The sequence below is a fragment of the Larimichthys crocea genome, chromosome VII (genome assembly GCF_000972845.2).
Source record: "Larimichthys crocea isolate SSNF chromosome VII, L_crocea_2.0, whole genome shotgun sequence".
In the NCBI taxonomy this organism is placed as follows: domain Eukaryota; kingdom Metazoa; phylum Chordata; class Actinopteri; family Sciaenidae; genus Larimichthys; species Larimichthys crocea.
The window spans coordinates 23,320,287-23,442,182 of NC_040017.1; the positions used below are offsets into that span (position 1 = coordinate 23,320,287).

Sequence of the window (121,896 nt, forward strand, 5' to 3'; positions counted from 1 at the left end):
GCGAGTCTGTTCTGGATCATCTTACCCTTTAGAGATGATTGAGTGTTGCTAGCTCGCTGCTGTTGGGCTCATATTATCACTTGGAATAAATATAATGACCTTCACATCTCTCTCTCTCTCTCTCTCTCTCCAATTCTGGCTTAATATGCACAATCTGTGATTACTGCACCTGATCTTTTTTTTTGACCTTGATGTTTTTGTTGTTGCTATGATGGTAATTCTTACTGAGTGCTCCACATGTGAGGCAGTAAAAAAAAAAAAATGAAGTGAATTCCACCAAAAGAACATGAACTTACAGAGATGGATGTGAAATCTGCAACGTCTAAGTGTGTATGAGCAGCATCAATCTCACTGTGAGGTCCCAGTGAGAAAGCCGAGGTGAGTTCTGCGTATAAAATTTTACTACATTATAGAAAAATGAATATGAGTTTATAGAGATAACAGACACGAGTGTGGAAGCTGGAAAGCAGCTGGAACTGTGTGTGTATGGACAGCATCGGTCTCACCGTTAGCACTCTACAGGAAAGCAGAAATGAGTACTGTGTATCATTTTCCTGGAACTGATGCTCCAATTTATCATCCTCTCTATGTCGGGTTTCAATCTGTCCTCTACCTGCTAATCTCCCCCAGGAGGGATGGCAGGCCTGGGCCTGGCACAAAAGCATGCAGGAAGGCCGCTTGTTTATCTTTGATTTTATCAACAATCTGCTACTCTGGAAATATAAAACACGCCACAAGACAACACGGCTTCGAGTCATGAGGCTGCTGTAAAAAAAAAAAACACTTGAATGTGCGAGATTTAGAAAAAAAGACGACGCCCAGATTGGCTTAAAAAACATTCCAGGGAGGAGGTTACTCGGAGGCATGGTATAAGTCACAGTGAGATGCATCCTCTGAAGATAAAGCCTGCCTGGACACAGCTCTCAAAATGATGTGGGACTGACAGCCGGAAGGGCATCAGAGACACAAACTGTCACAAACTGTTGATAAATGTCTCCCTATACAGCATTAATAGTCATAATATGTTGCAGAGAAGCCTGTGATGATAGTAAAATAAATCTTGATCTTTTGTTGACTGACGGGCTTTAACAGAGCACAAACATCTGTCTCGGTATCTGTATGTTTTGCTGCGAGTGAACTAGTGTGTGTAAGGCATGAAATTTGTCCTCTGGCTGTCCCTTAATTTGATTAGGGTGTACGGATCTAATGGATCAGAGAGATAAGGAATGATTAACTGCAAGAATACGTATCACCCTTTTGTGTTTTACACAAATTTGCTTCGCATAACCTGATTGGACAACTTCAATCAGAGCCTCTATCGGTGACAATAAATCTCCACCAGAATCCAAGTTGAAACAAATAATATTAAGAGAGACCGACACCCACACAGAGCACACTCGGAGGGAAGCAAATGCAGACAAATCACACCACATCACAGACAATATATTCACAGTGTTTTTACAGTGCTTATAGTGCAGCTATTACTCATGAATGCAATGTGTAATTCTATTTCAGGAAACCAAACAGAGCTGAACAATATTTCTAATCTTCATATATCTTGTAGAATTAATCGTCCCATATTTCTAACAGTGCAATACCCTTTCCTATTAACACAGTCATATGCATTGCTAAGTAAGTCTGTGGTGTTTTTTTTAATATTGCTTTAGATAAGTAGTGTAAACACTCAGCAGACCACAAAGCCTTTCAGTCCAGAGATGGTGGCAATACAATAAAAATCCATTACAACTTTGGCAAAGCAATCATGTCAGGGTGAGAAGGTTAACACAAGCAATAAGGACTTGCTTACTTGCATCTGAACTTTGTTTGCCTTTGTCTGTTGTGTAGGTAGAGTGTGTACACAAAGTGAAATGTTCAGTCGAGAATGCTGCAGGGTTTTTAGCCATGCTGGTTGACTGGCTCCAGGGAATCTTTGGTCCAGGCTGAAATATCTCAAACATACATCGTCATGAAATGTGTTACATTCATTCATACTACCCAGAGGTTGAATCCCACTGACATGAGTGACCTCTTGTCTTTTCCTCTGGATCCCGCATGAGCTTGACATTTGTGTTTTTTTAAGTGAAATGTCTCAACAACTACAGCTTTGCATTGAAGAGTTTTATTATATCCATTTATGTCCCTTTCACAACAAATCTAAATAACTTTGGTGATGCGCTTGACTTTTGATTTAGCACCACTGTTAGGTCAACATTTTAATTTGTCCAGGTTCGTGACATTAACATCAGCCTCAGCTGTACTTTGTGTTTAATCAGCAAACGTCTAATACACTAATCTATGATAGCAAACTGTATACCTGCCAATCATCAGCATGCATTGTTATTGTGAGCATGCAAGCATGCTGCAGAAAGTACTGCTGTGCCAAGTGCAACCTAACAGTAAGCACCTGGAGTCATACACTGCTAACACAGCTTTGAACAGAGCAGAGTGACTGTACAGCACAGTGAGATTACTACATAAAACAAAAGTGGAGACGGTTTGTGTCTGCGCAGAGGCGACGGATGAAACAACAGAGCATCACTCTGCTTTAAATGTCAAACTTGATTACATCTTTTCTTTCTGTTTTTATACTGATCAGTTGAAAGTTTCCGAAGTCTGGCTTCACCACTGCTGTATGAATTTGCATGAGATCTGACTTTCATGAGGCCAGACCAATAATAATGGAGACAATAAAGATAATGTAATACTGACAGCTATTTAAGTGATATTAATGACCACTGGGACACATTACTGTAGAAATACCGGACTAATATAAGAAGATTTAAAGTGAATGACAGAATAAATTTATCCCAGAGCATCCTGAATTATTTCAACACAGACAGGAGACATAAACTGAGCGTGTATGTGTCTGTCATCTGTGGTTTTCTACCGACATATTGGCTGTCTGCCCAAAGAAGAATTACACCAGAGTCACTTCCACACCAACCATTGACAATTTCATTGCCTAGATTAAAAATTTCAAACACGCTTGAGGATTCATCGTAATTGTTTTTTCACATTCATCACATGATGAAACAGGAGATGTAAACGCTCAGGGGAAATACTGTTTTCACTCCAAACAGTTCTAACCACTCGTTTCTGCTATTGTCTCAAACAATTTAACGAGTTTGAGAGGATTGTGATCACTCAAAATTAGGGATGTAGCGAAACTGAATGACCTTGCACCATGGTGCAGACCAGCATCGTACTCTGAGGCAGACCATAGACAGTATACAATGGATGTAGTATCAGCGACGTCACCTACAGGTTTCTGAAGAGTGTGGTGGCTCTGGTTGCCGCCATATTGGCAGTGCAACCATGTGTTTACATTTGAATTACACCATGTGACTTAGAATGTAAACAAATCAGAGAAAAAGGAGGCGGGACAAATGGAACTGTACAGATCAGAGCAAAACCACACATTAAAGGCACATGCATTGTGACATCATCAGGACTGTATATAAGGCCACGACGCTTCAGTCAGTCAGATCCTTTCAGACCTTTCAAATCGTGATACCACAGTGAGAAAGAGCCAGAAAAGACAATTTGCAAAGAGACAACGACTGATACAGAATACAACTGTTCGTCAGAGATCTACAACTGCAACCTACAAGCATTACTTTGTGACTGACTACCAGCCAAAGAAAGAAAATGCAGTGCCCTGGGAACCCCAGTGGTAACCAGAAGAGCGATGAAGAGCAGACCGTACGCGGCTGCTTTTGTGAGACCAGCTGCCAACTCAACCAAGAGTTGGAGGAAACAAAAGCACAGCTGAAGAGACAAAAATCCTTGAAGGAGAAGATCATCAACAAGGAAAAAGAAACAAGGCAGGAGCTAGAGAGACTCAAGAAGTACACCAATCCAGAAACTCTCAGCACCGCAAAGATCGCCAACCAAGTCAGCGACAACACCAAGAGGAAGAAAAAGAAACTCTTGCAGGTCGACTATGAGGAGCTGCAGGTGGCTCACATCATTAATGAGGAAAAGTTCCAGGCAGAGCAGAACAAAAACAAGCTTCTCCAGGAGGAACTGGAACGCCTCAATATTTCATACCAAGTGCTCAACGCCAGGTATGAAAATGATGTCCCCAAGCTCAAAAAGCAGGCCTTTTACCTTCAGTGTGATCTTGATAATGAGATCCTGCAGAAGCATCTCGAGCAATCTGACTACGAAGAAGCCTTCAAGGCACTCCAGGAAGAGAGAGAGAAAAACAAGACTCTCCAAGAACAACTGGAGAAGGCGAGTGTGTCACTCCATGAGGTCAAGCAGCAGGCTGACACCCTGAGGTTTGACCTTGAGAAGGAGCTTGAGCAGAAGAAACTCCTGCAGACAAGTTATGAGGAGCTGCAAGAGACACACAAGCTCAGTCAGGACAAGTTCTCTGCCGAGATTGAAGCTGAAAGGGAAAAGAGCATGATTCTAAAGAAGGAACTGGACAAGATGCACGAGACTACCCAGAAGTATGAGGCCGAAGTCACCACGGTCAGAGAGCAGGCCGAGACCCTGCAGCGTGAGCTTGAAACGGAAGTCAAGTCTCATGCAGTCTCAGTGTCAGAGGGCTTCCGTATGATCCAAAACGTGAGGGCTGAGCAGGAAGCCATCCGTCAACAGATGGCAGAAGAGATCACTGTCCTGCAGCAAAACGCCCGTGAGAGCGAAAAGATTTTTGGAAGCGAGCTGGACAACCTGAAAACTCAGCTCAGTGTTCAGATCTCACTCAACCTGGAGCTATCCACTGAGCTCCAGGCTGAGAGAGAGGCTCTCCAAAAAATCACAGACAGTAATGACAACCAACCACCAAAGAAGGCTGAAGCCGGTGAGGACAAGCAGTGTGAACAGCAGGCGACCATCAGTCCTGACTGGCCCCGAACCACCAAAGGAGGCTGAAGCCTGAGGACAAGCGTGCGAGCAGCAGGAGACCATCAGTCCTGCACTGGCCCTCGAACCACCGAAGCAGGCTGAGGACAAGCAGTGCGAGCAGCAGGCGACCATCAGTCCTGCACTGGCCCTCGAATCCCAGAGAGGCGCTCAGGGAAATCTTCCAGACAGGACAGCAGAACCACCTTCTGTCGGAAGAGACCCGTCACTTTTGGGGTTGAGGAAACCAGCGAGGTGGAAGAGGAGGAGGGAGAACTAAAGAACATCGAGTTCTCCGGGTTTTCTCCAGGTGCTCTGGTTTCCCCTGCGTCCAAGGACGCAAAAAAATGCACACACACAAAAAAAAAAAAAAAAAATTAAAACAAACAAACAAAAAAAGTTCAAAGTTCAGATATTGTTCTTGGGCCTTTTTACAGAAACACCCTGTCTGTGTCATTCTAATTTAAGATGACTTACAGAAACATAAAATGATCTCAGGTTTTGAATTAGCTGATAATATCCTAACTGAATATAAAAATATAATATTTATTCAAATATTAATTCTTCTCTGCAATTAACGTTTATGCTAAATTCATTTTTTGTCCTTCACAGTCATTGGCAACTGAGAATTCATGGATTCATGCATTTGTTCTTTAAAGCTACATTACAACCAGTTCACCCATTAACAATAAAAACGGGTTAAAACTGAAATTGAACTATGTAGAATGCCTCAGAATAGTTGTGGTGTTTTTAAAGTGAGGTTGTAGCTGTATTTATAGCTGCAGTAGAGAAGTAGAGCTATGCACTGCTGTGGACAGGGTCAGCAGAAAAATATATTTTTGTCAAGAGAAATGACAATCAGAGGTTGCATTCCAGTGTCAGCACTGCAAAAAAACAAAACACAACAAAATAGAATACGTGAAATATTCCGACTGTGTGCGCCACCTGGACCACATGCAGAATAAATAAATAAATAAATAAATAAATAAATAAATAAATAAATAAAAGGTTATGCTCCTAGAAATTACGTTAACTGCTCCGTTTCAGCCGCTCCGCGTCGCAAGTTCATTTGCAACCATAGCAACCAGTGACCAGTAGGGATGTAACGATACACTCAACTCACGACTCGATTCGAGTCACGATTTTTTGTTCACGATACGATTTTTTCACGATTTTTTAAAATCAAAATGAGCTACAGACAAATTATGACCAAATAAAATTATAGCACGCGCTGTGCGGGTTCCCATTCGCCAAGAATCGCGATTTTCTGTCAACCGATGCGAATCGTCGCGCATTTGTACCGATTTTTATTCGTGTCACGATGCATCGTTACATCCCTACTCAAAATATTTTTAAAAAAGGGGGCTACAAAACTGACCTGGTCTCAAAAATCTAGAACTGCATCCGCATCTCTGTCTTTATAGTTTCATAGCACAGCTGCTGAGGGGCAAACTCCTTTGAAAGGAAACTCAGGAGGTGCTCGATCTTATTGCCTTCATACCGTAGGAGGACAAATACAGTTCACAGTGTTAATAAAAGAGGAATACTGGGCTACAGCTCTACAGAGCCATGATGGCATTTGTTTATTTTAGTAGTCATCAGATGGGAAAATATTTTTTTCAACCCCTGACCTCCTTCACCTTTTGCCATTTGCTTTGTGCGCATTTGTATTTGCACGCTTCTATTTTAGTTTGGCTTATAATGGATCCAGCAATTAACACTTTCCCTTTATTGCACCTGATTATTCACATGTTTGGTTGCTGCTTGTATGCTATAGTGCAGCATTACTTTTTGCTCAGCATCATATTGTTAGTACAAGATTCAGAGGTTTAATTCCCACTGTCACTACACATGGTTGAAAAAAGGGAGAAATTTGTTTAAAAGAACCCATAAAGCTTAATATATTAAAAACATAGATCTGCCTGAAAGCTCACTTTACCACATCTTACTCCACACAACTTAACCAGAGCAAGGACCAGAGCAGAGAGGAAATCTGGATCAAGTGTGCATGAAAGAAATTGCTATTCAGTTGTAGCGGCCATGCTGCTTGATATTTGCCAACAGCTGTCAACATACAGAGCAGCAGAGAGAGAGAGTATTCATGAGGTTTGCTTTCTCTGCATGGTGCCACCATCACAGCGCAGATTCACAAATTAACAACTGCTTAAAGAGTGTAGCCCGGCGAGCTTTGTGAAAAGCCAAAATGCACGAGAAAGAAAATGAACCAACAGCAACCACAAACTCGTGCTGCTTTCTGGCGACAGCCAAACACAATCTTTGGAATTATTCTTGGTTGCTCAGGTCGCTCATATTTAATTCTGCGCTTCATTAAAATGCATGTTGCACCCTGTTATAAAACTGCTCTCCCTCCTCCTCCTCCACCTCCACCATATTATTCTGACTAAAGGACCACAGGTCACAAGTTCAAGGTATTGTTATTCTTCTGGCCCAGCACATTCACACCAAACATCCTCACAAATGTCAATAAGTAATTACACAACTCTCTTTTTATTCAAAAACAAAGATGAGAAAAGAAAAAAGTTTTATATTTTTATTGCAGATTTTGGTTGGGGCAACAAATATCAAAATATGTTAAAGATGATTATAATCATTATTATAGGTACACTTTCACAAATAGTAAGTCTACAAGAGACCAACTATGTCAGGTTTTCCCATTTTTACCTGTTTTACCTCCTCTGCTGATTTATTTCTGCATATTATAAAACACCACCAGAATGCTGTAAGAGGATTATGAGCTCCTTTGAAATTATTCCAGTTTTATTTTTCACGTCCAACATCAAAGTCAGAAACTTTGATGTTGGAGGATGAAAACGAGCCATCATAATTATGATCCTTAAAGCATAAATAAATGTACTGTTATCACCCATTATTACGCTATTCAGGCACAGATGTTTCAAGGTTTCAAGTTTTTATTGTCAGAACTGCAAATGTACAAGACATACACAGAATTGAAATTACGTTTCTCTCTGTCCAAACGTAAAGATGTAAACATATATATAAAATAAAATAAAATAAAATAGAATAGAATAAATAAATATGAAATAAAAATATAAAATAAAAATAAAGATAAAAATATATACAATATATTTGAGTCTGTAAAGTGGCTGGTGCCTTTTGGGGGGGGGGGGGTCAGCAGTGTCCAGAGTTTGTGGGGGCAGCGGGCGGAGAAGAAAGGGGGGGCAGTACTGGGAGGGAGTTCAGCATCCTGATGGCCTGGTGCATGAAGCTGTCTCTCAGTCTGATGTGACAGTGAGGTCATTAAAGTACACGGGCAGTGCAGTGTCTCTATTCTGTAAATAAATCCCCCTAAATCGGACACACTGGACCTTTAAACGGCCTTGAATGAATCCTCTGTGCCATGAAAACTGGGCTCACAGCTGACTGTGTCACCTTACTAATGATCAAAAACAGCACAACTTTGAGTTTTCAAGTTTGAATAGCAGCCTCCCAGTTTTAAATCCATAAATGTAGGAGTGGTGCAGTATTATTTCCAGACTGGTCCTCGCATATCAGAGACTATAGCTGCGACTTATAGAGCTTGTGCTCCTCTGACTTACCCACACCTCTCAAAATAATTACATTTCATGCAGAGATGAAAGTGAACAGGTGGCCATTTTTCTCTGCTTTCTGTGTCTCAAAGATAAATGAGGGTTAACGTGTGTGGGAGGAATGACTAGTTTCATCACACCATGTTGTGTCATTGCACGGTTACACTACCAATGCAGATGCACACAGAGCTGCTTTTGCACTCCTTATTTTCTGGTTATTGAATAACTATGCTCACCGTCGTTATACTGAAGCTACCATAGCTTTGCACCATTTGAAAACAGACCAGTGTTGAAAAGTATTATTTGAACATTCACTTCCTGAACATAATATGTGTCTCAGTCAAGGACAGAGGCCTTGGAAATGGAGTTGCTCCCTAGGTGTGGAGGAGTGTGGCTTCCCACTGCTCCCAGAAAGTTAGGTTAGGTCAAATTCAGAAGGACAAAATAACCCACAGGCATTAATACAAATTCAGTGAACTCACAAAGCCACATCTTGGCTACACCATATATTAATTGAATTGCAGAGACTTAAATGCACATAAATGTAACAGAGAAACACACGTTCAGTCTTCAGACTACTGTAAAATAAGACTGACTCACTGGGTTATTTTGCTGGGCCGAATCATTTCCCTCTATGACAGTAACACAGAACCCCCCTCCTGTAATCCTGCAGCTGTGTCACACCTCCGGACGTGTAGCTCATACTGTCTCAGGAACTGGAGGTGAAAGCTCACATAATCAAGTGCTCCCACTCCTTTCTCACGTAACAAACTAAGCTTGTTAAAGTTAATACTTTCCCTAAGCCCATGACTATCAACAGAGCTGCTGTCAGCCTCTCTCCCATCCTTCCTTTTTACACTAATGCCTGCAAAAACACAACCCTGCCCAACAACATTATTCATTACATTACAAGTTCAATACATGTCTGATGCTCAGGGCTGTGATGACTATTTCTTTTCAGAAAAAAGCGCCGCTCATCATGTAAAATATGTATAATGTGGATTTTGGATCTGGAGGGCATTTTCTTAAAACTTCAAATGTTTGACAGAATATCTGCATTATAAACTGGAGGCATTACGTCGAAAAGAAGACTGTACAGGCAGAGAAGGTGTACTGAAAGATACCATTGAGTTGCATCATAAAAAAATGAAGGGTCTTGCATCTTTGACTTATTCAAGGGAGTAAAAGTCAGGATATCTCAACCTCTGCAGCTCAGGTTTCGACTGTTCTTTTTGAAATTTTTGTCTTGCAAGTCTCTCAACTTTATCGAAGTACAATACTAAATCACAGGAGTAATCCTTTAAGGTCTAGTGTGTAAGATATGGGGAGCTCTATTTGCAGAACATTACCAGTGGTATACTGCACGGTACATGCAGGCAGTTGTACACCTACTCTTACTACATCTTTCTGTTAGCACTGGGTATACGCACTTCTAAATCCCCACTGATGCTCATTATTCAGTGCATTTGTTTTTCCTAGGATGGTGTTTTCAATTTTCATGAGTGGATGAATGAAGGATTTGGAAACACTTCACTCGAAATGTATAAATATGCTGATATCTCATCCGTCTGTGGGTCAGTATTTATTGCAAAATATGCACCTCTTCTGTGGCCAATGTTACTGTATTTACCGGACTATAAGCCGCAACTTTTTTCCCCACGCTTTGAACCATGCGGCTTATACAAAGATGCAGCTTTTCTATTGATTTTTCTTCAGCTGCCAGGGGGCGCTCTAACAGGAAGTGCAAAAACGAGACAAACAGGGGAAGTCAATGCAAAGACGAACACGCTGGTTTTTATTTAGCACCATTATTGAAGGCAAATTATTTTCACCCCCTCACCACCCTCATCATAGAAAGCACACGTATGATGCAGCTTTTAAGTTAAAGGCCATCAATCGGGCTATCCAGGAAGGAAATAGAGCTGCTGCACGTGAGCTTGGCGTTAATGAATCCATGATGAGACGGGAAGAACTCATTCAATGCCAAAAGACGACAAAGGTTTCAGTGTTCAGGAGGAAGATGAATAAAGCCATCAATTACTTTTCTGTTTGGTTTGATCAGCACTTTTCCTGCCGTGTTCGGAAACAATCAGTTCAGGTGTATAATAAACATTTACGGTACAAAATCTTTCTGCGTATCCGGTAAATATCTCATTTCTCAACCTGGACATCGGCGGCTTATAGTCCGGTGCAGCTTATATTCAGGTGTGCTCTATAGTCTGGAAAATACGGTAATTTTCTAAGGATTATTATTCCCTTACGTGAAGCAGCAGAAGTGAAGTGACGATGCGTAAACACTACAGGCCCATTTTTGTAGACCAAAGACTAAAGACTAAAACTACTACTAGTCTTTTAGCAGCTCAGTTATGCTGCAGTGCCTTTAGCTAAATACTAATGTCAGCATGCCAACATGCTCACAATGACAATGCTACAAAAAAATCCTACACACTGGACCTTTAAGCAGAGGACTACCATTATACTATGTCATGCAGCCATAGATTATTTAAGTTTAGTCTGTACTGCCATCACTAAACCACCAAATGCTGATATAGTGTGCTAGGCCACGAAAATCAACAAATACATTCAGCTCACACAATATGTTGAGATCATGCTGTCCTAGCTCTGTCAATAAAAACTTAATCACGTGAAAAACACACACGCTGTACATATATATCAGTATACCCCCTCCATCAGGCAGATGATACAGTGCCCCATGCTGCAGCCTGAATAGATACAAGGACTCTGTTGTTCCCCTGCCAATAAAACTGATTAACTCAGAATGATAGTCTGGGTCTCCGCTGCACAAACACTGCTTCATATTCCTGTTCTGTCCTTTTATTCCTTTATTTATGGTAACTGGTTTTTGTACAGTAATTGGACATAATTTCTTCCCATGGTATATGTCATTAATTGCAGTTTTCTTTTCTGATATATTGTATTTTTAACCTGCAATGCTGTTTACTATGGTTTCTTAGACTGTTGTTGTGTCCTTGCTGCTGTGACTTCCACGTCTAAGACAAATTTTCCTGCAAGGGCAATAAAGTACGTTTTGATCTAATCTAATCTTCTCTTGGAATAAGCAGCTGGCAGAGGGTAAGTATTCAGAAATATTTTAATCGCTATCAGTAGTCTGACACCATGACAGCACACTATTTATTTTACTATTGAACTAGCTATAAAACCAATCTTGTGTAACTGGTGGTTAAGACCTGCTCGCATTTTGACTTTCAAAACTTGTCCTTGGTATTAACTGCAGCCTGTCCATTTACCAGCACATCTTTAACACCTTTTGTATTATCCACTCTGCTTCTAATTTGACAGAGTTTATTCTGTGGGGCGAAATTTCACAGGCACAATCATATTATCCTTACAGGACACTGTTGAATTATACATATAATTGGAAATAATTAATTCGCCAGCCTTGCCAACATTCATTATCATGATTTTCTTATTCCAAATAGACAAGCAAAGAGATGACTCCAGCTGAAGAACACCTTTTGAATGCATAATGTTTAAAAATCAGTACAACCTTATTTTACTGTATCAGTTTCCCCTGGGAAAAAACAAAACAAGATTTAGACACTTCTAAAGCTTCTGTGTCTGCATCTATATCACACTTACGAGCCATGTTACACACTCGACCGAACAAACACCGCCTGTCTAATTCCTTATCCAATGTATGTGACGGAGAGGTGGGAGTGTAATTGTCAATGGTCTCGCAATAAAGAGACAACATTAAAATGCAATGAGTTATGAATGAATCTGTTTGCACTCCCAACCTGACCCCTTAGCTGAAATTATGTAAAAAAACAAACAAACCACAAACCCTTCACTGCTTTCTGCTTGTTAGTAAAAGATTCAGTTTGGTGCACTGAATATCTGCAAGACTGAATCAAAAAGGAGGAAAATGATTCACAGAAAAACATTTTTTAAAAAGGCTATAAACATCTGTGAGGGCATATATGCCTAGTTTAAACTGTGTTGTTTTGTTTTATGTTTCTTTTATAGTGAAAATACTGTTTCACGATTGTCTCAAAATGTTTTATAGTTTGTTTAAAATGCATCAAACCGGAGAAAAAAGGTGCTATTGCTAAATTCAGAATGCTAAAAATGCTCACAGTTGTATATTTGTTGGAGTAACAGAAAGATATTTCAGACTAAATGGTGGACTGAACAACAGAGCCATGCAGCTAACAGGGCTAAAGGAACCTGGCTTCAGTTCTACCTCACGAGATCTTCTACAGTAACTGGGTCTTATAATTGTTTTGCTTGAAGAGACCTTCATTTATTTTTGTCCCCCTGAATGGACGCAAAACAAATTGGCAACAAGTGAGAAAACCGAGTGATGATAAAATCCTCAGCTAAGCTCACTGTGACAGAGATTTGAGATGGCACTGATGGCAGCTTTTTTTCATCCGCTTCATTTTGAAGGGCCTGCTGATCACAGTGAATCCTCGGAGGAAAACGCACTCATGTTCAAACAGCCCCAAATGAAAATTCAAAGCCCTCCAACTACTCTCTCCAGCCAGAGCTCACCGCGGCTCACACATGCTTTTATTCAAACACAGCTTTATAAATAATCATCTGGCCGTGTGAACCCACATCTCTGGTTACAAAGTTAAAGGCAGACACTGAAATGTGATGAGAATCTGAACCTTCTGTATGGTTCATCTGTAATCTGATTAACTGCTAGAGTAGGAGAAGGAAAAACAGGTTAAATAGGTGCAAAGTGTCACCTCTTTGCTGATCTTCCAAGCTTAAGGCTGGCTCACCCACATTACAAAACATCGTGTTCACAGTTTTCATAGGCTATTCTTTTGATGAACGTTGTTCCAATTGTGAAACTTTAAATACACAGTTTTTATGACATTCAGAAAAGTTCAACAGAGAATGAATTCTCTAGACCGATAAGAGATTTATTTATCCTCTTCTCCAAATTTGGACAAATTTGGATCTTTTTATCATCTGAACAAATAATAAATAAACTATAAAGCCCTAACTGGATGAAATGATGATATCAAAGGGGATAAAAGGCGAAAAAAAGAAAACGGCAACAGTTCACAGAGTAATATAAATGGCTAGAATTAGATAATATAAGCGGTCTGTGATGTTTTTTGAAGCACATGATGCAAAATCCCTCCAGTGACTTAAATGCTCATCAAAGCCAAATTCATAGCTGCATAGCTGATGTTGTAAGTCAGATTTTGTCTGCAGACTGTAGTGTTGTTACCACCAAGGACACTGCAATCTTTTTTTTATGTGAAAGTTGGAATTTCTCTGGAGAGTTTGCAGTTTAAAGTTACACATTTTTTAAAGCACTATTTTTATATCTTCAGGCTAACAAAATATAAATAAAGAATTCAATATATCCACTTTAGAGTTTTAAACCTGGCGGGCGGTGCAGACAGGACATGAAGCTGCATTTCGATCTTTATGTAGGGGAATAAAATCTACGGACAGCAACAACATGAAGTGTGAAAAATTCCAGGCAAGAGATGGAATGTTCTTTCGGGAGAAAACACAGCCATACCTTCCTTTTGGACGAGGATTAAAGAATAAGGTTCAATGCCAGACACAGTCTAACTCCACTGGGATGTTGCTGACATGCTAGAAATATTGGCGGAGCAAGCATGTTGGGCGGACCTACTTTGAATTCGGCAGTGGATTTCCCTCAGTGCAAAGCACTGTCTTACCACCACTCATCACTCCATGTGTGGGTGAGTCCCACCAGGAATTTAACTTGTTTCCTGCAAATAGGTTACAATTCATAGGTGTGTTAGGAGATGTCTATTTGACTTATTGCACTGCTTCAAACGCCTGAGGCTAATAGACTTTCCATGAACTCGAGTCAGCCCAGTGTGCCATTAGGACAGAGTAAATTTAGCACCACAATCGTGACAGAATCTGAGTAGAGGAACATTTTCTGTATTACAGTGTGCATTTCACAGTCGGTGACAGTAATGAGTTTTCCCATATTAAAGTTTTAAATTTTCATAACATCAGTATAATTAATATCAAGCCTTTCATAATTCTCACGTTCTCCAGAGCTTCTGCGACCATTATAAAGGCAGCAGCAGTAGTTTTTTTGAGAATGAGGCATTACAGCTGCAAATTAATTTTTTAAGATGGCAAACAGCCAGGACAAAGGTTTCATTCTTCAACGGAGGCTCAAGGTGTTTGAAAGACTTTTAATAATGGTCGGCAAATCATTAAGTCTGCCAATTAATTATCTGAGACAGTTCATTTTGTAAGAAAATAAAAGTGAAAATGAAAAGGTGGTACTAATGTTGATAAAACCTCATTTCCACCTCATAGCTATCATCATTCTACAGGAAAGTGTTTTTGCGAGGTTGAAATGAGGCTCGGGAAACAGATAGCTTTGTCCAAAAAATGTAACGAGGGGGTTTATGTGACTTTTAAGGTAAAGGTTGTACATTTATCTGCATGAGCAGCAGGTGGACCGTCTTAAAGACTGCGTGCTGGGTATATTCTGGGAGTAATTACAAACCTTCAGCATGCTTTGGAGAGCTTTAATGCTGTCTTTAGTTGCACCATAATGTTCATACTGTAGTTTTAGCCCCAATTAACCTTTAACAATGTCATCATTTACACATTACTCAATCTCATTAATAGGCCTCCAATGAAACAGAAAAGCAAAAAAAATTCTCAAATAATTGTACTTTTATGTCAAAATAGAGCACATTGTACAGCATTAGTGATGCTTCTTGAAAGATACAGTATCTCCCAAAGAGGAAGTTTCTCCTCTGTAAGGTTTAGATTATTCATATGATATAAATATACACACGTTACATCCATATTTCCAAAATGACATTAACCTCAACATGCAAATCAGTCATTAAAACACTCACATATTATGTCACGGACACACGCTCGCATGGTCCCTCTTAATAACAGTTCGACATCAATGATACAAAAACATTTACATCTGAAGGGCAATATTTCAGTACCATGACTCCATAACACACACACAAAAGAAACAGAAACACACTCACTCACACACTCATACAGGCTAGTTGTGTGCTTGAAATTATTATAACTCCGTCTTAGCGCCCTTGTTAAGTCCATCTGAAGTTTTTGTCACCAAGTCATCTCTAAGCCATTTGTTGAAAACAGCAACCGGGTCGATGTTCCAGTGTTTATGGAACGAGATGGGCACCTGGTGAGCTAAGAAGTCTTTGGCGTAGTCCTCTGGGCGTGCCTGAAAGGGAAGATTAAGCACAGTCATTTATATTTGGAAGCAGTCACAAGAGACTGTGTGCAAGTGCTGCAGAGAGCAGGAGTGAAGGCGTGAAAGTGCATGTACAGATATCACACACTGAAAACTTGGCGACTGAAATTATGTTTTTCGAAATTATTCTCAAACATGAGTCACTGTATTATTTTAAAAAAACTTGCATGGAGAAACCTATAAATATATTCATTGCTATACATTAGTTAGATGATAACATTTCGAAATGTCTGAGCATATAATAATAAAATGAACAATACTTCCCCAAAACTACACCAACCTTAAATCATAATTCATGTTGCAGTTACCGATTTCGATTTTTCTGATCAGATACTTCCAACCTCACATGGCTTGAACATGCATGTCCGTTCAAATCCATCATTCAAGGAGATAGGTGCAATACTGTCACTGCGCATTACATTTAACCTTCACACAACCAATTCTGCAACCATCTTGACTTGTATAACAGCAAGTTACACCCATGGGAATCTCTCCAGTCTTTTACGATCCATCCCATATGACGTGAATGTGACATGATGGTGCATTTACATCATGTCAGCAGAATGGGAAGAACAGGAAAACCTCACGTAACTGCCATTTTTTGCAATCATTTTTTTCTCCTGCAGGTCTTTTTGCCAAATGAGACATATCGTGGCTGTCAGAAATTCACAATATCTGAATTAAAAGTACAGAGACTGAATACTAAATGATTTTTCCCCACTCTGCTCCTTGTAATTATGGAATCTAAGACATGACGCAAGGTCTAATCACTCAGAAAAATAGGATCAGTGTGTGTGCAGGGCGTCTAAATATCAGACATAAGCTGGCTGTATTATCGAAGACAGAGCTCTCTGTCTCTGGATGATGAATTTATAAAACTTGTGATGACATTTGACTCTCTTTGCACAATTCATTTATTTAGAGACACCCTGTGTCATACTGCAGAATCTTCCCAATAACTGAACAGAGGCCTAAGAATGTCATTGTCATAAGGCCGGAACATATTTGGTATTTTCTTAAAAATAAATAAATAAAGAAGCTGTTGACTCTTAAAACCTGTATCGGTGTCCCCACAGGTAAAAATACACATATAGAGAGAGGACACAGAGAATGTATTATAAGAGTGTGAACACAACCTGGTGGAAGAGTGGACTGTGTGTGACAGGAAGTCCGAGAGCATTGAGACACATTCCCAGCACCATGTCATCTGGCGCGTCATTGCTGTAGCACTTGCAGCCGCTGTCAAGAAGTCGGACCACAGCCTCCCTGCTGAACACCATGCTGAAGCAACACAGAGAAACACACAAGATGGGTGCATAACACAGCTGATGTAGTTGTGCCAAACTGTAGAAGTTTTTCAGCTATTGTAAGGTTTACTGTGCTTTATTTATCGTGAGAGGGCGACAGAGCAGGGAGTGAAACTGCAAATCAAGCCCGACTGGGAGATGTGGTTTTCTTGTGAATCAGCTGTGCACAACAATGATGTGACATCTCTTTGAGAAAGGGAGGCAATTACACATGAAAAAAAAAAAAAACAGATCTTAAAGATGTCACAGGAATCGCTCATTGCCACTCAAAACAGTTTTTAGGAAATATCACTTTTGAGAAAGCCGGCAGTTGCAGTGTCACAGCAACTGAAGTGTCACACAGCTCACTCACAGCTCAAGATTTATCTATAGTGCAGCTTTCCACCAGCACTGACAGCTGACATATAACTTGTGGTTATTGCCCACTTTACTTGGTTGTATTAAGGATTGTTATTGTTTTTTCTGCTATATGTCTTCCTGCAGTAACCAACAGCATGTATTATGAAGTGCAGAGTGTCACGCATTGACCGCCTGCCTTGTCTTGTTACCTGATGACCGCCTGTTTACTGTATTATGTGGTGATTTGTTGCGTATTTTTTATTGAGTATCAGCCTGCAAACCAAAATGTCCCTCAGGGAGCCACACACTTATAAACTGACTTGAAACGGTTTATCTGTAAATTACAGATTACAAGTTTTCCATTACAGATTTTATAGTCCCCGTGCTGCGCCTGTATCTTTCATCATTATTCCCCGAGCATCTGAGCTGTGAAACTCACCCTCCACCTCCCGTGATGTAGCTGTAGCCGCCTTGGCTCAGGCCGTAGCCATATCTCTCTCCTAGACACACTGGTTCAGAGGGGTTATAACAGCTCAGCAAGTCTTGTAGTCTGGGGAGGCTGCAGAAAGCACAGATCAAACTCATCACACCCTCATCATCATCATCATCACACACACATGCCTGCGCATACACACACACATGAAACTGTCTATTTGGAAGCTGAAATAACTGCTCTCCCCGAGGCACGATTACACATCCAGAGGCTTCCACATGAAGGGGCGACCTGACAGATATAAAGTGAAGCCAGCTGGACGTGAATTTATGGACTGAGCTTTTCAGATGTTCGACAGGATGGTAATATCGCTGGAACTCATTTTTCTCAAAATGACTCCATTCCAAGTGTTTCTCTCCTTCACTGTTCAAACCTTTTCATGGCTGTGAGACAGAATCTATTAAAAAAAGTTATGAATAAATGTCAGTCAAAGTTGAGAGAAAAAAAAAGGGAAGCATGGCATTTAAAAAATGAAACAGTTGAAAAAACATTTACACATCAGGAAAATATACCTGATAAGTGTGTCATCGTCCACAATGATGAGCCACTTGGTGTTTGGGACAGAGCTGCTCAGAAATCTTTGAAGGATTGCGAATGTTTTCCCACAGTGGCCTGCAAATAGAGACATGATATCAATAGTCTGGCCTGTACGACTTGCATCACATATTGACCATGTGCTGCATTCTGGTTTACAAAGATAAATGACCCTGTTACAGGAAGAAAAACACATTTGGCATAAGCAGGTATTTACATGCACACGCACGCCTGCATACAAACAAATGCATCTATAACAGCTCTGCTACAGAAAGATAATATTACGGTCATAAATTATGCTAATGCTGAAGACAACAGGCTGGCCAACAGTCATGAGTAATGACTTAAAGAACAGCAAAATGTTACTGAGGAGAAGACATCATGTAAGGGTCAGGTTGAAGTTGTCACAGCTCCGTTCTGTACAATGAGTGAATGAATTTTTCAGCATGAACGACTGCTGTGAGGATCCAACCTGGACAAAACCTGTAGCTGAAACCTGTCATGAAAATGTACATTAGACTTTTGGATGAACCTTTTCTCGTGCCACAATGTCCGTGTCAGGGTGAACGACTTTGTCACTATGCAACTATGTAAATGGAACACAGTATTTTTTCTTTTCATTACGGCATGAGGCGTACAGATTTGAGAGGTTCAACTCATCTTTTATTTAAGAGAGAGCAATGATCAATGTGGATCAAGGGTGTCAAAGTGCTGCAGGATCTAGTAGCTGAGATAGCAAGGACTAAGAAGCTACATATGATTGCAGAGATGGTTATATACCAGCATGCACAGCAACTGTTGTAGTAGCAGCTTTCATTTTTGAATTTATAACTAATAAGATTTATGAATTACAGTTTAATTCTTTTCGACGAGGCAATAAAAATGAGTCAGACTATTGCGCCTAAACTATAACTCTACTCCTAACAAGGATGCAGCAGTGCATTAGCAGCTTTCATTCATATTTCAGCATTAACTTGACAGTTGTATGTATCATGAGGTAGTAAGGTAAAGTCTGAACAAGTGGTGGCTCTCCATCCTTCTCAAGGACACTTCAAAGACACGCACGGCTGTAGGCGGACACATCATCCACTGCAGCGATCAAACAAACACTCCTTATAATGAAAGGGCAAAAATTATTTTGTTCTTTTGAGCTTTGCGAGGAGAACGAAAGCTGCTGTCTGACATTTCAAAAACAAATAATAAGGTGCGTTTGCCATGATGGGTGAGGAAGATCAAACCGTTACTCTGGCATGTTTGACATGAATGCCAGATGGGACAAAATGTTCTGCCAACTCCTGAAAACAAAAACAGTGATGTGGTGCTACAGAAACAAATACATGTAACCCAAAGAAATATACCCATCAGAATCCAAATATCTGTACGCCATCAGGCCTCCAAGCTGAGACATGGAAATCCCTGGTGGCAAGCATCACAAAGAATACGGAGGCCCTACTGTTTTATTTATAAGGCACCCAAGGTGTTTTTTTGTTAGTATCTGAATATAGAATAAGTAAGGACACCTTGAACTGCTGACAGGAATAAAATCTAAAAACGCACTTTTAGAGGCAGGTCTCAAGACAAGCCTGGTAATCTTATTTCTAGTTGCAGAAGGCTTCCCACATCCATGTCTCATGCGGTGTCTATCATTAAAATGTCACTGCTATATAATGCTACAGAAAGGACCTCTTTGGCCTGTAAGGGACTCCTGTCACGAGGCTTTTGGTCTCTGACGTACACTGAATTCATTCAACGACTGTGAAAATTTTGAGCCTTTACTTGATAGTTCCTATGCCATTTCCCCATTTCATGGCCTTGCATCACCCTTCTCCCTCACATCTAAAACTTTTAACCTCAGACTGTTGAGTTTATTTTTTCCCATTTTCATATATATACTCTAAGGCCTGTTTTCACCAAGCTTAATATTTCTTTGTGAAGGAAGCATGATAGCCCACATAGTTTTAAGTGAGATCAAAGCTTGTTTCTTGAGGCAATCAAGTAAATTGACTTCAATTGTCTGAGCATCTATGTATCTTGCCATCTATTCAATCTACATATTTCATTACAAAGAGGGTCATAACGGCTGCTTTATGAGTAATTCACTAGCTTAAAATTTAGAGTGTTAAATACTGTATTCTACAAACACGGTGTACATTAGTTATACTTGGCTCTTACGGAAGTTGAATTAATGACGGTGAAAGGTGAAAAAATAAAGAATAATGAAGGTGACTGAAGAGTGCTCACATATTGATGCCTGTCGACTGTTGATGAACTCCAAGGCCGCTCCCCTCCCTGCAGTCATTAGCATAGACCTTGAGGTCTTTGAAAAGGAGTAGGTTAACAAAAGGACAAAAATGGTGCGCGTCTCGACTTCAACTCCAAGTCTTTAAGTCAGATAAATGATTCATCCACTGAGGAGCTGCTTGACCTCAATTATATATCATTTCAGCGCATGCTTATCAGATTAATGCACTTACATGCTGCTTTACAATATGTAAAATATGTATATAAGATACAAGATACAGATTTTCTGTTGCTATGGCATTGTTTAATCAAATTAATCAATTAAAATTCTCCCTTTTTCAAGAACTCTGAATCAATTAACTTTATATAATATATATATATATATATATATATATATATATATATATATATAAATAAAAGAATCTACTGTATGCAAGTGGAATTATGAGTGCTCTGTTTGACTGACACAATGCATAGTTACTAAACTGAGAGTAGCTTCAGTATTTGGCCGCTCACCAAGCCAGAGAAAATCCCCCTGCCTTGATGATGGACTGTGGATTGCTGCCAAACGTCCAACACTCAGTTATTGTCTCCCGAAAGTAAAAATACTGGCATGCAGTGGAAGGCAAAATTAAAGGGAAGGAGACACTTTGTCCTGGATGATGTATGAGAAATGCTTATCCAAAACTGGCTTCAAATACTAATATAATATATTGGTTGAGAGGAGCAGGCCCGTGGCTTTTTCTGGAGTAAGACATCAGACTCACAATCGAGTCACAGCAGCTCTCTGTACCCTGAGTTAGGGAACACGCAGAGTTATGCAAATGAGCATGTTTAAAAAGCCAAAAAACTTCCACTTGAATTTTTTTTTTTCTGTTGTGGCATAACCAGCTGCCTGCCTGTCAGCTTGGCAGTATGCAAACGATGGATGGGAGCACACATCATCTCTTTCCCTGACCCTAATATCTGTCACGTCATGACAAACATCATTTGGAAATCTGGAATATTAATGTCGCTCTGCTTTGTAGAAACGGCTGAACAGACAACCATTTAGACTATCCTCAGGTTAAAATAGGTTCACTGCACAAAACAGCACTACAGCTGGAACAAGCAATGAATCAATTGATATTTGAAGCAACATTCACTATTTCCATTTTGCAAAATGTGAGGATTTGATGGATTTCTCCGCTTTATATCATAGTAAACTTAATATCTTTGGCACTGTTGAAGAACAAGCAATTTGAACAGTTCTCTTTGGGCTGTGGGAAAACTATAACAGACACATTTTTATTATTTTCTGACGTGTCATACCAAATGATGAATCAGTTAAGTGAGAAAATGCTGATTTATCGATCATCGTTAGTTGCAGCACCATTACCTGATTTAATTACCATGCAATCTACTTGGAGAGCTCCAATAAACCTTGTGAAGGTTATAACGTGTCATTTTCTGAACATAAGCACTGAATATAATAAAATTAGCCATACATACAGCTGTGACAGTCATGTGTGTAGGTAGACTGGACATTACATGACACCCTTCTGTATCATGCAACGTATAACACGACACCACCAATGAGATAAAAAAAGAAAAGTCAGCATGAAGACAACAAAAAACTGCCACGGTTTAATCCTGCATCTGAACCCAGGGTTAGGGTTAGTTAAGCTCTATTTTAAAACTACTCCTGCACATATTTTCCACTTACAGTTAATCCTAAGCAGTCATTCACTTGATGATACAATCAGGCAGTGGCATGTTTAATCATCTCTGAGGGCTTTTAATGTTCCCCAAAAATCAATACGTCTTCAGCATTTGCAAAAAAATAAAAAATAAAAAATGCAAAGCAGGCTGATTTCAGTCGAACGTGATCCAGCTCAAACAACTACACATTAGTGATACATGAAAAGCTGCAGAGTGGCACTGTGGTGGCCTGGGGCGTTGTACAGTCACCTTCCTTTTTTCGTCTCCACATATCAGACCACCAGCTTTCTCCATCACGCCATGCAGTCTGCAACAAAGACTCTACTTTTAAAGGGATGCATCAGTGAGGTCAGGATTTAATGGATGTAAAATACACATACTGGTGGTATTTTTACCAATACGGAAGGAAAATAACAGACGTGCAACAGACTAGGTGACAAACAAGTATTGTAAGTGCCCTGACATTTTTTCCAAAGGCCCATTATTACGAAACGCCAACAGTATGAAAAAAGCTGATCTGAAAGTCCATTTGTCAGACAGCCTGTTTCTCTAAAAACACAGGCCCATTGCTCCAAAGGCTTGTTGCTTTTTGAAAATCCACACTACAATACAATTTATGTACGTAACCTAACAGAAAGTCATAAAACTCATGTTAACTTTTTCTAAACCTCACCAAACTGCTGATGTTTCCACAAGCTGACCACTAGTTTATTACCAAGGTCACCTAACGGTGATGATGAACGTCATGTGACTTCATCCATTCATAAGATATTAAGGGCAAAAAATTCCATGGTAAATGTGAATTTTTCAGAGCAGTGGGCTTTTGTTTTCAGGATAATGGCTTCCGGCCCAACAAGACATTTTTCTGACAATTGTGATTTTGGAATAATGGGCCAGTGGAACAATGGGCAGTCCCCTTATTGTCTAGCTCTTCACAGGGCAACGCGTCTAATCGCAATATATAACTGATTCCTGCTGCTGTCATGAGGTTAGCTGACAGATATAACATCATTCCAGGTTTGTTTCTCGATGTGAGTGACTGAAACTGAATTTGAGCAGCTGAGGTAAGGCGCATCTTCAGAAAATCTGATCAAACTTCCTTAAATCAAATCTGCAAAATTGTATTTCTTTGAGGATACTCCCTGTTAATATTTGATTTAAAAATTCAGTATACATTCATCTTCAGTATAATGTTTGAGTGCATCGAGAAAAGAGCTGGAGATCTGTCAACATTCACAACGTGGACGTGGAGATGAGGTGGCCCTAAAGTATAGAGGTCACATTTCATCACTCATCCCAGAGTAACATTACAAGAGAGTGCTGGCTTTTTTCTTGATTAGCCTCAGCTATGGAACAGGCATGTTCCAGCACGTAGCCAGTGGAAGTTTGGATCCTTCACTGCCTTAATGGTAAGAGGTCGGAAAATACGTCCTTGTTAAAGAACTGAAGTGCCTGGAGACAGCAACTGAAAGGAAGCTAGAGACCCGACTCTTTCAGACAACAACAACCCTCTGCCCTCCTACGGTGGGCTGAAAGTGGCTATAGCAGATGCATCATCCTATTAAGGTGCAACATGAGAGGTCTTAGGTGCCGTTTTATGCCCACAGCCATCAGACTGTAAAATAATTCACGTCCAAATGGCCTCTGCCTCAGGCAACCAGGAAGCTGCTGAGGCACAGAGTTACTGCTGTCTTTACAGACTATGCAGGAATGCTTTGAGCGGTCTTACGCTCTATGTATATGCTCCTGTACTAGTTTCTGATTATAATACATTATGCATTTCTATTATTTTCCTGGAGGATGTTGTTGGGTTAAAGCTTCTCCTGAGGGATCACCAGGCTCTCAGACCAGCTGGAGGATGGATGTGTTCCTTCCAGAATCAGCATTCGAATCAGAATCTGAATGAGGTTTATTCCCAAATAGGTTTTTTAACATAAAGGGAATTGGTCTCGATACAGACAATCCTGGTCTGTCCCATGGGCCGATCCCAGTCAACCATGCATGAAAAACTTATATAGAGGGAGGCTTTGTTAATGCAAAGGAACATCGATCGTTAACTTCTGAACTCTGAGATGTACAGGTATGAAGAGTGGTATCAAATTTCTCATTTCACTCTCATCAAGAAAGCCAAGAACCATATTTCTAAATTGCTATAAGAGTTTGTAAAAGTGGATTCAATGTTGAGTTAGGTTGTAAGTAGTAGTAGTAGTTTTAGTCGTAGTGGAAGAAGGTCAAGTTTAAGAAGTTGAAGCGAGCTGTGATTAAAAATAAACTACAATAAATGATGAAATGTCAGATTATCACCAGCTCTTAAACCGTCCAATATGTGGAGAAAACTTCAGTTATTAAATACTGACAGTCCTGCAGTCTGTTGAAAACAGCAGGAGATATTTGGACTGTTTCTGGTGAGTAAATGTGCAATTTATAGCTCTCAGTCAGAGAGAGGCTTCTCAAGATCAAGAACAAACAAAAAGGCCCATTTAGCAGAATGACTCTGAGGAAAAATAGACAACATGCAACAGTTTTAAAAGATCTGAGCAGGATTAACCAAAAAATCCCAACATAATTGATAAAAATATGTTATTTACACAAGGGACTGAATTACAAATACCTAGTAATGGTTTCATCTCATGGAGGTAAACACACTTTTAGAGACAAACAGATGGAATCTCCTGCTGACAGAGCTACTGCTTCCCATTCACACTCCTGAAATATCAAGTCTGAAATACCGCCACACTGCTATTCCCCTCACAAGGTGTTAGTCTGGACACATTTCATCTTTAGTTTGCCATTTCATTTTTCATGCTCCTCCTTATGTGCAGCTGACCCTGCACTGTTAGCCAAGGTCAGCACCTGTATCAGTCAGGGTGTTGTAGGAAGTTAGGTTGCAAAACAAGCGCTTACCTCTTTCAGTATTTGGTACTCCTATATTTATAGTTGGTATTGAGGGATCGGCATGGTCACTGTAGTACTCTAAAAATAAGGCATCCTTTTCCCAAGTCTTCTTTATCACTGGAACTAGAGCAAAGGGGAGAAAAATCAATACGGTGTTCACTGTTTTACAACAAGCAGACCTCTGGTTCAGTGCAATCTAAACGTGTTCCCTGAACAAATGGTTATTTCATATTTATGGTTCCTCTGATGTCCCCGTCTGTTTTTGGTCAAATATTCTATTAAAGACCACTGAAGATGCTTCTAAAGAAATAAATCATCAGTCGAGACAAGACAGAGAATAGATTGAAAATAAAATTTGACGCTTCTTTAATCTCTGGACTTGAAAGTATCAGAAGTACGTATTACATGTTGTTGACATAGATACAGCGTGGACCGTACAAACCAAATGAATATCACAAAGTCTTCTTCAGTTTCGGTGGTTATATTTTACGACTATGAACCCTGGGATCTCCTGGGAGAAAAATGCTGTAACTTCTAGTTTTTGTCAGCTTGTGGTCGATGCACTGTAACACACTGAGACCTGCAGCATTCTGCAGACATTTTGCCCTCTGCTAGAAAACAGCAGCAGAGAAGCAGTGTAAGTTAGCACATTACTGTACTCATGTGCTTTTTCCTTCTATTTATACACAGTGTCTTTCAGCTAAGCTATTAGCACATACAGCACTCATCTGTCACTGACCTATTTCCCAGCATCAGAGTTTTTAGCTTTCTTATAGACTTGATTTGGATTTCACTGATGAGTTCTGGAGGTTTAATGATGACTTTCTGGGTTGTTGAGTGTACGAAGGCTGAGAAACACAGCATACCCAGAGAAATGCAGCAGTAGCTCGAGGCTGTGCTCAGCTCTAATGGATCAACAAAAGTGAATAAGAGCGGCATGTTTAACATTGAAAGAATGAACCAAAACACAAAAGGTTCAGCTGGCTGGCCTTTGCTGCCTCTAAAGACTCCTGGAAACTGAAAACTGAACTAATGAAGAACAATAAGCGTGTGAAGCAGTTGTAGGAAAACATGCTGTGCAAATAAAGTCTTACTGACTGATTAATTTATGTAATCAAGTGCCAGATATTACACGGCTACTTCATATCACCACATTGAAATAAAACAAACAAACAAACTGTGAATGCATCATGCTGTACTGCAGCAGCAAATCAATAGATTGAGTTAGACAGTTTGAAAACAGACATTAACACTGACAAACAACCTACACATGACACTTTCTGAAAAGAACTGTAACCTTAGTGTAAGTGTAAAATGACAATGACAAGATACCAGAAGTGTATTGCAGTTAAAATCAAGTTTATACAATAAAGCTACTGTTAGACTATACTACATTATTACTTTATACTATTCTACACAACACTCTACTATACTGTTAAAACCGCATGTCTGACGTGATGTCTGTGATGCAGCAGAGACACATTATTGTTTTTCAATGCCATTTTATTCATTTTAAACTTTTTGCTCCACGTAGGAATTAAATTAGCATCTTTTGTTTGGTAAATATTTGCAAAAGTTTGGTATGAATTGGTCAGATTGAGCAGAATCAAACCCCCAAACAATCAAATCATGATGAGAAAAAAAATCCACTGTTAATTTTTTTTGTTTCAAATGTGCAAAACACAGCCACAAAGACAAAACACAAGCAATAATGCAGTACAAAAGCTTCTGACAGAAAACAAAAATCAAAATTGTTAAACATAGTTTGAAGGCTGAAAACTCGGTAACTATGGTAACAATAATAGATTTACACTGAGCTGTCATAAAAACAAAAGGCAAACAGTATTATAGTGTTCATCCAATCTTTATATGAACTCTAAATTTCTAAATGGAACTATGTGCCCACATCACGAGGTATTGTCACTGGAAGATTAAAAAGTCTTAACACGTCTTAAAAAGTCTTTACACGTTGTAAATCGCGTGAGGCTCTTTTATGTCTCTTGCTCATTGATCTAACCTTTGATATATAATTCTAATATGCATTTTCATTTTACATTTGAAACCAATAATGACAGCTTGCTAGAGGAAATGGTAATTAAAGTAATTAGTGTAATTACTTTTGGGCAATGCTCTTTGAGTGTGGTGAACAATTTGTCCGATCCCCCTGAGATGAATCGGCAATCTGATCTATTGACTGAACCTGCGACACTTTTATCAGCTTTAAAGAGGAGCAGATTTACTGGAATGGCAGGCAGAGCTTGCAAACACACGGCTAAACCTCAGGAAGGATTATTTGATGATGTAACACTTCCAGCATCGGGGAGGGGGGTTCGCAATTAAGTGCTACACTATTCAACCCTTTCAGACATGATGGCAGAATTTAGACTGTATCATGATAATCAGGTAAAGCTCTTATACAGTCACACATGTCAAAGGTAAGACAAATCCATTACGAGGAAACAGGACAAAGCCATTTGTGTCTTTGTGAGAGGACTGTGACTCACCTCGTTCACTGTGAAACTTCCTACACGTTTTCACAGCAACAAATACATCTTCTTTATTTACAGGCTCCCCCTTTGATGAAAATAGAAGACATGAATCAAAGAAATGCTTGCATGACCATACGGCATAAATCAAACATAATTAAAACAGAATTTATATTATCTGCAGCCAAACGGTGGAAATTGAGTTTGGTTTTTTTTTTGGACGATATTAAGTGTCAAGTTGATCAGTGGAAGTTGTTATCTTCAAAGTGAATTCAGAATTGGATATTTCTGCTAATGGTCTGAGGTCATTTGCCCCTCTGGTTGTCTTTGATTCCCTTTCTGAAACTAATAGCACACAGCTGCTGATAACACTGCAGCATATGTGAAAATTTCAAGAATGAATTAGGTGTGCATTTGCAAAATATGAAAGCCTTTGGGAATGAAAGGGAAAGCAACAAGTGAGGGCTTGATAAATGAAATGAAGCAGTGAGAGAATAAGGCTGGAAATGGAACATCTCTGTGCCCTTTAGTACCACATTCAGTCCAAAATGGAAGAGGCTGAAATTATTGTGTGTGTGTGTGTGTGTGTGTGCTCAAAGAGACACACAAAAAGATTCAACAACAGGCAGAATCCATTAAAAATCGACGTTACCTTCAAATGTCATCAGCTGCTGCACAGACCATCCCTTTATTTATAGACAGGATGTGATGTGCAGTCACAATCTCATGTGCTATGATCAAGTCAGAGCATCACACAGAAAAAGCAATGTACATACCGGGATGCAGGTCAATTTTTAATTTTGATGAATTGTTTAAACTTGGGGTGGCACAGTGGTGCCATGCCTGGTTCAAACCCTCGGCTGGGGCCTTTCTGTGTGGAGCTTATATGTTCTCCTGGGGTCTCATGAGGGAGATAACTGGCTTTTTAATAGTTAAATAGTAGTGCACAATATATTTTTTTTAGGTGAGTTAAAGCATACCAAGACCCCCTAAAAGATATAAGAAGGCTCAAAACACATTTTTATTATTGGCCTGCTCACTCTCTCTTTCCTTCTCAGACATCATTGTCTGTTTTTTGTCTAGTTTGCTCAAATTAAAGAACATAACTCATGTCTGGTAGAAATATGAACAGAAAATAAAAAGGAAATGTTTGGCTGCTGCAACCACTTTGCTGATCCCGTTGTTGATCATTGTCCTTCGCCTCCTTCAATCTGCCTCTGGAGGCTTTTCATTCTTTGTTGATGCCACAGCCAAGTACCGCTGTGGCCCCATTTGCCAATTTGAAACTGTTTCGACCACTGGCTGATTACGATACGTCCTCTCTTATTTTGTCTGAATAGAAACTTCTCCCTGAATACTTATTAAATCGGTGACCTTCGTGTTTCTTCGCTGGCTGCTTCAGTCGTTGTCCTGTCTTCTGGTCAAATGAATACAGTTTTATGAAGATAGTAATTTCCATCAGGAGGGTGGTAAACACGAATATAAATCTGACAAGCCAGACTGCAACAAACATGTAGCAGACTCTACAACACGTGTGCTCACGCAGTATGTGATTTGAATTACAAATGAAAAGAAGAAAAATCAGAATTCTTTCAGCTGCAGTTCTGGCATCTCAAATTCTACTTATCTCATCCACTCGCAACAAAACTAGAGTCACGTACACGTATCACTTCTTCCCAACATTATCGATCGTTTTTAGGTTGCATGCAGGGTCAACAGCTGCTGGCTAAAGGTTAGCTGATCCTTCTTATCGGTACACAAACCAAACTTCTTGAAGCCCGAGCAAACACGGCATTAAAAATCAAGTATCATGTTGCAAAGCAGGATTATTATTCAATATCAGACACAGAGCAAAGTTGTCCTTTCTACATGACACACTGACTGTGTTATCCAATCCTCAGCCACACCCACTCACTGACTCAGACATGTGCAACATTGAGTAAGATCTTAAGCCACTGCCAATTATTTTGTGCAGGAATATTCTACCTCCTAGATATTTCTGCCTTGCATATACAAACGGACTTGTAATATCTCTGTATTATCTACTAAATAATGAACTATGCATGAGATCATTTACTGAAAGTCAATACTAATTTTGTAATAAAGCCTTCAGTACACAATGAGAGATGAGAGATATTCAATGAATTGTTAGAATTGCCTTGTAGCACTATTTCCTGACAATTTGAGTGGTGTTACACCTCGGAGTTTCATTCAATTAAACACATTTCCAACACTTGTGCTGCACATTTTCTGTTGATACAAAGAAAGAACACACACTGCTTATTCACGAGCAACAAATACGCTTTAGAAAGTTAAATTCATCCCAGAATATGAGGGATGATTCATGTTTTTGATGTGATAAATGCAACAATTATACCTGCATAACAAAACAGAGATTAGTTTGTCACCAGGCGTGCATTTGCATGTGAATTTCAATTTTACTTAGTCCAGATATGATGAAAGAAAAAAAAAAAAAACAGGAGAGGATGAGCCTGTTAAAAATTACTTCTAGTGTTAGTACTGGTTGACAGTGTTGGAGATGAATAAACATGAACTAATTTAGATTTCTGAGTTATTAAAAACTGGCAGAAGTACCAAGAGGAAGCAAAAGGATGTTGCTTAGCAATGAAGAAGTATTTCTCTCTTAGTGGAAGGTTAAATTAACTAGCAAAACAAACCCAAGACTTCCGTCCTTTTCGGTTAATCCATGATGAACAGTGTGTGAAGGCTGGATGCTGTTTTGATTTGTCTGTGGCCACGAAGCCTGAAGGCTGAGTATCACAAATCACCAAGAAACTGCACTCACAGTGAAGTACCTACTGTCTAAGGCTGTTTATTTTGTCCCCTTACCATTTCCTGGGACAATTAAATTGAGGCTGCAGATACTCACACATGGTGGAGGCTTGCTGCTCAGAGTGGTAGCACAGTGGCTGGTGGTTTGAGCCTCTGGCTCAGTGCACAGTTCAGGAACAGGAGTGAGATGCGGACCATTCCCGTTATCCCAGATATACAGGGCTACCTGTTATAACACAGAGTGGTCGTTTCAGGTTTACAAGCTAAAGACAAGACGTGAAACCAACTGATGTTTTATTCCTAACTTAGAGTGTTTTCTGTCTTCTTTTAAAGGTAAATACGACTATTGTGTTCTCACAACAAAACTCCAGCGAGCTAACAAGAGAGACGGAGGGGATGACGACATTGAAGTAGAAATTGAGAGCTGCTGTGTCTTGCTGTACCTCTCCCTCACCAGCAGCGAATCTTAGTTTGGTTTTTATTTTAATTTCTCCGGTGGAAGATCCAGACGTTACAGTTCAAGAATACATGATGAGGACAGTGCAGTCAGGACTGTGTGAATATTGGCAACTGTCTCAAAGAATCAGGATCTACAGAAACCGAGAACTCTGATGTTTTGCTGACTTACAGGCTGAAGCTGCCGACGGTGATGTGGATTGACAAGTGATGGTTAATCACACTTGAATGAAGTTGTATGTGCAGGTTTGTGATGTGCATTTAATCTGTAAATAAAATACAACTTAAAATTCATCAATTCCATCCGAAGCCACAGCACTGGTTTTGTTTTTACATATGAGAAATACAGAGTATTATAATTGCATCTCGAGAACTGAACTCACGCCATTTTGAACTGAACCCCCTTTTTCCAGACTGAGCCTGATAAGTCTGACGCCGTGTTTACTCAACAAAATCCCTAGATGCCTCCCTGACTGAATTTAAGTGATAAAAATAAGAACCTCAATGCTGCGCCATGACAATTCTCCAAAGTAATGAGATTTCACTTCAAGGTTAGATGGATTTCATGCCTCTCCTTTTTTTGTGCAAATAACTTATAGTAGGTCGGCATTGGCTTGAGTGTGACAAACAAGAAAACGGTGAGAAAGTGTCTGAAAACCAGACGCCTCATCATATTCCAAACAAAACAATGTCCGAAGGTAACCACGTGACTTGCTATCTTACTTCATATTTCAGGTCAATGGTGAAGTCAGATTTAAGTGGCTCATCTCTCACTTTGTTTGCGAGCCTGGAATAAGAAATCAGAAGAGATTTTCTTGTTGACATATGCAATAAACACAAAGTATAACCTCAAAAATATGGAATAGTATCGATGAACTGACCAACTCGATTTTATACTCACCGAACAACAAGGGGGATGCTTAGTGCCCAAGCAGCAGCAAAGTCTGGGTATTTGAAGATGGAGGGGTTCTCTGCAAAAGCGTAGTGATGGATGATGGTCGACTCGTCATCGTGGAGGGGCTTACCAAGAAACCATTCCTGATAAATGAAAAGAACATGACCTCTTTGCTTTTAAGATGTTACACTTGAGATTTTTTTCCATTACGATATTACTGCAAACTTTCATAAAAGGACACATGTGGGCATCTGGCCTAATTTGGGAATTTTGATACGGCACTTGCCAGAAATTGTTTGAAATTCTTTCCAGTGATTAAGTTTGTCACTGGCAGTGAAAATAATAATGAGATTTCTTAATAGAACAAAGTTCAAAGATACCAGATTTTACCCACAAAGGCTCTCATCATAAGTCTTGACATATCTGGAGTAAAAATGATCATCAGGAAAAGTACATGAGGCTTTGAGAAATAATTCAATTTTGGGAAATATTTTCTCTTTGAAGAACAATATGAGGCTACAGCCAGCAGCCAGTCAGCTTGGCTGGGCTCCAACACCTGTGAATGAACACTTCATATATTTTTGTTTGTTTAATCTGTATAAAGTTTTAAAATGTTTTACGGGTAGATGTCCTGGATAATTTCTCGGCCAATCACAATAATTGACTGCTGGTTGCTTGGCAACTGCTCAGAGCCAAGAAATAGTCCACCACATAACAAGTCAATAAAACCTTTTTTATTTTTTCTTTATTTTGCTGTACTAACTGGATAAAAAGTGTTAATTAATGAGCATTAGAGGGAAACGGCTGCTCGCTGTAGCTTCAAATTCAATGCACAGATATGAGTGTCGTATCTGTATTTTCATCAAACTCTTCTTCTAAAATATTTCCCAAACTTTTGATTTATTGCGATCTCATGGTCCAACAAAGTACTTCAATTTAAAACACGGACTATATTGCCAGTTTATTAGCTAGAAACAAACAAATCTAACAACATCCTTGCTAAACTCTGTTTACCTTCATGTAGAGTTTGCAGGGGTGTTGTTAATATGTTCATATTTTTTCCACGCCATTTATATAAATGTACCTAATAAACTGGCAGCTGAGTGTACATATTTGTCTTAATGTTTGTTTACTGAATGTCAAGGTATGACAGAAGCACCAGCTTCTATTCTTTCACTTTTAATTTTGCTATTTATTTCTGCCAATAAATAAATAATAGTAAAAAAAAAAAAACATGCCACAAAAGTATCACACAATATCTAATTTCTGTCATGCTTTAGTGTGTCTCTGCGTCTAATTGGCAAAAGTTAAAATGAAGCCAGCAGAGCCTTCACTCCCTTCAAATGTTCTGAAAACTAATTTTGTCTCGTCACAATATGAGGCTGACCACATTTCGCTATAACACCTGGAGAGAAATCTTTGCTTTAGGGCGAGTTGTAATGAATCAAATCATGAGGTGATGTACCCATTGTCTCTTCTTCTCAGGATAAGGTTTTTTATAGTCACACAATAAAGAGTTCAATCTGACTGGGAAATGAAACACCATGCAGGGTGTGAATAGTCCAACATGAATAAAAAGTGGTTTCATTAATTGTTGTGCCAAATTTTTTTTGAGACCTAACCCCAACTTCAGCATAATCTTTCTTTTCACCTGTAGGTTTTACACTAAGTGTAATTAACATCATTTTTCACTTTCACTTGAAAGCCAGCTCAAACTTGTGTTGTGAAGGCTTGTCAGCAATTACAAATTGTAACAAAAAAAGCCCCAAAACCAAAAAAAAACATGGCTGTTCTGTTCTTTTTAAAAATTCATTACTGATGGAAAAAGACACTTTTCTCGGCTTGATTAGGAAAAAATCTTTTGATTACAACCTCAACGCCTGATTTTTCTGATTGCAGCGTTTATCTAATATTTATATCCGACCCATATACAAGAAAAATAATTTCATAAGTGGAGAGGCAGGTTTTAAATTATGTCTACAGCAGAGACTGGAGTGACATGTCTGACAGGTTACACTGTGAGCTGGCAGAGCTGAGCAGATGCAGAAGAGCTAGAGCCAACCTGATACTACATCTCCTAATTGAAGTGGTGATTAACTAGCTGGAGCTTCAAACAGGAGGCTTTGGTCTCACTGACGAATTTGACAAAAAGAGGCAAATCAAGACAGACAGGGAGGGGATGGAGGTGTGGTTGGAATAGTATACTTACTTTATTCTTGTCAAATTTGGCAAGGACTTGAACAAGCTTAGCCATTTTGACATTTGTTTCCTCCTCGAGAAATACAATCCAGGAGGAGTTTTGCCTGAAGGTGTGCGATAAGCTACGGACACACAGAAAAAAAGAATTAGTATCAAATTATAGTTAAATAATAAAGAAAAATAAAAACATATATAAATATTTTTATTTTTTTTAGTTCAGTCTGACGAACTATCTAACTGAGGCTCCTGACCCAGGCAGTTCAAAGCAGCCACAGTTTTCCCTACAGGGCAGAAAATACAAAAAAAAAAGCATCACAAGCACACCGAGCTCTTTCAAGCAGGGCGACTCTGTCATGATTTGGGGTACTTCTGGTGATCTTAGTCCTAAATCTTTACGGTGGAGGGAGAAACGGATTCAGATGTTATTTCAGATCGCCCCAAAACAATTGACTGCAGCTAATGTCATTACGGAGCTGTTCAGACCACTGCGTAACAGCTGTAATAGGCTTACAGTTATAGACAGTTAAGAGGGCGTTTATCATAATGTGGAGCAATCGATCACAGTTATTGTCTTGTAATTGCTTCGAAGCAATCTGCAGCCTTAAAACGTGGCTAACAAAATGTTCTCCACACTACAATACACCTCCAGTGTAGGAAGACAAAGCCTTTGACATTTTGAACCCTTAAATCTTCGGTTAATCACACGCTCACTCAATCCTGAGAGTTCAGGGAGGGATACTTACTAAGGCAGCAGAGGAAGGATACTCCAATCTCCCTCATTATCTGATAAACTGTGAAGAAGCAAAACCACCGGTGGTTTCTGTAAGGAAACACCACACAAAGCAGAGACACAGCGATGGTTATTAACTGTACAGCAGCTACACAAAGCTAAAGACAATAAACGGAAGCTTTCTGCATTGAAGGACCCGAGGGTGGCCTGGTGTTTAGAGAGGCTGTTCTGTAACTGGAAAGTCCTCATCTGGTTTCATTAATGCTAATGACCGACTTCTGGACCATGCCTGTCGCAGTCTCTGTCTTAAAAAGCAGCAGAACAGTGGTTTTGCATGTTTTTGCTACAAATCACATACACTCTGCATTCAAGTGTTTCTCCACCACCATTACTATTCATGTCTGTAAGATGTAAAACTCTATTAGCAGACTTCTGATTGCTAAATCGCCTGCATAGTTTAATCCATCACAGTGAACATAAAGTCTTTATTCCTGTTAATGCTACATTATCACTGCATGGTAATGCAATTAGAGAAATCTGCACTGCTTGACCTCACTGCAATATCGAGCCACATTGACCAAAATGAACACAGACAGAAAGGTTTCAGAAGTCAGCTACAACTAGTAATATTCGACATTTTAATGAAAAGACCAAAACCAACAATAATTGTTCTTTGAGATGGCAGACTACACGACCAATCTGTCCTTTTTATATACATATGGTAGATTGATGATAGGTAATGAATTCTTTATTCCACCGGACAGCAACAACAATGAATGTTTACATGTTTTATTATTGTCATAACCTTTATTCAAACAGGGAGGAACACTGAAAGCAACGTCTATTTACAAGCACAGCAACGTTCCAGTATACATCAACAAATTACACAACAGGCCAAGGACATCAGGGCAATAAAAAAATAACACACATTCATACAGCGTCATTTGATTTTTATGTTGATTAAAAGGGATTAGCTTGTTCCACCTGTGTGGAATTTACCGTTTTATATCCAGTTTCCTCGTCTCAGAGCTAACTGTGATTTTCAAGGACCAAACAGTCTCGTGTCGTAGTGCAGTGTGAGAATGATCTATGGTTAAAAAGACATGTGAGACACCCAGGAAGTTTGCCAAGAAGTGCTTAGTAAATAAATCTTCTCACTGCCAAGTACAGCCACCCAACTTTCTCACACAGTATACAACGTCCCCCCCGTTATGAACCTAAGGGCAGAATGATAGACTGCATCAAGAGGTTTAAGAGTAGAGGTAGGAGAGTGCATATAAATTACATCGCCAAAGTCCCCAAAGGATAAAAAGGTTGAATGAGGAATTTATTATCTGCAGTTCTGGGTAATAACAAGTCTGATTTCTATGTGAGAATGCCAGTTTTGCTTTGAAGGACTTTGTCACTTAATTAAAAGTTTAGCTTGGCATCAAGACAGAAACCAAGGTATTTATAAAGGGGATGCTCTTTCAATTGGCGTCCCATTAAGCGCGGTAACATTCAGTCAGTTTTCTTTATACAAAATTTAAGGTCGATTAAAGTTTGCAGTACAACAAAGAAATGAAAAGTGAACCGCAGCTCTGTCTTTCCTCCTTTTTCCTTTCTTTCAGTGCAGCGTACTCACAGTATGTGTGCGGGGTGATGAGGCACTCGCAGATGTGATTAATTTGCTTTCATGCTCCAGATCAGAGTGTGATATTCAAATGGTTACAGGTTCACTGAAATAAAATATCATTCATTTTTTGATTTGCCTACAAGGGCCAACACATTGTACACGCTGCTCAATAAGCAGTCTTTCATTATTACGCACAACAGGAGAAAAAAATGAGCAATTGTTGCACCTGACACTCATTTCAAGTTCAGTCGTTTTCATTGAATCAGCCGCCGTTTTCGTTCCTGATGTCCTTCACGTTGAGCTATTATCAGGCTCGTATTGTGTAGCCTGACGTCGGCCTTGTTGGTTTTGATCTTTCCATGTGAATGTTTTTTAACAATAAGAATGGTGACAGTCTTATCTATTAGAAATCAAACTTTGAAACACATACCGCCTTGCAGGGTTTTTCACCCTTACACTAAGAAATCAACTACGAGCTATCACTGGAAACGGGATATTTCAGGACATAGACAGTGCACACAGCTACTTCCAAATGAGAGGAATCTGTTTCAGGAAATCGTGTTCTGTTTCAGTAGTAGAAGGTGTGTGTGTGTGAGAGCCAATGTTTCACACTGCGAGGAAAACAAAGCAGCAGAGCGTAAGACCCTGCGGTTCATTACCACACGGTCCACTCATCATGCAGGAAGCCTGGAGGAGCAGTCTCCTCTGAGCCGCTCTGTCTAACGGCAGCTTGTTTGATTTGGGCGATGGATCTGACGCTGTTTACACTTATTAAACGTATTAGCCAGTTGAGGTTCGTTAGCTCTCTTTTGATACGAGCTTTATCTTCAAGTTAATGGCACCTAACACGTTTTTCTCTTGACTTGACATTCACACTGATGTGGTTCCGTAAAAAGAAGAAAAGGATAGGCGAAGCTTTGTCTTAGGATAATAACGCTCTCTTTAAAACAGAGCGCTCACTTCAAAGAGCTATTGACGTTCTTGTGAGAGAGGAGGCACAAGAAGAGGCTGATTCTCTTAGCGGCGGACTCCTAATCAACAGATAAGAGCTGGTTCTCGTGTGGACATGCTTGCAACGAATAGGACACTGATTGCTTGGTGACTTGGGAGAAGATGGGGGTCACTGAGACTGGTTGTCATGGAGGAACAGGAAGCTATGCTTTTAAAGATAGGAAGGGCTGGAGGGGAGTCTAGGAATAGAAGAGCCGAATCTCTCATTAAAAAAAGGTTCTTTAAATGTAAAGCTTGTTAAAATAACACAGGTGATGCATGAGGAAGCATTTAAAAAACTGTATATTTCTCTATTCCTGAGTTGAATCTCATTTGGTGGTACATTGGTCGTCTCTGTGGATATGAGAATGGGCTAAACGACACAAAAATAGTATATAAATGCAATGTGAATTCCTCCCAGAAGGCAAGATGTCAGGCTGCAGGAACATGGACTGTGAGCCGCCACGCAGAATACACAAGTTCCTGTCTGTGGAAATGTGTGGACCACATAACCTTCCACAGTCAGACGAAAATAAAACAGAAATATCTGCTTAGGGTGAAAAAGACAGAAAGACTTACATCGGTTTTCTGCCTTAGAGGCGCAGCGATCATGTTGTAAATCTTTAACTTATCGCTGATCCTGGCCTGGAATTTCACATACTTATTGACACAGAGTCAGCATTAAATCATTTAAGAAGTTTTAAATCAAATATTTTTGAATGACAGCTTTTCTCTGGTTTTTTTCTGACCCACAAAAAAGAAAGTCTAAATACGACAACAGTTTAACCGAATACTGAATGACTGAGGCGAGATAACCGAAACCTCGAGTATGACAAGAAATCAAATGTTACTTCACTTCTCTAACGTCTCCACTTTCTCTGTATATCAAAGATTTAAAGATATTTTCAAGACATTAAAAGATTTTGCTCAAAGCTTTTCGTTGTAACGTACCAGAACATACAGTAGATCCAACATGTTTAATAGCTACAAACTAAGCAAATCTCTTGTACTATTTGGCTTTGATCTTTTTCCTTCAGTACCCAAGAAACACGCTCTAAGACTGTTAAATAGCTGAATTATAAGCTTGTGTTGTGCCTCGGAGGTGGAAGTGAAGAGTTGGATGGTTGGTTGAAACTCGTGCTTAAAGAGGAAGGTAAATATGATGAAATGGAGAGTTTGAATTTTATCTTTATACTCCAATCTTACTAAAGTAATTACAGTTTTTTGGCTTTTGTTTTATTGTTTGCTGCATTTTTACTCTGTGAAATCCAGCAGCAACAGTCTGCCATAACTCACACAGAGTTTTTACTACAGCTGGTAATTACTGGTCTTATTTCAAAGCCACTTTGCTGGCTGTCTTTACTACAATTAGGGCTAGCCATTCGGTTTTTGGTATGGATCCATGATTGTTTAACACTGCATGACAGGACATTTTTATCATGCATTTCTGAAATTTAAGGAAGACAGAAGATCTTAAATGATGATGCAAAGACTAAAGGTTTGAACATGAAAGCTTAAAATGTGTAAAGGAAAAGGAAACATTCATACATACGTAAGAAAATGCAGAAAGTTTCCTTTGTTTTTCCATTTTCATTCTGAAATTCAGCAATGAAGTTGTTCTGTATAAAACTATGAAACAAAAACAAATGCTACAAGAGTTTTTACCATTCAAGCTTAAAGCTATTTTGGTATTTTCCATTTCAGTTGTGGGTGAAATCCTCCTCTGTACAGATCCTGGATCCGGAATTCAACTCAGACTTTCAACATTTTACCACCATTTAAAAGAAAATATAATTTCAAGGACTCTGCAGCCTTGGTGGAGGTACAGCATGCAGCGAGTGCTTCACACCTGAGGCTAGAGATATTTTCACTCTGATTCTGGAAAGATGACTCAGTTTGTCTTGAGTCTTAGATCTCTTTGAAAAGCTGTCATACCTTTACTATTGCCTTTTTTGAGAAGTTTCTGATTAAAATCCTCCGCGGTCTTAGCTTGTGTAATTGCATGCAACAGACACTAAAACGTCAGGCAAGTCTGAGATCAGAAATGCAAACATGACATGATGTGGTATTCATAAAGCCTGTCTCATCCTATAAAATGCGATGTCCATTAGACTAACCAAATCTTCTCATGACAAATCTGATCTACTGGCACAAATTGATGCCACTATTCATTACAGGAAACTTGAAACAATCCTTTCAAATTGTGGGTGAAATTTGACTAATCAGATTTCAATATTTCAAAAAGCGAGCTGTTGCTGTGAGCTTATGTTGGACTTTAAGGGATGTTAGGAGACAGCGAGCAGTTTCCTCTTCTGACTTACTGTTGTCCTTGGTGTCGCTGCGTTCAATATTTAATGGTATATAACTTACGCATTACTTCACATTTCATCTGATTTAATGAACGGAAGCTGACCTGTAAATGTCTGCCTCCTCTATGACATGAGGCTGATGTGGTTACCGAAATTTTACAAATTGTGTGGAGAAAATAGTTTTTTTCTGTCCTCCAGCCCTTTTCCATCTGAATTATTACCAGCGTATGAAATATTTATTAAGATGAACATATGCCTTTGGATGATCATTGCCTCTCATTAAAAATTTACAGACAACAGACCAGAAATGGAAGGTTTATTTGTTGAGAAGATATAGATCCGAACATTAAAGCTGCACAGGCCGGATTTCCTAAATACATAAAATGATAAGTAAGCACATGAGTTACTGTCAGAGAATGATGCATATTTCAAACTTTCATATTCCAGAGGTTTAATACGGAGGGTATCATGAATAATTCTGCATACTGTCATTCAATATTTAAAACTGTGAGAATTGAGTAATAGTGTAACAAATGTCAAACATTTGGCAAAGCTTTTTTTCTATGCGGTGAAATCATGTGTACTTTCTCCCAAAAGGATTTCCTATTTTTAAAATGTAGTTTTTTTAAAATCAGTGCTGACACCATGTGGTAACATCACAGCTTACAACAACTCCTCTTCAGGAGTGATGATCGCTGCCTACACCTTGTGCCTCTCTTCTCAGACGTATGGGAGCTTTCAATACACCAGAATAAGAGCTCGTCTTCATGAGTGAAAGGATGTGTTGAATCTTACCTCTGCCAGATCGTCCGCCTGCTTCAATAAATCTGCTCTCCGTCTTTCTGCCTGCCTCACGTGGAAGGAGTTGCTTTGACTCTGGAGGACGAAAACTATGTCCCGTAGGTCTGGGGGAACACAAAGGACAAGGACGTGAGACTGTGAAAAAGGATCATTGGAATCGATGACCTTCTGAGTGCAAGGTGAGATAAGAGCCATGGTCGGAATAACTGAGGTGCTTTTTTTTTTTTGTCTAATCTGCATTATTGGTCTTGTCCCCAACCAGCACATCAAGAGCTTAATTGGCTTGGGGAGAGAGTATGCAAATGCCACAGCACAGACTGTGTAACTTAATAAAAGATTAGCAGTCAGAGGAGTCTTTCTCTGAGGTAACATAACACCAAAAAGGTTCAAACAGCCCAGCTGTCCACTTCTGAGCGACACAGCTGCACTGTCAGTAAAACTCTCCACTATTGTTGCAACATATTAAGGCCAAGGTTAACGGGAAGCCACTAGCTTCATAATGTCAGTTAAAAGACTGCTAAGACAGGCTCCTTCAACGCTGACAACAGGTTTAAATACTGTATCTTTGTCATTGACCCGACTTGCTCCATTTCATCTTGCAGGGCAGTTATAGTGACACAACTCGGTGAAGAATGACATTGGCTGCACAAACAAGTCCACATAAACCCCGTGGCTCTCACGACCAGTACAATCAAAACCAGACCAAAGGACCAGAGGGGGGGAGGGAATAAAAAAAGTCTATCTGTCATTTTGTCTTTGGCTCTGTACAATTACATTTGACAACTACTAAATCCTGTAAGCTGTCCCTCACATCGAAATGAAGTCTGCAGCACCTGGCTGGAGTGACTGTGACAACAAAAAGGCTTTTCAAGGATTTAGAGCAGAGTGATGGGAGCCAGTATCCAGGTGTGAAGGAAGAAGAAAAGCAGAGGAGATGTCAGAGTTTTGCTGCTACGAAAAGCAGCTCAAACACGAACCGGTAACGAGACACGCAGGGATTTTTGTACATATATTTTACCCTCAATATGAGCTTAAACAAACAAAACAGGCCTGAGCCAAATAATTCTCACTTTCATTTTAATTAGCTGCTAAAGTATTTGTACAGAGCACAGTAATAAAGGGTATACCATGTCATAAATTACCAATACCAGAGGGAGTTTTTTCCCATGAAGCTTTTCAAAATGTGCTGACTAAGAGCATTTTAGTCTTTCAAAACATAAATAAGTACCAGCCACTGCTGACAGGTCTATAATCTTCCCATTGGAATAGTTGGGCAAAAGCAATACAAGGAACGAAGGGCAAGGACGAGTGCTGACAATAGCAGGATTAGATGGATTGCCTCCTCTTCAATTACACCACTTGAACCTATTCCCACCTCGGGTTCGGATATTAGCAACGGGGTCAGGGGTAGACACTATGTCAGAGTACAGTAACCGTGTCAGATATTTTTAATTAAGTGTCTGTGGGTGTGTCTCTCCTTTGCACCGCTCATAACAAAGATCCCATTGATCCTGTAGCCCTGCTGAGGCGGGGGGGAGGATTTACTTGCTAAATCTCAGCATGTCCATCTCCCAACAGATCTAACCTCCACCAAGAACCGAGCTTAGCGAGTGAATACCACTACACCACCTCGAAATGTCCTTCTGCTGCGTTTGCTAAATGAATGACTATGTGAGGGTACGTGTGTGCGCATCTGGTTTCACATAAAGCAGCGCATTTTAAAGCCCCAGGTGAGGTACCAGCCTCTTGATACTGCACAGTACAGCAATAACACCAGCTGCATGAGACTAACAGCAGAATCAGATAAGCAGTTTGCCAATCCCTCATTGTGTAGATAAAGTGTACCCCATGTCAAAGAAAAGGAGAATGAAGGTTAAAAAAAGAAACTAATTAAGACTGAATTCACTGGCCTCAGCTCCACACTAATGGGTTTCGATTAATCATCAAACAACGGGGAGAAAAGAGGAAAAGGAAAAATCCTGTAATAGCTGCCTTCTTCTTTCACCTCTATCATTCCTGTGTCCTTTGTCTTTCAGGTAAAAATCACCTTTGTGCAGTCTCTTGACACTCATGCCAGATTACAAATGTGCAATCAATACACCTACCTGCACTTAATAGGGCAAAGATTTAAAACGTCTATTGTGCTACAGATGCCACTTTGTTACTGCATAGGTCAGATCGTCTGGAGATGCCTCCAGGCTGAGAAGCAAGACAACATGCCGTGTGTTTTGGATGTAACTTCCGTGTGAAACTGTGGTGTAAGGCGGTTACTATGAAATCCTAAGTGATGCCGGGGTAAATAGGTTTTTGTTTTGTGCCATTTGACCAGTAGGGGGTATTTCAAACAGGATCTGGTGCTGCAGCGAAACAGCTTAACTCAGGCAGAACACCAGACATCATCATGTTTCGCTGTATTTACTCCTATATATATCGACTATAGACAGTGTGCTGCAAAGTAGAGAAGCCAAATGGTGCAAATCTTATTATCTTTGGTTTTCTCTTGATTTGGTGGCATGGCTCTAAGGTCCCCACTCCGTCACGGTGACATGCTTGTGTTTTTTTTTATTAAAGCGAGCAACGGGATGGATTGTTGTTGGTATAGACATGAAGCGCGGTTTGAACTGTAATAACTCTGTCAGTTTGTGCGATACTTTGATTCATGGCTCAATTCTAACAGACACTCAGATGTCTTTAGTGTTAATTAGCAAATGTTAGCGTGCCTAACACACTAAATTTAAACGTTGCAAATGGAAAACATTATACCTCTTCACAGCAGTATGTTACGGCATTTAATTCAGGTTGAGTGGAGTCTCTCAGAGCCGCTACTGTCTCTAGACTCGTAGTCTTGTTTCTCTCTCATCCCTTTCTTCTGTTAATCATTTTCTAATGTCTGCTGTAGAGTGCTACATAAATTAAATTTGCCTTCGTATTTGATTTTTACTTTTTGAGTATATCCAAAAATAATGCTGCTAATTGTTCGCTAGGGAGTTTGCAATGGTTGTTAGGGTGACTGCATGTTTGACATGTAAACTGTATGTTTACTTGAACAGTCTGTTTTCACAGTTGTCACAGGGGTAATGCAATTAGAGACATCACTTGTAACTCTAGTTGTATTAATAGCATTCCTCTGAGGCAAAGGTATGCAATCAATTAATCTATTTAATAGTAGCAAACCTGTGAAGCAGCACACTGGTGCCAAACACAACACGAAATGCTTTTATTCTGCGGTTAAGTGAAATTATCCAAGGATGCCTCTTGGCTGATAATAATATGCCTCAAATAAAAGAGATTGAAGGTTCCTGGGGAGATGAAGCCAAAACCCCGGTCACCTCGAAATGGATGATTTTATTTTGCCAGGCTGATGGAACTAGAAAGCAAGAGCCTAGTGTTCGTTTATCTCGCCTCAGTCATTCAGTATTCCACAGAGGCCACTCCATAGAAAAAAATAAAAAAAAGACTGTATCAGCCCTGAAATATATTGGACGAAATGAGGCACAGGAGAATTTTCCCTCCTTCTCTCTGTGATATGATGCTTTTCTCGATACATGGAGCCATTGTTTGAAGGCCATCACCATCTGGTCTATGGCAAACTCAGTGTGAAGGCTTTGAGTCTTGTACTGTATGCTCAGCTTCTCTGAATTCAAGAGAGTAAACGATCAGAATGATTAAAAAATAACAAGGATGATATATTAAAATGGATTTGTATTTCAAGGTGCATGCCTGCATACAGGAGCGGGTAGTGAATATCTGCTCTCGAATGTAGATTGTGTGCTCCCGTAGTGGCCTGGCCTTGCAGTGTTGTCACCTCATAGACACAAATCAATAGTGACACTTCCTTAGAGCAGGATGGCAGACATTGCCAAGTGGCAGAGGAACTGAGAGCACACTGACCTCTAGGCACTCCTGCAGCTCTGTCATCTCCATCAGTGTCACAGAGCAGGTGTGTGTAGTCACCAGAGCTGTCACAGGAACATTCAGAGTATATCCATGTCCACAGTTTAAAAAAAACACACACATCCACAGCAAGGCAACCAACGGGGCGCAGACAAATGTGTGGATAAGTCTAAGAGAGCAGGATTTTGAATCTAGTTTTGGAGCAAAAGGATGGAAAACAGATCAATAATGTAATTCCATTGACAAATGTCTGCAAAAGTATAGAGGGATAAGATTCTGAAAGTGGGGCCATTAGGCTATTGTGGGAACAATGACACTGTCATGACAGATCCAGAGCTCTTCATCGCCAGCACATATTCAGAGAGGACAGAGGATGTCAATAGCTCATTTCCATAGTCGGCAGGCCTGACTCCCCATCCAGCAGCTGATTGTGCTGGGGTAAAACCTGCTCCACTCCAATGACTCACATCATTGGACTCCACGATGGGCCAGAATCATTCTCTTCTCCTAAAAATTCCATCTCTCTATTCCTCGTGCCCAAAACGGTGCATCCAAGAGACACACTGCACTGAAGAGAATTGGCTTGCAGTTTCCAGACCAAACTAAGCATGACCGTCACACCACACAGCACTAGGATTTAATAGCCAATCCACAGACATCCGGTGATATTCAATCTTGAAGCTCAAATCCAATATAACCAACTTATTAGGCTGTTGAGAGTTTGATTTAGCCATATTAAAATAATTTACCTTCCCTATAGGCAATCATCTGGTGTGGCAAAGGCCCATGTGTCATGCAGCAAGTGAAACGATTTTCTATCATCCACCTCATATTAATACAGACTTTTAATTGCCTTGCACAAGATCAATAGAGAGCATGGTGTATTTAACTTTCAGCTTACTGCTGAAAAGGTCAGCGTCATAAATATCTCTCTGTAAAACAGAGAGGAAAACAGCAGAGAGGGGCCCAAACCGATGGAGAGAGAGGGAGAGAGAGGAAGATGCACTATGACTGCAAAAGAAGTGTGTGTGTGTGTGTGTGTGTGTGTGTGTGTGTGTGTGTGTGTGTGTGTGTGTGAAACAGAAGTATGCACGAGGGGAAAAGTCATCAGAGGGAAAACTGACTCTCCTGTAAAAATTAGCTCATTACCGTTCGCTCCAAGTAGTAACACAATAACATAGATCCAAAACAATCATACAAGCAGACGCAACAAGCAAAGGTTGGACGAAAAACGTCTCCAACCTGTGATAATCACGCTCATTATAGGTTCTCTAGGGTTCATGACTCCGTGGACAACTCTGCTGAAGACTAATGAGCGCTGAACTCAACCCTTAAACCTCACTTAGCATCAATAATTCAGGAAGCTAGGGCAATTAATGCAGAACAGATTCCAGGTTTTGCTTATGAAACCCATTCATTATCCATAATAGTATTTTGAAAATGGATGATACAACGCTTGAAATTAACTTTCTAAATATTTCTGAAAAACGGAAGTTTTATTTTTTGAAAGATGATGATTTTTATTTTTTTTTTAATCGCATGCAGCAATATGTGGCAGTACTGTCAGTGACATTTTTGAAGATTAATGTGCGGTGTTTTTATTTTTTTTTTAATTTGGAAAATAAAGTCAGGAGCCGTGCCTGGAATAATAAATAAAGAGAAGCAGGGACAATAGAGTTGGCATGCAGCCAGGCGCTAGGAAACATGATAGGATGAGAGAAATAAAGGAAGGAAAAGTAAACATGCAGGGAATGATAGTCGCTACGCAGGGAGACTACAACATCTTGTTAACATTGTGCCTTCTTGAAGATACAGAGAGTATCCTCGGCTCTCTCGAGAAGCTGGCTGTGAGCCACTTCATACATATAATACAGGTGCAAAGGGGACAGTCGCACTGCTTTCCTGGGCGTAATTATAGCACTAATCTAATTTCAAGTCTGGCACACCTTCTCTGCTCTCAAACATTACTGCTCACTGTTTGTGATACCCTATACCCTCAACAATCAAACAAGATACATTAAAAAGTGAAATCCATCTAAAAAAATAACAGCTTTTGGCAATCTATCTTGCATCTGCTGTATGCTGGAACATTTTTCTATCTCCTGCTGATAAAGAACCAAACACTTTTGGTCTTTTTCTACAACATCGAACAATAAACTTCTCGTTTTACTGCTATTCCCCTAAAGTCAAAAAGCATGGGTTTATTTCTACATTTGAATTTTTTCCAACAAAGATTAACAAGAAAAACATGCACCGGCTGTGACCAAAAGAAACTGTGGATAAAAGAGAGTAGCAGAGGCTGAAATACCAATTTCTCCACCATTGTAGCACACGTAGACCATAATGTGATTCAGCCTAGAGGTTATTTTTAAGTAAGGACATCAGATCCAATTCTTTCCACAGCTGAAACAAGAAAGTTCATGTGACTTCTGTGGAGATGCAGTCACTTGGAAAGCACAAAGTATGTAGCATTTTATCCATTTAGGCCTTTTTAATTCATATACCACAAATCAATGTCTCCCCATTAGTATAGGAAGACACAATCTGACTCACAAAACACTTTTGAAAGTGGGATTTTATGACTTGTAATGCAATTTCCTCAGTGTCCTTTTGGAAGACGTTGCTTTCTTGATAGAAAAAGATCAAAACTGTCTGAAAAAGATGAACTGCCTAAATTTAATAAAGTACTGGATTGGCTATAGAATATAAAATCTGCCTAATAGTAAACCAAGGCAAATGCAAACCCGCAGTTTTTATTTTTGCTGAGTTTATGTAAAATATCCAAGACTACTTCTCTGACAAATTTAGTAAAATCTGTTTTAGTGAGCATGTCTGCCTCGCCAAGATAATCCATCCACTTCAGAGGTAGCATATCAAGATTCTGATTTATTAACATGACAATGACAGAGGTGTACCTAGGCCTGGTCACAATAGATACTGATTTTCTACGCCCTGGGAATGTAAAGTCATGAGCCGCTCTACTCTGCCTCTGATTGACTTATTCTGATATTCCTATGAGGGAAATGAGTACAAACCAATTTCAGTGTTAGATCCTCAACTCATTAAAGACAAAAGTGTTGAGTTTATATTTTAGTTGAGTGTCATGTTGAATAACCAACGTGATTTTAAAAAAAAAAGCCCATTTAGACATTACATAAGACATAAGCTGAGTTTCCCTGAAAAGACAATTCAATTCTCAATTCATGAACATCTTGTCCAGTGACATTACTTCCATGTAGTTTGTATCTATGTATGTATGTAAACCAGGAGCTTCGAGCTAGATCTGAGAGTACCCCTCTGTATTTAAAAAGTTTAATTAAAAAAGTTCACACACATTATTATTCATTACTGTGACTCCTCTCCTGTTACCCTGCGCATACAAAACAGAATCCTTCTACTTTATCATTTTTATCTTGTTTTCCTTAATAATATGAGTCTGGAGAAGAAAAAGAAGGAGAAGGAGGAGAAGGAAGTGTTATTTTGTATTTTTAGTATAATATTTACATATTTCCAGACCAGATTTAATGGAATATGCGAATATGGAGATTTAATGGAAAGCCCAAACAATATAAGCATGTGGAAAACAGTACAAGTGTGTCTGATTTGTTGATTGTGCTGTGGGAGGCTGTATTGCATTCACTCGAGTCTCGTGGCCCTCGGCACCGATGGAGTACATACTTTTTTTTTTTTTGCCCATACATTTTAACAATGCAGTTATTTCTTTTTTTCATATTGTGGCTGGTGTGAACGATGTCTTCTCCTGAGGCATTTCTTTATAGCTGATGTTCTTCAAGGTTTCAGCTATCTGTGTTGTTGAGATGTAGCACGTTGCATTCTTTAAAAAAAAAAACACTACGTGCAGCACAATGTGCCCGGAGGACTCGCACACTTGTTGACTCGAAAGATGCAATAATGTAGATTAGCAGAGTGCACATAGCGGCTTAAAAACTTAAACGAGACATCATTCGGTTTATATTTGGCACCCTGTAAGAAATATTGCCCGGATGATACCATCTAAAGTCACTGTCTCCTTTCAAATAAAAATCCAGTTACACCTTTTGATCTCTGCCACATTGTTAAAACAATAGAAAGTCCAACTTCCTTTATTCATCATGTGAATTCCTGCCTACAAACAATATTCTCTGCAGGAGAGTGTAGCTTTTCTGGTCTGACAGAGGGAATTACTGTGGTGGTGCCAGATACCGAAGCTCCATTCTTCAGATAGCTGTCTCTTTGTATTTCCTGTCTGTGCTGAGGTGCCAAATGAGAGCATTATGAAGTTGCTTTTGTGTGCTTTTGCGTCTGTGGTGACCCAGTTGAATGAACAACAGGCAGAGGTCCAGAAAACTGGCTCCAAACTCCTCTGCAGGCTCCCGAAAATCGCTCTCACATGGTGATTGTATGAGCCCCCTGAAGCATGAAAGGCATGCATGGGATCTTTTTATTTGCTCTACTTATGAAATTTCTGGTTGCTGTCAAATCGATAAAGAGATGGCAGTAGATTTATGAAAAAATCTGAAGCCTTCTGGAGATTACATTTTCAAGACAGGCATCAGACAAAAGCCTCTTTACCATTTTCATTTAATAGCATTTGATATTTAAATTCACTGTCCAACATTTTTCATTTGAAGATGTAGCTATTCATGATTATATCAGCCAATAATGTGTTTTAATCCTTTAAGCATGCAGAGTTCTCTTCAAACACTGAGTAAGAGTTGAATGCCATTCAAATATCAAACAATGACAGAGCCAACAAGTTGAATGTGAATAGCAGCTTTAAACACGGACACTGAATGAATACAAAGATGAATCAATATAATTACAGCCTGTAATTATTCAGCACACACGGGGTGTCAATAAAACACTTTATTGAAGAAGTGAATAGACTTTGGGTTCTTTAATAATAAAGTTTGGATCACCTGCCACAAAAGCTTGATTCAGCACAGTCAGATGGCTCGGCTGTTTCTGAATCTTGCTTTTAGGCTGTAGAAAGTCCTCTTTACAGATGGGTTGCAGTAGATTGCTATGTGTGTATGAAGGGTTCTCTATTAAAGTAATAACAAAAACGCTGCACGTTGCTTTAACCAGACTGATGAAAGGGCAGAAAGAGACAGGGATCCCTCTGAGCAGCAGTTGAATAAGAATATAACAAATCACCAGTCAGAAAAGCTTAGTATTAAAATATGTGCAAATTTAAAGAGGAACAGATTACTGTTTCAGTGCTAAATGAACAATAATGCCTTAACAAGCAATGCTTAAAAAAATAGAAAAACTGGAAAACAGTTTAAATCCATTCAGTCCAATCAGTGAGTATACTACAGAGAGCCAAATTTAAATGGGTTCTCAAAATATGCAGTAATAATTGAAGGTCCCTTATGCTTTTCTAGTCTGGAAAATTCAAAACTGAAGGTTTTTTTATTATTATTCACCTTCATGCAACACTAAATTTAAGTTTTGATCATTTAATTATTCCATTATTTTGTGTTTTAAAAAAAAATCTATGTTAAAGTATCCATTATTGCAGGAAGGAATAAAAACATTAATATAACAGGTCACCACAAACTTTTGAATGGTAGTGTAAACTTCTCACATGGTGAAAATCACTTTATATACACAGACAGACCTGAAACAAACACACATACTCACACACGGTCTAGACATTATTATGAGGTCTATAAAACTGTGCACCGCGTGTCATACCACTCAGGGGAATATACCTTCACCAAGAAATTACATGTATTGAAGTTTTGAAGTACTGAAGACAACATACAGTAAGGCGTGTGGTGAATTACACCTTTCAGGTGTGTGCACAAAGAAATTCATAGAGTGTATTATATTTCATCTGGCCTATGCTCAAAGAACAAATGACTTCATCTGAAGAATTTTTAAAAGGTTATTTCCAACACTTGACATTAAGCAAGCCTTTCTGTTTTTAATCATATTTTTTATGTTCTATTATTTTAATCCATTTTATATAAAGTGAAAGTAGGTTGGCCCTTTCTCATTTCATACAGCAGCTATTATAGTTTTTGCAGGAACAACATCATTGGGCTTTCTGTACTGTGTAATTATTAAATTGTTCAATAAATGATAATGGATGTTAATTTATGTACTGAGCAATTATAAAATCTATTTCAAGGTCCTTCCTACATGCAACCGCCCTAATGAAGCATACTTGATGCAGCACACTTCATTCAAGCATTTTATTGGCTCATATGTAACACAATACTTTTTATTGTCTGACTTTCTTATTTTTCCTACGACTGTGATATTGATAATAACACTTACCGAGCTGATTGTTGTGGATGACATGTATATCATCTTGGCTCTGAAAAGAGAGAGAGAAACTTTTTAATAACACCAAAGACATAAAGTTCAAACACATCTTCAGATAGTGACCTACAGTATACACACGACCACTGCTTTGTTTCAACAAAAGATTTAAAAAATTTCGAAAGTGCTCAGTTTCAGCTAAATACTCCATTTCCTCTTCCTAATCACTAATTAAGACTCAGTGATACTAAATGTGGAGAGCCCTGTGGGTTATTTGGAGAAATAATGGGTGATACCCCACGTCATTAGTCCTTCCTAATTGTGTGGTTTTGTGCCTGCAGCATTTAAGCTCTGCACATTCAGCTCAATTAAGGCGTTCAACAGTGTTCCACCTCCAAAGCCTGTCAGTGCGCACGGCAGACCATGGAGGGATGAGTAAATCAATCAAAAGCTGAGCAAACTTTGAAGAGCTGTCTTATACCTCTATCTTTCAGAGGAAATCCTTCAGTCTTGGGAAAAGGCGAGAACGTGAGAGTTCTGGCTGTTTTTCAGAGCTCCAGCTCGAGTATTAATAGATAATGACAAACCGAGGCCCTGTTTTGATTTATGACTTCCTCTAGACTAACAATCATTTCACTGGCAAGCTGTTGCAGCCTTCAGAGAGCTTAACTAAGTCATAAATTCACTCTCAGCGGGTGTGGTGCAGTGGTTACAGGGAAACACAGTAGTTTGGTGGCAGTTGTGTGAACCAGCCTAGATGTAACCCGCTATCTCAGCACATTTGGAGGACTAGCAATTTTCATAATAGAGAACAAACTATAAATTTAGTCAAATTCCAGCCCATGAGCGGTTTCCTGTCCGCAGCTACACCTCGTTTATATCCTGTAGGTTTGTTTCCTGCACTCCCGAACTTTCCTATGTATCAAATCCTGAATCGAGCGTTTTGACATGCATCGAGCGGACACACTTTCAGATGTAGAAATAATAGTAGAGAGTTCACCAATTATAAAGATATGCACAGCGATGATTCATGCATATGAGAGGCTCTCTGTCTTCTCTTTATTTTTTCAGGTGATCAGAGTTGGAGGCAAATATATGCACAGGCAGACAAGATCATATCAGGGTGATTTAATTCAGTGGGTACAAGACATCAGCTTAATTGGACACGGTAGCATTAGTCATGCCCAAAAGGTTTCTGTCGCATCTTATCACACAGTACTCCTCTGAAATCATTTCCTCAGCTGAAGAGAGAAGGCACCGCAAGGAAAACATGCATCTCATAAGCCACGAGAACCCAACTCGTTATCAGATAATTACTCGTAGAAAATCTTTCCAACTTGCAAAAATACGGTATATACAGTAACAACAGGTTAATATAGAGGGGAAAGTAATCAGGAGAGACGAGTCATGAAACACAATATAGAGTGTGGAAGTTTCTCTGGGTGGTTGTGGTAGCTGTGACAGAAGAGTGGCAGGTGCAAAGTTCTTCACTCTGTCTGCTCCAGCACGACTCAACTCACAGGCAAAGAGGAAACAGTAAATCACTGCACTGTCACACAAAATAAATCAAGACCTCCAGTGTGATGAATTAAGTGGTCGCTGAAACGTTAACAATTATATTGATTGCGTTCAAGTGTGCGTGCGTGCGCGTATGTAAGGCGCACATGTGTCTCTTACACGACTTTAACTAAGACCCAATGTGTGGAGGTTTTGAGGTCACACTTTAATGAGAAGTCTGTGAATCCAGCTGAACTGTTAATACTCCCACTCACACGGTTATGCATCAGTTTGTAATGTTCACCGCATTTCAGGAGTTTCTTTGTAATGAGTTGTTGTAATACAGGCTGTGTTGACTCCAGAAAAATGCATCCTCCTCATTTATTTCAATTAGACCACCATTTTGGCACAGAGGACGTTCCAATGCAGCTGCCTCTGGCAAAAAAACAACAAAAAAAAAACATGAGGTCCATCTGGAAAAAAAAAAAAAAAAAAAAAAAAAAAAAGTTGAACCTGGCTCGAGCTTTTACATACAGGTACTGTAGCACACCAGCATCCAGCAGGGCACTGCTCTGGCCAATCAATTACATTGTGCACATTCTTTGTACTGCAGTTTACTTGTTACTGGTATTGATTTATGTTTTCCTGGCGATCGAGACCTCGAGACATAAACCCTGCCTTACAGTACTGCAAACAACTGTGCATTGTTTTTAGCCTCCTTTGGTTCTCTCACTTGTACCTGTAGCAACACGCCTCCACCAATGCGACCCTTTGGGCTCCTTATTTCTTTCAAATCTGCACACTCGCTTGAGATATCTGCATTATGGACTTATCTGTATGCTTTCCTTCATTGTTTAGGGTGATATTTTATATGGAAAACTTCTTGTTCTGCAGATGAGATTGAAATCATCCACGTTTAGTCTGTTGTCAATGGAAGAAAAAAACAATAAAACTGGTTCAAGAAGTGGTTTTGGTTCGATTTATTAAAAACATTCTCATATTTTTTAAAAATAAAATATGTCAGACTTTGTTGGGAAAATAAAAAAGTCCTGGAATTATTTCCATCATTGTCCTTGTAAGCAATGTAAGTATATACTAAATAAATCAATATAATAGTAATACAGTGTTTTATATGATGCATTCATCTTAAAAGGCAGATTTATAAGTTCACTTACTGTTCCTAATGAAACACCTTCTGAAATCCTGACTCTTGGTTTGCATATTCCTGCAGTTGTGTGGCCTACAAATCTTTCTCTGGTGAGCGATCTAATATTCTGGGGTAGAGTGAACTCAGATCAGGTCTAACATCATTTTCACCATTACTGAGAGATGAATTATTCCCAGCTCACAGAACTCGGCTCCTTTTGGCCCTCAATGCTTCTGCACACAGGTAACGCTCTCCTTAATCCCACCTGACAGCAGGCTGTCAGGCATTTGCAGTGGGAATCAGACACCCATAGGTGTTAAAAAGGAATTGCTATGAGTCTACACTGTCCATCTGAAGGGGTTAGTTTCACCATCCCTTGAGCGCTTTTGATCACAGACAGACAGAGAGATTGTGCCTCATGTAGTTTAACCGCAGAACAACGGCAACGCCGCGGCAAAGGCTTCCCCGGCTGAGGTGCACATTGGTAACCTCCTTGAGAATGATGCTCATCCCAATTAATGTGACTGTTATGTAATCAAGGACACCAGCAAAGACAATCCTTTGATCCATGCCTTTGATTTGGAAACTCTGCACATACATACACAGTGGAGTCCCAGCCCCCTGCTACATCTCTCGGTCCCCGAGGGCACAGACGCTCCACTGATGTGAGTGACCCGTCAGGTCACATTAGCTCACTGTTCACTGATGGAAAGAATGATTCAAGGTTGCAGGGTCTCCTGAATTTTGACATGTGGGAGAAAAATGTGTGATGTTTACAGAAGGAGGATTTCTAGAAGGACTTTGAACACCTGAAATACAGGATCTCCATTTTTCATGTGTTCACTCTATATTTATTTTAATTATAAAGGGATAAAACGATTTCTTGATACTGTGCGTAAGTAGCTTCACTACTGATGCTTTCAGATCTGTCGAGCGGTTTAAAACTTCAAAAAGCCTTTTGTGTCTGTCCTCCACATCAAGGCGCTAAAAGAACTGACAAATTAAAATTTCATTCATCAGAATTCAATAGACATTTTTCACACACAAGCAAAAGCTCTTAATGTGTATACTTAATGACTTGAAACATCTACTGCCTCTGAACATCAGCAGACTTTTCTTGTCAGGTTTTCTTCAAAGAGTTTTTCTCCATTTTGTTGACTTCAATTAGAAATTAGAAGACAACGCTTGTTGTAGGGCATAAAGACACAAAAGTTCATGGTCGCAACACGTACAAAAAGTTGGGATGGGGCTTTAAACAACACTCAGTAAGTGTTTGGGAACTAATTAAAACGACTTCAGTTGCTCAACAGTCTGCAGTCTCCGTTGTTTGTATTCTGGCTTCATGACGCACCAGGACTCGAATCAGGTTATTCTAATATCCACACAACGAAGCCATGGTGTTGTAAGACATGCAGAATGCGTCTTGCTGAAATAAGCAGGGACATCCCTGAAAAAGACGTTCCCTGGATGGCAGCATATGCTGCTCCAGAACCTGTATGTACCTTTCAGCATTAATGGTGCCTTCACAGATGTGCAAGTTACCCACTAACACCCCCCCTCTCCCCTCTCCCCTCTCCCCTAACCCATCCAGCCAGATGCTGGCTTTTGAAGTTTGGAGGACACGACAAAGACAATTTGAAATGTGGACTCGTCACACCACAGCACACTTTTCCACTTTCCATCACTTCATCCTAAATGAGCTCGAGCTCCGAGAAGTCTGCAGCATTTCTGGATGCTGTAGATTTATGGCTTTCGCTTTGCACGGTGGAGCCTTAACTTACATTTGTAGATGGAGTGATGAATTGTGTTTACCGAAAATGATTTTTTGAAGTGTTCCTGAGCTCATGTAGTAATATCCTTTATTGCCTATAGGCAGGGGCAATGTCATGACATTCAATGCTAGCTTTCGACCTTACATGCCACTTACATGCAGAGATTTCTCTGGATTCTCTGGATTTTTTAATGAGTTTAATGACGTAATGGATTGCCTACACTTCTTGTTGTACTTAAACTGTTGACTACTGTTGCTCATGCAGCTAAGTGCTAAACCTTGCCCCATCCTTATTTGCTTGGACGCCCCTTTTTTTACTTTTTCGTGATATAATCACCTGTTATTAACCTGCTATTTTTTGAAGATTTGACAGCTTTCCTAGTCTTTTGTGAAGAGTTACAAGAAACAATAAAAGTTGTATAAGACACGAAATACAACAGCACTGTTTCTTGGAGCAAGTTAGTTAGATAGTGTTGTGAGAATAATAAGGAGAAATGTCAGATCAGATCATTATTTCTTGTTTGAACATAACACTGTAGCTGCTTACTTGTTTTTATTTTCAAGCAGTATGTTTTCACTTTTAATGTTACAAGACAAATATCATTTACCAATAGGACAGGCTGCTATGTTTGGCTGACGTTAACTCTATCTTGGGGGATGTTGGCCAGGGTTGCTGAGGTGTAAACTTCCCTATATAGAATAATGATCAGTAAAGACAGAGCTACTTGGCAACCGCAAACGTTGATAACATCAAGGATGGACCAGCTTCTACACAGTGTGGAAAACTACACAGTGCAGGTGTTAATTGTGGCTGCATTCATCTGATTAATATGCAAACTCTAATTTCTTTTCCACTTTTTTATGAAGACTGTTCTAAACTATGAAATCAAAGTGTCATGAATATATGGGGGAAATGTGTGTATTTTGTAGAGCTGCACAGTTAATCAATTAGTTAGTAGTAGTTAATTAGTCAATGATTAAATTAGTAAACTATTTTTATAAGTGTTGTCTTTAGTCCTCTCTGAGAGTAAACTGAATATCTTTGGAGGACGTCACCTTACGACTGGGAAACATTTTTCACCATCTGGCATTTTATGACTGACAGAATAATTCCTAATGAAAATAATCATTAGTTGCATCCCTAGTATTTAGAGGAACGACATGTTAAAAGTCTAAAGTCACTGAGTTTGATACATGGTGTTAACTAATGCTAGGCTACATCGCTGCAGCTGCAGTTACTCATTTTTACTGTGCATGACCACAACAGATGACAGATAATTATATATAAGGTAAGTTCAGTAAGTCGAATATGTAATTAACTGGCATAAGATGTCAAAAGCATGGATTTTAAGTGTTGATTGTATCCATAGCAACAAGCATTGTTGTCATGTCCCCAGTAAAGTAGGCAGCATTGAGCACTAAAGTAAGGCGCTATCTGAATTATTTTATAAAAACAACTTTAAATGAAAACCATTTTAATTGCCCTTATTTCGTTTCTCTCCCTTTGAGTAATGGAAATATAAAATGGATTTGATTAAGAACAAGGCTTAGCTTCATCAATATTCCAGAGTAAAAGTGAGAGTGAAAGACTAATGTCACTGCATTTAAATTTCACATTTGCAAGGTAATATAATTAGCAGGACACTTTACAATTGGCTGAATATTTAACTCCTTCAAGCGTGGCTCAATCTATAGCTTGGCATTTGTGTCACACATGGAGACAGAAGAGCAGAGAACTTGTTTTTCAAAGGTGTATGTTGCACAGTCCCAAAACAGTCTTATTACCTCAAAAGCTTTGATGAAGTTCTCTCTAATTCCCATTTATTTCAGAATCAATACCACTCTCCTGTTATTCTATGTTGGTTGTCAAGTTAATATTCAGCATTTATCAGCCGTAATTTTTCAATTTCTCACACAGTAAAACGGTTCAACGGGGGCACTCTCAGTTATTCAGAGCGTACACAGAGGGATTGAGCTTTGTTTTTTCAACCACAGGAAAAAGCTGTTGCCAACAGAGGCAACCAGACTGCACAAAATTGTTGACAGTGGTCCAAATCTAGTTACCTTGGGCAACGGGGCGACCGTTACTGTCAAGTCCTGCTGTGTAAGTTATTTAGTGTCACAGTATGATCCCAAGCCTCTACGTGAGATGACGGATAGACATTTGTGACCAGATTTTACACTTTGAAAAAGAGAGTTAGGTCACACAGGAAAACATCAACTCTCTGGACTCAAATCTGACGATCACTGGAACAAATTAGCAGGCACTCATTAAAGTGAAACAAATTATTGGGAACTATTTTCGTAAGGTAACAAGGTTACAGACGCTGTTTAAAAACCTTTTTAAATTGAGAGTGGTTTGTGTCATCAGTAAAGTCAAAATACCAATTAAAATTAAACTGCATGATTTTTTTGTCTTCTTCAACGTGTGTAAATCTTCATGTCTTCACGCCTTCACGTCTTGTTTTCTCTCAGATAAAAGAAAAACAGAAACCATAAAGGAGAGAAATAAACTGCTCTCATCTAATCCTCCAGGTATTTGTAAGAACTAATAATCCGGTTCCAGAAAAAGATGGATGGAGGTGAGTGTGGCCAACTGTTGATATTCACACTTTTTTGTCCACTTTCAGCGCGATCCTCAGGTGCCCATTGGCAGCATTCTTGAAGGTTTTTAAATCTCAAAAAAAGAATCTGCCTTCCCTGCTGTGATAAGGTCACTGCAGAGGAGTTGAAGCAATGATTCACACATGAGTCTCACACATGTTCTCATGTGTTTTCTCAAAACAGCCCAACACAAGTTGAGGAGATGCTGGAGAAGAAGGCAAGCTCCTTTTTTTTTTTTTTTTTAGGCAGGACAGATTAGAAACATAAATGTTTGCAAAATGATGTTTGGCAGAAAGCATGGCAACCAACACAGAAGAGGCTGTTGTCCAATCAGACATAATGACTTGAAGTCTGCTTGTTATGTGAACAACTGAATGGCACTTAAGGTTGAGTGCAGCCTACTTAGAGATCAGAGGTAGAGATCTATACCCTTCAAAGAACAGAGGAACTGTGCCAAGACGCCACAGCAATAAATTAGAAGAGTTTTCTATCTGGGTTACAGACTTATTCTCTTTAATGTTGGTATATTCTGGAAATAACACTAACATGTTCCTGTCTGTGAAGCACACCTTGTCCATCCTTGCACAGCCGGAGGATGAACCAGACAAAATGTTTTTATTATGTAACGTTGCGGAGCTACCATTTAGCCTTTGGAAAACACACGTAAGAACTCGATGACTCACAAAGATCAGCCATTTCAATTACCTCTGCTGTACTGGTTGTGTTCATGTGTGCATCACATGACATCACGTTGCCTTTTCACCACATCCAGTAACACTGCCTGAAGGTGAAGATGCCCCTTTCACAATGAAGCATGGACCCTGCAATGTCCTTGTGTATGCAAGGAATGCAAGGAGTCTAGACTTTGATGGTATGATTAAAGAAATCACGGTTTCAAGGCTTCACAATTATAATGCATTCATTAATTTAACAACACGTTAGATGTGAAAAACCACTTCAGCAGTTTGTTTATTTTGTTTGGAACATCTCAGGTGAGGAGAGGTGGGCATGCTGCTGTTGACATTTGATTCATGTTAAAACACAACACTAGACGTAGCTGTAATTGTCACATTATGACAGTGAAATCAGCTGATGGTGGCATTCATTGGCTTTTCACCACCCTCAGCAGGAAATTTGTGAATCATTACTCACACTGTGTGGTACTCATGCATCCTCACACTGTTCTGAAGCCCATGTCCTCTGAGTGCATGAGATCAAGGCTCTTCTGCTTACATTAGCAAACTTTGAGTATACTAGTTTTTTAGGCTGTTTATGAAGCCCTGAAGCGGGTGGGTAATCATGGTACCTGTGTTTGCTTTTGCCAACTTCTCCAAGTCATTCTAAGTTCAAGCTGATGCCAGTCATCAGAGGCTTCAGGCTGTCTTCAAAGGAGGAGGGGGATGCTAAAACTTGTTCCATATGCAAGTCACGAACTGTGTTCAAAGACAGCCACTGAAAATTACACTTTAATGTTTACTGCTGCAGCTATGTTTCCTGCTTTACATATCATGAGTCGTTTGTATCGGTGTCATACTGTATGCATCAACACTGATCAAAGCATGTGTAGTTTTGAAGCTGTTTTGATGATCTTTTCCTTCACTGCAAACAATAAACCGCAGGTCACAGAATCACACTGATTTATCACCAGACATGTTGTTCTACTACACGGCTGTGGCTACTTGGCATTCTGAGATCAGTGTTACCCATATCACACAAACACACGACAGGAGCCCCTGCAGATTTAGCCAGATTTTAATCGTGATGGGATGAGCCCAGCTGTTTGAAGTCAGACGGGGAATGCTGTCTTATTCAGTGCCAGCTCTTCAGTGCTGACCACTGGCACAAAAATCATGTGACATAAACTCTCATCAAAATCTGAGTAAAATGCAGTTTACATCAGAGCGCACTGTAATGTCTTAGGTTCATTAACACTTTCTCAGGTCTACATGTAGTTAAGATTATTAATGGGTTCTTCCAATGATTAAATTCTTCAACTCTTTAACATTATTGTAAAACTGACAATGAAGCTGAGCGTGACCTTGACTGGATTTTCATATTAAAACCAAGTGTCAACCTTCAGTGCTGGGAAATGAAGTCAACGTGGAGGTGCTAAAAGCTGAGCCAGTCTCCATAAGCAGCAGTATTAAAATTCCCAACTTCACAGCAGAAATAAACACGTTTACAGGCTGGTTTTACAGCCTGGTTCAGGCAACGGTTTTGCTCTCTATAGCTGATTTTCCCATCTATGACAACTGTGAGAGCGGTGATTTTTTTTTTTTTACTCACCAGTTCAGATGATATTAAGGCTCGAAGTTGCGCATAATTAACAGCGTGACTGCTGGATCCTCACATATTTTCAGTTTCAAAACAGCGCTTCGGAAACCTATGGGTGACGTCGCTCAGGCTCTGTCCATTCTTTACACTGTCATTGGTTAAAACCAGTGAAACTGTGGAAATATGGATCCAAAATTGAACAACCTATAACAGCAATATGATCTTCAACATTTAACTACAACATCTCTCTCTGGGTCAGGTTCTGCCTCTTTAGAGGAAGCTTTTCCTCGCCAGTGTCACCAAGTGCTTGCTCGTGGTGGGAATTATTGGGTCTCTCTAAATAGTATTATAAAGATTACAGTCTAGACATGTTTAATTTGGAAAGTGCCATGAGTCAAACATGTATCATACCCTGTGTTTAACTCAGAGCCCTCAAATGTGTCTGAACAACTCTGTATAGTGGAGAGAAATCAACCAAATCATGTTTTGTGGGTTAAATAAAATTTTTTTGCATAAGCCTGTAGTTAATTTCTCTTTCCATCCTGACATTCATTCATCTTCCGCTCACTCTAATTGCGATCTTTATCCAGGGCTGTCCGTCATGCTGTCACATCTATCCAATAGCAAACAGACACACCTGCACTGTTAGCCTATCATGTTGCCGCTGTCTTTTTAAATGTGATTCTCTGTCTGCCTTCAATACATTCATGCTGTTCATATTATGTGCGCTCCTGCACCTCCCTATCTCTGCCCATCTTAATCAGCTATCACTAATGTCCGGTCTGAGAGGATTGATCTTGCTGCGGCTCAGGGCCAATGTCCCTCAAACACAAAAATCTCCCTTTAAAGCCCCAAAGCCCTAAAGTGATCTTATACTTCTTGATTAGTTCCTATAAAACTGCTTTAAGCTACATTGACAAAAAGTCCCTCATATAGAGCGTTGCAACTTTGTTAGAAAGTCAATAATCCTCTGTGGAAAAATCAATAATTAATTGTTTTATTCAGCCACTGGTTTACTTTTGAAGGAATAAATCAAATGTGCTTACTTTAGAGTCTACTCATTTATAAGCAGGTGTTACTGTATGTGTTGTATAAATGACTGCCAGGCCTCTCGCCATTGCACTCATGTAAATTCCATGACTTTCCATAACTAAACTGGAGCGCCACCATGACCTAAAAATTTGTATTCCTTTCTAATTTGTTAATGTTGTTCTTCAGCTCAGGAGATCTAAAAAGGGGGCAACAACCTGGTTTCCACCTTGCAGTTGGGCTTCATGAGAGAAACACACAGGACGCACACATTATCGGATACCACAGACGTCTAATGCAAGGCGTAAAAGCACATTTTGGAGGGAAACACCTGCCAAAAGTTAGCAACATTAAAAAATTCTAATGTTTTGGGAATGCATTAGAAAACAAACGCCACATGTACCACGGTGGTCCTGTAGTAACCAGGCAACAACACCCTACAAGCTCTAAAAAGCACTAGAAGCCACATGTCGCTGTCAAGAACGGATGAGAAAACTGAAAAAGATGTTTTTTCTGTGGACATATGTGTCTAAGAATAGATTTTGTATTGCATTTTGTAGCAGCTCAGATAAAAAGGAACTCAAAAGTAGTTTTTCAGTTTCGATAATGTCTTTTTTTCCAGGACATTAGACACGACTTTTATTTCTTATTATATTTCCATTGTTACAAAAATGCTGCTCTTTTCATTCCCTGAAAAAGGGTTTCTCCTCCTGAATAAATGCTATTTAATTCTTTGATTTATCACTCTGACAGGCAGCTCCCTAATCTCTCTTTTTCGACTGAGTATTCTTTGTCACGGGGACACAGGAAGAATGTGACACATTATTTCCAGGAAGAAAAACTGATTCAAGCAAACTTCTTTTAATATCTTTGTCTGCTTCAAAGACTCAGTTGTTTTTTTTGTTTGTTTTTTTTAGCTTAGATTACACTGGAGGTTTACTGATGACGATTTCTGCCTCATCATTTTCAATAACGTCAGAAAAAATGAAAAAGTCACAGAGCGAGAGGGTGGAAACTGCAGGGAAAGGAGTGGTTTACATCAGTTAAAGGCCAGACAGTAATTTCCTGTTTCTGTGATGCTAAGCACCTCTGCCAGGAGGCTTACTGTCAACATCTTCTCACACCAAGAAGAAGTAGAGCAACTGAACATGTTAATTATTTATCGAGCAGCAACTGCAGAAAATGCAACAGCAAGAAAATCATCTTGCACTTGAGAAGGAGCAAATGGCTTTGTATGGAGGAGCAAATTAAACTGCCGATGTGGAGGTAAATAATCAATCCATTAAAAAAAAAACTTGTCTTTAATCTCAGCTGTCGGGTAATTACTTTAAATAGAGGTGAGGTGAGCAGGAAATGGATTAAGGATTAACACGTATTCTCAAGAAACCAGCAATATGTCAAGGTGTCAGACTGATACAGAATCATGTGTGTTAACTGTCTTACCTGTGAGATTTTTCCTGAGCTGCCAGCAGAAAAGTTGATATGAACTGTAAGAACAAAAAGAGAAAAATGAGAACATTTTAGATAACAATGCAAAGAGCAATGAATCCTCCTTTTTCTCTTCAGGCTGGGTCAATTCTCGAGCTACGAGCTGCTTCGCACAGGCAGGGCTAAACAAAACAACCTGCTGTGAGTAAATACATACTGTATGAAAAGTTGAAATAATTCATTAAAGGTAACACGCAGCGCAATTCTTTCATGCTGAGTCTACGCTGAATCTCTAAGAGCACCAGTCGTCTATCCAAGCTTGTAATTAGAGCCAGGAGAGCTTCTATCCAATTACATTCCCATCGATTCGGAGGCAAGAAAATCTTCGCAGAGAGATTCCAAAAATTTCAAATCAATACATCAAAAAACAGCAGCGTCGCTGAGAATGAATTTATAAAGCAGTTTATATTAAATCAGGCTTGCCTGCACTCCAACATCAGTCAGCTTTAAATCTTTAATTAGGTGATAGAACCGAGAAAGAGTTAAATTTCCTCTCCTGGCTCGCTGCAGGAACCAATAAAGGGCAACTGTGTTGATTAAAATCTAAAAAGCAGCAGATACGTTTTCAATCCAACTAGAATTCTGCTATAGTGTATTATCCAATAAACATGAAACACAGAAAAAGTCCAATAATAAAAAGAAAGGTACATATTTCATAAGATAGAATCTCTGTGACTTTTCTTTTATGACCCAATCTGCAGTAATTTGGCCAGATATTAATTCCATTCATGCATGGGAACTCTTTTAAATTATTCAAAGATCCGAGTTCAACTTCAAAACACTCCAGTGTGTAAAGCCTGGAGTACAGCCACCAGTTCAGAACAAATGCACAATGTAATGAACCTAATTATTTTAGTCATGAAAGTGCCCAAAAAACAACAATGGACATGAGCCAGTTTCCAAACAAACTTGCCAGCTGAGCCAAAGAAATATTATTTGTCCATGTTTCAAAAAGAAGACGTATTATAAGAAATAGTTTTAGAAATTCCACACAGGTGGAAGGTCATGATTACACCTCAGCTCTTTTTCAAAAGTGGGAAGATCTGATTTTCACACCCGATGATTCCTCGCGTCAAACGTTTCTCTTTTTTTTTGTTGCTGCACGAGGACATTGTTCACTGCAGTTTGCAGTTAATAGTCTTTTTGTGATGAGGAGAGCTCAGGTTATACTTCCAATAAGAGAAAGTAATGAGACAAAATAGGAAGAAAACAAAAAGAGTTGCTGCTCCTGCAGATGAAGTCAGATCTAGAGAAATAATAAAAAAATATAAAGATAAAAAACAAAATGTTTCTGCAGCAAGCGGTATCTCATTAATCAAACTAATCTAACTAATCTACTAAAATTTTATTAATTTCTAGATTTATTTTCAGACCACTTAAACACGTTTTGCTCTCACCCTTGACTTGAAATGACGCGTTGAATTAACATACCACCGAGAGTTCTCACACATTTAATTTTTCTAGAGAAACATGATCATTATATTATTATATTTTCATATTTACAGGCTTCCCAGCATGCCATGTTTGAGAAGTTCATGTTGTAGTTTAAAATACACATATGTACATGATGAAAACCTGCTGTGTGTCTTTATGTGTCTAATGTGAAGTGAAGGTCGGCTCTTCTGCTTATAATAAAAACAATGTAAAGCATGACGGAGGTTGGAATTCAGTCTCTACTCGCGTATACTTAAAGTTTACCGAGGTCAATGGGAGCAGCCTCACATGTCGCCTTCAGAGCTCTGGTTCAGAGTGTTTCCAACAGCAGCAACCACAGCTGTAAGATCCTGAATGTGAGTGGAATGTAAATCTGACTGAAGGTTTTGTCAGCTGATGATTCAGTACATTTTGTTTTTATTGAACTTGTTCCAGTCTCGGTAAACTATTCAATTTTAAGTTGAAAGAGCTGAAAAGAAGAAAAAAAAAAGAGTCTGAAAGAAAACTTATGTTCTTAGGTTAGACTGTTGTTGTTTTACAAAGAAGCATAGTCAGAAAAATGTAAAGTAATGTAACTGCTATCTCCAAACTCATACTTTAAAACACAGATCACACATTTTTAACCGTTATTAACAGATTTCTTATCAACTGCCTGAAAACAGGTGCACAGAACATCGTGGCTCCATCGTGTCTGATGAATAGAGCAACTAAACTGTAAGTGTTTGAAATATATTTGGTGGGAGTGTTTAGTTTGTAACAAACACAAAACAATTATTATTTTTTAGATCCTCATACACCAGTGAAAATATACTTCTGCATATTATATTTAGTTTCTGCCATATTCTGGACCTTTAACATGTTATTATTAAATGTCCATGAATCCTAATTGCTGTGAGAATAAAATCCTACCCAGCTAATCACGAGCTCTGTAGAGCGAGCAGAATGACTTCATTGTCATCTGGTTCCTCAGTTTTCTGTCAGTATTAAAAATGCAACATTGGGCGTTAAATGAAGCTTCCTACAGGAATACATTCAAATTCACGATACATTCTGCTACATCTGCTCAAACTTCCCATCTTTTCACAGCTCACACCGAAGCGGGAGAGGCAGAGACACGCGGGGAGGAAGAGGGGGAGTAACTCCCTACATAATGTCAGGAGTGCTGATGGGAGCACCTCCATCTCATTGCCTCCTCAGCCTGCATAATCAACTCTGTTGTTTCCAACCATGTTTTCAATTGAGCCGTACCGAAGGGAACTTGTTTGCTTTGATTTCAGAAACTCAGGAAATCACTCTACATGCCGAAAGCTCCGAATGGTTTTAGCTGAATGCTTTTCAACAAGCACCAAGATTTACATTGTCATTGTAATCAAAGCAGAAGTCCAACGCAATTAGTCAGGAAACATTGTGCTCGTAACAATGGGAGGGAGTCAGGTTGGTATCCAGCAGAATTCAATCAATCTGAAGACAAAGAAAATATGCATAGCGGCTACACACTTTGCAGAACTACAACTCCTCTTCCTCAAGGTTCAGCAAGGACATTTACTCAAGTACTGTACTTAATTTATTTGACAGCTATAGTTACAGGTTACTTTTTTATATTTAAAAAAAAGTGTTATATGTAATAAAAATTGGCCACCTGTCAAACTCATACTTCAGACAAATAGGGGTAGTGCCAGAGTAACTGTAAGTGTAGGTGCTGTCTGCTACTTAGCTCAGTTAAGCTCAGTTAATTCGTTGACTCTGCCACCCCCAGTTTTTAACTAAAATTCTTACATTTAACATCTATGAGAAGGGGCGGCATGGTAGTTAACACTGTCGCCTCATGGGAGGTTGATTAGTGACTCTAAATTGCACATCGCCTATATTTACACTTGTAAATGTGAATGGTTGTACGTCGCTATGTGTCAACCCTGTGATGAACTGGCACCTCTCGCCCAATGCCAGCTGGGATCAGCTCGAGCCAACCACGACGCCGATAAGTATAAGCATTTGCAGAAAACAGATGGATGGACATATGATAAGCTTGTGTCTCCTCATCAAGTCCAAAAACTGAAAACAGGGCATTGTTCTTTTTCTTCTTTCCTTTCCCATTAATCATCTCACGACCCCTTAGATTTACCTTGGTTAACCCTTTGGTCTAAAAACTTCCACTTCTACCACTGGCTACTTTTCTAGAATATAAAGATAATGATGGATCTATAACAATAAAATAATGAGCAACAAAATGCTTGTTTGACATTAGTGTGGTTTTTGACTTAACTTTCCACTTCATCCAGGATTTAATGGGGACAGAGGCATGGAGAATAAATGAAGACACCACATGAAAGTACTTTGAAGTAACTAAATCACATTAACAAAGGCAGCTCTGCAGGTGTATTATATTAAGTTGAATGCTAATTAGCAGTCAGTGTCAGCTTTTAAAAAGGGCTCTGATAATGACTGTGTCCACGTGTGAGTGTTCAAAGCCAAATGAGACGACTAAAGGTTTTCAAAGAGGCTGGGTAGTAGAGAGACCAAACTGCAGCTGCACTGATGCCCGAAAAACAAACTTATCTGATCTGCCAAACACAATAAAACCTGAAATCACGTAAGCGTCACAATGCTGATATTTATAGCAGCGCTGCCGTCCAGGAAACTCTTCTGAGACCAATGCACAAATATCCGCAAGCTGAGCACCATTAAACCTGCGTTCACCTCGTACCAAACCCTTCTCTTACCACAACAGCAGCTCCCAGCGCTCGAGTTCAAACAAGAACACCGTGTGCATGACACAACCTGGTGTACAGTGGCCAGTGAGGAAAGCCAAACTTTCAACAAGCCAAAGAGAATCATCTACTGTTGGCAAATCATATCAGAGATATACAATAATCGAGTGCTTAAATTCTACTGGGTGTGACAAAGTGGACTCATGAAGTAAATTTTGCTTAATTCATAGAAACATAAATGAAGTGTCTGTGCGAGCGCTTTGTGCCTGCAGCACAGTGTATCTAAGAATTACGTCCTACTCTTTGTGTTCAATGCCAGTGTTGTAGGAAACACTTTGTCCTCTACGTAGTCAGTCTTCAGTGAGACAGTGCAGCGTGGAGGTCAAAGTAGTGCCTGAATGAAAGTCATGAAGCTCGCTGATGCTCGCTGCATAGGACATCCATTCAATTAACATTTGCCTTTCTATTTTAACCGCATCGTTCTTTCACCTTAACCTTACCTAGTTAATGTTGTCATTGAATCTATTCTGGGGTTTCGTAGCATTGTTTCTATATGTATAGCTTTCGCATGGTGACTTTGTTCGTACCTGTGACAGTGTGAAAGTTCACTAGACTCTAAATTTATCAAGAACTCCAGTTCTTTGTGTTATGAACCCTCTGTTTTTCTCTGTGCATTGAAGAATCTCAATGAGAAACATTTTCAACTCATGCAGACCTCTCTTGACCTCAACTTCTATACAACAAATCCACGTCTCTGTGCTTCTTCCCACTGTGTTTTATTATCACACAAACAATTCTTCATGTCCAGTCTGCGCACATTTGAAAGAATCAAGCTTTGTTACCGTAATCAAAATTAACTTAATGCAGCCTTTTTCATTGTTGTTTAAAAATTGTGTTAAAAAGTTAAATACAAAATTTTCCAGGTTTTCTTTCTATAATTATTTGATAACACTTTGTGGGGACAGTGACAGCAAACAATAAAAATAGCTCCTCAAAGAACGGGGCACAGATGGCACACAGTTTGTGCTGCACATACAGCTGTAATAATGCATCTGATTTGTATTTTATGAAAAGTGCTCTGCAAACTGTTAGGCATGCAGAAAGCACAGGCTTCATCTGGTATTTAAACTTTTTATTCCCACTCAAGCATTGCCAGCAGCCATCTAGAACCCATACTGGCAACTCATAACCCAGTTAGAGCTCTTTCTCTTTATTTATTTCAATACAGTTAACATCCTGTTCTTAACTTAGCAGATATTTTGAAAGGTGCTTTTTAATAATACACCGTTAGTGACAGTTCATTTGCCAGTGACTGAACACCTGCAGTCTGCCTGCAAATATACTGTTTAGTATCTTTAGCATAATTGATTAGTTGACTATAGTTGAACATATTGTTAATCAGTACCACAACTGTTATGGTTTTAGATGCACTAATGTGAAGATTTTCATTTCACATTTCATAGACTGAATAACTACTTGATGAAGAGAAAACATGATTTGCAGCTTTGTCCAAACTGGTCGTAATAAAAGGCCAAGATACAGTGAAGTAAAATCTAGGACAGTGACAGTTTTTATATTAGACTCTTCTATAATTAAAATGTTTTTAAGTAACTGGAATTCAATTAAAGTTTTCTAATCATGATTCATTTTGGTATTATAACGAAGTCCTCCATCCATCCAGTCACCCCAATAGCTGTTAGATCCTCAAGCACTCCCACACCAGTTAAAGTAATCTCTCCAGCACATCCTGGATCTGAAAGAGTTTTGGTCTCTTTGGGTGTCTTTACCAGGTGCCCAATCCACTTCAGCTGGCTCCTCTCAGTGTGCAGGAGCGTCAACAGCAGCTGGACCCCGACGTCCTCTTTAATCACTTACCTCGTCACTCTCTCAGCCACAGTGAGGCCATCCAGCCTGCAGAGAAAACCTGATTTGGCGGCTCATATCTGCATTCTTTATTCCTTCAGCCGCTCACTACCCAAAACTTGTGACCAGAGCAGGCGGTCAGAAAAAAAGACAGTTATTTGAGAGCTTTTCTCTGTGTCTCAGCTCTCTCTTTACCATCATCACCCACACATTCCTTTTTACTGTCACTGCTAAGTAAAACCCCTGGGAGATAAATTGGAAATAAATGCACCATTTTCAGTATTTTACCACAGTCACATAATGGCAGGAATATTTGTTTAGTTAGATTTGTTATTTGTTAGATTTCAAATCCAAGTCACAAATTGTATACTGTACGCTCTCCGCCCCAAATATGATTGTAGTCTCCTAGTGTCGACAATCGACTGCAGACTTTGAGGAGCAACCACAGGTGCCGCAAATGAAACGTGACCCATGTGGATTCAGAGAGTGCAGTAGCCTCAAACTTTGTGGTGCTGCTCTTCTTCCTGACTGCGTCACACTGCAAACTGCTTCAGTGCACATCAGAAATGACAGACTGTTGAAACCTCATGGACGACATCATCACAAAGCAGCAAAGGTGGCACCCTAATGGCACCAAACTGGACACTCTGCAGACCTCGACTGCGCCTTGATGTTAGGTCCATGAATATTACATACAGGGGGAGCAGACAAGCAGCCTTGTCAGGGCCTGATGCCCAACTAAACGTGTTTGACTCAGTGCCAAATACATAGTACCCTGTGCACGTACCGGAGGATTGCAGCACTGACCCTGACTCCCCTTACCGTCCAGACTGTACTGTGTTTTTGACATATCCACAAGCTTGAAAAGTAGCTCTGAAGTATGGTTTTGTTCAATGTGCAACAACTTCAGGTCAGGTAGAAAAACTGAAATTCAACTTTTCACCCTTAGCCAGTTATTTAACACGGATTAAACTGAGACAAGCCTCAATTTTCTGAGCCAAAATCAGGAATTGAGAGTGAAAGGTGATTTTAAAAAAGACATGCGACAGCTTTTCTTTCAATTTAAAAATGATGAAAGTCTGAAAAACGGAGAGAGACCGCGCTGATTTTATCATGACAAAAGCATGGTCAGGTGTGAACTAAGCAGAAAGAAATTAAACAGAGTGACTAAGTGTAGGTTAAAAACTGATTATCCAAGGTCGAATCCAATTAATAATAAATCAGTGTGACCGCAAGCAATTTCTTGCAGCATTAAGATTCATAGATAGTCTGTAACCCGTTTGTGGTCTTAACACCACAGGATTTTATTATTTCCTGTATTATTTACACAGCGAGATGTTGCTTTTTCTTGCAGTACTAAAATATTTGTACATCCTTGTATGTCTTCTGGCTTCTTTTTTTTATTTTTTATGATTACATTGTGGCAATTTTCAGTCCCAGCAAGGCTGAAGCTGAGTCTACTGCGCTCAGCATTTATCTCGTTCTGTTCAGGAGAACATCCACATGGTACACTGGGCCAAAGCAATATTGGTCACTCACTGTAATTCTCTTCACAGCTGCAGCCACACAATGTGTGTGCCTGCACCCCACCCAATGGATGTGACACATCACTGAATGCATTCTGTATGTGCAGGACATAAATGCATGGACATATTGCACGCACAGTGTTTTTTATTCCTGTGAAATGAAATTAAACTGAAATATGTGACATTTTAACCACTGAGGATTCGTCCAATTAAGCAATCAAGTCCATGAAAGGAGGTAAAAATGTCTTTTTGTGCGTAAAATGTAACAGATTCTTTCAATAAAAGTACAATTACACTTTTGTGTGGTAAGACTGTGGCTGATTCTCTCCTCCTCCTCCAAGAAGAAGAGGAAGAAAGCTCTGCATGGATCACTGTGCCATTGTAACTGTGGCTGTCGTGTAATCCTCCACTTTTGTCGCTGTATTCTCGGTGACAGCGGAAACCCTGACTTACAGGAGCTCCAGCCTGAGGGGAGGGGATTCATCCGCAGGCTCGACTCCCAGTAGTGCACAAGCATCGATGTGTCAGGAAGAAGCTACTTAACGCCGACTGTCGCGACACATTTCCACACAAATGTCGTGACTCCTAAGGAGAAGGCTCTCAATGCCCTTCCCTGTGATTAACTCTCATGCAAACTTCCAGTTATTACTCTGTATAAACCCACATGGCAACGTTCAAATCGCCTTTCAACTCCTCAGGAAGTTGAGGCGAATCATGGCTCCGCACTTCTCCAACACTTCTGGAAATAACACTCGCAGCTCGTCTTTCTGTTCGGCTCTTTCCCCCCAACACAAGCTTCACCTCTAAAAAACATACAGCACAAACTGTTTACTGTTGGGTTTCATTACGCCCCTCACAGCTGCCCCGGTCCGATCCTCCTGACATGAAGATTAGAAAGTAAAGTGAGCACTTACAGAGGGAGAGGAAAATCCAACAGCCTGCCACTTTGTGTCCGATGTGCGCGTTGTTCGACCGCATCCTGGAAGAGTCCTGTGTGCAGTGCAGGCGGTGGAGAAAGCTCGCAGTGCATGGGCTTTCTGACAGTGTTAAAGAAAACAACAGGGCTTTTCCTTTTCACAGTTTCTCAGAAAACGGGGAGTGGGTTTGTGCTCCGGTAGGAGGCATCCCCATTTTCTGTCCGAGGCGCAGGGACGCGCTCTGCTGGCGGGATGAGCTCACTGAGCTCTGAGCCTGACAGACAGCACGACCCAGATGGAGGGGGGTGGGAAAAAGCTCATATAGACTTCTGCTGCTGAGAACCACACGTGGAGATACCTGTTGAGCATTAATGTTTGACAAAATGGACCGTGAAACTGTTTAAAGTTTTATGAAACAACAACATACACAAAAAAACATTAAGCTCCACAGAGTTGGTTCACAACTGCAGCTTATACAGAAAGAACTGTAACAGGTCCATATCCAGGATTTTAGAAGGTCAGGTCGTGCTGCAACTCATTATTTCAATTAATTCTTCACAAATTATCCAGCAATGGTAGAAACATGTCTATTGTCTTGTCTTGTTTTGCCAACCAAGAGTCCAAAATCCCAAAATATTCAATTAACAATGATAAAAAACAGAACAAAGAACAACAGAGAGGTTGCAGCAAATGTTAGAACTTTGAAAAATGATTGATTATATAATTATTCTACACTAAAATAACAGATTTTAAGTCATTTTGATGATACAGTAACTTGTGAATTGTGCCTCTGGGCCCACCGTTCATCTGTTTTGTTCTTGTACAAACTCCCACAGCAGGTAACGCTTTGCGGCACTAAGTCACACACCACCAACCATTTCACTGATTTCAGTAAAACTGCATCATATTTTATGAATAACATGTTTTCTCTGATGACTTCCAGCTGCTCCACATCAAGGTGATTTACAAAGTTTCTTATAGACAGTAAAGTGCTGCAAACTGTAGCTACTGTCACGTAACTCACTTAGTTACCTGGACTCTGAGCTCAGAGCACAAGGGACTGTAAGTGTTTACACTGGTACCACAGGCCACCGGGAGGTTTTCAGGCACGGGGAGCGTAGGAATGAAGAACTGGAGTCAGGTGAGCGGGCAGTCAGAGCATGGCAGGGGCAACTGAAGAGGACAACAGAGGAAGCTAAGAAAAGACAAAGAGTCACTGAGTCAGACACAGAGCCTGCAGCGGGAGTAAATCTGGGACTGACCTTTAGTCGTTGGTGAGAGCTTTGTGAAATGGAAGGCTGAAAGACAGACACTGTCGCTTAGTTAAGTTAAAAATAGTTGCAGATCGACCAGCTAATTGTTAAACCGACTAATTGTTACATTCAGAAATCCAAATTCTCCAACTTCTTCCACATTTAATTCACTCATTTTGCAGATGTACAGTATGTAAATAGAATCAGCCTCAAAAACACCATATCCTTTGTGCAGTTGTTCAATATAAAGTAAGCATGTAAACTTTATTTATATATCGTTCTTTTCAAAACCAGAGTTACAAGATGCTGTACAAAGCAAAATTTAGAAATTTAAATAAAAACATAAAAACAGTAAAAAAAATAAAAACTACACAGCAAGCAAAAACCATATTACAGGACAAGGTGCTTACAAAACTGGTGAGCTTTTCGCTGCTTCTATTGACTGACTCTGCATTTTTTATAGTTTGGGGGAAAGCAGTTACAGAGGGTGACAGCCACACCTGCAAAGCATTGGTCACGTTTGGTTTTGAACCTAGATTTCAGGATCACCAGATGGCATTGGTCAGTAGACCTTCAGAGATCTCCTCTAGGTCAGACAGCATGATTTATAAATCTAAAATGAGCTGTCTGACTGATCTGTAGCTGTCAGGCAGTTCTGCAGGGTAAAGAGAAGTTTATCACCTGTATTATGGTGTAAAAAATGCACTTAAATAGCCTAACGAAGGATTGTGCAGTGAAAAAAAGAAAAGGACCAAGTATTGAACTCTGTGGTACACCAGATGTCAGCAGTTGAGCTCAATGGCCAAGTATCTGGCCGAGAAACTTCTGTCTGACAAATAGGATGCAAACCAGTGAAGGGTAGTCCTTGTTATACCCACCCATCATCCATGTCGAAAGCTGCACTCAGGGCAACATTCAGGCTCACCATGAGTAGGGCAGTTTCAGTACATCAAAGGAAAACCAGTTTAATAGAACCTGCTTACAAACTGTTTTTTTAAGGACCTTAGAAATAAAAAGATGTTTGGATGTGGGTCTGTTGTTACTGTAAAGCAATTGGTCTAGACTTAGCTTTTTTAAGAGTGGCTAAATAATTGCATAGTTAAAATAATTGAGCACAAAGCCAGAGAGCTAAGAGAGCTATTTCGCAATGGACAGAATGTAAGGAACTAAAAAATATCTTTGAGATGAGAGGTTGGAACAATGTCAAGTAGCGGAGGAGTGCGGTTGAGAGACAGTGGTGGTAGGTTCTTTCAGTGAATGTCTTTCCTGCTACAGGAGTCGTGCCAAGGTTCTGGTTTAAAGTCACTTCATAGATTTGCTCAGTAATAAAATGGATGATTTGATGGGAATAGTTTTCTGAGAGCTGTAATCAGGCTGAAGACTTAACGGTCACGTAGAAAGGACCACGAAGGGCTTAATTTTGCTTTGAATGATGGAGAAGGAGCGTTAAATCATGCACATTGTCTGCCATATGTACAGCATAATGTATTCCACCCTTAAATGGTCAAAAGGAAGAATGCGTGAGGATGTTTCACTTACTAAAATAAAAGAAGTCATATTCAATCCTGTTTATATATATTCAACAAAATATCGTTAACTTTAAACTTGAGTTGTTGACATGACCTCTGTGTTCTGACACCCATAGATGCCACATTTGCCGATGCAAAGATATGCCTCATTCAGTGCACCATATTTCTGAGATCCTGTGAATGCAGCATTCATTCAGATACACTTAGACAGATCAGTCCAGATTTGTGAGAATGAACAAGTCTCTCCCACAGATAGAAACACACAAAAACCAAGACAGCTGCACCCTCAATTTTCTTCTCCAGTGACAGTAAATGAAATTAAAGATTTGTGGACAGTGACGCCTACTTGATTTTACAGAGACACGGTCAGATTTTCTGCTTCATGACTGCTCGTAAAAAAAAGTGTCTGCAGTTCACTGTCACTGAAGCAGTAGAGCTGCACATCTTTGTAAACAAGATAATCTGTCTAACATTGTAAGAATAATATTGTAATCTACAGATTTCAGTTTTCCCTTTAACTTCACGCTGTTTTTCTCCAGCCTGAAGCAGATTTGTGACCTATAATTACAATATTCTCAACCCGAATATGTCTGGCTTTCACGTGTAAAATTACTCCTATTTCTCTCTCTCTCTCTCTCTCTCTCTAAAGGTGCTCATGTTCTCTGAGCATTTCAGTGAATTCAGAGGTCCCACTGCTTTGAAACTGTGTAATTAGGTTATATATTAGGGCCAAGTGCTTATAGTTAGTGTAATCAGAAAAATAAATACGGTGTGTATAACCTCCCATGAATTACTGTTGTAATTATTGTTTGTTAACATTAAATTGCATGCCCTCATACTTTCTCGGGAAGAGAAGGAGGGGGAGTGTTCAGGTGACTGTGTGTGTTTTTGTGTGTATGTCTGTGTGCACAAGGGATGATAAATTGCAGGTTTTCAAGATCTCCGTGGGTATGACTTCTATAAACAGTAGCCCAACAATATATAAATACCACTGTGACAATTTACTTCATGAAGTGTGCAAAATGCAAGGCAGACACGCTGCACAATACACCTAATTTTCTCAGGTATTTTATGTTACATCTTTTTTTTTTCTTGCACAAACATGACATGACACAGAACCAAAAAAAAGTGGAAAGTATTTAGGCTTTTATTAATGACACAAGATAAATACACAGATAATAAATCATATCTTGAAGATAAAGAAATGGATTATGAAAACTGTAATTACTGAAAGAACATGATGTTTTCTTTTTCCTCAAATTCTTTCATATCTTTAGACTCTCCAACAGAAATAAACAAGATTATTGTATTAAAGTTTGGCCACTAGCGTTCAACTGAAATAAAATGATTTATTTTCACCTTTAAGCTGATATACTTGTAAGCAGGCATAGCGACATTTAGAGGATTTATTCGTGGGGTTATTTGTGTTTACCAGATGAGTTATAGTCCAATATTCACTCTTCTTTTAACTCTTCTTTGGTCTCCACCCACTCTTTAGGGGAGTTTCTGTGTTTCTAGCTGCTAGATGTTCCACTATTTTTGACAGCAAGTTGCTACCCGTGTCTGTCTTGTGTTCTGTGCTGAACAGTGGGTTTTTAAAGCTAATCAAGTAAAGCTGCAGTCCACTAAACCAAAACAATCAGCTTAAAGGTGCAATAAAGCTCCAGAGAGCCGAGAGTAATCGCAGAACCAGGTGATGATTCTCTCACTATGAGTAACTCCTTTCACATACAAGGAGTCATATGATCCATTGTTGTTATAAAAATGTTAGATATGACCATTGATGTCTGCAAAAAAAATTATATTTATTGTATATTTGCCCAAGTTGTAATAACCGTAAATCAGTCTCTTTGTCTTGCTTGACTTGTTTGTGTGTCTTTGTAGAAAATCACTCACTAAACTGATCCAGTCTCAGTGATAGTACTGAGGAAAATGTGCACTTTCTCACAGTCTGAAGTCATGAATGTTAAAGTTATCATCATGGTGAGGAGTTCCCAACCTGTTTTCACTTGTTTTACTTGTGTCTGTTTCAGAATGCAAATAAGATCGATTATGTGGAACAGCACAGGAAAGCAGGTTACCCCGCTTCCTATTTAAAGTGAGCAGCTGTAGATCCTGCAAAACCTTCCGAGCATCTCTTGCAGACTTATTTGGATTAATTAAATCTGTTCAGTTATTGTCACATTTTCTGCTTCAACACGTTAATTTCATCCATTGTTTTACAGTCTGGTTTTGTAGCTTAAATTCTCACGATTATTTAATTCTACTTAATTTTCCTTGCTCTTTCTTTATGTAGCATGGGGTGCCGCAATGACCCAGTTTCCAAACTGTGATCAATACAGTTTCATCTTATTCACTTAACTCCAGTTCCTCAGCACTGCTTATGAAAGGATCAATACGAGCGAGGGAGAGGTCAGGTCTTACAAGGCTGTTTGGGGACTCCACAGTATCAAAGCGTTTCAGAGTGCACTGCTCCAATAGCTTGTTAGTGTGCCTGACAATTTCATGGCAGAGCCTGAAATGCAAGACACACTCACTCTAAATATAAATCTGTCATTTTTGAAGCTGAGTCTGGTGTAAGACTTGCATTGCATATGTACGGTAGTCTTTGCTGTTGTAATGGATATAACTCACACACTCTTGTGGTCCTCTGGGTAAAACACAATTTTAATCTTGCTGAATGTCTGCGTCACTGGTCGATGTTGCAGGATGTCTCAGCTCGCTGTGCGTCCCTGACTGCAATTATGCCGCAAGAAGAGCAGGCAAAGTTCAGTTTAGTTAAACATTTAGAGAGAAAAAGAGAAAGAGAAAAACATAACTCAGAGAGCTCAGATAATCATTTCTGAAGTACCGCAGCTCACCTTTAGTTCAGTTCTTTGATCCTCAGTCTTGTCGGATTTATCTGATTTTAAATTCAGTATTGCATGTTCTGGTAAACTCAGAGGATCGATCAGAATCTCATAGGGGACAGCAGGATGTTTCCAAGAAGAGGAGATGTGGACACTCCAGCTCTCAGACTGTCCAAATGTCCCTGCGGATAAAGACCAAATTCTCCATTTTAACGTTTTTTTTGCCGAATCGCACGACATGGTGCTGAAAGAATGTGACACAGTGAAAACTGCGGCATCTTAAAATGTCACATTGTCTGAATTCATTTGAAATCACTTCTCTGCAGCAGTGCTCCAATGTGCAGCACACATCCTACAGAGCCACAGAAAAATGTGATCTTTATCCCCAAAGTAGTATGAGTCAGGTTGAAAAATAAATGCCAAATTATTGCTTTCACACAGCTGTGCAATTTAATGACATTCCCTCATGTGCAACTACTTTTCAAAAAGGTGTGCAAGAATATCCAGATATTGTGAATCTCTCTTCCAGTTTTTCTGCCTGCAGTGGGCAAAACTGACAATCATTGACAAAAACACTGATAATGAGTTGTGTGAGAGATGCAGTGGATGTACACTGAGGTTTGACTACCAACCGACTGACAGCTGTTTAAAGGAACAGTTTAACATCAACACTCCCATGTTTGTGCATTAAATATACAACTACAGCCAGTGAGCTTAGCTTAGCACACAGACAGGAGCAGCAGCAGGAGTTTCCGAACCCAAAGTAACTAAATTCACCAACCAGCATCTCTACAGCTCACCAACTAACATGTCATACCCCCTTTGTTTAAACGGTACAATCACCAAACCGTAAAATGAAAATTTGAGCCTTTATGGACGTTATGTGCCGGACCATTTCTTGGCTGGGCTCAGTAAAACATCCTGTTTTAACGATTCCTTTAAGGGCTCTGGCTCCTGGTTCACTGTGTTCACTGTACCAGGAATCATTTAAATGTATTTGTTTGTTTGCAATGAGAAAAATCACATTTTCCACTAAAATGTTATGTCCTTTAGGCAGGCCCTGCTTCACTACCTGACTGAATGTCGGAAATTTATTTATTTAATTAATATTCTGCTTACATGGTGCATATTTCAAAATTAATCTATGCTATTAACAAAATGTAATTGACACGCTGTAAACCTGGGGCCAGGTAGTGTTCCCACGCAGGAGTATTGGTTGTTCATCAGCTCTCTGGGCAAAACATAATTAAGCTGCCATGTAGTTTGCTGTGTGCTTTGTACTTGATGGGTACTTGAAGGTGACAGGGCATAAACACAACGCACAGAGAGTGGGAGGGAGCGGGGGACCATAGGGGTACAACAGCTCATTTTTACCCCAGAGTCCCTTTGCAGGTTAATCCAGCCATATGTACCACCCCACTGAAATGAACACACCCATAAATAACATAATTTCCACCTTAATCACTGCAGCATGCTCAAGATGAATGCTATTTGCATGAACATAGATAATGTCTTGAAAGCAGGGATTGGCAGATACAAAATAACACCCACCTATGAATTCTCCATGTGCGTTCCAAAGGCGCACAGTGCAGTCGGTGGATGAGGTAAGCACCACTTGATCATTGTCAACAATCTGCAGGCTGGACCAGAATAAAGAGACATGAGATAAAATGGGAGAAGGCATTTTTGGCAGAACACTAAATAATCCACTCGCTGGTACGTCTGATGGCAGATCCTCCCGGCCAGCAGCTCACCTATACTGATAGCCTGTTTAAGAGCTTCCCACACACAGTCTCTTCTACACTTTGTTTTACTGCAGCAGAGGGAAGTTACGCTGCTGCTGCGGCCACCGACAACACAGAGCAGAGGATGTACTATGAAAAAGTTAAGGACACAACCCAGTGCCTGATATCTGTTTGAGTACAGTGGCCTGATAAATTTGTTTGACCATGATGAAGTGAATTTGTGTTTTACATACCCAGTTATTCTGCTGGTGTGGGCACGCCAGAAGTTTTCAGCTGAAAGATTCAAACAGGAACAAAGATTTTACAGGTTCTAATAGACTTTATATTTTCGCTGTGTGTTGCATCAAATCAATAGCAAAGGGAAAAAAAATGCAGCTGACCTCTTGGTGATTTTTGCTCAGGGGCAAACTGCTCCATGTTGTAAACATAGATGTAGCCAATTCGGTCAGCAGCATACAGCAGTGTGCCCTCGTCTGTTTTCGCCAGTTTTGTAATCTTTTGCTGAAATCTAGACTGCAACACGGACATAAAAATGAATATGTAAGACGTACTTTTCAATCATAGCGTGCCGGCACATCACCGACTATTCATATTCATTATCAGGCAATGATTCTCTTCCGCTCAAATACTAACACCAAACAGTTATCTCCCCTGCGGTGAGTTAATGTTACCTTCCCCGCAGACAGACAGACTTAATACATTCCCCAAGACAGTAGTCTATTCCAAAAAATATGGCATTTATTATAATAAATGTGTCCGGCAACAAATTGTAGAAACTAATCATAATGAAAGCACATGAAAAAAAGAGCACTTTAAAGCTGTTGCTAGGTAACAAAACACAAATGAGGTTTGACAACAAACCAGAGATCTTGTTTTGTGTAAAATATTAACAATTTTATTGCCCAAAAAAGACACATTTTGCCTCTTGCAAATTCATACGAGCATGTTTTAGCTTTTGTGTCCCCATGTTCACCCACCTCCCAGTATTGCGGGTCCCTGATTTGCATCTTGTACCTGCAAGGAAGGTACTGCTAAAACTAAGCCAAGAAACAGTGCACCACAAATGATTTTTCTGGTTTATCAGCAGTTTTAAAAGAAATATTGTTGAGTTAAATATCTTACGGCTTTGAAGCTGCCCATATATTTCCCGCCACTGATCACACTCCAGAGATGTATACAACCTTTAAAAGAGAAAATACTAATTAAAATATTGACCGACCTCATGGAAGCCTGTAAAGTGCAGTCATGCACTGTAATTAGAGCATTCATGACACTGACCCATGGCCCCGGACGACAGGAGAGCTGTAGCCGACTTAAACTGCCGTAACTTGGAGTTCTTTAGGAACATGATGCTTGGAACACTTGTATCCAGTCCTGTGAAACGGACAAAAACATCAACAAATGCACTATTTTAATCACATCAGAGTTTTTATTTGAACACATATATCATTCACTTCGAAGCTCCAAAATCACCTTGAATATTTTGCTGTTCAGCAAGAACGGGGCTGACGAGCCGACACTGGATTCGTCCAGAAACCACGTTCCACACTATAATCTCTCCATCATAGCTGCCGGTGGCTATGAGAGATGGAGGACAGTGTGCCACACAAAGGATGTCATCCTTATGGCCATTTTTCTAAGGAAAGACAATGGAAATGTGAGTCTCTAGATATAGATTACAGGATTAAAAGTTAATTGATATATCTATTTCTATATCTATCATGGCAAAATGAATTTGCAGCTCAACAGGTCACAGTAATTTTTATTTCGATTTCATCTAATGCTCACTAATGTTATATCTTTGTTTATTACAGGTTATTTTGGGCATAGCCAAGCTATGTTCTTCTTTATCTAGTCTTCATTCTGTGTTGCTGGTGGTACTTTATATAAGTAGGTAGTAGGTAGAAGTATTAATCTTCTCATTTAACTCCAATAAGTGTATTTCCTAAAAGTTCTTTAAACTTAAGGAGTTTGCGCACCTCACAGAATAAATGAACATTGTGAAGGTCACCAGTCTGTACACCAAAAACTTCAAGGGAATGTCTGGAGGGCTGAGGAGTCTCATTAGCAGTGAGCAGGGACGAATCGTGGATCGTTTCAAGCCATAAATGACCGTCAAAGAGTTTTCACTGAGCTCTTCATTTTGCTTACAGTACTCTGTCTGAGTGTGTCACACATTTTAGATCAATGACTGACTTGATGTCAGATCCTGGAGCGAGCAGACAAGCCAAACATTACTCCTGCCACTTCGCGTCACACCGTGATTCATCTTGTGCTTTAGGTGCTTGTTTCTCACTGATCTGAACAGGAATATTTTTGACGCTGCAGCGAGACACAGATCAGGAAAAGCAGATGGCATTTCTGACTTAACTTAATGTGAATTGTATTCGAAGCCAAAGTGAAATATTTAGCTGAACTGGGCCATGTTTTAAATTTTTTATGGGTTGCAACACAACACTGACCATCTGGAGGAACAGAAAAATTCAGTCAATCAGAGTCTCGATGGAGCGAAAGAGACCGATATATATAGAAGCAGCCATTGATCTTCCTTATGTAGGCCATTAATGAAAAACAATTTAAAGAGAAGGCTCTGTAGATAATCAGAGGGGTCACTTTTCTTACTGGCCACTGTAATGCAATCTTACTGCTCTGTTAATGGACCTCTTTGTGGGTGAGTGGAACCACCAGTCATAATGAAAGAGATGGAAGGCGACTCAGCGTCACCTCCTCCGAAGGATCATACACCATTATACAATCCATTTTCTCTCCTGCAGCTCGCATAAGCGACAACTGCTCTCTGCTGTCAGAGGTAGCCTGACAACATTATACAGGTGAAAGATTGGGTAAAGGGACTGTAATCTACTGTCTGATATTATTGGGGACTGGCTGTACAGCCTGGAGAGCATGAGGTGGCATTGATTATTTTAGATGGTGATTTTTTAATGATCAGGAGCGGTTATTAAATGTTTTAAAGCAGAGCTCCCGGTGTTATTTTGTACCATATACAATTCTATAAAAATCTATTCTATCATAGCCAGCTGGATGAATGAAATGACGCCTACCTGCCTGTCTAACTGCAAGCACTCTAGTTTCCTCCCACTGTGCCTACTTTAGCTTTGAGCATTATGGAAGTATATCATTTGTACCATTATTGTAAATTGTTACCCACTTTTCCTCCAGCACGGCCATCAACTATTATTTATATTCCCATTAGCCTCAGCTGTACTTCTTTGGATTTTATTAGAAAATTTTTCGCATGCTAACACACTGAACTAAGAAATAAGATTAATATTATATGATCTAAACATCAGTGTGTTAGCATTCAGTACAGCCTCACAGAGCAACTAGGATCACTGTGGTTGTTGCTCGTTGATACACTAGTGGTGGAAAAATATTCAGCTTTGCCTGATTTTACCTTGAGGAAATATTGCAGTGTAAAGGTCAGTAATCAAATGAAATCAATGGCGTCTTTCACGACGATATGTTTGCCAAATGTAAAACCCACTCTAACAAATCAATGATGACAAATCCCTGAAGAACATCAGTGGTGTTAGCAGATGTCTGACGTGCTCCGCATTATAATACCGTGACATTTCAGAGGATCAAGGATTTCATTTTTTCTTGAACTAGCTTTCTGTGTACACAATAATCATGTGTCTAAACTTTTATTTTTGTTGATGGGATTTTACGTGCAAACGAGAAAAAAATGACAGCGGCTCAAAATACTGATGTAACCATAGTATATGACACAACAGTGGAGATGTGTTAGGCATTAGGTGCACCCCTTGTGTTCTGAACTGAGTGAATGATGAAACCATCTTCACATTTCAGTGACAGCACTGGAGCAGAGCCTGTCATAAACTACAGGTATGCTGACAGGTCAAAGCTTGGCTGCTCTGGGACTCCAACACAAAGGAAAGCTATGTGATGTGAATATATCAGTGATGTGCATGGGAGAAAAAAAATAGCAATCAATATTATATGTTATATTATATAGATTACATCAATGTCTAGATACCATAAATGCAATATCGGTACATGAAGCTGGCACATTTATAAAAGCTCATTTCAGAACAAAAGCTCTTAAAAATGAGAGACACAGAATGAGAAAAGAGGGAGAAATAAAAAAGGGGGATGGGGTAAATCACTGCTTGAGTTAACTTTTTTTTTCTGCAGGCAATGCTGCACAGTAGGGCAGAGATCAGGGAAGCTCTGTTACCCATCTCTGTCTGAGCTTTTCAGCCAGTCAGCAAAAAACGATTCTTAGGACCAAAGACTACAGTGTCCTCGGTGTGTCCGTCTTATATGAACGCAGACCCAGCAGGGATGGTTTATCTTCAAAGCACCAGTGACTGAGGCTGAGCATGGGCAGAACTGGCCACAATATCATGCACACTGATTTATAATATAAACTGCGTGATCATATGTTTTGTTAAGCTCCGCAGGAGGCTTGTAACCATGACTGTCAAATAAAAAGCACAGTATTTGTCTGGTGAATATATCACTTAAATAAACATATCAAATGACTGTGTGTTTCTCCCATGATGAAATAGATGAATATGGTGGTAATTGAGTAGTACATAGCTAGAACACATTGTGCGGTTTCCTGATGTGTTTTTGATCATGCATTCGATTCACAACCCAATTTGTCCTTTTTTCACTCTCAGCACAGAAAGCTGTGCTTTTTAAAAAATCGAGGAATAATGATTGAATCCATCCAATGTTTCTACCGCTGTCATCCAGCCTGCCCGAAATAAATGTCACCAGGGGTATACAAACTCTCAATCAGAGCCTGCTGAACTACTTATTATTTTGGTCTGCTTAACCGTCTTTTCTCCAAGCTTTTGGGTTCATTAATCACCAGATCATCCTGCCACGTAGGCTTCGGCCTCTGGACGTGATGAAGGTCCTCGGGCACATCCTGACAAAATACAGATGCACAGGAGACATTTTACGTTTTCATAGTATTTTGTTGTCGTTATTTTATTTTGCTGTTGTTCCTAAAATTCTCATTAACCAGACAATGACAAGGACGTGTTGTCCGCCATGAAGGAAAAATGAGTACACTACTTTCTCATTTGTCCTGTTTTATAATAAAATTCAAAACAGCATATCTATATATAGTATGGGACATGAACTCTCAATTGACTTCTTGCTGTCTCAGAATGGATTTCAGCTGATAATAACAATGTAAACAAATGCAAATGTGATGCAATACAATGGAGGGATGGGGGAATTGGAGAAATAATTGGAATGGGATTTGTGAAACTCAACTGACAAAGAATAGCTGGAACTCATGTCCTTTTCTTTTGTACTCACCGAGTAAATGTCAATCTTCCGGTCCCGGCCAACAGACATCACATAGCTTCAAACATAAAGTACAAACATGGAATAAAATTTATACTGACACAAAGTACGCTTGCAAAATATCACATCATTACTCACAAATTCCTGTGAACTTTCACAAAGATGCAGTCGCACACCTCGTGACATTCACCATCTACAGGAAGGATTGAAAGTGATTTTTCACAATGACTGAATAGTTTAAACCTTTAGTTTTGAGGCAGTGACACAGACTTATAATACATACCTTTCTTCAGTGTCTTCAGGCACTGACCATTGCTGAAGTTCCAGATCTTCAGACAACCATCTCTCGCCCCTGTGATCAGTCTACAAACACAGTAACATATGTACTGTGATAACGTGACTTAATATATTTTATGAAAAGTGACAAAATGCTTCATGTGCTGTACCTCCTCCCTTTGTGGTCAAAAGTCATGCACGTGATGACAGACAGGTCGTGTGTGCCACCAAACTCAAAAACCTGACGGCCAGTGTTTAAATCCCAGACTTTCATCACCTGAAAGCAGCAACATCTGGAGTTAATTCTATATTCTAGAGAGAAGCACTGGGTTTATTTTTAGTGAAAATGTAAACTTGTGAACATCTCTGTCTGTAATGTTGTCTAATTTACTCACAGAGCCTTCACTGCAACTGACAACTTGACGAAACTCCTCGCTGTAGCTGCAGCACATTACAGGCTCATTATGTGAAACGGTCAGACGGCTGTGAAGCCGTGGCCTTACAGCGGAATAAAAATAACAAAATGAATAACAGGGAGATAGATATTAAGGAGGTTCAGTTTTTCTGTAGAGAAACATATCATAAATTGTGTATCGTTATGGTACAGTACAGGTGACATCTCTAATCCCTTAAGAGGAAATCTTCAAAATCATCAGCTGTCTTTATAGAACCAGACCATCGTCCTTAAATTAGCTCAGTGGAGGAATATTTCCAGAATATCTTCAGAGTACATTTGATTCTATTATGAATAAAGCACAAAGGCATGACAGCAAACCTTATCTTCAGGGAGAGCACAGCCATACAGTCTGCTGCAACGTAAAGGGATTTCATAGCAGAGGAATACGAGCATGCGGATATGTCACCATGAATCCTGCTTGCTTTGGTGTCTGCTGTAAACAGGCAACACTCATCCTGAATATCCCAGATCTGAAATGGGAGCAGGTGAACATTTACTATAACCACGTTGAGTGAATACTGCATGACAAGTAGAAATCTAGCATTGCAGTGTGTAAGATTTAGAGACATCGTGGTGTAGTTGCTGATTTCAACCCCCTTGTTTCACCGTCTCCTTCCAAGCAGGGAAGGAAAGTAAAAGTATGAGCAATAACATAACTCAAAGGTTAACGTACTTATCATGCTCCTGTCAGTGTTTGACAGTTTGATTGGATCATCATTATTAATGTATGCAAGCAGCACTTAAACACTATAGCCGGTTCAATAAATGTATACTGCTTTCTGTACTGCTGTGTTATTTAATCTGGAATTTTGCATCATGTTTTATAAACTAAACATACATTTATGTGTAAAGCCTAAATTTTAAAAGTAAGCTTTAAAGCTCAAGTATTGCACTTAAGATTTTACTGAAGTGTAATGCTTGAAGAATTTGAAACGTCCATTTGGGGGGAAAACAAATGTGATTCACCTTCACAGTGCTGTCCGTGGAGACAGAGTAGATCTGACTGTGCTCTGAGAAGATGCAGAGGTAGATGATGGGAGCACAGTGGCCTTTCAAAATACCAGTTGGCTTCCTAAAAAGAAAGTGGCCTTTGAAGTTCATGTCAATCATCTTGGAGAAAGCTCAATGAATTCTGGTTCCTCACCCAGAAAAATGCGGGTTCCACATGCGTATGAGCCTGTCCATGCCTCCAGTGATCAACAAGCTGTGCTTCTGACAAAGGTCAAACGTCTTGACGCCTTTGTGGATGCTGAAAACTGTCTGGTCACATGATGCCCGGATCTGTGGTGTCCAACTTAGTTGCATTTTCTTGGTTTTACCTTCATAGCAGGCCTCTCTGATCTCGGTCAGCTGCTGCTCAGCGGCCGTTAAAGGGAGCACACGGCCTCAAGAAGGAAAAAAAACAAAAAGCGTTTTATTACAAGGCCATGAGCATCGATCAAAACATGCTGTTTGGAGCAAGGGCAAGTCATTACCAGAATAAATGACCAAGCTGGCAAGTGGACATGGGCGATCACACACATACAGACACGAACACATACACACACACACACACACACACACACACAAACATGCTGGCATTGATTGGTGAATTTGTGATAGATGAGTCATAAAGAGTCATCCCTCACAGCTCTCCCATCAGGCTGCCGAACGTTCAACACACAGTTTAATTACTGCACATTGTAGAGTGAAAGACCAAAATACTTTTCATTTATTTTTCTTTTCAACTTCAGCATGTGTCATTAAAATAAATAAATAAATAAATACTTAAATCACAGAAAAGTCAACAACAGCATGCACATATAGAACAAACAGTCTAAGTCTCGATAATGAGTGTGGGTGGCCTGATGGTGCCAAAAAAACAAATGAAACAAGCCAAAGAGAAATTACCTATAACAAGAGACGCAGTTTCTTCACTGGATGAGGAGACAACAGCTTGATAACTCTGAAAGTATTTCGCCTAAATATAGAGAGAAGAGTTCGTTGCTGTCTTTATTTCAAGATTATTTCTACATAACAAGTATATTTATTGTTACACAGCGTCTGCAGGTACTGTGAGTTGTCACTTGGTAACTTACTATATTATAGGGAAGTACAAATACATACAGAGAGAGAGAGAGAGAAATGTCACCTGTGTCACCCAGTCCTGATGAACCTTCCATCTGACAAATGTCACATTGGGAGAAAGCACTGCATTGTCGATGGTGATGTTGGGTATGTTTTCAATCTTTGGCAATTCATTCCATAATCTACAAAAAGAGACGTTGAGACGTAGAATCACATTTCACATTTTTGATACAGCCTTGGGTAGAATATGTACAGAACACATCATATTTTATTGACTGGAAAACCTAAAGAGCTAAACTGAACTGAACTAAACTAAACCTAAACCTCAAGGTCACATCTCATCTTTGAAATGGCTTTGCTAATACGACTTTCAACAGGGCTATTTTTCAGTCTGGTCCATTATCAGAACTGAATAACTGCACTATGACGCCTGTCAAAGACATGGAGTGAACTCAAATATATGTTTTCATCCTGACTGAAAGGAGAAACATTTAACTGAAAAACAACATCAGATCCTTTTCCATGTTGCTGGCCACAATACATGTGCAAAATGACCCGCCAGTGAATGAATCACTAAATACTGACTCACTGGAACAACTAATACATACTGCGCGTCACAAAAGAAAAATATTCCCAAAGGTTTTCACAGCCCCAAGAAAACAACAACATCAGATACATTTGCAATTGTTTCAAATAAATCAAGACCAGACATTTTAGTCCTAAATGTATATTCCTTGTACAGCTCCAAATATCTGCACATCGAAGCTCAATATTTCAAGCTTGTGATATAATCAAAACATTCTTCTTATATCATAAAGAAATGATGAAAACTGCATTATGTCGCCTCATGAATGAATTCAAAAATTAGCCTTGACCTTCCAAAAACAATTTTTATCTTATTCAGGAAATGTATAGGCTTGTTATTGTATCTATTCAAATGTATCTTTTTACTTTCAGTAAACCTTCCTCAGCTCTGCTGCTTTTTTACTCAGAAAAAGGTTAACTGAACAATAACAGTGGTTATGTGTGTAAAGTCTTTAGAAAAGCACATTTACCTGAGGGTGTCTTCAACAGAGTATATTAAAATGATAGTCACACATCCCTGAAACACAAACACCCAGGAATAATTAAGTGGCATATATAATAAATTATTTTTGTTTGATAATTGGATCGCATTTGAACAAAAGGTCCCACCTCAGTGTCTCCATACAGAATGCAACATTTATCAGGGCCTGCAGAGCTATGAGGAAAAAACACAAACTATCACACTTGTTTGGACTTATTGTGAGACTTGGAAGGTATGTTAACATACAGTTTTGTTGCTCACCCGTAGTTTAAAGTCAAAGGCACCGTGTCCAGCGCATTGATCTGGCAATATGGAGCCAGAGTGGAAAGCTCATAAAGTTGGATCTCTCTGTCCCTGCAAGATAAGGAAGAGACATGCACCATAAACAGCAGCCTGGGACCTGCAGTTAAAGAGAGTGATCAATATAATTTGGTCTTTAAGTCATTTTATTAAACCTCTTCTCATATTACCCCGTTGCAATCATGAGCTTGTTGTACTCTGTCATCAGAGTGAAATCACTTGCCCACTTTGACTTTCTGTTTGCAGGTTCTTCGTTCTACAAAAATGATGAGCGATTATGTTAAAAAACCTTCACCAAATGTAATACATAACTACAGGAGAGAAGATAAAACAACAACTGTATAACTTGATGCAATCCAATAGAACAGACCTACTCATATTTTGTTCAAAATACTCTAAAGTGTAGATGACATTTTGTGCTAAACAGAGAGGACTGAGAAAATGACACTTTATATATATAATAATGGGTCAATCTGTGATATTCTTGTTTTTTCTTATCATCTACAGATTCCTTAAAAATAATTGGTCCTACTAACAAGATTTGCCTGTACAGCCTAAACCTGATATATCGTATTTTGCATATTAACAGACCTCCATTGTTCCCCAAACACTATTAAACCCACATCATTGAGCACCGGGTGACATGCTCCTTCATTATTATGAACATGGGGACTGTAATTTATTTTGAGTCATTGTCACACAACACGTGCTCCTGCTGTTAATACTCACTAGAACACCAAGGGTATTAATCATCATAATCATGACTTGAAATAGTCCCAAACAAAAATATTTCTCACTTAACTTTAGCGAGTGTCTACTAATGCTTTAATAAAAAAAAATTAAAGTATGTTTTTGTTGATTAAAAGAGTCTGACACATTGTTGGTTTTGGTCTTAGTAACATAAATGCACATGAACGTGAAAACATACAAAGATGTGTTTGGTCATCAGGGGATTGAGTTCAGGACTCCAGCAGCAAACAAAACCGTCTTCTCGCACTGTGACGATGGTGCCGTCATGGGTGGAGTGGATGTTGGTGATGGGAATGTTGTTGGACAATGTCTTCATAGTGGCTGGCAGAGTGAAAGCCACCTGCTTAATGCGTCTTTCAGTTTCCTGCTTCTCTTGATACTCCTGCAGCATGTGTGTGCAGAAGTCGCCCTGCAGCACATTACTCAGTGTTAGAGCTGTTAATGTTCTGGTTGACATGCAGTCATAAAATTGTTATTATGGTTATATAAGCAACTACTTGACAGATAAATATCGTATGTGTATCTTAAAGAGGATTGTCTTTGACTGTCATTGTAGATCTTTTTCAGACTCTTTTTAACAAACACCTCATATGCCAATATAACATCAAATATCTACAAATATCCTCTAATGACCTTTTTAAAAATGTAAAAACCAGGGTCATTTTTTTAGCTTGACAATCAGTACAGCCTGTAAAAACTATCAAGCCAAAGAAAAAAACACTTAACAGATACTGAAACTTAAGTCAAGCGTCAAGAGTCAATACCAATAGATGCTATTATGGGGGAAACCATCGCCTTTGAGTCAGCAAAAGACAAATGTGCGTACACAGGCAACGTAGAACAAAAGCTGATTTAACTCAAATCACTGTGTTCAGTTGCACTTACTCCACAAATCTTAATTGAATTTCAGCTGCCAAAATAACACCAACATATTTCATAGTGGCCTAACTTTTTTATTGCAGAATCCTGGTTAGCATGCATGAAGAGGTTCACACCTCACACTGAATAAAAAGGAACAAATATGAATTTCATCTCACCCATGAAATCCTTCCATGGCCTGAATAATCAATCTTCTTAAATAACCCTTGAATCTGTGCATTGCTCTGTGAAATTCAAAGAACAAAAGACTGAAGCGCAGTGACACTCATTGCAAATTAGTCAGGTAATTGCCGAGGCTTGTTCTTAATTGCAAAGAAGCAAGACACAGAGAACACAGAGATGATGGACTGGGAGAGAGTGAGATATAAAGAGAAATGTCACGCTGTCTTACTGTGTTAGACAAACCCAAACACTTCTTCACTATACGTCCAAAATTCTTCGCATCAGTGGATCTCAAGCCATCCGTTTCAAACTCCTTTACAAGGAAAAAAATACAGTCAGATGTTTCAGAAATGCATAACCAGACTCTCAGGGTGATTGTGCCATTTACCTCGAATGCTAGTTTCAGTTTCTGGAGGTTGTCAAGTGAAATTGTCTCATCAATCTTTTTGAAAAGAAGAAAAAATTGTGACATTACATTTTATTTTTACATGAGCCGAATCATGCAGGTTGATGATGACTATTACAAGTGCAAAATTTTCTTTTAGCCCACTCAAATCCACCACGCATAAAGTCTAAAAGTGCTAAAAATACAAACCAAGGTGAAAGAGGAGATTGTATTATTACACTGAACACCATTTAATTATCAACACACATGATTAGGACTCCACCTCTGAGTATTAATGACTATCTGTAATGACCACCACTAGCCCTGTCATGTCTCTGAGAAGGCCATATGACAGGCCATGCTCTCTATGTTAATGGCCTCTCTTCAATTTCCCACGGTTTCCTAGCAACGGGTCCTCGATCCATGACATTCTTTGATCTATCATTAATAAATAACAGGGATAAACAGCTTAATTCCTCATGGATGTAACTAGGTTTGAGGTTTCCCTACGGTATATCCTGAAATGTCAAGATAATTGTTTAATCAGTCGGGGTGATGGAGGTACTGAAAGTGTTCACGTAACCTCGACTGTGCTCCAAATCCCTTTATTAGAGCCGCATAACTTTGAACTCCTGAGCCTGTTCCACCTAATCTGTTATGGCACGTTGCTCATTACAATGAGCATGGGAGTGTGACTGACATCTGCAACTGCAACCGGCAAACTTTGGCTGGCGAATTTGTGCCAGACATCATTCCATCATTCTTGTCAGCTTGAAAGCTTGGATCTGAATCTACTAGGGTCTTTTGAAGTATTTGGCTTCAGCATCTCTGTTTGGTTTACTTTGGCCTGAAACATGGCCGTCCCAGGCTCTGGAACAGATTGTTCTGCCTGATGTGCTGTCAGACTGTGAGTAAATTGATCATCAGCTTGATTTAGAGCGACATTTTTGGCATTAGCTTACATTCATTCTGCTGCTGGTGAGATATGTGTTAGCTACAGTTGAGTTGAAGCACTTTGGAGAGAGTCTAAACTGGCAAGTGTAACAATGTAACACTCTAGTGACACCTTGAGGATAAAAGCAGCAACTTTAAGAAAGCATGATTGAGAAATGGTGAAAATCTACCATGGCACTGAAATAATGCAGATTTAGGACTCCTTTCAGATGCAGATAGCCTTAAGCAGATCACCTTATTGATTACTTACTTATCTGATTTCACTTTCAAATAGACGTGTTACAAATTTTACCTGGAGGCTGCAGAGGCTGTGAGTTAAGTCAGTGCTGTGATGCTGTCGTCTCATCGTGTGAGCCCGGTCTCCGAGTGTGACAGAGTGTCTTCGCCTGTTCTGTTTCAGTAGCTCTCGAATCAACCATTCAGGCTGCTGTTTTCTGTCCTCGCTGACACCCACTCGTCTTGGTGCAGCTGAGAAGTCATCTGTGACTTTCTCACCCCGACTACCTGGCCCAGAGCTGTTTCTCATCCTCTCCTCTGTTCTCCCCAGTTCAGAGAGGATGCTGCAGGATTTAAGATGTTATTATGATCAAATGCATGCACTGTCCTTATAGTAAAGGGATGAATATTGTTTTGGCTCTCATTGAAATTATATGAGAAGGATGTTATGGTGTCTTTAATTACTCGTAGTAGCAAGCATTTTTATCTTTGTTATAAAACACAGGGCAATCTGTTTATGAGTTCCAGGTGAGCAGACTTCCTGTATTACATAGTAACTGCTCAGTGCTGCCACAGATGGCAACTCAATCACCATGGCAACTGTAAACATTTTCTAAACATAATAGACAAACAAGGCAAGGCTTCAAGCACGTCCAGTATGACTTTGCTAGACGTAAAACCCATAACATTAACATAAAAGTAGCATTGAACTGGAATCAAACTCTTAGTAAGAAGAACAACAAGCAACAAAGCAGACTACCTTGTCACATTTCGTGTTTCTAATCTTCCTGAAGCTGAAGAAGCGCGAATCCTTTTCCCCAGTGGCATCCTTTTTAGATGGTGTATCTCAGAGGCTGATGTGATGTAAGAAACCTACTTTAGTGCAGCACATTTCCTCAGTCTGACCTCCACAGAGATGTTAATCAGACAGATCTCACCTGACACTCACTCTAACATTACACCTGAGCAGAGCAGGTGGCCCCATGGTAACTAAGAAACCAAGAGTGACAACTGAGACTACAAAACCAAAGACAAGACTCTGCACTTTGAGAGAAAACAGCTTAGTCACCATCTTAAATCTTATTTAAATCTGTTAACTGGTGTAGCAATTTTCAGGTAATTATCGTTTAATTCATCTCATGAATGCATTTTTTTTTTTTACATTTTTATTACAGCACCAACAAAAGCATCATTAACATTCCTGTTTGATAGACTTGGAAAAAGAGTAGTTTACACTGCAAAAGAGGATAATGACTAATTAAATGAAATCAATATAACAAGTTTTATCCCGCCTTGTTATCGAACTGCAGACCAGGCCGCATAATGTCAGATAGCAGAATATGCGGGAGATCAAACATGAAGGCAGACAAATATCTTTTCATCATGTGGAGGTGTTTAATTATCACACAAATTCAACACAGAGATGACACAATAAATTAATTCTGCAAGCCAGTTTCAATTTACGATGTATTATCATTAGCATGAAGTACAAACACAAATAAACAAACATGAATTATAAAGTTCAGAGAGGTCCTGGCCAGCTTGATATCCAGTCTGGAGAGCATGAATTAAGCACGACTTCTGGAAGTTTATCCACCTTCTCCTTGTTGTTTGCGTAAGCATCTTTTCTCAGAATTGTTTTTACAGCCTCCTTTTCTGCAAAGCGAAAAGACATAAATGAATCCATCTGTCACAATCAAAATCAGTAACAACCTTTTACTCAAACATTCAAAGGCAGAAGTTGATGCTGACCCTCCACAGGCAAAACTCCATGTAACTGCTGCAGCTCCTGCGGCAGCAGAGACTTCATCACACGTGTGACATTAGTTACTCTCTTTCCACAAAACCTGTCGTAGTTTGTCAAATCTGATCTGTTCTGCCGAGCCTGGACGTGCCTTTGCACAACAGTTGGAACTGCAGCACACAGAGGATAATGAACAGATAGGAATCGTTAGGACTGGTGAATTGCAAGCGCTCTTGATTGTGTTTACACCTTACTTCAAGTTTTCAGTACCTATACCACGACAGGCCACTTTAGGATTCATGCTGCAGTGCAGCATTTCAGGTCTTTGCTTTGGCTGGCGGTAGTTGTCCCTCATCTCTGTGTCAGTAGAGGGAGGCACTTTGCGCCTGTGGTTAGATATAAGTTTTCTTTCTGGGTTATTATCGTGGTCATCTCCTGTCAAACAAGTTCCACAACAAGAAAGAAAAATAAGCTGTCGAGAGAAATGCTGATGGTTTGATTCGGACATGCCTGTTCAGTTCAGTTGTTCTGACATGCTTAACAAGGCTCAACCAACAGACTTGTCCTACCTTGACGCATACTCATGAAGTCACATCTGTAGGTGGAGCGGTACTGTGCTGTCACAGCCTTGTGAATCTCCCCCTCAGACGGGGGACATTTCCAAGGTAAGTCGACATATTCAAAGCTTTGTGCTGCATCTCTAGGCAGCCTCCACATCATGAAAGCCTTGGGAGAAATGGCTTGACTTAAAGGTTACAATACACCGTGAGAGGTCAAACATAGCAATCAACTAAAAATGTAAAAATTAAGATCACACAGCCTAAATACCAACCTGACTGGGATGCGGGTTGTTTTTCCTCTGCCCTGATGCTGTTCCTGTGCGGATGCATTCAGGTTTACAGGCTTCCTTCCAGCAAAAATCCTTGTTGTACACAGTTGAACCAAAAGGTCCAGAATGTGAACAGGAGTCTATAAATGAAGTTGATGTTGGGCACCTACATATGCGTCAATACAGACATACAATTACACACCAACACAAACAAACACACAAGCCCATAAATACAACTTACAGCAATATCTCTGCAGCTGAGTTTGGCCGGTAGACGAATTGTCTTCTGTTTGATGTTTCATATGGATCCCACCACTGTCTGCCCTCTACAAAAAATAAATATGACACATCTGACACATATTTACAATGCTGTAAGTGAATATTAAAGTATACCTAAACTTGACTCCATGTCTGTCCAAAATAATACTTTAGGATCATTCCAAGTAAAAAATATACAGCGTAACTGTAACTGCAGCCTATCTAACAGTCTAAACATACGACTTAATGAGATAAACTTAACATATTACAGTAAACCATGATGTAATAGAAAAGTAAGAAAATAACAATTCACAACTTTCAGTTTGTTAACAAGTCTCCTTCAGTCATTACCTTTGGTTGCCATTGGAGACCACTGTTTTAGGATCTCGTGTTATAGTTGTTTTTGGTGTAATGAAAAACTTTCCATTTGCATTCCCAGAAGAAAGTTCACTTCATGGACGGCTCACTGAAAAGCGTAACTGACAACTGTGGATCCTGAATATGAGCCTGTGTGTATAACAATTAGAAAGTTTTGCTTCCAGGGAGCTTTGTCTGTACAGAGGCACAGCTGATCCCTACAGGATGTTTCTAGGCGCTGTGGTTATGGAGACCTACAACATTTGAATGGCCACTGTGAGCTACTCAGCAGGGGAGATGTTGCATTAAAAATTCAACATTGCCAGAGATGCCTTATTTATGTCTGCCTGTCAATGTACGTCCACTGACAGCGGTGGAAAATAACTAATTAGAATTAGAATTCAGACTCACTCGTAATGTGTAATTTAATTCTATTTATAATGTAGAGCTGCAGTGATTAGCTTCCAGCTATTTTGATAATGTCGCCCCACTTAAAAAAAAAAGTCTATACAAATACTGTCTTTCTTACTGAAAAATTCCAGTAATTGGATGGAAACACCACAGCATGTCAAATTTATCAAGTCACCCAACCTGTACAAAAAAAACAGGTTGAGGGGACAAATGTCAACATCGTATCATGTCCTGTCCTACAATCTTTGTTTTGGTTTGGCTAAAGAAACTCTCCGAACTGCACTATGGTAAAAAAAGTAAAATATAAATAGCATCGTTCAATTCAGGAATTGACATTGTTTACACTCCAACATCAGATTTTCAAACCAACATTGAAATTAATCACTGATACAAGTGAAATACTAATACAATAATCAATATTTGTTCATAGACATGCTGTGGTTTTCAAAGCAGTCATCCAGCTTCATTTGCATGCTGCTAAGAGCATCAGCTTGCATAGCCCTTCTTGGATTTTTTTCCCCCAACAGCAAAACAAGAAAGTAGTTGAGCCTAATGAGAGATTAATTTTGTATGCTGGGTTTATATAAAGGACATCAATTACTCTAGTAATCAAATAAACCACAGTCTATCCCTGTTTGAATGCAGGCCTCCACATGTTTTGCAGATTTGCAAATATTGAGTTTGTTTGCACTAATGTCATGTGCGAAAACTACTCATATGTACAGAGGGCGTCTTTCCCTGAGCTGTAATATGTATAATAATATGTATAATATACTTTAATATGTAAATTAGGTCATTATTAACTGTGATGCATGCAAAAGCTCACACCAGGTGAATGAAAAATAAATGTTTGTAATGGTTTTTGGCAATTTAGTATATTTTCATGTCTGAACTGACTTAACTCAATTTATTACTGATTACTGTAAAACAAATAGGGGAGGCCTTCAGCACATACAGGTTAGTGAAGCCCACATACAGCCTTTTTGAGAAATGCACACTGGCTTCAGTTGTTGTTTTGAGCAGAATTTATTTCTTTTCAATCTATCCACATGGACACACAGTTCAGAATGAACTCAAACAATGCCACACTGACAAATTTCAATCTCTCTTATATAATATATGATAGCTGCCATCAAACACTAAACAGATATTGTAAATAGTGCCTTGTTACTTATGTGTCTTCAGTTTAAATACATGACTTAGATAGATATAAATATAAATAAAAAACAGATAATACATGACTTAGATAGATATAAATATAAATAAAAAACAGATATAAAAAAACATTCTTGATAATCCATCAGATGTCAGATGTAGACCGACTGTATTACATTTTTTGAAATGTATTGTATTTTCTGTTACAGGATATAAATCCTCCATAATAAACTCTACAACTCGAAACAAACCAGATAACAATACCACAATATGCTTTATTACTTTAATTTTCACAGTACACAAATTAATTGCATGTAACTCACACTTGGTGTAGTGAGGCACATTACAGGATAAATTATGAAAATTTTCAGTATTTTGACATGTTTGTTTTGTTTTTGTTCTTTACATTTATGCAAGTCATATTAAAGTTTCATTCCTTAATATCATGTACTGTAGGTAGTTACACAATTTGTATTTATCCTATGTCAAGTATTCCACAACCCATAGATATTTTGATAAAAATAAATTGTGTAAATGTTGTTGCTATCTATCTATCTATCTATCTATCTATCTATCTATCTATCTATCTATCTATCTATCTATCTATCTATCTATCTATCTATCTATCAGAATCAGAAATACTTTAATAATCCCAGGGGGAAATTATTTTTGTTACAATACTCCAGGTATACAAACAAACAAAAACAACATAAGTAACCATCTATTAAGAACATAATATAAATATATATATAAACTATACATATATAAAAAGGTATATAAAAAATCAAATTTACAGTTAAATAATGTGCAACAACTGCAAAAAGTGATGTTTGTGTCAGATTACAGAAGGGGGTGAAGATGGTGGTGTGTATCTATCTATCTAAAATGAGTCGATGAATTAAGTAAAATTGAAAATAATAAATAACTAAAAACACAAATATATACCACCATCATATAGTGACACTCATTCTTTGTAAAACACGGTGATAAAGGTCTAATAGAATATATAACCACTTGAATGATAGTTCATTCATGATACATATCTATTTTTACTTCAGTGTACTTTTTAAAGTCTTGTATTGTAGTATTGTTCACACTGTGTTATCTCTCCTCCATGCTGAGCGTGTGTTCATTCAAGTTTAGCGCCATGGCCTCGTCGTGTTTCGGACAGCCAACTGCACAACACGCGTGACTGAGACCGCCGGTGTCCAATGAGATCCTCCACGGGGCTGACGGCAGCCAATGTCCGCCAGCCTGAGCCCGACACACAGGGATAAACACTGACGGGCTGCTCGCAGCCAAAAGACCGCGCACTGACGGAGCTTTTCGTCCCATTGTTTGAGACGTACCGACGCACACCGCTGCTGGCCTCTTGTAACACTTTGTAGTGGGGTAAGCATCCTCAGCGTTCACTGACAAAAACAAACCCGGTGTGTGCGTGTTTATGAATGAAACGGCGGCTGCACTGTGTGTATATCAGCGTTGTACATTTGTAGTTGCATGACTCGAGCACGGATGGGCACGATAAGTAAAGCGGGCTGATGTTGAGCTAACTTAGCTGCACACTAAAAAAAAATCAACCGCGGCTTTAAAATAATAACACAAAACAAAATAAATAAATAACTCCAGCGAGCGATGACCGAGCTAATTTACTACGTGGCGGCCGTTGGCGTGTTAACGGCTAATAACGGTAACTCCATGGTGATGACGAGCTGCCAACGGTCAACGGTCGGCCGTTGGTTGCGCTAGCTCGTTAGCACGGAGGTTGGTGCTGATGCAGCCGGAGGTGCGGTGATAACAGACGGGGGAGGAAGGGGGGGACATCCTCCGTCCGAGTAATTTGAATCATCCATACCAGGCCAGACTATTAATGTTAAATAAAAACGAAGCCAGCCGGTTTAATAAGAGCAAAGAACGGGCGTTTGTGTGTTAGCCGTTGTTAGCAACGTAATGATGCTTTTTTAATCAACCGTCATCATGGAATTAGCCTAGCCTAGCCTAGCCTAGCCTAGCCTTTAAAGCAAAGAGGACACAAAGCAAGATGGCTAACAGTCGATGCTAATGTATTCATCTGGCCCTGTTACGAGCCGGTTATATCAATGAGGGGAGGCTAACGTTACTATAACAGTATAACACGACACTGCTGCTTTTTCCTTAGCGCCGTGCAGACTTCGCTTTGGATGCATGCTGGAGGTAAAGCAGCAGTTAAAGTGTTGTTATTGTTGTTATTATTAAAATGAAGCATCATGTTGTGGCCTCTGCATACAATGGATTATCAGTCAGCTCCTCCTCCCACCTCCTCCTCCCCATTTAAACAATAGATGGCACTGACAAAGCAAAGAGGGCAGACAATTATAGGGGGGATGTTTTAGTTATTTTGCAACTACCTCTGCATGAATATATATGGATATGTTTACTTAAAACATATTTATTTACATTATAATTATTATTTATTTTTTAGGAATAATCCAGGATGGTAAAGGATCCAAGGAAGCCGAGAGGCAAAATGTCCTCGTATGCCTACTTTGTGCAAACATGCCGAGAGGAGCATAAGAAGAAACATCCTGAAGCCTCCGTGAACTTTTCAGAGTTCTCCAAGAAATGCTCTGAGCGTTGGAAGGTAAAGTCGATTAATTAGTAATATATATATATATTTTTTTTAATTCTCTGTGTGTCTAGATTATTTTAAAATCTCTTGTCCCTCCTAAAGACAATGTCATCAAAAGAGAAAGGCAAGTTTGAAGACATGGCCAAACTAGACAAGGTGCGCTATGAGAGGGAAATGAAGAATTACATTCCTCCCAAGGGCCAGAAGAAGAAGCGATTCAAGGACCCCAATGCCCCCAAGAGACCACCGTACGTACCACAATCAACTTTATGCAGAGTAAATGATGATACCTTTTTTCAAACACTGACACATGTTTCTCCACAGGTCTGCGTTCTTCCTGTTCTGTGCTGACTTTCGCCCCAAGGTAAAAGGCGAGCATCCTGGACTCTCTATCGGAGATACGGCAAAGAAGTTGGGAGAGATGTGGAACAGCTCGTCTGCAGAGGACAAGCAGCCGTATGAGAAGAAGGCTGCCAAGCTGAAGGAGAAATACGACAAGGTAAATGGACCTTGCAAGACATTTATTTTTATTTTTAGGTCCATACGGGAAAGTTTCTTTTTACGATGGAACATTAAGATTTTCTGCGCAACACTTAACAACACGTCTGTTGTGCTCTCCTCAGGATATTGTAGCCTACCGCACGAAGGGCAAAGTGGATACAGCATCAGCTGCTACAGCAGATGACGACGATGACGAGGAAGAGGATGAGGAAGAGGGAGAGGAGGAGGACGACGATGACGATGATGAGGATGATGAGTAATTGCATACGGATTGGATCTGAAGTTTTGTTTATGCCATATAACCCTAATATACTCAATTCACCATCTTGAAACAAGTCAGACTGAACAAGAACATGTGTATATTTAATGTTTTTAAGATGTACAGTGTTATTCTCCTTTTTTTGTAAAGTTAACACTACATATCTTCAGTTTGAGATTTTCTAGTGGTAGTTCTTTATTCTTGCCATATTCTGTAACAATTTAGAAGGACTGCAAATCCGTATGAAATTAGTCTTTAGGTGTTACAACTCAAAAATGAGATTTCTGGGTTGGTAGTGTATTTTCTTTATTTTGAAAAATATTTTTTTATGTGACGTCCCAATGTCTTTTTATTCTTTGAATACCACTCTAATATCAAATGCAGCTGTCGACATTCAAGAATGTCTTCAATAAAGGTCATTTTTCTTAAAATGTGTTGTTTGTTCGTCCTCTAATTTTAAGTTATCAAGACATCTCAAAGGCAAAAACCCAACATTAACATGGAGCCTATTAATTATGCACATGAATAATTCAAACACTAGAATAAGTGCAATACAGGACGTCAGCTCTTTGGCCTGGTTTCTGCTGTCAGATTGTACTTTGACAGCATAGTTACACTATTTAAAACTCAAAATGGTGTCAACGTTCTGATCCGTTGTAACTAAACAATATACAGTTTGCTTCAGGGAAATTTAAGCAACAAATGATATGAACACAGTCAAATATGTCTTAGTTAGAAGTTAGAAGAGTTGAATCAATGCCCTGCGGTCTGAATAATATTGAAATAAACGAATGTTTGAGTTATCTAACAGCCTGATTTGTACCCCATCTTGTGTTAGTCTTCCATATTTCTGTTTGTTTCCACCACATGTACTTGAAAAAAATGTACTGGTTGATTATTGTACTGTAGTTTGAGCAACCTAAATCCAGTAGGTGGCGCCATGTTTCAAATAAATTGCACACTATATGTAGTTAAAAGTTTAAACTACTGAGTCTGTTTTTGTTTTATGCACATGCAAGACGATTGTCAGACATGATCATAACTTCATTCACATTTTCAAAGAAAGATCTCCAGCAAATAAAATCAGCCTAATAACAAAAGGGTTGCCTTCTGAAAACAGTTTCTTATAATGATTCATTTAGAAGATTAAGGACATAAAACTAAAGAGAAAGATCATATGATGAGCAATACAACAAAAAATGATGATGATGATAATTGTAAGTAAACTCTAATGTCACCTTGTTATATTATTGAGAAGATATAATTACAACCATGACACAGACACATTTTACCAACAAGACAAATAGACATACAAGTGTTTTGTGTTTTGTGACTAAAGGAGGATGAGTCCTTTCACTGCCCACGTCCAAAATACGCAATGTTGTGCATCTATTTTAGTCTCGCCAAAGTGTCCAGAGAAAAGTCCTTTTAGTGTTTTTGTGTGTGCATTTCCCCAGAGTGAGCCCTTTGCCTGGATAGAGTTCCCCCCTGTGTGTAATTGGAGACAGTCTCACAGTCACGGTGGCCTCACAGTCCCTTAAAGGGGGTTCACATGTCCGTTTATCAGGCTTTTCTCAGCAGCTTTGCCCTTTGCCATACAAAGAACTGTCCTCTCAAAAGTGTTTGCAAATATGAATGAAGCCACAGTGGGCTCCTTTCAGAGGGCGTAACAGAAAGAGATTTTTATCCTCAGTGTTCCTGCATGTAGTTAACATTAGGGTCACAACAGTAGTTTTTTTATTATGGAGGGCGGTATGCATTATGTTATATGTGACTGACTGCAAGGCACTAATAGCAATACAATGCCAGCAATTTATTATTTATAATAATATATATAATTATACATACAGTCTCTTCATTTAAATTCAGTTTTAACATTCAGTGCTCCTGTGTCATGTCGGCTCTCTTTTGAAACCTGTAATTTAGAGCGGCTTTTTTTTTTTTTTCTTCTCTCTCCTTTCACCAATTGTATGAACGCCTTGCAGTCTCTGAATGCAGTCCACCCCCCTGTCTGACATGCAGTGAGAAAGGCTCGCTCTAGGCCACCTGACTAGAAGCAGCTGTTCAAAGAGGCCATTTCATCTCTACACGGAGGAATAAACTCAATAGTAAAATTCATGGAGAGAATATAAAACAGACTAATTCAGCAAAACGTAGTGATATATCTTATTTCTCCTCTTTTCTTTTCTCAAAAGTTTTAGTTAATTTTGTAACAAAAAGGCAAAGGCATACATGTGAACTAATTAATTAATTTAAAGATTATGGAGGCACGTTTTGAAATACATATCACAACTACAAACTCTGCTGCATTTTGTAGCCCCAAAAGCTTCCACTGCTGGATTTGCATAGAGTGATGTCAAAGGGGCGTGTCAGTTAGGATTACAAACTGAAGAGATTGAGTAATCACTATGGATACAGCCTTTATAGTTTTCCATTTGTCGGCCTTGTGTGGAGGTATTGCTGTGAGGTTTCCAGGACTTTTTCCACTGCTGCGTCTGTTTTCTTTTGCTTAGGATCTTATTATTTTCTAATTATGACCAAGGAAGAGCCACCTACAAAGTAAACTTTATCATGGAGTCTGCCGGACAGTGGAGAAAATCTGCAATTTTATTATTTCATTTTCTGGTAAGTTATTTATGCTGCAGACTGACTGAGATAATTGGTCTCCATCACTGTTTAAATCTTATTATTTATCAAATGTATATAGTTACAGTGTATTTAAACAGGAGGAGTAATTCTTCCCTTTTTCTCTTGTTCCTCAGGTGTTTAATAGTACATCCTCTTATCAACCTTCATTTGGAAACACAGTGAATGTGAGCAGCGAGAGGCAGTCTGCAGACAGCGTCTTAGGACAGCATACGCTTCCCTCCTGGTATTATACATCAATTGATGCAGTGCCCAAACATGACACAGTCAGCATACGCTCTCGTAACAGATGGCGAACACAGATGGCTTTCTCCAAACCTGTTTATTCATTTGAAGTGAGAGAAGACACAGTACCAGGTTAGTCATCTGTGCAGAGAGGCCTTTCCCCCTGTAAAATAAGGCATAAATATATAATGTTTACTTTAAGTATTACATGATAGGTTGACATTATTTAAATTGTGATTTTATACTGTCTAATTTCCATGAAAGTTAAGGTCCTTCTGTTTTTGACAGTAATGTTGCCAAATGTTTTCTTTTTATTCCACAGTCAATAGATCACTTGTTTATTATGCATTATTCATGTGTTGTCAGGAACAGTTGTGGGAAAGGTGGAAACAGCGTTTGAGACTCTCACGCCTATCACATACTCAGTGCAGGAGGATGACGGAGAGAACCTGTTCCTCCTCAGCCCCCTCTCAGGGGAGTTCCTATTATCCCGCAGCCTGGATTTTGAAGCACAAAGCTTCTACATACTCACTGTGGTGATCCAGCAGGGGGATTCACAGGTATCCAGTGTCAGGGTGTACGTCAATGTGCTGGATGTGAACGACAACCCCCCTGTTTTCAGTCAGGATACCTTTTCTGCTTCATTGCTTGAAGACACCCGTGTTGGCACTTGCTTCTTGTCCTTGAATGTGTCTGATAAAGATGATGGTAAGTTCAGAAGAAAAATATAACATTCATCTAACATTCAGCAGATGTCGCCATATATTCATCTTATGAAAACAATGAAGTAGGTGTCACCAAATGAAATTAAATGTTGCAGAACAACAGTGAATAAAAAAACATTGTCTTAAAAAATACATGTGGGGGATCCATACAATTACTGCCCCCAGAAGCTGCCCTTACAGGCCTGGTACAGGTCTCTGGGTGTCTAATGCACGCTATAGCAACATTCACATGTTGTTGATTAAATTCATAGTATTGACAGAATTCACCATATTGAATGTATTCAAATTAGTATGAAGCCAAATGCACATTTTAGCACACATTTATTGTTAGAACAAGTTAATTGCAGAGAAAAAAAATATACATATGTGTGAAACATTTAATGAAAATGGATATTATCTCATATATCAGAGAATTAAAGGTAGCAGAGGAGTTAATGTGCACAGCTCTGCTACTGAGTTTCTTCCGTTCTGTGCCATGCTCTCTTGTTTGGTTCTCAGTTTCTTTTCATCCATACAAGATAGAGAATATACTGTGGACCCACTCATGTAGGTCCAGTGGAATAATTTGACATAGAGAAATGTACTTGGGAAGATATTAAACATGTATTAAAAAATATTTATACCATCAACACAGAATACACAGGATCAGTGCTTGACTGATGTGAGACTATAGGAGTTAGATTAGAAGATAACTTATGAACTTTTACATTTAAAAATGTAAATACTTACTTAAAACTAAAATAAATACAAAATATAATTTGAAAATCTCATTTCTAATTCATAGCCTCAGCCTACTTTGATCGAGCCTTCTCTCATTTTATTTTAATTGATCATGTTGTTTGCTGACACTGATACAACAATGTTCCTGAAGTAAAGATCTTACTTTTATATGTTTCTGGAAAGGAAAGCTATTATTTTTTACATGAACAGTTAAAAGTCTGTTAATAATGTATCCTCCTTACTGCTCATGGACTTCAAATATAGAATTCATTTTAATTAATTATTCTCTTTTTAACATGTCACTCCAGCTGGGATTTGAAGGTCTGTTCTATTACTGTGGGTCAACTCGACCATAGTCAATGCACTGCACAGTGCAGCAAAGCTAATGAGATGATATAACCATATATGAGACCAAATCTGTTTTTTAATAACAATCTGTACTTTATATCAGCCTCATTTTTCAGTTTATCATAGCAGTAAAATTAGGTTGACCCGAAACTTGCGAGCTCAGTCACACACAGTATGTTCAGTGTGAAGAAAAGCGAGGATAACTGTGAGAATTAAAACTTCCAAGTTATGGGTGTGAAAAGCATAATTAATATTCACACATTTTTTGGCTACACATGATACATTTGGCAAGTCAGATCAGGCACAAATCTTGTTTGTGCTTGTGTTTGTTTATTTGTTTGATTGTGTTTTTATGAAAATGCAGCTGTTATCTCATTTTTAACTGGAGGCAGAAGTTAACACATTTGAGTTTCTAATTTGTCAGTAAATTCATATTATTGACCTCTTTTGTTTATTGCTAATGTGTACTTTATTAAAGTTTATTATGAGCAAACAGGTCATATTATTGGTCCTTCACATGCAAAGTGCAAAATTTAGTTCCTTAATTTTTATCGGACACAAAACCATTATGAGTCATCGTTTGTGAAATCATCATGTATTATCTTTTCCTGTCTTCCCAGGTGCCAACGGAGACTTGAAACTTAAAGTGGTGGGTGGAGATGAAGAGGAAATGTTCTTCATAAACCCAACTGGTAGTTTATGTCTAAACACAGAGCTGGACAGAGAGATACAACCCCTCTACAATCTGACTGTGACAGCCAACGACTGTGTCCAGCCTGAGTCTTTACAGTTCACCAGCACAGCACTTGTTATTGTGGTTGTTGAGGATGTCAATGACAATGCACCGTGCTTTGTGTCAGCCAACACAGTCAGTGTACCAGAGGACACAGCAGTTCATTCTGTTATAATGACTGTACATGCTAAGGATGAAGACGCTGGATACAATGGGGAAGTTTTATATTATTTAAACAACACCTCTGGTGATGTGTTTAGCATTGACAACAGAAGTGGAATCATTTACCTGGAGGAGGCATTAGACAGAGAACAGGAAGATATCCTGAGTATTACTGTAACTGCCACCGATAAAGGCTCACCCAGGATGGCAACCACCATGAATCTCACGGTGCACGTTATAGATGTAAATGACAACGACCCCGAGTTCTCACAAAGCTCCTACAGTGTGACAGTCAGAGAGGATATCCCCAGAGGGTCGAGCCTGCTTCAGGTTCAGGCTCATGATCAAGATTTTGGGACTAATGGACAAATGCGCCACATATTGACCCAAGCGAGTCCATTTGTGGTGGATGCGGTTCGAGGTGTGATCACAGTCATGGATAAACTGGACAGAGAGAGCGATTCAAACTACACTTTGACCATAACAGCTGTAGATCAGGGGAACATACCCAGATCTACTACTGCTGCTATCAGTGTCTCAGTGTTGGATGTCAATGACTTTGCACCCCTCTTTAGTCCAGAAACACTGACCATACATGTAATGGAGAATGAAGAGGACCCCTCTCAGCTAATACATCAGGTACTACATTCAGTGTTGATTGTAGAATGTTTCGATGTTAATTTCTAGATTGTTTATGTCTTTTTTTTGATCAGTTTTCAGCTTTGGATGAAGATTTAGGGGTCAACAGCCAGCTTACGTATTTCATACAGAAAGGAAATAGTGACGGTTTGTTCTCCATCACTCCCAATGGCACGTTTCAAATTTTACACAGCCTGGACAGAGAGAGGGAATCGTTGTACTCCGTCATCATCATTGCTGTTGATTCAGGTGATTCAAGCCAAAGCTCAAATGTGACAAAGTTAACAATATGTTCCTCTGTAGTGTCACTTTAAACTAATTCATTATTTACATTGTCATTTGAAGGACTGGCGCCTCTAACAGGTACTCTAAATGTACAAGTCATAGTGGATGATATCAATGATAACCATCCAGAGTTTACTGAAGAAGTCTACAACACCATAGTATCTGAGGACAGTCATACAGGCACTGTGTTTGCCATGGTGACAGCATCTGATGTTGATGAAGGTCTCAGTGCGGATATAAGGTAAAATAAGGTTGCAGGTTCTATGTATTATGTTGACTTAAACTGTATGTAACACACTGAAAGGGCGTTGCATCTTTTGACTCTTCTTTAGGTATTCCATGGAGAACATTGATGTGCCTTTTGCCATTGACGAAACGTCTGGAGAGCTGTTTACAACTGATGTCCTGGACAGGGAGACAGTAGCTATCTACAGGCTGATTGTGATTGGCCATGATAAGCATCCCACTCAGCCTTTGTCGAGCTCAGTGGTTGTTACTGTGCTCATTGGAGATGTAAATGACCACTGGCCCCAGTTTATGAACAGCCCTTATGTGGCGTATGTGCCCACCGAGATGGCCTCAGGTGAGAGTTTTTATTTCCACCTAATAGCTATATATTTCTTTCTGGATAACAAACTTCATAGGATTAAGTCCTTTATTTTGTTTGTGTTTTGTTTTTCCTACAGGCTCAGTTGTTTGTGCAGTAAGAGCAACAGATGGAGATACTGAAATGAATGCAGAGCTACAGTATTCGTTATATGGACAACATTCAGATCTGTTTTTCATCTATCCAGATAGTGGCACTGTTTTAACTTCAAGTGCTCTCCAGAGAACAGAAGATATTGTTGTCAATGTACATGTGGAAGATTCTGGAGAAAATCCAAAGTTTGACGTCACCACCATCAGTATCCGGTTTCAGAATATGTCTGAGTTTCCTCAGATGAATGTGGATGTTCTGAATGATTCCCTCTATGAGGACGAGCCAGTGGGAACATTAGTGGCGGTTGTCTCCGCAGAGAGCATCAGAGCTGAACCCGTCTCTTTTTATCTAGCTTCTGGAAACTTTGAAGACATGTTTCATGTGGAGCAATTAAGTGGAGCATTGACAGTGGAGAACCCTCTGGATTATGAGAACAAGAAGGAGTTCACTTTGTTGATAGAAGCCAGAGACTCTGGTTTGCCGCCTTTCTCATCATTTGTAGAAATCCACATTAACATCAGTGATGTAAATGATAACTTCCCTCAGTTCACCCAACCCGAATACAGGTGTGAGGTTTTTGAGAACTCCCCACCATCCTGGGTTTGTGATGTTCTCGCTATTGATGCTGATTCAGGCGAATATAGCACAGTGCAGTACAACATAACAGAAGGAAACACTGAAAATCTTTTCACAATTGACCCTGAAAACGGTTTATTGAGCACCACTGAGAGTTTAGACAGAGAAAATATTGCTGAATTCAATTTAACAGTTGAAGCCGCAGAGCTAAACAACCCACTTCATAAAGACAGAGCAATTGTCATTGTTGTCGTTTTAGACAGAAATGACAACGCACCTCGGTTTTCACAGATATTTCTCACAGAGGTACCCGAGGATTCCCCTGTTGGACACACAATTCTACAAGTCACCTCAACTGATGATGATACAGGTGCCAATGCAATAATTAATTACTCTATAATTGACGAAAGTGATGATATGCCATTTAATATCGACTTCACCACTGGCTACATCACTATTGAAAGACCTCTGGACAGAGAGATGCAGGATATTTATATCTTGAAAGTAAACGCAAATGATTCAGCATGGAGCATTAGCACTGACGTCACTATAGTCATTGCAGATGTCAATGATAATAGACCAGTATTTTCTGATCATTTTTACACTGTGGTCCTGCCTGAAACAAAAGACAAAGAGGTGTTTGTTATGCAGGTTCTTGCTACAGATGCAGACATAGGGCAAAACCGTGAGATTTTGTATGTTATTGAATCACAGAGTGAGGAGTTTTGGGTCAACGCTTCCTCTGGTGAAATCTATACAAAGCAGCCAATGATGTTACAAAATTCTACTTTTGATATCTACCAGTTTACAGTCACTGCATTTGATTGTGGCAGTGTTCCTCTGTACAGTAACGCTACTGTCACAGTAAGACTAGAACCATACAACTACTACCCACCAATATTTTTACCTTTTCCACCTCTGATTGCTATACCGTATTACATGGCTGTTGGTACTGAGGTGATCCAGATTACAGCAATAGACCAGGATGTCAATAATGCTAGCAGTGTTATTGAATATGACTCAAATGGTGGTAATGCATCTGATTTCTTCTGGATCCAAGCGGACAACGGAAAAGTAGTGTTATATCAAAGTGTGTTTGAGAGTGAAAATTTGGTTCTCACTTTATTAGTTATTGCAAAAGATCAGGGCTCCCCCTCTCTATCATCACAGGCAGAAATCACTTTTGAAATTACTGGAAAGAATCAATTTTCTCCAAGTTTCAGAGAGCGAGATGTCACATTCTCTGTCCCTGAAGACTTGACGGTAGGATCGGTAATTGGGAAAATTCAAGCAGAAGATGAGGACTATGGTCCCAATGGTGCCATTAAGTACAGCATTACCCAGGAAAATCCATATTTACCATTCTCTGTAGGAGAAGCCTCTGGGCTGCTAATACTGAATAGAGAGCTTGACTTTGAAACAGAAGTTATTTATCAACTCCAAATCAAAGCCATGGATGGTGGCCGCGTCTCTAAAACTGGAATGTTAAATGTTACAGTGGTAGTTATTGATGTAAATGACAATCCTCCAGTATTTTCATCCTCAGAGTACACAACCTCAGTGGCAGAAAATTTAGAAATTGGCACAAATGTCCTAGATGTGAAGACTACTGATGCTGACTCAGGGGTAAATGCACAAATATCCTACTCTCTCATTGCTGGTCATGTGGATAAATTTGCAATTGATTCAAGAAATGGCTCAATCACCACCTCAGAGGTCTTTGATTATGAGCGAGAGCAGCTCTTTGATATAACAATCAAAGCTTCAAACAATGGTGGTCATCCATTGTTTAGTTTGGCACATGTTGTCATCCAAATCATAGATATCAATGAGTTCACACCTACATTCAGGAAAAAAGAATTTAACTTTTCGGTATTTAAAAATGTGCCTGTTGGAACGAAGATTGGAGAAGTAACAGCTACAGATGATGACCGAGGCTCTGAAGGTCAGGTGTTTTACCTGATGTTTGGTCAAAACAAATATATGGGCTTTGAGATCAACAAACATTCTGGAGAAATATACACGACTGGCAGTTTGAGGAAACAAGGCAATAGTCGTGTAGTTTTAAAAGTTATGGCGAAGAACTCTGGTGTTATTACTGGTATTGGTGTAGATGAGGCATTGGTCCACATCAGTGTGATTGACACAAACGATGCACCTGAATTCACCTCGACACTTTATTTGGTGAATGTCACAGAAGACACCCCAGTTGGGACATCTGTCTTAACTGTGACTGCTGTGGATCAGGACTCCGTCTTGGACTGGAATCGTGTTTTCTTCAGTATTGAAAGTGGAAACACAAACTCCTCCTTTGCTGTTGATCCATCCAGTGGAATTTTTTTAGTAAACTCTCCACTTGATAGAGAACTGTTGCCAATGTATAATCTAACTGTTTTAGCCACTGATAATGGCTCTCCACCAGCCACTGGGACTACTAATGTCATTGTGACTATTGATGATGTTAACGACAACGCTCCCAAACTCACATTTACTGAGGCAGAAGTGAAGGAAAATCAGCCTCAAGGTACCATAGTTGCCAAGTTAACTGCCACTGATTATGATTTGCCACCAAACCAGGGACCTTTCACGTACTGGTTGGTCAATCCTACAGCAGGTAGTGCTTTTTCGCTGACTACTGATGGAGTTTTATTCACTACAAGGACTATTGATCGGGAACAAACCTCTGTATATCAAGTCCTGGTGGCTGTTAGGGATGCAGGGATCCCTCTGCTGTCATCAACAACAATGATCCAGATCAAGATTCTGGATGAAAATGATAACCCCTCATTGCCCAGAAATATCTTCATTGAGGTGAAATATTTTGGAAATTCTTTCCAAGGAGGAATGATCGGCAATGTTGATCCTGAGGATCAGGATGAGTCTGATGAATTCAGCTGCGCCATCAAAAGTGGACCACTTAATATGTTTACAATAGCAAATAACACATGTGAGCTGAGGTCGTCTCCTTTTCAAGGTGAGGCGACATTTAACATCACTATTGAAGCTACAGACCACCTTCACTTCCCCGTCAACAACAGCATCTATATAAACTACAAAGGATTCACGAATGCCTCCATAGACAGCTGCATCTTCTTCTATGTGTTAGCATCTTCAATGGAAGAATTTTTAACACATAAGTATTTGCGGTTTGTGAAAGCTTTGGACAGTCTGTTTAACCTACAGGCTTCTAAGACTCATGTATTTGGAATCAAGCGTATTGGCAGGGAAATCCTTCTTTTGGCTGCGGTTAAAAATTATAACGGTCAATATCTCAGCAGAGAAGTAGCCACTGGTGTCTCTGCAGGCCATAAGAAACTACTGGAGACTCAGGGTAATGTGACGATCTCCCACATCACAAGTGATCCATGTCACACCGGCCCTTGTCAAAATGGGGCAACGTGCAACAAAAACGTTTACATCAGTCAGGATGTTGCTGTTCTGGAAAGCACGGCGGTCATTTTTGTGTCACCGCAGAAAGAGGTTTTTAATTGCACCTGCCCAGCAGGCTTCACCGGGACACTGTGTGAAGATGACATTGATGAATGTGAGGTGAATCCCTGTCAGAATAATGGCACATGTGTGAATACTCTGGGAGGTTTCTATTGCCACTGTCAGAGTGGCTTCTCTGGCTTTGTCTGTTCTACTGATGTAGACGAATGCCTGAAGCTAAAATGCCAAAACGGAGGAACTTGTATTCCCACTCAGGATGGATATCGCTGTCAGTGTGTGCCTGGATTTGAAGGTAGACTTGAGTATATTTTAAAAAAAAAGTCTGTGTATATATTCTGTGTATATAGATTCCAGAGTGCATGTAAAGTCTGGTCTTTATTTGCTTCTTCCAGGAGAAGTGTGTGCGCAGATCACGGACCACTGTAGATCAACTCCCTGTGTTCAGGGAAGCTGCACCAATTCACAGGCAGGGTTTTCCTGTCAGTGTCCCTTTGGTAAGAATAATGCATAAAAAAGATCAATATTTGGAGAAATATGTTTATTTTTTTCTATTGGTGGTATCAATCTTCTCATCTAAATAACACCATGATTCATATTTATGTTAGGCGTCAGTGGAGTCCACTGTGAGGACCACAGTTATGGCTTTGAGGAACTGTCCTTCATGGAGTTTCCCCCGTTGGACCGCAGGACTAATTTAATTTCTCTAGAGTTCGCGACAGTGCAGAGGAACTCTTTGCTCCTGTACAACCCTGGAGGATCGTCCAGCAGAGAGTTCTTTGCCCTGGAGATACTGGACGGGGCAATACATCTGTCTTATGACCTGGGATCAGGACCTGTAAGGCTGCAGACAAACAAGCAAGTGGCAGATGGATATTTTCACAGTGTCACTGTCAGGAGGATTGGCAATGTGAGTTTCAAATATTAGTCAGTGCATGCACAAGGTTATTCAGACGGAATCTGTAAGTTGGAAGTGAGAGAAGTGAATCTGAAGACTGATTCGACCTATTTGTATTTAACAGATGGGTTCTTTGCATGTGGACAACTGCACAGATGTTGAGAACAATGGATTTTGCTTTTCACACAGTGAAGGCAGAAGCTTAGCGAGGTAGCTGTGAAGAGTACTGCTTTTCCTTAATTCAGAATTTCTTTTTATCTTTATCCATTGTTATTGATTACCTTTCTCTGTTTTTATCTACAACAGGACACTAGACGTTGGCAGTAATATGACATTTGGAGGTCTGAGGACTTTTGAATCTATTTTACTGCACCCTGCTCAGATAAAAACCCATGACTTTGTTGGGTGTGTCCGCAACATTTATGTGAACGGCATCCTGCTGAGACCTTCAATGGCCCTTGCAACATATAACATCCTTGATAGGTAAGTATCTTCTACAATCCACTTTTCTAATACATTGTGAGGTTTATGATTTAAACCATAGTTTCACGCTGTCTTGGTGCCATAGAGGTCCCTACCGGTATCCTTGTTTTGAGGATCATAGTTGTATTCTCTCTACACTGTCATCTCTCTACTGTCCCTGTCTAATAAAGGCATGGAAATTGCCAAAAGATAATCTTTGGAACTCTTTGTTTTATAAAGGTGTCCTCGGGCAACACCATCACCATGTCACAGCAACCCATGTAAGAACGGCGGCATGTGCCATGATCGTTGGTCTGACTATTTTTGTGAGTGCAAAAGCCTTTTCACTGGAAGCAACTGCACTAAAGGTAAAGATAGCTTCTAATGTACAGAGTTGATTTTTATTTAATTTTCATCTTAACTTATATTACTAATGTTTTCCATCCAATTATTTCTTCTTCATAGAAATGTCAGAAGAGCTTGTATTGCGATTTGATGGGAATGACTACATTGAATATGTCATCAAGGAGCAATTCAAGAGAGACTACCTACTAAAAGACTTGCTGGATGATGAAAAAAAGGGAAATGCCAAAAGCCAAACAGCGATTAATATCAAGTTCAAGACCCAAGATAATGGAGTGTTGATGTTTGTTGTTGGACAGAGAGGATCCACTTTGCTAATGGTAGCAATAAAATACTTTTATTTAGAGATGTATCCATCTTGTATTTATGTTTGGAGTGTAAAATGATTTGTTGTTTCTGTCTAATTTAGATAAAAGACAGAAAGCCTGTGTACATTTCCAAATATACACTGTCCGGACGCCTGTCAGAGTTCACTGTGGATTCTCCCGTGACTGACGGAGTGTGGCATGTCCTCTCCTTGGTCAGCAATGGACAGAACACCTTTCTGCTTCTGGATGGTAAAGCAGCCTTGAACATATCCGAGCAAAGTATGGATCTCACTCCTGCTAGTGTGGAAAAGATTATTTTTGGTGCAGCTGTGACTGATTCAAATCTCCAACAGTCAGGTAAATATACAGTTTTCATTTCCATGATAAAAGAGTGAGACACACACAGACAATTAACAAACTGAGAAGAATGCTTTAACTGACGGTGGTGTCTGTAATCAGTCAGGTCAGCAGTGTAGGCGAGGAAGTGTATGAGTACAATGTTGTATGGTGCGACAACACAAACCTAATGTTAAGGCCAAGGTCCATGGGTATTGCCAATGAAGCGCTTCCAGCAGAAAAAAGGTTGAAATGTGTGGGCTTTTAAATGGTTAAATAGTTCATAGTTTCATGTGTGTCTAATTACAGAGGTGCACTAGTTATATTTGAAGTCACATAATTAAACAATTTCAATCTACCCCAGTAATTAAAACTTATTTACAATTCTTCATACGGTCTTTATGTCTAAACTTACATGAAATGGTCACCTGACATTTTTAGCACTTTAACACTGATGAAACTGTCTTGATTTTTTGTGACAGGCTTTACTGGATGTGTGCAATATTTCAATGTGACCGGTTACACTCTGCCTGTCACTGGACACAGTGAGATGGTGGACGTCTGGCCTAGTTCGACTCTTGTCCAGTCGAGCTGCAGTTCCGTGGATGACTGCTTTCCCTCGCCCTGCTCTGAGGAGGCCAGAAGAGGTCCAAACCGGTGGAGGTGTGGACCCACTGTGCAAAACAGGTCCTGCATCTGTTTACATAACGTGTCTGACCACACCTGTGATATCTGCATCTCTGACAAAGAGAGTCATGATCAATGCTCTGAGGAGCGGGAGCAGGGCAGTTTGCCTCTGTGGCTCATAGCTGTGGTTCTCCCTGTAATCTCCATCCTGGTGTTTATAGGAATGTGTGTTGTCCTTTACAGAGTGAGGCGGAAGAATGCAAAGCATCGAAGTGATAATGTGCCACAGAAAACAGAGCAAGGGACAGACAATGTGCTGTTTTGCTTTAATGACAACCTAACTCTGACAGGTGCTGCATCTGCAGGAAAACAGACACAACATGACCCAATGAGTGCTGATCAGCAGAGATTAAGTGTGGAGTTTTACTGTGATGCCAGTCTGTCAAATGTTGAGCCAGTGCCAAACAGTGAGCTGGACTATTATGAAATCGGCAGCATCTCTAGTGCATTTCATTCAGACACTGCCTCACTGCAGCTCAGCTGGACCAAACATTTGTACAGCGCAAAGTGTGTGAAATCAGAACCTAAACGGTGGGCAGACTTGAGGATGTTGATGGCTGGATTTAAGAAAGATAGTTCCAGTGAAGAGAAGGCAAAAAGTCCTATGAAGCCTCTGGATAAGCAGTTGTTAACTGAGACTGATGCGGAGGAGCCTTGTTACAGGAAGGTGTTCCTGGAGCCTGTGCAATACCTCACTTTTGAAGAAATCAGGAAAATTACCACTCCACCGGAGCAAAAAATGTCACATCGAGCATCTCTAAGGTCCAGACCTGCCAAGTGCATCACGGTGATCGATGTCTCATCTGACAGTGAAACAGACAGCACATTCACTGGCGTGGAGTCTGAGTGTGGACAGTTTTCTCTCATCAGAGCCAGGAAATATATCCAAGACCAATCATCCCTGTCAGGGTGCAGCTTCAAACAACAACGCATTTTGCCTGTCAGCTTATTCTTAAATCACACCTGTCAGCCTGCTGCAGGTCGGCACAAAGCTGAGAGTTCTCCATCCGGTGTGTTTGAGCAGTGGGAGAATATTTTAAGTATGCACCTGCCTTTCAGCCGCTATGCTCCTGTGTTTGAGGATATTGCAAATCTGCCCAGTCAACCCAATCACAGCTACGATATGCAAAGTGACATAGAGGCAATTATTTAATGGTTAATAGTTGCAGATAATGAGACAGACAGGAAAAAAATATTTATGCACTCTAATACTTGAATGTTGTTGAAATGATTTGATCTAAATCAATGACATGAGCTTTAGTTTGGACTTTGACCAGGTTCTGCACAAGCAGTGAATATTTTTCACTTGAACCAAAATCTTTTATCTTTTCATTTAGACTTCTGATTAAAGTTTATTTTTATATCTTCAGAGCAGCCAGAGGATCTAACTGGTAAAGTCAGCCACGTTAAATGTAAATGTCACATTAATTATTCATATGTATATCTGTTGTCTCCTGTTTCTTCTTGTGCATTGTTTGATACATGAATATTGAAAATGCTGTGTGAAAATCAGTTTCTTGTACATTATAAAACAGAAATTGATTAAAAAAAACATAAATAATAATAATAAAGGCTTGAAAAACTGTCATATTTCAAGTTGTTTTAGGTTAATGTGTCTTTATGAAGTGTGAATGCATAATGACATGTGGCCTGCATTTTACCCTGTGTGGCTCCTCAATATAGCGCTGGCTGTGGATGAAACTGAGTTACAATGATGAAACATCATGTAAAATGATGAACACTCCTGCCTTCTACCTTGGATCTTTGTGCTCTTCAGTGCTTCAACATCCAAGAGAAATTAAGATAAAGCATTTACATACAGTAGTGGAGTGCAGGGTTGGGTCATGTTGTGATGCGTTTATCATAGTTAACAGTTGTGTTGTGTTGTTTGTTTTTAATCACACTACATTGCACAGATTCATTTTACTGATACATTTTCAAGGTCTGAAAATCTCTCAGATGCATACTTATAAACACAAGGAAAGATTTCAATGAATTATAATAACGTGTAGACATTTATTGTGGGCTTTTATTTTGTAGTATAATATAGACAGTACAACTATAGACAGATAAAAGTTGATTTGATCTTGAACACATTCTGTACATGTCTGTAGATGTAATCTATTAAGCACTCAATGTCATGCGGTATACAAATATACAAATGATTAGAGAAAATGTAGACTAAAAAAGCACATAGCACTTTTATAACAACTAACAAATACTGGATTATTTCCCATTATTCCTCTGAAGTAAATGGTTGCTTAATATTTTATTTACGATCAATTTGAATTGCAATGCTTACTTTTCTATTTTTAAATCTCTGGATCAAAGCCTCTTTAATGCCTTTAGTTTTGAAGCAGTATATCACTGGATTAACTACAGCAGGTATGAGGCTGTACATCATGATAATAACAATGCGGGCATCAGTGCCCAGACGAAATCCCAAATAATTACTAAGATAAACAAAACATCTTGGTACATAATAAAGACAAGTAATAAAAATCTGAGGAGCACAGGTGGACATGACTTTGTGGCGATTCTCAGTGTGAGACATTTTCAGAACAGCTAAGATGATAGATAGGTAAGAAAAAATGATGAATCCTAATGGCACCAGAAGACTGACCATAGCATTTATAAGTGCAACAGTTTTCACATATTTAACATTTTCCCCACATCCCAGCTGAGTTATTGATAGATGATCACAGTAGCACTGCGTGATGATATTTAAGTTGCAGTAGGGCAAAGTTGAAGCATGAAGCACAATCCCCATCATACGTATGAATGTTGCAACCCAGCACAGGCAACAAGCAATAGATACTGTTTTGTTTGTAATCGCAATAGAATAACGAAAGGGAAACCAGATGGCGACAAATCGATCCAGAGCCATAATCAGCAAAATTAAAGAATGAATAGCTCCCAAAGCATGGACAAAATACATCTGTGTAAAGCAGGCTCCAAATGAAGATATCATGTCATTCCACCAATATCTGGCAATGATTTTTGGAAGAGTCACAATGCAGAATGCGATGTCTGTCATTGCCAGGTGAAAAAAGATCAAGTATGTTGGTTTGTGAAGAGACCTCTCACACATGATAACAGCTGAAATGAAACCATTTCCAACCACAATGGCTAAAAAAACAAGCAGGAGAAGAACAGACACCGCTCCATAATATTCAGGTGGAAGTCCAGGAAATCCAGTGATAATGAAATCTTTTATAGTTGTAATATTAGTGTATTTCATAATGTACACAGAAACAGCCCTTAAACACAAATAGAAATGAAATAAAACAAACAAGTAAACAAGACAAATTGAAAACGTGATGTGACCACTGATGCTGTAATATCACAGAAAATGTGCAGTACCTCAGAAGATATTCCACCTGCTCTCCCAGTGACCACTCTGCCCTGCATGTCACATATCGTACTACCTTTTAAGACTCTGACTTTGTGTTGCACTTTATATTGTAAAGGCTTCCTATGGAGTCTGGTCTAATGATGCTTGTGGAGATTAACTCTCAGAGGAGCCAGCACCCCTGTGCACTGAAGGTCTTAACTCTGCTGTGATTAACTGCAAAACTTTTTTCAAAGTGATAGTTTTGAAAAGTAAAATTTGATTAATCTAACAGAAGCAGGAAGGCATCTTTGCACGAGTAATTTGATAGGGATCCTACAGATGATGTTGAATAACCTTCAATTGTTGATACACACCGCAGCATTTAGTCGTGTTTGCTTGTGGCTTCTAGCTTTATGGCCCTGATTCCTTTGAGGGCGAAGCGGAGGCAGAGAAGGGAGAGAAGCTCACAGCTTAAGGAAAATAAAACTTAAGGAAAAAATGTTCTAACACTTTATTTGAATGTGTGTCCATAAGACTGACATGACACCTGTCTTAAACATGAAGGAATCTTTATGAACGTCTATGATGGCAGTGTCATCTGCTTGATTAAGTCTAATCCTAACCTCCTCAACAATTATTTAATTGACAGAATGAAACTTAATTAGACTTAATGAGACTAACTGGCAACAGTCATAAACATTTATGAAGACACAAAGACTTCATGTTCATGACAGGTGTCATATCATTATTATGATGGTGTTATGTCAGTCTTATGCACACCTCTTCGTATGAATTTCAGTTCAGCCAAATAAGAAAACAAATCAGCTTAGAAGCGAAATTAGAAATTCTTTTAGACCGTAACTTTGACTCTGGTCTTCTTCCCTTAACATCCACTTATATATTGTAAAAGCTTCCTTCAGAGTCAGGTCTAATGATGTACAGTATGTTGAAAACATGTGTACTGAAGTCGGCTTAATTCTTAAGTTTCTCACAATTTCACGTGTCTTATGGAAACTAGTCACAACAAGTTATTCATTATGAGTCACATATACATGTCTTTTATGATTGTTGATATAGTGAATCAGAAAGCATTATACGTGTTTTGAGTGTATTGCAGTGTCATGAAGCATCATGAATGCAGTATAATTCACTATGAATGCCACCATAACGCACTGTAGATGTGGTTGTCACAGAAAAAGTTACTAGATGTCCTTATACCTGAACAATAGAATGTATTGATTGTCAATGACTCCCAAAACGACTATATGACTCATGACTTTAAAACATATGACAGGTGGAAAGTACCAGCAGCAAACCAGACCTTAAGTACCTCGTTTAAAACTTAACACTTGTATGGATGTTCATAACACATGAACATGAACATGAAGGGAGCTCCCGGCTGAGCACCACACTGTTGGACTTTTGGTTGGCCTCAAGGAAGTTCTGGCAAACTATCTGACAACTTAGGAAGGGAAAGCAAGGCTTGGCCCATGCTGTGTTCAGCTGGGGTGGAGAACTTCTGACCTGGACTGGGGATATTGTTGGGTGGTAAAAAAAACAACACCTGACCCCAACCAACGCCTTGTCTGTGCTATTCAGGATTTTGACAATGGCAAAGTGTACAAAGTCTTCTTATACTGTTGTAGTTTATTAAGAAGAGTGGTTTCTATTCTCTTATTGGATTTGTTGGCCCTTTATGTCAGGTCAGGATGTCATGTAAAGTAGCTTATTAGGCTTAGGGATGCTATCTGATTACAGATGTGCTGCTTTGGGTGAAGATTAAAAGTGTAGTGGCTTGTGTACTTCCAAGTGGATGTAACCCGCAAACGAATGAAAACCCTTGTGTAACGTCAAAAATAGACCAGACGTGTAATTTACACGTAGCCGAGCGTAGAGACGCGTCTGAAACGCACCACGACGGAGCTGGTTTGATACATTGACTAGAATTGCCGTGTATTACTCGCGATGACGTGGGGTAAGAGTACAAACAAGACTTTAGTTGTAATTTAATATAGTTATTAGTAAGACACACAGTGTTTTATTTGTGAAACAATTGCAGTTTTTTTTTACAGTACCATATGATTATTATGAATTGCTTTAAAATGCAAACACATAAAAAGGTATACATGTTAACCTCTTTTTAAGAATCATTCATTATATATCACTTCTTGCAAAAAAAAAAAATCTCTCTATTCCAAGCCCAAACAAACTGTACATATTTACAACATGGGTATTACACGAAGTTAAGTTAATGTTAAAGATTTGCTTCTACATGTGCTGAACACCTCTAGAAATCAGCACAAGTAAATAGCACAGTGCTGTTCACAGACATCAACCTCCATCAGCAATCATGTGTCAAGACAGCTTACATTAAAAAAAAAGAGATTTTACAGTTGCCTTTAAGCTTCTAGACTAAAATGTGCGGACAACAGATCGTTGGCAGTATTAACTGAACAGTCCTTATAAATTTTACTCCTCATTCATAATTAGTTTTTATTGGTTTTACTGTATTACACTGCTTTTATTGTTTCATCTTCACTAAATATTATATGACTGGGAACATAATATCACAATCATGTATTAGGAGCTTATAAAATAAAGATAAAAAACGTTCAAAGTTCAAACATGATTTAGAATTCCCTGGATATTAATTACTAAAAAAGTAATGCATTTTATTTTTTTGTGATTAGATAATTTGATAGATCTCATAATTAGATTTTAAGAAAGTGTACAAAATGAATAAAAGATCGTGTTTTTCAGTACATCAGATAGAAGGTGACATTAGATACAGTTTATCATGACTGTTTCTTGTGCACTGAAAGGTGAAGCAAAGAAAAAGAGAGCCAAGCAATACATCTGGAAAAGAAATGGGCAGGCAATTAAACAATTATACAACAATTAAAGCTGGAGGTTAAATCTAAAACCCAAGTTGTAAAGGTGAAGTTTGTCCTAAATGTTACAGACTTATCAATCCTGCTGTATATCGTGGATTCTACCTCACTTGTCAACTTTACATCAATATGAAAGTTTTATCTCTATTCCAATTTTAGTTTTCTTCAGCCTCTTTATCAAAGTCTGCTTAATATCTTGTGTCTTGAAGCAATATATGATTGGATTCACAGCAGGAGGAAAAAGACTGTACAGCAATATCAATAATATGCGAACATCTAAACTGAAAGAATATCCAACAGTATTAGCGACATAAACAAAACACCTGGGAAGGTAAAAAAGGCACGTGATAAATATTTGTGGGGTACAAGTTGATAAGGTTTTTTTGCGCCCTGCAGCATTGGACATTTTCATGATAACCACCATAATGGAAATGTAGGAAAACAAGATGAATGCAAGAGGAACCAGAAGACAAAACATGGCTATACACAGAGTAGTTACTGCAACTATTCTAACATCCTTGCCACATGCCTGACTTGTTATAGAAATGTGGTCGCAGTAGCACTGAGTAATCATATTTGATTTACAGAAAGGTAAAGTGAGGGCATGGAGTACAATAGCTACCATCAAAGGCAGAGGTATGAACCAGGCAAACCCACAGAGCACAGATATGATGTTGTTTGTGATTAGCACAGGATAACGCAGCGGAATACATATTGCTATAAATCGATCCAGAGCCATTACCAACAAGATGAAAGACGTCACTGAGCCTAAATAATGAACAAAGAACATCTGTGTAAAGCACCCATAAAATGAAACAATGCTATCATCAAACCAATATTTTGATATGATCTTAGGGAGAGTCACAGTGCCAAATGTTAGGTCATTCAGTGCCAGGTGACAAAACACAAGATATGTCGGTTTTTGCAGGGACTTCTCATAGACAACAAATGCTAAAATGAAAATATTTCCTACTGCAATAGATAGGTAGATGAAAAAAAGCAGAGCTGACACAGGTCCATAATACTGCGGGGAAAGTCCTGGGAATCCAAGGATGGAGAAGCTTTTCATCCTTGTAATATTGGTGATCATTATTTGAGTTTACAATGAGAATCTACCAGAACCAAGACATGAAATAAAGACCTAGTATGATCAGACCTTTAAAACATAAACAGCAGGACATACCACTCCAGATAATCTTATCCAAAACTGAATTATTCAAAATATTTCCCCACAGTATATCTGAAAGTCTTATGACTCTGATGCTCTTCCATACTCCATCTGAATACAGCTCTTACTTTCCAGGTTAGAGTTTAGTGTCCAAAGACCAATTACAATGCATTGATCAGCCTTTTATCAAGTTCAACATGTCCTCAAAGGATTATAATGTAAATCAATGAGTCATGTGTTGTTTTTATGTTTCCAAGGACAAGTTCAACTTGAAGAACAGCTTTTTTTGAAAGTTTAGGTGTAACGTAATATTGAATTAGATTCATTAAAGAGATTTAACACACGCAAAGACTATTTTCCATTCTTTGCTTTAGTTTAAGGCTGTACATCATTTAAAAGAAAATATTCATGTTTTTAGTTTAAGGCTGTACATCATTTAAAAGAAAATATTCATGTTTTCATGATAGTTTGTTTTCCAACCTGGGCAAGAAAATGCATTTACCCAAACGTCATCGTCTCATAAAAATTATGTTCATGTACAGTTTTTAAATTAATTTTATTTACGTAAGTGTCCCCATATGGTCTTATAAGACAGCAACTGCTGACCACATGACAAACCACAACATACAGATGCACAAATTCATAACGAGGACTTTCATATTATTCAGTTTGATTCAGTTTCATCACAGAAAGGTCCTTTTATGTTGGACGTCTCTCTCCGTCGTCCACCCGCTGGATTACTTCTGCAGACTGGGTTGACGACTTCCAAATCCCATGGACAGGTTTCCTGAAGGCTTGATGCAGTGTTTAAAAAACAAAATAGTTCTTCAGGCTGTCACAAAGCTGGAAATTCTGAGAGGCAGACAGTATTTTACCGTAAAATATATAGATTTTTATTTTTTTTACAGCGTACTGAAGTGTGACAGAAGCTGATAATTGACGAGGTAATTGACTGATTGAGTTTCTCTGAAACTGAAAAAAGCGTGATCCCATAAATTACACAAGGTACAACTTCAACTTTTAACATAATATCAATTTCTTAATT

The 121,896-nt window shown here is 39.3% G+C and overlaps 8 protein-coding genes across 9 annotated transcripts; 3 read left to right on the plus strand and 5 right to left on the minus strand.

Moving 5' to 3' along the window:
* Positions 1-3,196: 3,196 nt before the first annotated feature.
* Positions 3,197-5,208, plus strand: LOC113745996 (kinesin-like protein KIF15). The gene is made up of 2 exons (XM_027280038.1): positions 3,197-4,839; positions 4,913-5,208. Exons 1-2 carry the CDS (start codon positions 3,649-3,651, stop codon positions 5,132-5,134), a joined length of 1,413 nt encoding a protein of 470 aa, XP_027135839.1. The 5' UTR covers positions 3,197-3,648; the 3' UTR covers positions 5,135-5,208.
* A 9,395-nt stretch (positions 5,209-14,603) lies between these two features.
* b3glcta (beta 3-glucosyltransferase a) lies at positions 14,604-71,161 on the minus strand. The gene is made up of 15 exons (XM_010736355.3): positions 70,879-71,161; positions 62,389-62,432; positions 50,639-50,678; positions 40,451-40,560; positions 34,755-34,831; positions 34,022-34,133; positions 31,819-31,955; positions 31,641-31,704; positions 30,559-30,687; positions 27,687-27,756; positions 25,192-25,305; positions 18,324-18,423; positions 17,758-17,877; positions 16,809-16,953; positions 14,604-15,642 (listed from the first exon to the last, which is right to left on the minus strand). The coding sequence occupies exons 1-15, from the start codon at positions 70,940-70,942 to the stop codon at positions 15,475-15,477; spliced, it is 1,494 nt and encodes a 497-aa protein (XP_010734657.2). The 5' UTR covers positions 70,943-71,161; the 3' UTR covers positions 14,604-15,474.
* Positions 71,162-75,973: 4,812 nt separating this feature from the next.
* wdr95 (WD40 repeat domain 95) lies at positions 75,974-92,088 on the minus strand. The gene is made up of 29 exons (XM_027280378.1): positions 91,837-92,088; positions 91,153-91,420; positions 89,910-89,963; positions 89,751-89,834; positions 89,518-89,583; positions 88,659-88,889; positions 87,901-87,986; positions 87,692-87,784; positions 87,559-87,604; positions 87,420-87,466; positions 86,429-86,546; positions 86,188-86,257; positions 85,442-85,682; positions 85,264-85,369; positions 84,616-84,767; positions 84,236-84,281; positions 84,011-84,117; positions 83,848-83,927; positions 83,703-83,757; positions 83,577-83,622; positions 83,119-83,178; positions 79,731-79,893; positions 79,536-79,631; positions 79,380-79,438; positions 78,638-78,770; positions 78,491-78,530; positions 78,064-78,152; positions 76,525-76,694; positions 75,974-76,399 (listed from the first exon to the last, which is right to left on the minus strand). Exons 1-29 carry the CDS (start codon positions 91,902-91,904, stop codon positions 76,331-76,333), a joined length of 2,943 nt encoding a protein of 980 aa, XP_027136179.1. The 5' UTR covers positions 91,905-92,088; the 3' UTR covers positions 75,974-76,330.
* Positions 92,089-92,598: 510 nt separating this feature from the next.
* Positions 92,599-94,579, minus strand: tex26 (testis expressed 26). The gene is made up of 7 exons (XM_027280379.1): positions 94,259-94,579; positions 93,891-93,975; positions 93,653-93,815; positions 93,390-93,546; positions 93,091-93,255; positions 92,829-92,990; positions 92,599-92,732 (listed from the first exon to the last, which is right to left on the minus strand). The coding sequence occupies exons 1-7, from the start codon at positions 94,269-94,271 to the stop codon at positions 92,599-92,601; spliced, it is 879 nt and encodes a 292-aa protein (XP_027136180.1). The 5' UTR covers positions 94,272-94,579.
* Positions 94,580-96,976: 2,397 nt separating this feature from the next.
* hmgb1b (high mobility group box 1b) lies at positions 96,977-99,629 on the plus strand. Of its 2 annotated transcripts, none has more exons than XM_027280917.1 (5): positions 96,977-97,222; positions 98,292-98,450; positions 98,541-98,686; positions 98,763-98,937; positions 99,062-99,629. In XM_027280917.1, the coding sequence occupies exons 2-5, from the start codon at positions 98,304-98,306 to the stop codon at positions 99,197-99,199; spliced, it is 606 nt and encodes a 201-aa protein (XP_027136718.1). In that variant the 5' UTR covers positions 96,977-97,222; positions 98,292-98,303; the 3' UTR covers positions 99,200-99,629. The 2 variants fall into 2 exon arrangements, with proteins under 2 accessions (XP_027136718.1, XP_027136719.1); XM_027280918.1 differs by lacking the exon at positions 96,977-97,222 and adding an exon at positions 97,489-97,616.
* A 2,140-nt stretch (positions 99,630-101,769) lies between these two features.
* LOC109139183 (protocadherin Fat 4) lies at positions 101,770-114,951 on the plus strand. The gene is made up of 16 exons (XM_019261822.2): positions 101,770-101,823; positions 101,961-102,201; positions 102,436-102,777; positions 104,483-105,396; positions 105,471-105,645; positions 105,742-105,922; positions 106,014-106,264; positions 106,368-110,699; positions 110,800-110,901; positions 111,013-111,314; positions 111,427-111,512; positions 111,609-111,785; positions 112,005-112,132; positions 112,230-112,447; positions 112,537-112,792; positions 113,254-114,951. Exons 1-16 carry the CDS (start codon positions 101,770-101,772, stop codon positions 114,609-114,611), a joined length of 9,117 nt encoding a protein of 3,038 aa, XP_019117367.2. The 3' UTR covers positions 114,612-114,951.
* Positions 114,952-115,727: 776 nt separating this feature from the next.
* On the minus strand, positions 115,728-116,699 carry LOC104923316 (olfactory receptor 52B2-like). The gene has a single exon (XM_010736374.2). The coding sequence runs from the start codon at positions 116,697-116,699 to the stop codon at positions 115,728-115,730; it is 972 nt and encodes a 323-aa protein (XP_010734676.1).
* A 3,108-nt stretch (positions 116,700-119,807) lies between these two features.
* Positions 119,808-120,773, minus strand: LOC104923302 (olfactory receptor 52E8-like). Its single transcript, XM_010736360.3, has one exon. The coding sequence runs from the start codon at positions 120,771-120,773 to the stop codon at positions 119,808-119,810; it is 966 nt and encodes a 321-aa protein (XP_010734662.2).
* Positions 120,774-121,896: the final 1,123 nt, after the last annotated feature.

What these genes read in the sequence shown, in the direction of transcription:
- wdr95 (XM_027280378.1), bottom strand. Translation starts at nt 91,904, where the DNA reads ATGCCACTGGGGAAAAGGATTCGCGCTTCTTCAGCTTCAGGAAGATTA. An exon ending in AACTGCGTCTCTTGTTATAG is followed by an intron (nt 85,683 to 86,187) that starts GTAATTTCTCTT and finishes TTCCTTCTTGAG; the next exon opens with GCCGTGTGCTCCCTTTAACG. An exon ending in TGAGCAAAAATCACCAAGAG is followed by an intron (nt 78,531 to 78,637) that starts GTCAGCTGCATT and finishes TGAATCTTTCAG; the next exon opens with CTGAAAACTTCTGGCGTGCC.
- LOC113745996 (XM_027280038.1), top strand. Translation starts at nt 3,649, where the DNA reads ATGCAGTGCCCTGGGAACCCCAGTGGTAACCAGAAGAGCGATGAAGAG. An exon ending in ACAAGCAGTGTGAACAGCAG is followed by an intron (nt 4,840 to 4,912) that starts GCGACCATCAGT and finishes TGCGAGCAGCAG; the next exon opens with GAGACCATCAGTCCTGCACT.
- b3glcta (XM_010736355.3), bottom strand. Translation starts at nt 70,942, where the DNA reads ATGCGGTCGAACAACGCGCACATCGGACACAAAGTGGCAGGCTGTTGG. An exon ending in GAAGTTTCACAGTGAACGAG is followed by an intron (nt 25,306 to 27,686) that starts GTGAGTCACAGT and finishes CCTTTGCTCTAG; the next exon opens with TTCCAGTGATAAAGAAGACT. An exon ending in GACGATGACACACTTATCAG is followed by an intron (nt 17,878 to 18,323) that starts GTATATTTTCCT and finishes TGCTTTCTGCAG; the next exon opens with CCTCCCCAGACTACAAGACT.
- LOC109139183 (XM_019261822.2), top strand. Translation starts at nt 101,770, where the DNA reads ATGGAGTCTGCCGGACAGTGGAGAAAATCTGCAATTTTATTATTTCAT. An exon ending in GCCCACCGAGATGGCCTCAG is followed by an intron (nt 106,265 to 106,367) that starts GTGAGAGTTTTT and finishes TTTTTCCTACAG; the next exon opens with GCTCAGTTGTTTGTGCAGTA. An exon ending in GAGGATCCACTTTGCTAATG is followed by an intron (nt 112,448 to 112,536) that starts GTAGCAATAAAA and finishes TGTCTAATTTAG; the next exon opens with ATAAAAGACAGAAAGCCTGT.
- LOC104923316 (XM_010736374.2), bottom strand. Translation starts at nt 116,699, where the DNA reads ATGAAATACACTAATATTACAACTATAAAAGATTTCATTATCACTGGA.
- hmgb1b (XM_027280917.1), top strand. Translation starts at nt 98,304, where the DNA reads ATGGTAAAGGATCCAAGGAAGCCGAGAGGCAAAATGTCCTCGTATGCC. An exon ending in AATGCCCCCAAGAGACCACC is followed by an intron (nt 98,687 to 98,762) that starts GTACGTACCACA and finishes GTTTCTCCACAG; the next exon opens with GTCTGCGTTCTTCCTGTTCT. An exon ending in TGAAGGAGAAATACGACAAG is followed by an intron (nt 98,938 to 99,061) that starts GTAAATGGACCT and finishes TGCTCTCCTCAG; the next exon opens with GATATTGTAGCCTACCGCAC.
- LOC104923302 (XM_010736360.3), bottom strand. Translation starts at nt 120,773, where the DNA reads ATGATCACCAATATTACAAGGATGAAAAGCTTCTCCATCCTTGGATTC.
- tex26 (XM_027280379.1), bottom strand. An exon ending in CTTCATGAGTATGCGTCAAG is followed by an intron (nt 93,256 to 93,389) that starts GTAGGACAAGTC and finishes CTTGTTTGACAG; the next exon opens with GAGATGACCACGATAATAAC. An exon ending in TGGAGTTTTGCCTGTGGAGG is followed by an intron (nt 92,733 to 92,828) that starts GTCAGCATCAAC and finishes TTCGCTTTGCAG; the next exon opens with AAAAGGAGGCTGTAAAAACA.